At 44.9% G+C, this 144,179-nt stretch overlaps 1 protein-coding gene across 6 annotated transcripts; it reads left to right on the forward strand.

Annotated features, from left to right (window-relative positions):
* Window positions 1-15,093: 15,093 nt before the first annotated feature.
* PDP1 (pyruvate dehydrogenase phosphatase catalytic subunit 1) lies at window positions 15,094-114,928 on the forward strand. 6 transcript variants are annotated; one of them, XM_086965995.1, is made up of 2 exons: window positions 15,094-15,180; window positions 110,347-114,928. In XM_086965995.1, exon 2 carries the CDS (start codon window positions 110,394-110,396, stop codon window positions 111,999-112,001), a length of 1,608 nt encoding a protein of 535 aa, XP_086822121.1. In that variant the 5' UTR covers window positions 15,094-15,180; window positions 110,347-110,393; the 3' UTR covers window positions 112,002-114,928. The 6 variants fall into 6 exon arrangements, with proteins under 6 accessions (XP_086822121.1, XP_086822118.1, XP_086822119.1 ...); XM_086965992.1 differs by having other exon boundaries at window positions 15,105-16,082; XM_086965993.1 differs by having other exon boundaries at window positions 15,105-16,082; window positions 110,350-114,928.
* The last annotated feature ends 29,251 nt before the right edge of the window (window positions 114,929-144,179 follow it).

Consider the following 144,179-nt stretch of genomic DNA (forward strand, 5'->3'; position numbering starts at 1 on the left):
GTCCTTAACAATAAAAATATCACATTTGAATATATGTAACTAGTGACCGATATGCGCAGAATCAATAGGACACTCTCTATTCCTTATATAACTTTTTCCTGTCTCTGAGTGTTCCTGGAAGGAAACTTGCAACTCCAAAGCAAATCATGGGGCAAGATAACATTTGTAAATGAAACAACGCTGGCCTTCCTTGTGCAAATTGGTTGTTTTTTACCAACGCAATAATAAATTTACACCTCAAGGTACAAACAAAATTTGCAAAAAAATATTATATGTAATGTATCATGTATTGTCACAGGGTAGGGTTTTAAGGGTCCTTGCTTTGAAAATCCCTTCGGAACTGCTAAAAATCAGTATATGGAATTAATTCTAAATTCAGTCAATAAAAAACAATGACGGGCGTTAACAAACGCTAAGTATGGTTTCCCCCATAAACTAGTTTTTAACCATTATGTGTTGTTGCACAGTGGGTTTAGCAAGTTCCCTATCTTCCCTTTCACCAAGCCGCCTGGTCAAATACATGTTTTTGATAATCCGCAAATCACTGGGGCGTAATGGTCTTGGGTTAGTAAATAACAACCTAACCTCATCAGCTGCTCCATAACATATCCTATCCATGGGATACGCAAGGCCCCATCAAGAGCAAGTGCAATCCTTTAATACATGTTGATTCAGGGGGGAAGAGGACTTGACCAAATTCTCAGCCAGCATGTTATGAGTGCCACAGCAATATGGTCAGATATGTAGCCCAATCCAAGCTCTTCATGAATCATAAAAGAGGGGGTGCTATTTGGAACGGCGAGGTCGGTGCAGAAATGTATTCTCAACCACCTGCAGTTCTCTGGTATTTTTATTCCCTCACACATCACACCCATAGCTTGCCACAGGAATACATTTTTCTTCAAAAACCTTTAGCAGGGCGGGCACATGTTTAGCCCCTAATCTCTTAGCGAAATCCATGGTAACACCAATATATTCTTTTTAAGGGCTCTTTGAGCAACCCATGAGCCTCTATCATCAAACAACACCCCCAAATAGGGGAAGGTTGAGACTTTAGTGAATTCTGCCCCCTTATATAAAAGCTTGCATCCAACGGCCTTCCGACTACCAACAGCCATAGTATGAGATTTAGTAACATTGGTAGACAGATCTAAGAAATCCATAAAATCAATAAAAGCCTATAAAAGGTTTTGGAGACTCACCGCATCATCTGCATATAACAATGCGAGTATTAATTTGCACCAAATTTGCATCCATTCCCAGATCCAAGAGGATTGGCCAGAGCTTGCATCTATTAACACGGACAAACGTAAAAGTTAAGTACATAAAAGCCGTATGCAGGCAACCCCTCTTGGCTGTAGTGTATTTTCCGGCTATCAACTGTAAATTGACGCACTGATCCAATGTCCTTCTTCCCTACCTAAAACCATACTTGAGTTAAGAAATAACATTCAAATTTTCAAGCCAGGAATTTAAGTGTTCCAGGATAACCTTCCCCATAATTTTTGCAGCAGCATTTAGAAGGGAAATGGAGCGGTACATGCTGGGCCATCCCTCGCCCTTTTTCAAAAATTGGTAAAATAAGCGCTTTAGACCAGGAAGAGGTGAAACCGCACATGCAGGCCACGTTGAAGACGTGTCAAAATCTTATCCCAAGTCGAAGGGTCAGCTTTATAGAGATCCGGGGCCTGCGTTTTCCCCCTGCTGTGGCCAAGATGGTTTTAAGCACCTCTTTTATTTTTTATTTATTTTAATTTCTTCTATAGCGCAGGAATCAATCCCGTAAGGGTATCTCCGCGCTTTGCCGGCTGAAGAGTTGTTAGGTGGAGCGACCTGGGAGGTTATATGGATAGGAATGCTTCTTGGTAGAGAAGGGTTTTTAATGCCTTTCTGAAGGACATGTGGTTTATGGTTATTCTTAGGTCAATGGGAAGATTGTTCCAGAGGGCAGGGCCAACGGAGGAGAAAGCTCGGTCTCCTTGTCTGGTTTTCTTTGTGATGGGGGGTTTTAGCAGGGCTTGGTTGCATGAGCGGAGAGACCTGCTGGGCTGGTACAATTCCAGAGACTGAGATAGGTACTTAGGACTGGCTCCATACAGGCATTTATGCACCGTGCAGCAGATCTTAAAGTCGATGCGCTGCCGTATGGGAAGCCAATGCAGTTCTTTCAGCAGGGGCTTAGAGGGAGTCCTGGCAGGTGCACCCATGACCAGTCTTGCTGCCGTGTTCTGGACTACCTGCAAACGGCCTACTGCATCTGCATTAGCTAATGTCAGCAGGCCGTTACAGTAGTCCAGGCGACTGGTTACCAAGGCTTGTACAAGTGTCTTTCTACATGTGGCAGGGAGATAAGGAAAGACGCGCCTGAGTAGACCAATGGTGTGGAAACACAATCCCGCAATGTAGTTTGTGTGTTCTTTCAGGGTCAGTTTTTGATCCTCTTCAATGTTGAAAATCAGAGGTGAGGTTTCTTCCCTGATTTCCATGAGTTATCAGGCTTCCCCATGTCCTCCCAGCTGTAAATCTCTTCAAAATGTTGAACCCATCTCACTGAAGCTAGTACAGTCCACTCTAGAGTTTAATAAGCATGAAATGAAAGGGCTGTTTAATATTTCCTAAAATTTTAAACTTTTAGCTTACACGCTGGCCTTGCTTACAGGTTTTCCCAAGTCTACCAGCGAATTAACTTTTTCCTCTGCTTGGTTGCAGGTTTATAAGCTTTCCTGCATGCCCTGATCTTGTCCTTGTCCCTAGGTTGCTGCTTGAGTACAGCCATTAGGTACCTATAGGTCTTAGAACAGTTACCATCAAACCATCTTTACCTTTTTATTTTCATTCATCTTTCCCTGGTAAGTCATATTATCAGCAATCAGAATAATTAAGTTGTTAAAAAGCGTCTAATACTAGCCTGTCCTGTGTTCCACTATCGAGACATAATGCAATGTCACCTGCACTTGCTAAATATTAATTCTCCAAAATAGCTTCTGGTATCACCTTGTTCCACTTCAGCCTAAGGGCGTGGTCCCTTGTACTAATGTCACTATTCAGAAGACTGTTGCCCTCCTTCCTATTTATATCTAGATACCAGGCCAGTTCAATCGTTATAGGGTTATAGTCGCTAAAGTTGTTACAGAAGACTCTCACTGCATTAACTGCAAGAACCAGAGGGACAGATAACATAATAGTATCAATAGTGGAGGAACAGCCCATACCAAAAAAAGAACGAACAAAGTCAATCTCCCCCGACTGTTCCATGCAGTGCAGGTTGTTAACCGCTAATAGCCCCTCAAAGTGAAGACCTTGTTCAGTATGCCCGAAGTGGGTGAAACTGAAAATTACATCCAAAGGACCTTTCACAAGGGTGCAGTCTAGTTGACATAGATGTATGTTAAAGTCACCCAAAATTATAACCTGAAAACAAGAGATCCTTGTCTCCCCATAATGTTCCAAAGAACACTCCACAGTTCAATATCTGACTTCTACAAAAGAAATTATAAAAATGTACTACTAACAAAAGGGGGATTCTTTGTGAACACCAACTCTACTACCAGGAGGTTGGGTGAATCACTTTCCACTAAGCTGGCAGTGCATGGAATGTTAAGTGAGACCAGGACAAGGAGGGCTCCCTTAGCACGTCCAGCTCGACCTTAAAAAAAGAGAGGATAATCCATCCATGGAGAAGGATTTTTCAGTGTGCCATATTTCCTGCAGAGCGACTATGTGACTGCTCCAAGAGTTTCTAACCATTTTATGCCATCTCTTTAGGCCCTCAGGCCCGCAATATTCGCAATATCAACATCTGTCAATCGTTGTCATCTAGCCCTATCAAGGGTGTGAACCTATTGCCAAGTGAAATATCAGTCCTGGCAATCTCACCCTGAAACATCTTGAGGGGCCTGGGGGCTAATGACCACTACTGCCCAGGAAAAAAGAATGGGTGGGATCAAAATATTGTAGAGGAGCAGTCTTGACCGTTGTACATTGGTACTGGGAATGGGTTACTCTGAACCAGGGCTTTTGCATATCTAGGGTGCCTTAGATTGACCATGATGTAATGACCCTCACTGTTTTTCTTCACCTTAGAACCCACCCAAACGACTCTTTTTGCTATTAAAACGTATGGGGACAAAATATGCTCTTTCACTGTGGTACTATCACACCAGTGTTTGATCTTATGCATAAGGTCTGCTGTGGACTATTGCATACCTTGCTTAATAGGTCGAACTTCCATCAAAATAACAACCAAGGGTACTGACTCTTGGGGTAGATGTAGGGAGATAATGTCACACACTCATGCTGCGAGCGGCCTACTTGATGTGGGTGTAATAGCACTACCCCAAGTGGACTGAAATGGACCTCTGAGGAGATCCGCCTGACAGGGGACAGCTGCGGCCTGTGTAACACAGTTTGACCCTGTCCCTCAAACAATCCCTTTCAGTGATTGACATAACACTCTGGACCACAGGTGCTGGGCGACTATGCTCACTAGAACCCTCCCCAAAAGCAGAACAACCGTCAGAGGAGGGCCCAGTCTGACAACTGGATACCACGGCTGCTGTCATGGCCTTACTATTAGGAGCACTAAAATCAGGAGCAGGCAACAAACTGAGCTTGGCCTCTATTCCTTCAAGCCACAACAAAATGGGAGACAACATGCTTTTAAACAATTTTTCAAGCTTAAGGAGTTATTTTCCATTACATGATCTAAGTCAGAGTTGGCACATGTAACCGGAGAGACCACCCTAGACTGGGATGCGCTCTTCCCCCATGCCCTCTTTTTTTTAACCAGGGGTTCAACTAGCGTGGTATCATTATCTTATAAAGTCTCAGCATGTGTAACTGCCGGAGGTAACAAAACTTCTGGCAAGGTACCAACTGCCCCCTCAGTCAACAGGGGGAAATAATCCCTAAGTACTTCTCTCCATCTACAGAGAAAGTCTCCTTTAAGTCAGGTCTATTTCCTTGGAGATAAGACTCGTTGCTCTGACCAAATAGGAATCTATAGTAGTAATAGTGTCTCCCACAGATTTGCCTGCATTCATCTTCCTTTAGCTCATAATGGCTCACATTTAGCAATATGGATGGTAATGGGTGCACCTGACAAGGACACCTATAGTCAGACCCTCCAGGATATCGCGATTTCGCGATTTGCCGCAAAATCGGCACTTTTTTAAAAATGCCGCGATTTTTGCAAAAATGCCCGCAAAATCGGCATTTTTGTAGAAATTGCGGCATTTTTCGCTATATCCTGGGGGGTCTGCTTTATGTGGCTATGGCTCCCTTCTTCACTCCGATGCTGCACCAAAGCTCCTCAGATACTCAGCAGCATTGAAGCGTCACAGCGGGATGGCAAACCTCACACCTCCAGCCCTTGATGACCTGTTAAGAGGTGCTTCGAAGGTGACTGAGAGGGAGGGGCTGCAGGTTCAGGAGCTGCGACATCTATTCACATGCAAACAGCCCTGAATGTGTCATGTCTCTGCTATTTAGAGGGGGGCTCACACATTCCATTTCTACCCAGGGCCCCAAACATCCGAGACTCGGCCAGATTACACCCCTGATTACACCGAGGCAGCACGTGGTTCTCTTCACAGAGTTAATTACTGTCACTAAATTGTAAGCAAACCTCGGTTCTTCAAACATGCAGTCTATAATGTAAGAAAATAAAGAAATGGCACAATCGCACCCACACTGATTAACAGAGTATGGAGGACAATCAGTTCAATCACTTCTCTTAGAGTATCTCTTGTAAGTACTGTACATCACAGTGGGGGATGGCATTTTGGACAGAGAGCCTGTCTTCTCGTTGTCTTGTGCAGGAGGGGGCGAGGAGCCCAAGATGATACTAGAATACTGCACGCCCACCCCTGTGCCCACCCTGGTGGATCCTGTTCCCTCTCCTGTGATGGCTCCTGCCCTCCCCTCAGTGATGGCTCCTGTCCCCCCATGTGGTGGCTCCAGTCCACCCCCCGCCTGTGATGGCTCCAGTCCCCCCATGTTGTGGCTCCAGTCCACCTACACCTGTGATGGCTCTTGTCCCCCCCTGTGGTGGATCCTGTCTCCGCCCTGGGTGGCTTCTGTCCCAGTCCTGGAACGGCCCCTGCAGCGAGGGTGAAGTTCTTGATGGGCCTCTTCTCAAAAGGGCTCAGCTCAAAATTAATATGGAAAGGTCGGCGAGTAAGTAAGTGAAGGGATGGGTGAATGGCTGGATGAATTAGTGAAAGGGTGAATGGATGAATGAAAGATTGAATAAATGGATAATGAGAGAGGATGGATGGATTGATGAGAGGGGAAGGATGGAGAGAAAATGTAAATAGCTGGATGTATGGGTAGCTGGATGATGGATGAGGTGAAAGATGGATGAGGGGAAGGATGATGGATGAGGAGATGGATGGATGAGGGGAAGGATGGATGGATGGAGGGAAAGGATGGATGGATGAGGAGAAGTATGGATGGATGGATGGGTGAGGGGAAGGATGGATGATGGATGAAAGGAAGGATGGATGAGGGGAAGGATGGATGAGAGGATGGATGGATGGATGAGGGGATGGATAGAGGGGAAGGATGGATGGGTGAAAGGATGGATGGATGATGAGGGGATGGATGGATGGATGGTTGATGAGGGGGTGGGTGAAAGGATGGATGATGAAGAGAAGGGTGGATGGATGGATGATGAGGGAATGGATGGATGATGAGGGGGCGGGTGAAAGGATGGATGGATGATGAGGGGAAGGATGGATGGATGAGGGGAAGGATGGATGGATGAAGAGTGGGTGGGTAGATGGATGGATGGATGATGAGGGAAAAGGATGGATGGATGGATGATGAGGGAAAAGGATGGATGGGTGATGAGGGGAAGGTTGGATGATGAGGGGAAGGACAGATGGATAGATGGATGGATGGATGGATGGATGGATGATGGGTGGGTGAAAGGATGGATGGCTAAGTGAAAGGGTTGATGGAGAGAGAAAGGGAGGATGGATGACTAAAATAGTGGATGCGCAAGGGGCTTGTAAATCTGCCCCAAAGTGTCTACATTGTAAAGAAACCAAATATACATAGCTTCATGTTGTTAAATAACTAAAAAAACTAAGATATCTGTGTTTGTTGTAGGAAAAATGGCCACATAAAATGCCGCAAAATTGCCGCTAAATTTCCATATTTGTGCCGCTAAATTTGCTAATCCATGCCGCTATATCCTGGGGGGTCTGTAAAGTACAATAACTGCAGGCTGGCTTGACCTGGCGCCTATTGCTCTATGTTGGCCCTAGGCAGGACCGCTCAAGTGGGCACCATATCCCTTATAGGCTCAGGGGGGAATAGGCAGCAGAAAACAGGCAAAATAAAAATATCAATTCGTCAATATTGATGAGTCCAAGAGAGGTACCGAGAGGGGTGGCCCAGCCCAGCCTCGACCGGCCACGGACGGGCGCAGACGAGCCGCTCTTGGCTTGGGTGCGTCTTGCACAACGGGAGCCCCAGTGGTTTTTTGTAGAGTACCTCCAGGCGCCAGCGTCTTCCTGCCGCGATGTCACCTAGGGTTTGTAGGCTACCCCCTGGCCAATCCTCTTCCCCACTCAGCGGGAGCCCCAGTGTTTTTTTATTGATTGCATCCGGGTGCAAGCTGGCGGTGTCGGCAGGTTCCTGACATGATGTAACTTGGGACTTGTAGGCTGGCCCCGTTCAATCCTCTTTCCCGCACAGGGGGAAGCCCCAGCTGTTTTTTGTAAAGCACCTCCGGACGCAAGCTGGGGTGGCAGCGGCTTCCTGCCGAGATGTCACCTGGGGCTTGTAGGCTGCCCTCCGGCCAATCCTTTTCCTGACTAGTCCATTTCACATTTACCTTTGGGATCTTGTAATTTTTGTTCCTTACTTGACACTGTGGTTTCCAAAGAAACATGGAAGACGATTCCTTCCTGTTTCTTCCATGCCACTTCCCGAATAATCCATATAAAAGGAGATGGGTAAACCGAGTTCTTGTTGTGCTGCAATTATGTTCATTGCCTGCTTGTTGGACCAGTGTGGTTCTTCTCGTGTATCAGTCTTCCTATTTTTTGTCCTGATGAATCCTGGAGTCCAACCTGTTGCTTTCCTGTTGATTGGCCTGTACTAGTTGGAGGGTTTATTTCTTTCTTTCCTTCTGTATTATTACTTCTAGACTTGTGGTAGAGTTATTTGCCCAACCACCTCAACCCTGTCCAGATGGGTCAAACTGGCCATTTTCAAGGCTTTTGAATTAGCAGGGAGGGAGTTTCTGGGTTCAGCCCAGGGGAGATCGACAAAGGGGGGGGGGGGGGGGGGAGTAGGTCTCTACTTGTTGTGCGGATACACCTCACACTTTATGACACACTTCTGTCTTAAGTAAGGAGGTTGTTCTTCAACGAAGTTTGGATCTGATGTTTTATCTCCAGTGCTCAATACTTGAATGCTTATATTTTTATTAAAACCCAGGTGTAGCATCACTTCTGTGCCTCGCATAATTTTAGGGCCTCAACCCTAATTTCTGCTCTACTTTGGGACTGACCCAGTAAGTAAGGACTGGATAAGAGGGGTAACATCCAGATTACTTACCGGCATTCTTCATTAATGCAAGGACAGGTCTTCCTTATCACAGTCCTGAATTCCTGCCCGCCCAGATTCTTACCAACTATTATTGGGCCATCAAACACCATGATCACACATTTCAATTGAAATGATCATACATTTTATTTTTCTTGATTGATTTATACCATTTTTCAAAAATTATAAAAAAAGGCAGAGTGAATTATTCATCTATTTGAAACACCAATTTGTCACAAAACATTACAATACACAGAGAAACAAATTAACAATCATTACAACAATACAAAAAATCACAACCATAATCACATTTTACAAAAAATGTTGTTGCCTAGGTGCTGTAATATTGCAAACAATTTGGTTTTTTTTTTTAACGAAATAAGCCCTTTACTTTAGCGTTACAATTCGCTGCTTCAATTCTTTCTACAAGGGCTATACCAAAAGGTGTACCTATTGAGCTCATGAAAAACAATCACAGTTGTAATTTAAATGAGTTCACACCTTGAGCATCAATAGTAATGCATACATAGAACACTTGTTTGGTGGAAAACAGTCGACAAGTTGCGAACCCTATTGTATATCTTATGGGGTTCTCCTCAGAACACACAAAGAGCTGAAAAATAATAAAAACACACTTGTATTAGCAAACATACTCATTCTTATTCAGATCAAACCCTCACATACCATGTACACCATATGACCTCTTTTCATCAAATTCTCTTTTCAGGTTGAATCTTGCCTCAACTTCACGATGTTCTAAGAAACTAAAGAGAAAGAAGAAGCAACCCAATGACTAATTTACTACAAACGTTAAAATCAACTCCTACACGACTAAAGCACGGAAACTCACTCCCAGCGATCAATTTCTGTTGAATTTACAGCATTCGGGCAAAATGCATAAACCATGACTTGAGCCACTTCTTAATCCTAGTTATGAGACCCAAATTGGAAACATATCTAAGATGGCAATGTTTGAGTAATTCATCACAAACTCAGATTTCTTGGCTGAATCTTAATTCCAGAGAGTTTCAAACTCAATCAATCAATCAATCAATCAATGACACTTATAGAGCGCGCTACATACCCGTAGGGTCTCAAGGCGCTGGGGGGGGGGGGGGGGGTGCCGCTACTGCTCGAACAGCCAGGTCTTCAGCTTCTTCCTGAAGGAGAGGTGGTCTTGGGTCAGGCGCAGGTCGGTCGGGAGGGAGTTCCAGGTCTTGGCGGCCAGGTAGGAGAAGGACCTTCCTCCTGTAGGCGCTCTTCGGATGCGGGGGACGGCGGCGAGGGCGTGGTTGGCTGATCGGAGGTGGCGTTTGGGAGCGTAGAAGTTGATCCGGCTGTTGAGGTAGCTCGGGCCTTGGTCGTGTAGGGCTTTGTGTGCGTGGGTGAGGAGGCGGAAGGTGATTCTTTTGTTGACGGGGAGCCAGTGAAGGTCTCTCAGATGTCCGGAGATGTGGCTGGTTCGTGGGATGTCGAGGATGAGTCTGGCTGAGGCGTTCTGGATCCGCTGGAGTCTCTTCTGGAGCTTGGCGGTGGTACCGGCGTAGAGGGCGTTGCCGTAGTCCAGTCGGCTGGTGACGAGGGCCTGGGTGACGGTCTTCCTGGTCTCGGTGGGGATCCACCAGAAGATCTTCCGTAGCGTGCGTAGGATGTTGAAGCACGCCGAGGAGACGTTGTTGACTTGCCTGGTCATGGAGAGGGAGGAGTCCAGGATGAAGCCCAGGTTGCGTGCATGGTCTGTCGGTTTGGGTGCGGTACCCAGGGCGGGAGGCCACCAGGAGTCGTCCCAGGCGGAGGGTGAAGAGCCGAGGATGAGGACCTCCGTCTTGTCAGAGTTCAGTTTCAGGCGGCTGGTCGTCATCCACTCGGCTACCTCTTTCATCCCTTCGTGCAGGTTGGCTCTGGCGGAGGCGGGGTCGTTGGTCAGGGAGAGGATCAGCTGGGTGTCTTCGGCGTAGGAGATTATGCTGAGGTTGTGTTTGCGTGCGATGGCCGCGAGGGGGCTGATGTAGATGTTGAAGAGGGTGGGGCTCAGAGATGATCCTTGAGGGACGCCGCAGATGACTTCGGAGGCCTCTGACTTGTACGGTGGTAGGCGGACTCTCTGTGTTCTTCCGTCGAGGAAGGAGATGATCCATTCCAGCGCCTTGTCCTGGATTCCGATGTTGCTGAGGCGCTGTACTAGGGTGCGGTGGCAGACAGTGTCGAATGCCGCGGAGAGGTCTAGGAGGATGAGGGCCGCTGTTTCTCCATTGTCCATCAGGGCTCGGATGTCATCGGTGGCGGCGATGAGGGCGGTCTCGGTGCTGTGATTGGCTCGGAAGCCGGACTGTGAGGGGTCGAGGGATCCATTCGTCTCGAGGAAGGCGGCCATCTGCTTGTTGACGGTCTTCTCGATGACTTTGGCTGGAAACGGGAGGAGCGAGATGGGGCGGTAGTTCTTGAGTTCGGTGGGGTCCGCTGTTGGTTTCTTGAGTAGAGCGCTGAGTTCGGCGTGCTTCCAGCTCTCAGGGAAGGTGGCGGTGTTGAAGGATGTGTTGATGATGTCTCGCAGGTGGGGTGCGATGACAGCGTCGGCCTTGTTGAAGACGTGGTGAGGGCAGGGGTCGGTCGGTGATCCGGAGTGGATGGAGTTCATCGTGCGGAGGGTGTCTTCGGTGCTGATCGGGGTCCAGGCGTGGAGGGTGGTGGTGGGGGGTGGTTGTTCGGTCATGGTGTGCGTTGGTTGGTTGTTGAAGCTGTTGTGTATGTCCGCGATCTTGTTGTGGAAGTATGAAGCGAGGGAGTTGCAGAGGTCTTGCGATGGGGTGATGTCGTTGTTTCCTGCGCTGGGGTTGGAAAGCTCTTTCACAATGTTGAAGAGTTCCTTGCAGTTGTGTGCTTTGTTGTCCAACCTGTCCTTGAATGCTGTTTTCTTGGCGGCGCGGATCAGCTGGTGGTGCTTCCGGGTGGCAAGCTTGAAGGAGGTCCTGTTGTCCGGTGTAGGTTCCCTTCTCCAGACTTTCTCGAGGGCTCGGCAGTTCTTCTTGGAGCTCTTGAGTTAGTCGGTGAACCACGGGGCTTTCTTGCTGCCGGGTCTGCTGGGCGGGGTCCTCAGCGGGGCGAGCTCGTCCGCGCAGATGCTGATCCACTTCGTGAGGTTGTCGGCGGCCTGGCTGGGGTTCGCTGAGCTGGCAGGAGGGTGCTGGCTCAGGGAGGTGGCGAGCTGGTCTGCTGTGATCTTGTTCCAGCTTCTGCGGGCGGCCTGTTGCTGGTGGTGGTGGGTCGTCGTTCTCTTGAAGGTGAAGTGGACGCAGCTGTGGTCCGTCCATTGAAGCTCGGTGGCGTGGCTGAAGTCGATGTCTGTGCTGGAAGAGAAGACTGCGTCGAGTGTGTGTCCGGCGAGGTGGGTGGGGGTGGACACCAGTTGCTTGAGTCCAAGATTGGCGAGGTTGTCGAGCAGGGTGCTGGTGTTGCGGTCGTTGTTGTTCTCCAGATGGAAGTTGAGGTCCCCCAGGAGGATGTAGTCAGCGGAGGGGAGGGCGTGCGGGCTGACGAAGTCGGCGATGTCCTCGCTGAATTGTGTGCGTGGTCCCGGAGGTCGGTAGATCAGGGTGCCTCTGAGGGTGGTGTTCGGGTTGGTGTGGATCTGGAAATGCAGGTGTTCGGCGCTGGTCAGGGTGTTGTCGGTGCTGGTCGTGAGACGGATGGTGTTCCTGTGGATGATGGCGATGCCTCCTCCCATCTGGTTGGCGTTGCGGTCCCTCCGGACGATCTTGTAGCCCTCTGGGATGGCGATGGCGATGTCGGGAGCTGAAGAGGCGTTCATCCAGGTCTCCGTGAGGAAGGCAACGTCAGGGGCTGTGGCGTCTAGGAGGTTCCAGAGTTCGATGGCGTGTCTGTGGACGGAGCGGGTGTTGAGCAGGATGCACTTGAGGTGGGTGCTGCTGGTGTTCGACTTGGCGGGTGCTGGTGCGAGGCAGGTCCGGATGCAGGTGAATTTGCAGGCGTGGCAGCTGAAAGGTCCGTGGGTGCGTCGTGGTGTGGCTTGGTGGCATTCTGGGAGTCGGCCGGTGTTGAGTGCGATGAGGGTGGCGGCGGAGTACGTCAGGCGGGTCGGTCGGGGTCTTCGTGGGCCAGGGGTCCTGGCGCTGGGCGCGATCCGGTCGCGGACGGGCGCAGACGGGCTTACCTTTGGCGCGCCTTCGGCGCACAATCGGCGCGCCCGCTGCGCGTGACCGCTGCGCGTTCGCACGGTCGCCATTTAAGGCGAAGTGCGCGGGTGGGCGGAGCAGCTGGGAGGCGGGAGCGGGGAGGGTACAGAAGAGAAAAAGGGGCGGGGAAAGCGGTGGTGGCGGGAAGGGAGAGCGGAGGGCGGCGAGGTAGGCGGACAAACAGGAAGGAAACTTAAACACGGGTACAACAAACTGAATAAAAATACAGGCACAAATGGGGGCAAAAACAGGGCAAAACAGCAACTAGCAGCAGGCAGGCGATCACGGACCACGCCGGAGGGGGCGTGGTCAGCGGCAGCGAGCAGCGGCAGCGAGGAGAAGTGGCAGGGCAAAGGGGCACACGCAGCAGCTGGTGGCCGTGCGGCGCGGGGGTGTCCCACAAGTGGGTCACACTCACCTGCGTCGCACGGTCGCCATTTAAGGCCAAGTGCGCGGGTGGGCGGAGCAGCTGGGAGGCGGGAGCGGGGAGGGTACAGAAGAGAAAAAGGGGCGCGGAAAGCGGTGGTGGCGGGAAGGGAGAGCGGAGGGCGGCGAGGTAGTCGGACGAACTCCCAGGTTCCTTTCTAATTTATTCCTAACTGATTTCAGTTGTTATTGGTTAGGCATGAAAACTAACTCCAAAGCCTGAGGCTAAGAGAAGGGTTATTAGTAGCAGTGGCTGTAGTGGAAGCCTCAAGAACACAAGAGCACAAAGTGGATGATTTCCCTTTTTAGCAGCTATATCCAAGATTAGAGGAAGTACTGTGAACTCCTTCCTCGACAGAAGATATCTCACACAATACTTTAGGAGAATGCGCACAGGCAAAGAATTGGGATGTCTTATGGTTGTTTAAGTGCAAACAGGCAGTGGATGTTGGACTTCCTAAGTGGGCACACAGAGAATAGGGGATTGAAGTAAATGGTAGCCCCCGTTCCTGTTATCGATGCCTTAATAAACTTTATGTCAAGGTGGAACGCCACCATTACGAATCTCCTTGGAAGAACTGGGCTTGGTTGTTCCCTACAATACAAGTTGGTTCTCTCTGCCACACCACTTTAAAATTTTACCGGCGTAAAGGTCAGAGCTGAAGACATTGGAACTAGGGAACCTAGTTTGAGTCTTTGCGCTGGGTCAACATCTTGAGATTCTGGGCAAATAACGTTATCTCCCTGTGCCTACAAAAAAGAACGTGTCCTTGTATAATGTAAATGGTGCTCATGTAAAGCGCTCCAATTCCTGAAGGTCAAGTTTGCACTATAGAAAACTCCTAAAAAAAATGTATTAAAAAAATAAAAATACAACTGAAGAGCTCAGTAGTTTTCCTATACAACTTTTTATTAAGGTGTTACTCTTGAAGGCTACATAAGTCCCTGAAGGGCTCACTGTAGGCATTGAAATGTCCCACATATACATGCTTAAACAAGTAAACTATGTAAAAAGTTACAACTCGCTGTATGTATCAAATGACATAGGTAACCCGACAGCTTAGGAACGCTTTTCACAGATATAAAAACCATGTCGATATGGCAGCATTAAACTGGCTTTTGTCGGAAATAGCAAAAAAAGAGTCTACAAAAACACAACGTGTCCAACACAGCATCAAAATTACAAGGTACACATCTTGCACGGTTATCACATAACTCCGTAACGTCTGTGACGCACTGTTCAAATCCTGGGCTTTTGTTTACAAAGCCTTGTATTCGGACGTTGGTTCACTTCAATCGCCAAACTGGAGCAGAACTACCCCAAGGAAGCATTAGATAGATAAACAGTTTGGGCTAATAAGAGTCATGTGATAACCGTTCCTTCTTGGGAAATCAAAGATACTGTAATTGCCCCAAGCAATAAAGCAGATGGTTTTCTCTTTCGAGTTGAAGCATTATTGGACACGGCATGTCCAAACTAAAAAGAATCGTCTGAGTACAGGGTAACAGCCTTATTACAAGGGGAAGCGACGTAGGTAAGTGCGGATAGAGCAGGGTTGGTTCCCGTTTGCTGCTGCTTCTGACTGCCCTCTCCGAGAAAGTGCGAGACGCTATCCAGTGAATCAGTCCTCAGTATCAGAAAACGCTTCTTCTTCGAAACAAGTAGAAGTAGAACTATCTAACGCACCTAAACTAAAACATCAGGCAACAGTTCATCCACCACTTCCGGGGCAGCGTTGCAGTTTTTCCCGGGGCAAGGGGCGTTTTCTTCCGGCTGACTGAGCTGGATTTTCCGGGCAGGGCCCTTCATTTCAGCCAATCGCAGGGCGGATGGGGCGGGACAGCCGCCCACCCTCGCCAGCATCGCTGCTTTTTGTCTGCCAATCAGCGCTAACTAGATTCCCCATTGCCACTCCCTGCCTTCAGTATTTGAAGTCGTTTACAGTCGAAGGCCAGGCAGAGGCAATCGGATTTTTACAGATTCTCCGTCCGGAGGCGGGAGGTAAGCCCCGCGACCGGGAACCTCCCGCCTTGTTCGGGAGGAGTGTAGTGTGTGCTTGGGCCCTGCAGCGGGAGCAGCTCTGCCCGGGGGCATGCCATCTCACGCCCGCCACCCTCACACTTAGCCATTGCATTTCACCCATCGCTGTCTCTCCCAGGCAGACTCAGGGCCGGGGGGTGGGCACCATCCAGCACTACTAATGCAGCCGGGTTTGTTTCGTTGCCACACCGCTGATGCGAGAGAGAGGGTTGGGTCCTGCCCTAAACCCGCATCCGACTGAGTACGTATAGTGCATGAGTGTCTACTTTCTTATTTCACCTGTCTCTAAGTATCTCTAATGCACGAAGTGCCTGGCACGCTAAACCTTCCATTATCGGGCACCTGGAATGCAGGGGTCATTCATGTCTGTGCTTGCGTCTGTCTGGCACCTTTAATGCAGGTCACCGGCCCTGTCATGCCTACCTCCATCAGTGCAGGGGGCGGGCGCCTCTCATCTCCCTGCCACTCTCAGGCATCTTTAATGCACCCGGGTGTCATCTCATCCCTTTGCATATCAGGCCAGTGGTCGTTTTAAAAGTGGGGTGTGTGGGTCTGTCATCTCATGCCTACCACCATCACTAATGCACGGGGCGAGGCTCCCGCTCTCAATGGCCCATGTGCGGGGATGACCCCGCGGTCGGCTCACCACCGGTGTCTGCCCCGCACGTTCGGCAGCGCGGACACTTTCCGAGTTGTGGCCGCCACAGACAGGGAGACATCGCAGACCGGGAGAAGGGCGCGATCCGGAACCTGGGCCGCGACCCTGACCCCCAAGCTTCCCACAGTCATCCCTGGCGGAAGCAGAGCGGAGCCGGAGCTAAGAAACCCGTGCAACGGAAACGGCCGGTCGGTGCCGCACAAAGGTATACAAGGCAAGGGGGCTGTAGTCGTATTCTGGGATATCCGGCAGGGTGCGGGATGTCACTGGGACCGGTCTCCGAGTAGCATCCAAGAAAAGCGCGAAATGGGGAATTAAGCGTAGAGAATTCTAAAGCCTGAGAATGTTGTTTATTTTCCATTAATATAATAATAAAATGATTGAGATCGTGATCCTTGATGTATTCCTTCTTGGGTTTTTAGCACAGGGATACTTCCCACATGTACTACTACAATCCTGCGGTGCATGCATGGGCCTTGTGTGAAAAGAGATGGTAGGTTGTTCATTAAGTGGGCCAACTGGACTCCTGTCTGTATGTGCACATCTAATGTTTGCCCCATTTCAGTATCAGCACTTCTTCGTGTGGGAGAAGTGCTGCCACTCGCGCGAAAATGAAAAGTAGCTTCAAAGCAGTGGGTCTCAGCTCAATGTGTGTTCTCTTCCTTCTCCATCCCGTGTCTAATGCACTACAAATTTGCAAGTCCACCCGAACCTAATCCTCCAACCTATTGACTCAAGCATACATCTAAACACCCATTATTTTGATCTTTGGCTGCAGGACGGAAACAACAGAAGCAATTAGTCACATTAAGAACTTTCTGATGGCTTATTTACACTATTTCAGAAAACCATTTATTTGTTTTGTGACGGGCTATAATTAAGGTACACAATCCAATGAAAAGATGTTTTAAATGCCTGCACAGGGGTGCTAACCAATAGTCTTCCATCCATTGAACTTGACTGAGTTTGGCCTGGAGTGGTAAATTGAACCAAAGTAAAAACTAGTCATCTTTCTACCTACTATGTTTTTTATTGGTGATTTTCATAAGGGTTCTGACTCTTGTAGCTGTCAATATGTCCAATGTTATGAAATGTGGCCTAACGAATTGGTGGCTGACGCCGGGGGTTAAGTTTTTGATCTTGGCTTTGATGCTTGAACGAAGATTGTTTGATTCTATGTGATATGCTTGTTATCTCAGTGTCTATGATTGTAAATAAGTGAAATGCAATTAAGTTGTGAGGTTATTATATCATTCAAAAATGGCAATGACTATTTGGCGCTTATTGTATTGTCTCGCTCCATTTTGTACAGCAGTCTGTTGTTCTAAAGGTTGTGGGGAGAGGGGTCACGCCAGGTAAATCTCAACGCATACACACAGTAACTTTTACCCAGTCCAGTTTTTCTCATTTACCCACACAAACCAAAAACAGTCTTAGCAACCAGCAATACTGGGACATGCAGGTCTGTACATATGGTCCAGCATGCATGAAGCCGTTGGCTTAACAACCAGAGTAGGCTAAAAGGGATTAACATGACATGGGGGCAGTTGAAAGCCATGTACTTTTAATCTGCCCATGTTCAATAGAAGTCTGAATTTCAGGCCAGTCTTTGGCGAATGTATATGCATTTTACTACTTTATTGTTAAAAATCCAAGTATTAGACGGCATTTTTATTCTATTTTAGAGAATTCTAATTCGGGGGAACTGTGATAATGCTTATCAAACGTAACGGTCTTGCCTCCTAATTCGATAAATTATTGTTGCCCTCTCTACCACCTTGGGTCGAGAAAGCTTGGGGTCATGGGGTCAGAGAGACTGCTATACGGAAAACACGTTTCAACTCAAGTGATAACGTTGTCAACCTGCAAAGATGTGTATGAATACTATGATGGGTCAGAAGTTCACACTTCAAAAAACCGAGTTTACCTCCCTGGGATTGGAAAGTGTAACCCTGTGAAAACTTTAACCCGTGAAGTATCTTACTAGAACGTCGATATTTGTTTTAGGCCTTTATTGGAATGCATTGTGCCAAACGATTTTTGAAACGTCCATGTATTGTTTCGTATAGTGCTTCATATCCTGGACGAGGTCGTAAAGCACTCCCATTTGCATTGGTACCCGGGCTCCCTATTTGGAGAGAATGGTTGCAGGGGCGTTGGATATAGACTGTCTTTTATGGAGCATGTTGGGTGCTGTGCCACAGTGCCTTGATTTGTACCTCACGCAGGGAGTTAGCTTGGTAAGAGTTCTGTAGATACCCCGGGACTGATTAATGCATACTTTGGAAATGCCATTACATTGATTGCTCCTAGGTAGGCGCTTGAATTGACCAGCACCGTCTCTTGCCGCAGCTCACTCCCCACCGCACCCCGCTGATGGCACTGCAGGAAGGCCGCAGGAACCCGCTTCTCCGGCCGCCTTTCCTGCGCAGCCTGGGGTGCACCGACGCTGGAGGAGCTGAACGCCTTCCCTGTGACAGAACAGCACGTCTCTGCAGCACCGCAGCTGCCCGTCCTGTTGGAGCCGAGCCGTGGCCGGTTGCCAGCCTGGCCGGCGTTTGGCAGCCCGTCTCATTGGAGCAGCGCTGGCCGGCCGCCAGGGCCCGTGCAGGCGTTGAGCGGTGAGTCACATGCGCGGATACTGTTCCAAGGGTGCTGGCTGGCTGCGCTATTAATTGCCTCTGTCCGTAGAGCCCTGCGCTACGGAGGCACTGGAAAGATGACACAGCGGTGCTCCTGCTCGGGCCAGGTTTACTGTTTCCCCATATCTCCGAAGATCTTATTCGCTGTTAAAAATGGCATTTGCATCGTATTACCCGCTTTCCTGCACGCTAGACTTAACAACTCTGGTTTTGAATGCATTGCCTTTACATTGGAAGTTGGAATTTTTTGTAACCTCCACTACTTGGCACGGACGGCTGTCTCTACTGATAACTGAAATATAAAGTAGCACAGAGGGTTAGGTTAATATGCCTGCTGCAAAGAGCGGATCTGTATCCTATGTGGATAGCGGAGTAGATTAGTAAAGTCAGCCTTTACCAACTCTTGAAAATAATTTAAATGCATTTGAAAGAGTGTCAGTGGAGAGATGAGGGTCACTTTTGCTTGGTGGTAGTGAGGGAATCTGAGGAGAAGGTCATATGGTGTGGGCTAAAAAGAATTGTGGCATCGGGCGCCACACGTGCTAAAGTGTTTCCGAGACCTGAAAACTCAGCCCAGTGCCCAGGGACACTGATATAGCTGTGGCACATTTCCAATTAGCTGCTGAGTTTTGCGTTCTAAAGGAATAGAATAAGAGAGAGCAGAAGTATTTTATGCTATGGACGTATATCCGTTCCCCGCCAGGTTGTTGAAATCTACTCTTCTGCGATGCCCCAGTGGAAGAAAATAATGGACAGGTTGGGAAGACGAAACAGTGATTTTCCGTTGTCACCTCAATATCTTTCTGCTTGTCTACAACACTCTGAAACACTCCGTGCTGTGTTGGAAATGAATAGAGAGAAGTGCAGATACTCTTTATACTTGAGTATCTGCTTCACACTGAAAAGTGCTGGCACTCTTATATTGATAGTAATGTATCCCCACCAAGAAGTGCTGGAAGTCTTCTTATGGAAAGCTGCCCCGTGCCTTTGATTGGACTCCCCAGGTAAAAGTCTCTAAAGTGGAGTAGGGGATCCAATGTGTAGAGCAGAGTTCTCCCACCTAATGATTATTTAGTTCTTTCTTTCACACTAGTCACTAAAGGGAGTAAGTTGACACCCACTCACATGCTTGGACTTCTGAAATAATTCTGAACTTAAGACATAAGCAGCAAAGATAAATCTTGCTTTGCAGCCGTGCCTATGTTTGGAATTGGGTTTCTGAATACAGAAAAGTGACATCTTGACAATTGGATATGGACATAATCTTGGGCCCTACATACTGTTATTCTTTTGTGAATGAAATAGTATTTTGAGAACTGATCCATGTACAAATAGTTATCACACTAAGCAAATAATCCTTGGACATTTTATTTTTTGTTCCAAAATGTATTCCCATAGGGCGAAACAATAGAACGTCACCATACCTTGTTTCTAAAAACAACATAAACTCACCACATCTAGACAAAATTAAAGAGCACAAGGAAGCGAGCCACAAGGACCTAGGGGATGGTCTACAAAGAAAACAAGGCCTTCCTGATAATTCAAACTGAGGATCCACCCTATTCTTTTATCCCAACTTTTAACTGCTTTATGGAGCTTCCGGTTTGTTGATGTTTCGGTCCCCCTTCAATCATTTTTGGGGTCCATCCTCAGGAGTTAATGGTCCTATATTTTCACAGTATTATAGTTATCTGATATAGTATCTTCAAACCCTCTCAAATTTTCAATAACCCAAGCGATCTAGTTGAATCGTACAAAACCACACTCTGTACAAACAGTCTACATCAACGTATTGGTCTTCAGGCTCTTTGATTCATCGGTCGGGAATTGGCACGAGCTACTGGATCACCCATTCTGCTGCATTAAAAAACAACTACATAACAGATTAAATCCTCACCTGTTTAATGTTGAAAGCATTTAGAGGAAGAGAGGCTTAAGACCAATATGGGGGTTGATGACACTGCTGGCAAAGATGAAAGCTTCGATGCTGGCGAGGATGCTTTTAAAGGTAAGGTGACAAGGGTCCACAGATCCTAACGTGCCACAGGTTTTTGTAAGGTTCGTGTAGTTATTCGTGGATTGAACATTGAAGGAGAGTTGTCTTATTTGATATATCTGTTAAAAAGGTTAAGGAGATAAGGGGGTTTAGCTACTCGTCCTCTTTGGTATCCTTCCAGGTTTTAGGCTGTAGATCTGAAATGGTCTGCTGGGGGCTCGCACAGTTCAGGTATATGCTTTATTTTTGAGAATTGGCATTCCGGTTTTAGGAATTAAGCAACTATGCTGTGAAGTTCTCTTTTTGGACTTCATAGACCCAACAGCAGTAGCAATAACCGCTTTTTTGCCTTTCCTTATTGCACCTTCATAGATTCTGTAGTGATATTTCCTTATTAATTTGCACTGGGGGATGTTGGTGTCACCCCTGCCTCGTAGCTTTCCAAAGATCTATTGTTTGGTTTATGTATTGATGAGGTTTCTGAGGACTGCTGTGTTGGTCTTTGATGACATTTATGCTGAGATTGTTAGATACAGAAAAACACTAAGCTGAAAGTTGAAGGTGGCAGGGTCCAATTCTTTTCAACGCTTTGGAAACTGGGCCAACAGACCGATCTGGAAGGGAAGCTATGTGGAGGATGTATGACTTTACAACGCCTACCTACCTTTACAATGCATTTTTTACACCGCAACATCCATTACAACGCATGCCATTACAACAAATTCTTTGAAACTACCTTTACAACGCATTCCACTACAACGCATGCTACATTTACAATGCATACCAGGGCTCGACAAATGTACTCGCCCGCTCGCAAATGCGAGTGAATTTTGTGAAGGTCGAGTCAGTTTCAAGGCCTACTTGACCGGCCTGGCGAGTGCTATCTGGCAGTGGTGCAGTAGCATGTGAAGCCTCTAGGGGGCAGCATGATACGAGTGCAGGTGGTGCGGTGCGCGGTAAAAGGCTCTAGGGGGCAGCATGCATGCACCACCTAACTTAGTGGTGGTGGTGGTGGTGGTGTTGTGGTGCGCTGCCTATTTGGGTGCCAGAGCCGTCAATCTTGTAGCGCGCGAAAGCGCTACCAATGACGGCCCTGGCCTGCCCCCATGCTGTGCTGCTTAAAGTGCAGCAGTGACGTAGCACGTCACCACGCGCTCTCCTCGGTGGAGTCGGGACTCGGGACAGAGTGCAGGGCAATTTGGCCTGCAGAGGTGAGTCCGTTTCGACAATTGCTGAGCTGACTGATCCGTCATGTGTCACCCTTTCCCCGGCCTTGCGCCGGCTCCCTTCCTCCTGTAATTACCACTCCCCAAGGCCTACGAGAATGGTCTGCTCCTCGACGCTGTGAATAATTTGAGGTTGGTCGCTGTATGGGCATCCTGCCCAATAATAATGCCATGACTTCCCTCCGCAAACAGAGCCCCTACCAATTAGAGAGCCGCCCCCGCCGACGGATGCGCACCTCTCAACACCTCTCCAACAGACCTCACTCCCTCCGTGTCCGGCATGCCCCAAACTGGCCAGCAAACTTCCACCACCTGGCCCGCATCCCCGCCCACCCCCTTATTGTCCATGAGCCTCTACCCCAGCCAGCCCAGTGCAGAGCACGCCCCTTCTCCTGGACCCCCTGCCTCGAACCCTCCGCGCAGTTATCCATTTTCTTCCCCTTATTTTTTAGGGCAACTGTCTGCGTGGCACCCCCGCTCCCATCACCCTACTGTCGGCAGTTCCACATAGGCCACCACCAGCACCCCCACCGAACACCCCTCCCCACTGTCCTGCTGAGCCACCCTTGCGCTCCCGACCCCAACCAAGCATCCGCGAACTTCCCCTGAGCCCCCATCAATCTCCAAACAACCAGCCAACCCTTCCCGACACCCCTCCCTGTGCACAAGTCCTCCCGGGCTGAGGTTGCGGGCGGTGTGTGGTCTTCTCCGTGCGCTGTAACATGAGAAAGGTGAAAGGGACGAGACTGGCAGCAGGGACGGGGCAGTGTTTGAAGAGAGATAGTGGGTTGCAATGTGGAGCTCTATGAGTGCAGTGTCGGGGTAATTCTAGGGGTAACTAATAACACCAAGAATGCTGGGACTTGTAGTCTTTGGTATACACCATGGTCAATTGACAACAATCCCATTCCGATGCGCGTCACTGCCCGCAAGACACCGCCTCCTCCTTCCCTGTATACAATAACGTTCACAATGACTTGCCACTCTGCGATGTCAGTGCCTGCCCCTCTTGCCCCTAATCCGCCCAGAAACCAACCTCCAAACTAGCCCAGGCCCGACCCCCACGGTCCCGAGCCAGTGAAGCCAGCACCAAGAACCCCAGGTACTCCCCCTATCCTCTGACACCCCTTGCGCCGTCCATGATCGGCTGAAATGGGGGGGGGGTGACGAATACTTTCCTATACCTTCCTCTGCCATAGATCCTTGCTGTCCCACCCACTCCTACATCTACTTGCATTGCACCATCTACGAGCGTCCCTTCCCTCTACTCTTTCATCCGCACCGTCGCCAAACAGGACCCCTGCTTATTCAGGAGGGCGACCCCCCCCCCCTCTCCACGCTCCCCAGCCCCCACCACCTTCCCCCTGCTGCCCCGTGTCCCTCGCCCTTGGTCCATATCAGGTTACACGTAGATTAAAAAAAGAGGCATACATACACGAATGTACACAAACATATTTGGTTTTATAGATTCTCTTTCGAAGACGTGGACACCTTAGCTTGAGAGTGAGAACCGAATAGAAAATAATAAAAGCTGACATGTTGTTTGTGCAACCCTTTCAAAATGCTTTGTTCGCCGTTTTCCTCTGGGTATTCATTTAGCACCAAGTGAGGCTGCACTTGGCGCCGCCTTAAAAGGGGACCAGTGCGCGGTTTTTCTGTTTAGTTGGTTCGTTTCGTTGTCTTTATTAGATGTACCAACCTCTCTGGTTTTGGGTTATGCTTAAACCGAGGCATTGCCTCGTCCACATTTGATTTGGAAATCTTAGCTTAGTACGCTGCAACTGAATTTTATCCCCTTTGGTCTTAATAAGATTCGATATTGTGCATTGTTACAGTTGAAAATGAATAACTGAATTTTGTATGACAATGTAAAGCGTTGCGTGCAAATTAGCATGGGAATGAATTGTATGCATTATTGTGGAAGCAAAGAATTAGAATGACATTGGTGTGGTCAAATGACAGTTGCACTGTGAAGCAAGTCCTAAACTGTGCCCTTGAAAATGCAATCTCAGGCTGCGCTGCTGCATAAGAAAACAAAATGATCACCTCTGTAGAGCAAAAGCACTTTTTTGTGGATGCACACACATGTTCTACCTAATGGAAACATGTACTCATGGCTCCCAACATGTGGGCAGAGCCAAAGCCCCTCTCTAGTAATGCTCACTCCAATTGCCTGGTGACAGCTACGTTGTCAAGCCAGACCATGTGCAATTTGTTTACAGTCCGTGCTGTGCCCATATAAACTGTTTAAAAAAGGTTCGCTTTCCCGGATGAAGCGCATGAGGAGAGTTTGATTTGGCTGTTTGTGTTGCACCGTAGGGTTTCTATACTTGCACTTATAAACGTCCTAACTTCTGTCAGTTATCTGAAGGTACAAAGGAAATTAAATGTCTTCCCAGAGTTTATAATACTGCTATGCAAGTTGCATTAGAACATTGTGTGGTGAATGTACTATGCTGTAGTTTGTGAATATTTGTATGTTTCCTCACCTTCATTGGGTTGTTGGCGCTGCAAATGTTTTGAAAAAAGTCCATAATGCGATCAATTTGTGGGTCGAGTGCATTGCTGTTAGGTCGAGTAGAAAAGTCTACTCACTCGACCTGCAGGTCAAGTAAGATTTTTTAGATTTGTCGAGCCCTGCATACCATTACAACGCATAACATTACATTGCATGTAAGGTAAGTATTGGATAGTGTAGGGGTGAAAATTACTATTCTAACTCCAGGGGGTGCAACAGTAGGGTAAGTGTTTGATAGTGTAGGGGTAAAAATTACTATTCTAACTCCAGGGGGTGCAACAGTAGGGTAAGTGTTGGATAGTGTAAGGGTACTATGTGTTGTAATGGTATGTGTTGTAATGGTATGTGTTGTAATGGTATGTGTTGTAATGGTATGTGTTGTAATGGTATGTGTTGTAATGGTATGTGTTGTAATGGTATGTGTTGTAATGACTGTGTTTAACGACTGCGTTGTAATGACTGCGTTGTAATGACTGCGTTGTAATGACTGCGTTGTAATGACTGCGTTGTAATGACTGCGTTGTAATGACATGCGTTGTAATGGTTGCGTTGTAAATGCATGCGTTGTAATGGATGTTGCGTTGTAAAAGTTTTGTTGTAATGGTAGTGCGTTGTATAAGTTGCGTTGTAAAGGTTGTTTACCCTATGTGGAGGATAAACTGAATTATTGCATGAAAGTAGATCGCAAGATGACTATTGATAAAATTGAGGCGGTTCTGAGGGGTACAAAATGCTACCTAGGTATGGTTGCAGAAATAGTTGGACTTTAGCCCATTTGAATTAGATTCCGTTATTCCATGTTGAATAGCAAACATTTGTAAGAGGATGATTTTATTATGTGGCAGTAGACCGATTATCTGAGTCCAGCCGGGTGTCAGTTGAATTACAGGGTTAGAAGTGGAAGGAGGGGACGGAGGATGGAGCGAAGAAGTAAGAGTTGGTAGTGTAGGTGCTTGAGAGAAATTGAAATTATGGAAAGTTCGGAGTGAAAAGATGATTGGCCTTAGTACCCAGGAGGGATTTGGAAAATGTAGGAGGGTAGAGGGATCCGATAGGAATTGAAAGTAATGGAGGAGTGCAGAAGTAGGAGAGAAAACGATTGCCATCCAACCATCAGTTAATGAGAATTATACACCTTTGTTTAGCATATTTTTGTCTAGATGTTGACATGGTTGCAGAGGTAAGCTTTCAAATGGAGACGCTAAATTGAATGTGGTCGGTTTGGAGATGATCAGGTGAATGCTGCTTATTTATTTAATTTGGGATGCATTGATTAAATCAGGGACTAAGTCTTGGTTATCAATGTCATCAGTGGTGGTTCAAACTTTGAATTGTGATGTGGTTGTTTGATCTGGAGCAGCTAAAGTTCAGCTAATGTAATACAGCTTGTTTTTCCCCTCCACATATTTCTTGTTCACTTGAAAGCATACTATTACTTATGTTGGCCGTAACAGTAGATATTCCAGCCAGAGTTTCGGAGCAAAGCAGCTCCCCATCTAAAACTTCGAGGTTAACACTACTGTTAATTTTGATTATTTGAGGGAATTTGGGGGTTCTCTCACACTCACTCTCTCACTCATACACTCTTACTCTATTGCCACTATAGTAGTTGTTCCCATAGACCAGAAACTCTGCAGGCACTGACTGAGCTACTGTTTTTAGGTCTCATCTGTCAAGACAGCTCAAGCTGTCTGGCTGCCAAAAACCTTTTGTGAACTTCCCAAAATGTGCAGTGGAGTTATAATCCACTCATTACCCACTGTTGATTGGCTTTGTCACGCTAATTTCCTTGCTTCTTATTGAATGACTTGCCTTGTCCAGCGTGTTTGTCCCTTCCATTGAGCATACCTACTTTACCATCTTTTTGATTTGTATTCTTCCACTGCTCACTTTTAGAGAACTACTTTTTTCTTTTCCTTTAAACTCTCCATGAGAGTGAATGTCTTTGCTAGATCTCTTTTGTGTGTTGCCTTCCTCCCCAAAGCACCTTACCTCCACTGCACAATGTGTTTTTCTCTCCGGTGTGCTTCACCTCCCACCCCCTAACCGCCCTGTGCTCTGTGTTGTTCTCCCTAGTGTGCTGCTCCACTTGCACTCCATTTTGCTTTCTCCCCGTGGTCTGCTTTTGTTCTCCCCCACCCTTCATGGCTATTTCCATTTTTGGAGGAACAGACATTTGTCATTTACAGCCAAGTGCTCTACTACAAAACGCGCTTTCACACACTCCACATTTCTTTTTTTAATATTTACTGTGCCAAGAGGTGTCTGACATCTTGTACCTGTCAATTAAAATAAGGAAAAATAAATGCCACCTGTGCCATTCTGCATACGGTCGCATGCTTGGGGATTACGAGACTGATAACAGAGGACACTTCATCATGCCTTTGTTTTTCATTTTAGGTTTTGCTTCAGACATTACAATCTGGCTAAAAAAACATTGACAAGGCATCTTGCATGTTGGCTCTGCCAATGCTTGCTTCTGTTTGTTGAAGTACTCCCTGACAGTGCATGTGTTTAGAAGCTGTCTCCATCGTATTCTGCTTTCTCTCATCTGATGTCCCTGTTGTTGCTTCCCCCTCTCGCTGTCCCTGGTGTTGCTTGCCTCCTCCTGCTGTCCTTGTTGCTGCTTACCCCTGTGGAAGCAGAACCTTGTACCACAATATTTAGGACATCCTAATATTCAGATCACCCCAAAATTTACCTCAGGCAGTTCTACTTCAGTTTGACCTTGCGCAAAAGGCACCCTCCTAAACATCAGTTTAGCAGAGTAGCAAAACAAATCATTGGGACCCAGGGCCTAGGCTCCAGGGCGGTGCGATCGGTGCCACCGCACCGCTCGTCGACTTGGAAAGGGCGCCCTGTTTGCAAAAATATTATGGCTTGAAAACCACCTGCTGCCTCGTTAGAGTCGGAGTTTTGTCTAGTGGAAGTTTGACTCCTTGTAAGTTAGCTCAGAAGGTTATTATGCCTGCTGCTAAAAATGTGTGCCATGTAGATCACAAAGTGTATATAATGTTAATAGGTAAATGGGTTGCTGCTATTGTCAGAGAGATATTTTTGTTACTTGCAGTTTATAAGGTAGAATCCTAATATAGAAAAATGAGGTATTAACTGTCATCAAAGGTCTTCATGCAAAATGCAGGGTTTATATTAGACCTACATGTTTTTGTGCCCGGCTTTTCCTTAAACTGATCTTGCAAAAAGGATTAATTTGGGTAGAAATGAATTATAACTATTAAAGAGCACCCCTAACAATTAGTGTTATGTTTTAAATTCTGAAGTTGTGCTTTTCCAGACCTAGGACTATATTTGCCTATCAGAATGGATAACCTGTGGCTCCTGCATCTTGTAATCTTCAGTCTTATGTAACGTTTCCTATACACTGATTTACACGTGTGATTGTCTCTGTTAAGTGTGTGTATGATGTAAAGTGCTCTGACACCTCCCACTGGTATGAGTGGCGCTATAAAACTAAATGAATCTGAGAGACTGGTACTGGAGATTTGAGGAACACTGTTAACTAACTGGTGGTAGTGAGGTAGTCTGTGGGGGAGATGGTCACTGGGGCGCCAACAAACATTGTCGCACAGGGCGCCACCGGTGCTAAAGCCGGCCCTGTTGGGACCCCTCAGTAATTGAGTTCTAGATCAGAAGGTTTTATTAAAAAAATCTAAAAATGAAGCGGTACAGAATAAATGCCATGAAGGCTCAAATCAAGATGTTATACAGAGTAGTTAAAATCAGAAATAATTCCAAGTCCCAAGTGTGCATCAAAAATCCGAAAAGAAACAGACAGCTTTCCGAGTAGAAAAATAAGTCCTCTCGCTCTCAACAACATTCAGGGGTTCTTATACATAATTCTTGCATAACATATTAGTAAAACAGCAAACTTCTCATGGCATAGTTTAAAGTAACCACTCATTTGACAAATCATAATTCTCTGTATCACTACCGAAGTTCATTAGCACTATTCCTCCTTTTAAGTTAGAGTTCAGCATATTCCATGTTATTGATATCTGGAGATGTTCAAACTAGTATAAAACATTCAGACAATGAACTTTTACAGTGAAAGGGTCTTGATAAAACGTTACAGTTCGGAACACTAGAAAGTTAATTCTCAGTACAACAGGAAAATTACACCAACTTGTCTTCGTTCAGCAGAGCTGTAGGGAAAGATAATGCGAAGGGGGACCAGATTGGATGGGGGTGAATACCGGAGGGTAAACGGCATCCGTCTTACTCAAGATGGAGTTTCATGTAAAAATGTCGTTACAAAAGGGGGGTTTTACCCATGCAGTCGCGGGGACCTGGGCGCTATTTGGTATGTGTAAAGAGGGGCCCCCGCAAGGAGAGCGTGTTATGTACAACACACACTAACACTGAATAACACAACCATTAATCAAGGGATATAAATCAGATGAATAACAAGTATTGTCCTTTATTTAACAATACCGAGTTACAATCAGTATAGAAAATTTCATTTCTAATCAATAACCCCAGTAGGAAAGGGAGGGGAGGGAAGGGTGTGCTCAGGGCGGTGTCAAGTCAGAAAAAGAGTACACACAGTCATAAAGAATTATGAGTTATAACAGTCTGCAATTCAAAGTCAAAACAAATCTGATACAAAAAGCCTACATTTTTAAAGGCATCCTTTAGGAAACTGTTATATGGCAGACATTCAGCGGACACATACACAATTCCGAATGTTCAGGGGCATGTGCCGGAGGTCTGAGGAGAAAGAGGCGTCGACGTTTCGACCCCTAGCCGTAGGCTACATTAAATCCTTATACGGGGTCTTCATCAGGACGTGTGCAGGACGGGGAGGAGTGGGGAGGGGCAATTCTATAATGTACACACAGGTGAGTGGCGCTGTTCAACTTGGCACTGAGGGCGTCGTGAGTGGTGACAATGTTATAGGTCACTCAAAAATGATTAGAAGCCAATTTTTATGGCATCGCGCTAAGAAATTATTCTCAATTAGCCTATTCCGTCTGTGACGCAGGCCGAATATTGTCTTTAAACTGATTGGAAGACCAGTTTGTTAGGACATCATGCTAAATGAATTACACGTGAAATAGCCATTTCCGTGTTTAACAAACTTCAACGGTGGTTGAATCAGGAGCTCGAGTTGTCAGCTCCGTGAGGCAGCTACGTGAAGTTGGGGGCGAGGCCACAAACTTGTGAGATGGTTAAATCAGGGACTCGAGTTACACGCTGAAGCTGTTATTTGAAAAATTGCTCCTGTGACCGAATCATATTACTCGAAGGCTTGTCTCTGTCAACTCCGTGAGGTGCCTCACGGAGCTGACAGATACAAGCTTCCGAGTAATGTGATTCAGGCACAGGAGCAGGTTTCCAAATAACAGCTTTAGCGTGTAACTCGAGCTCCTGATTCAACCACCGTTGAAGTTTGTTAAACACGGAAATGGCTATTTCATGTGTAATTCATTTAGCATGATGTCCTAACAAACTGGTCTTCCAATCAGTTTAAAGACAATATTCGGCCTGCGTCACAGACGGAATAGGCTAATTGAGAATAATTTCTTAGCGCAATGCCATAAAAATTGGCTTCTAATCATTTTTGAGTGACCTATAACGTTGTCACCACTCACGACGCCCTCAGTGCCAAGTTGAACAGCGCCACTCACCTGTGTGTCCATTATAGAATTGCCCCTCCCCACTCCTCCCCGTCCTGCACACGTCCTGATGAAGACCCCGTATAAGGATTTAATGTAACCTACGGCTAGGGGTCGAAACGTCGACGCCTCTTTCTCCTCAGACCTCCGGCACATGCCCCTGAACGTTCGGAATTGTGTATGTGTCCGCTGAATGTCTGCCATATAACAGTTTCCTAAAGGATGCCTTTAAAAATTTAGGCTTTTTGTATCAGATTTGTTTTGACTTTGAATTGCAGACTGTTATAACTCATAATTCTTTATGACTGTGTGTACTCTTTTTCTGACTTGACACCGCCCTGAGCACACCCTTCCCTCCCCTCCCTTCCTTTTCCTACTGGGGTTATTGATTAGAGATGAAATTTTCTATACTGATTGTAACTCGGTATTGTTAAATAAAGGACAATACCTGTCATTCATCTGATTTATATCCCTTGATTAATGGTTGTGTTATTCAGTGTTAGTGTGTGTTGTACATAACCCGCTCTCCTTGCGGGGGCTCCTCTTTACACATATCATGTAAAAATGTGGCATAAATAAATCATGTTAACAAACACACTTATGTACGTCGTATTAAACTCTTTTCTTCTGCAATCATATCAATAAAGCATTTGCGTATTGAATCATAGCTATAAATCATTATTCGCCATTATTATTTTCCCACAAGTATATAAATCCAGAAAAATGCTACTACACCATTTCCTGCCGTCCATGTTGTTGATTGCCCCCACTCACCATCCCTTAGTTGTCTGTACTGCCTCCCACCTGCCATTAAAAAAGCACTTTGACGTGGCCAGTGCTGGCCACATCATATACATAAAAAAAAAAATAATAATTTTAAATATTTCTGCTATGCTGCACACAGCAGCACTGCTGTTCAACATGGCTAAACACACTAACCAAGCCATTAGTCGAGGCTTATTGGCTCTGCCAATGATTTTTTATCCAGCCATGCTGTAAAGCAGTGCTGTACAACATGGTAAACCTAGGAAAAGCCAATAGCTCTTGTCTCGTAATAGCTCTTGTCTTGAAGGCAAGACCTATTTGATTTACCAATGCTTGTTTTTTTTGCTGATGCTTCACAGCATTGGCAAGCAAACTAAGTGCATAGGTGAGACACATTTGCTTTGCCAATGCTTGTTTTTAATAGCACTTCAGCCGAGTTGCATTCTGGATTCAGACAGGTCAGCACTACACTGAGTATTTTCGGGTGGCCACTAAGCCCAAATCACCGGACAACTTCTCGCTTTCTGTATCTGAATAAGGCAAGCACATTTGCTTTGTTAGGTCTGCGGCGTGCAAATGAGTGCTTGAGGAAACGTGTGAGGGTGCTAATACCTTGGTAATAGGACCATCGAAAAGCTTCTGAGAGAGGGATGTAGAGGGGATTTGTAATTTGATGGAGATCTTGAAATTGCTGAGGTATAAGTATTGCCTTTGCTTTTAATATGCACCAATATAGGGATAGAACACCTCAGTGCGAGTATTGAAGGAATGTTGTCACTTTCAATAATTGTCATCTCGGACATAATAACTACTATGCTTTTACTGGAGCCATTACTGACCTTCCCCCTTCCCCAAATACTCAAGGGTTCGACTTCTAACCTTGCTGGACTCTAACAAAGGAGTGCCCCGATTTATGTCTTCTTCACTAATCATCGTATAGTCTTTTCTGGGTTCAAAGTTGATATTAAAATCACCAGCAACCAATATTACAAGCCTATTTCCGTCGCCTCTGCAGCCTGCCATATGAAGCGAATGTCTGACATAATATCGACAGACAGAATATCGAAATACAAAAATATCGGCACAAAAATATCGACATCAAAAATATCGGAGTCATATCTTCATAAAGGTAAGTACAAAAATATCGAAAAAATAATATCGTAGTACAAAAATATCGAAATTAAAAATATCTTTTTTTAAATGTATTAATAATAATGTAAAAATAATTTTAAAATACATATAATTTTACAAATATTAAATAAAAAAATTAAAACTAATACATATACATTTAAAATAAATAAAACACTTAATAATTTAATGTAATTGTTTTTTTTAAATTTCATTTAATTGATTTAATGTAAATATTTTTTATTTTTACCCTGTACGCCTGTACCCCGAAAACCCAAAACTGACCCTAAAAATATCCCTGTACCCCAAAAACTCAAAACTAACCCTGAACCCTAAAAATATCCCTGTACCCCAACAACTCAAAACTGACCCTGAACCCTAAAAATACCCCTTTACCCAAGAACTGAAAACTGACCCTGAACCCTAAAAATACCCCTTTACCCAAAAACTGAAAACTGACCCTGAACCCTAAAAATACCCCTTTACCCAAAAACTGAAAACTGACCCTGAACCCTAAAAATACCCCTTTACCCAAAAACTGAAAACTGACCATGAACCCTAAAAATACTCCTTTACCCAAAATTAATTAATATTATTTAATTACCAATTAATTCTTAATTAACAATAACAATAAAGTAAATATATTAGCACATTAGCTGTAATTAATTTAATTTAATAATTAATATTATTTTTCCAAATTAATTAATTAAGAATAACAAATTATATATAATAAAAATTACTCTTAATTATTGTAATTAACTAATTAATAATTAATTACCAACTAATTAATAATTAAAAATATGTACAAAATTATATTAATTAATTAACTAATTAATATATATTAATTACCAATTAATTATTAATTAAAATATGTACAAACATATATTAATTAATTATTATTAAATTACTTCCCACCCTATTCCCCTATAAACCCATAACCCGCTACAGAACATATTTATCAATTAATCAATTAATTAAAATTAATTAAAAATTAATTCTTAATTAATAATTCCTACTAATTAATAATTAATTTAACATAATTAAATTACTTCCCACCCTATTCCCCTCTAAACCCGCTACAGTAGTAAAAGATAATATTTAATTAAATTACATTAAAAATAAATAATAAAACATAATAAATACAATATAATATACACTACATTTATTTAAAAATTGATATTCGTAACATCAGTTATTTATTTCGATATTATTGACATCGATATTTAAAACCTCGATATTAATGATATCATTCTAATATCGATATTAAGACTGTCGATATTACTTACCTTCGATATTTTGTCCCATCGATATTTAAACTTCGATATAATTGTATATCGAAATTTAAAACTCGATATTTTGTCTGTGTACCATATGAAGCCTATCATCTGAGCAGGCTATGGTTGGAGATTCTGCTTTATGTATGTTAACGCTATTATAATCGTTCAAAATCATTCATTGCCTGTCTTAAATGTTATTAGTATCTGTTGTATCAAGATAATTTGTTGGACCAGAAATGAAGTCAGATGTGTACCCATATTGTAAGACCAGCAGCTGGTCTTCCTCTGATTTGCGCGACTGCTGGTACATTACTGGATATGTATTTTGACTTCTAAATGGGTTCCAACTCCCATGTTTTGCACTAACCTAGTGGCATCCCAGCCTACTATATCGATGAGTAATATTAATCAGGATCTCTTTCATTGACATTTGTACCTGCCATATTGCCAAGTATGAAACGCCCTAAATGGGTGAATTTTATATTTTTGCAATGGGAGCAGCATCAGGGGTTAGTGCAGTCTCATAGAGCACAAGGCATATCCTAATATTATTGCCAATTCTAAGAGTGGAGCAGTGGTTTGCTCAAAAGGGATATACTAGCCTCTCACTCGCTAAACAAATTTACTTTCTTGTTTTATCCCAAGTTGTTTGTTTGTAGCTGTTTAAATTAAACAGCCTCTTGCTCAGCACTTCGGCCTTATTATTATCCAATATGTGTGATGTGTGTGTATGGGGCAGCCTGAGCAAAAAAGGATTTTTCGGCTCCATGACCTTAGATGCTAGTGTTCCCATGTTTGCAAGATTTTCCTTTTGAGCCAACTCTGCTCTGCATTGTCCCATACCCTCCCAACATACCCTGGTGGTGTCCCTGCCTCCCCCAACCCAGAACTATACAGAAATTCAATATATGACATCTAATTTGAAGCAACATCATTGGACCCTTTACAATGACACAGTAAGCTCAGCAAATTCCCCCTATTTATGATGTCATCTGGACTCTCTAAAGCATAATTGTTGCTCTAGCAAAGTGACAGATTTGGATTGTGTCCTTACTCTCTTCTAAACGAATGAATAAATACAGAGGCCCAGAATCCTTCACATCATAAGCCCTTGCTGGAGGAGGGGCTGGCTGCATCAAGTGCTAATTAAGCACATGGGTTTCCTGTAACACAGTTGCTTGTTTGGGGGCTTGAGGATCCCAGATCCCAGAATCCTTCACATCTCAAGCACTTGCTGGAGGAGGGTCTTGACTACATCAAGCACTCCTTAAGCTGCTTGACATCCCAGCAGTACTGGAAGTGGCTTGTCTGCGCTCGTCCTTGCCTGTTCGAGGCTGGGCTCACACTCTTAGGTTGCTTTAAGCTGTGACATAGTATGGTCAAAGCGTTGTCTATTTCAAAAAGCTCACAGGAGATAGGTGCCTCCAGGAACTCTCAATTATGTCGTATTTTACTTCAGCTGTACGGGCTATTACAGATTAGATCCTTACAGTTGAGGAAGACATCGGCCTGGGAAGTTCCAGCCCTGTAGGGGTTACAGCGAATCCTGTTTCTGTCAATTCTGTTCAGGGCGCTTCAGGCCTTAATATACAGATTAAGGGGTGGACCATAACAACTGTTGTGAATGTGCATCCTTTCCCACTGGAACTCCCCTCCAAGCTCGAGCCGCCAGTGTGTAAACGCAAGAAGAAGAATCTCTTTAAGTTTTGTCCATGGGGCACAGTGTTTTTAAGGCTGTTAAAAGGTCTAATAGAGACGCTGGACTGATGTGGAGGATTTTGGGTTTGCTTGTCCAAACATTGACCCACCTTCTGTTGGTGCTGCACCCCTGCTTGATCGGTTGGTGGCACAGGCGTCTTGTAATTTGGAAGGCCGGGCCAACACTGTTTGATGCCACTTTATGCTCCGAGCTATTGATCATAAACCTTCCTGCCCGCACTCTCATTCTGTCACTCATGATGTCACTATCTGTCTAGCCACCTCCTGTTTCTTCTCCATTATCTTCTGTTTCTGCATCATTACATCTCCAAATCAGTGAGAAGACTATAATAATACGAATGGGTGGCAATGTGGTTCCTTCATCTAATGTTCCACCAGAGAACAATAACATATCTAGTTTGGATGAAGTACAAGCAGCAGAACAGCTTACCCTGCTTGTTGGGCACCTTCCTCCTGTTCCTTCACTGTGTGGGACTGCCGTCCCTGCCCCCACACATGTGCATAGGCTTGAAGAAATGGTGATGGGGAGGGTGGAAACTAGCTCACTTATCAAGAATGGCTTACGTGTGAATTCAGACCCCTATCCTTAGACTTCACTCCCAATGTTGCTCCTTATGTGTTGGTTCTAACCAGCCTCCCTCTGTATAGTGAGGGGATTCTGGAGACCACAGAACAACTCATTAACAAAGTGGTCCATTGGTGTAGTGGACGCATCAGTGGTAGGGTTTTCTTTTCCAAAAATATCTTCTTGGTCTGGAGGTTTGGTTGAGTTGGCTGCGGCTGCAAGGGGGAACCTGGGGATTCTTGGCGATTAATTGTGATTGTTGAGAGATAGTGGCAAGCTGATTCACATCGAGCTCCGGATTATGGTCATGACTCTAGGATTAGGGTCTATCCTTTGGCCTTCTTTTATATTCCTGCCTATGGGCCATCAGGCTCCAGACTGTCTCACTCTCGGATTGGGACACCAGGGTCCCATGGGGGCAATTTTGTTGGGCCAACTTCCAACAGGTTCCTAGCCTCAAGTACTAAAGACAGGGTAGATTGACGTGCTCTGTGTCCGAAGGACTCTAGTCCCCCTTACATTATGGCCAAGGATAGGGATAGTTCTCAAGGATCTGTAGGCACTTCCAGTCAAGCAGAGTTGTTAACTTGGAATATAGCTGACAAATTGAATGATTCTTTGTGGGTTAGGTTTATTCAAATATTTAGCATTGTGTGGTGTCAGGAAACTTAGGATGTAGCTAATACTCTTTTGTATTGAAGGCTACAGTTCCTCTCTTTTGTCCTTCTAGTTTGTCAAATTCTGGTAGAGCAAAGGGTGGTTTGGCTGTACTGGTTTCTCAACCTGAGCTGTGTGGCCACTCTTTGTGACACTGGCTTTGCTTATTTGTTTGGGGTTATCTTAGCATTTTCTAAAACGAATAAAGTTTTTTGTTGAATTTTATAACCCCAATGCAGCTTTGGAAACTTTAGCCCAGTTGGTAACCAATAGGGCTTTCTTACTTCGGCTAAGAAGGGATTCCTATTTCTTTATCCTGGTCATGCTCCTCTGAGATTTAACCTGCGTTTGTGCGGTCAAGGGGGTGGGTCTGAGTTAGTTGAGGATACGGGCCTCTTGCTACATTTTGAGCGCACTCCTGAGGGAGAGATGTTGAGTGAAATTCTTTGTAATTTCAACCTAGTTTTTGACTGGAGAAGATTAGGCGAAGGCCTTTACAAAGCTGTGGCACTAACTTGTAGAGGGGGTTGCCACCACTATTGAATATGTGTTTCTCTCTGCCCCTTTAAATCTACTTGTAACAAACTATTCCATTATAATAAATCGGACCTGAAGAGACAATAACTCAATTATTGTGTCTACCCGTCCGGACCTTGCTTCTGCCTTATCCTGTTCCTCGCTCTTGAAGAGTAGTAATGTAGTAGTTGCAGCTCAAGATTAAGGATTACATGAAAGAAGATCTACCCGGAGGCCTTTTTAAAAGAGCTTATTAAGTCTTGCCACAGAAATTTCGAAGTTTGCCTCTCTCTGGATTCTATCAATGGGACAGTGGAGACCTGTATTGCAAACATTTGTGAGTGGATGAACTTAATAACTTGACAATAGAAAAGGGTGTGATCAATGTCTCGCAGACAGCTCAGTTGGTTTGATCAGGAGTGTTCGAAGGCTCCGCGTGAACTGCTTCAGGCTCTTAATTGTAAGCGCAGATCGTCTCTTAGAGTGTCTGAATGCAGGTGGATTTACAAAGCTAACAAAAAGGATCTACCGAGGAAAGGGACCTAGACAGAACTCAAAGATGTCTGATCATTCCAGTCTAGTGTGGAATTTTGGGAAATAGTCAATTACCAATTTTTTTTTTTTTTGCATTGACCCTCCAGCCATACATGACTACATTGCTCTTGATAAGAGGGTGCCTCACTTTAGCGGCTTTGTTATATTTTGTGGAATATACCTTTTTGTTATAATGTTTATATTGTTTTGTCTTAAATATCGCACATTGCTTGCTTGCATGATGAACTCTGGAACTTAAAGCTCTGATTCAGCAAAGTTCTGTAGAAATATGCATTAAGCTGGCATTAGATTGATGGTGATGGTACTGTCTTGCTCAAATAAACTTAGTTCCTGCAACTTGGAGTATTCGCTTCATTACAAGTGGCTCCTGACAATAAGAAAAAACTACTTTCATTTGCAGGTTTATGTGAGTACTGTAGTAAATTTATTAAGAATGTTGCCACAAAATTGGAACCTCTAAGGCAGCTTACTCGTAATAATGTGGAATTTCCATTGACAGATACTCAGCAAACTTCATTTGAGTTAATAGAAAATGAAACAGCTGAGGCACCTACATTAAAATCATTTTGTATGAACAAAGAATGCAACATCACTGTGGATGCTAGTATGTATGGCATTGACTGTGTTTTATCCCAGAAATGTGGTGAAGATATCTGGAATTTAATGATTGCCTCTCGCACTCTCAACAATACTGAGAGGAGGTATGCTGTAACAGAAAATGTGTTTTTAGCATGTGTGTGGGCCAGTGAACACTTTCTTATTTGAATTTGGGCGCCTGTTTGTTTTTAATACTCAACATAAACCACTTGTATTGGTCTTTTTGCCTGGGAGATGCTGCAACGCCATTGCACGCATTGCCAGGTTTGTATTGAGGTTGCAGGAGTATTGCTCTAAAGCAGAGTGTGTGCCTGGTAAGATTAATGTAATGGCAGATTGTTTGTCCAGATTGCCATGTACTGACGACAGGTGTGAGGTGGATAATGTTGAGATGGGCATGGTGGCTAGCGTATCTCATCTTGTATCAGACAAGTTTGAGATCATTGATGAAGGAAAATGGGTTGAGTATGGCAAAAATGATCTTTTTAAAGTAGTAAAAAGTTTTGTGATAAAAGGATGGCCTGGCAAGAGTGATATTCCAGTGGAAGTGTTACCTTTTTGGAAAATGGCAGAGGAGTTGGAAGTGGAAGGTGGGTTACTTTTCAAAGAAGGCCAGTGTATTCCGCCTACAGGTATGCAAGATACCTCTCTGAGGTTGGCTCATGAGGGACATCCTGGTATGGCCTCTATAAAGAGGCTTACCTGTACGTATTTTTGGTGGCTGAATTTTGATAGAATGGATGACCGGAAAGTGAGAGAATGTGAAGTGTGTGCCAACAATGAAAAGATGTTTAGAACTATACCTGCTCCCATTCAACCTGTGGCTTGGCCAAAGTATCCATGGGATAAGGTTGGATTCGACATTTCAGGACCTTACTATTCCTTGCCCCATGATGCTCATTTCGCATTAGCTTTGGTGGATTGTCATTCGAAGTGACAGGAGGTTAAGTTTGTTCCTCAAGCTACCACCAGTGCCATTATTTGTGTTTTGTTTAGAGAAATGTTTGCAAGGGAAGGTTACTCGAAAGTTTTGATCACGGATAAGGGGGTTAAGCTTAAATCCTGTGAAATTGAGAGTTTTCTTAAATATAGTAAAATTTGCCATAACACCACTGATTTGTATGAACCACATGGTAATGGTCAGGTGGAGAGGTTTTACTGAGTCTTAAAAGCAAGTTTCACTTGGGTGCATGGTTTTGGTGGTGATAGGAAGGCTACATTTAGAGAGAAACTGTGGATATACCGTATTCCACCCCCCCCCCCCAAAAGCACTACAGAAGTCAGCCCATATAAGCTGTTGAAGGGAAGAGGTCTGGTGTCTAAGTAGTGTCCGTGGTGGTTCAAAAAAAGCTGGGGGAAGGAGTAGAGAATCTGGTTAAACTTGGTTGCCATTAGAGTATAAGTAAAACCGGAGAAAGTCAAACAAGTGTATGATGCCAAGTGGAAGGTCAAAGATCCTTTGTTTGAGGTTGAGGATTGGGTGAGAGTGAGGAAACCTGGGATTGTAGGCAAGTGCGCACCTACATTCGGTAAAGCAATGAGGGTAGTCAAGGTTTACAATAAAAGTGTGGTTACCTTGGATGGTAAAGTGTGGAATGTAGAGAGAATAAAAACGTGTAAAAGTAATGGGAGTGATTCTAGTGACCAGAATGGACGAAGTCCTTTTGTGAACATCGGCAAATGTCCTAAAGCTACATATGCCTGCCTGCATGATCGGTTCACAACTAGGGATAGTGAGGTTGAAACTATTTCAGTTGTTGCTCAGATTTTTGAGATGCAGGATTCTAATCTTGCACACTCTTATGAGGTTCAGGAAGTGAAGAAAAATGATTGTGACTGTTGCTTCCAGAGTTTAAAAAAAATTGTCGTAACAAGCATTTGCATGTGAGATATAAAGATTTTGTATAATGTAGTTGTACTTTAGAAGTTTTTTTTTTCCATTTTGGGGGTAAGATATGTTATATTTTGGGGAATATACCTTTCGTTACAATGTTTGTTTTGAATATCGCACAGTTCTTGCGTGCATGATGAACTCTGGAATGTAGAGCTCTGATTCAGCAAGGTTCTGTACAATTCTGTGTTAAGCTGGCATTAGACATTTGGTGATGGTACTGTGCTGTAGAAAAAAACGTAGTGCCTTTAACTTGGAGTATTCACATCATTACAGGCATTTGTAGTTTTTTAGACCCAGAGGCCCAGGGTGATGAGCAATCCTACATGTCTGACCCTTCTAATCTTTTCGTTCAGCTTTTGAGAGTCAAGGAAGCGATTGACTGGCTCAGTAATAATAAAGCTCCAGGATGTGATCTGGTCCCTTTTGATTTATTTAAATTGGATACTGATTTGACTGCACCCTTGCTTACCCAGTCTGAAATTGCCTCTTCCTGGTCATACTCCTTGATTATCCCTATCTTTAAAAAGGGTGTTCAGACTGACCCACACTATTATAGACCCATCTCCCTACTTGATACAACCGTTAAGGTTACTGGGAGGATGATTTTATCACGTCTTCAAGAGTGGGCGTAACAAAATAAGGTCTTATCTAACATCCAACATGGGTGTAGGCAGGGGAAAGGCACCTTTGATTCCCTTAATTTATATTTGTGAAGAAATTCACTGTAGCCAGGCGCAGAAGTAGCCCCTTGATGTTCATGGACCTCTCATCGGCCTTCGATTATGTGAGCTGGAATAAACAGTGGCTTATGATAACCTCCATGGGTATTGAAGTGGATATTGTGTATTTTCTCATTGATCCGCATCTTAATATGGCCGCCTCTGTGTGGCCTGCCTTGGCGAGAAGGTACTGTGTGGCTTTACAGGGATCTAGGGTGCAGGGCCATGATTGGGAGCTCGAGTACCCTGGCCATTCATTATATGTACCCATGCATTATTTAATTAAGATGTTGCGTTTTTGTAGCAGGTCGGCTACCTTGCTCAGAATCCTAAGCTGCGTATCACTCTTTTCTGCCTGGGCAATGGTGGACATAGAAACTGAGTTCAAAGTGTTCACAATAGTACGTATTGCTTCAAGCACTGGAAAGGCCAGGGGGCATCATCAAAAGTCTATATATCCGTATTCATGCATTCAAGTTTAACCACCCCTGCCTTATTGTCCTTGACCCATGTGTGTTGACTCTGCCAGTATGGGGCACCTCGGGGTTTTGAGCTCCCAAATCATTCAAATCTTAAAGGGCATTTAGTGTTTTGTCTGTAATTGTTATTTCAACGCAAATTTGAAGGGAGCTGTGGGAACAACTGTCAGGGAACCAACCGAGTTAATCACGGCCATTGATAGAGGCTCTTACCTGATACAGAAATTGAAAGATCTTTCAAAAGCCTTGCAAGTGCCGTAGAGTAATACCCACCTGAACAGGCAGAGATGAAGCTCCGCACCGCTTGGGATTTTAAATTTCCATTTCACGTGAGGTGGAGAGAGTAGGGTCAGGATTATTGCAAGCACGTTGACATTTCGACCCAGTGAGGTGCGGGATTTACTAACTGGCACGGCGGGTCTTCCTCAGAACAAAGCGATACAAGGAACAGCCTGTACAATTAGAAATAGGTGGATTTTAGAATGGTGTGTCCGGTATATGGGAAGGAGCAGTCTGATGTAATCAGTGTGGCCCTTCATGTACCTAGGGATGGATGTCCTTTGAATGATCAGTTTCAACAATTCATACAGCACTGTATATATCCTGTTCACATTTAGCACTTTTTTCACACTCTGTTCACCATAGCACTTGCGCCGTTGGAACAAATTGTCTGTTCATGAACTCTGACCGCCTTCTGATGTCAGTTCGACAGCATAAAATGTAAATGAACATATGGAGTTTTCCTTAAATACAGACTTTGATTCAAAATTTGGTGTGTCATGAATTCATGGTCTTTGTCCTTTTTTTCATTGATTATTACTGAAAGGTTTGAGTGCTGTTGTTTTGTATTGGTTATTATTTAGTATACCAAAAATCAATTCTATTGTTGTTAATTTTAGAAACCCTAGCTTGGCAAGAAATACCTTTTTTTTATATAGAGCAATTCCACCATTGCAATTTGACCAGAATATGTTACTACAACCCCTTGTTTTTTTTCTATAGACACCTAAGGCCAATACAATATAGAATAGACGACCTAGGCCATTTATGTATGACCCCAGATTTGATAACCCACGACCAATACGTACTATTAGTCTCAAACGGATATCAAGCCTTCCGTACTTTGCAAGACATTGATTGACAAAAGGGTGTCTATCCCCCCAACATTGAGATCCTTTTAACAGGAGAGGGGATAGCTGACTATGGAGTTATGGCATCAGTTGTAATCGCCATACCAGATAACGATCCATTTGCTGCACAATCGTGTAGAGCTTACACATAGAAACTATTTTAGATACAGAAAGTAAGCGTATGTGCCCTAGTGTTAATTCGGAGTATATTGGAAGATGGTTATACAATTGCTCCTTAGAATATTGCCGGTTTAATTAGTAAACGGGACTCATTAGGGTGTCAAGATTTTATTAATGAGCTTGACATAATCTGCTTGCAAGAAACATGAAGTACTGACTAATATATACCTCATTCTGGTTACAGGCAGTGCCATCCCTGGCTGGAAGAGCGAAAGGGGGTTTCTGATTCTAATGTCAAATTACCGGTTCTTGTGAAAAGACTTTTACAATTGGTGTACACTCCCAGATTATGTGGTTTCATTGTAAAAACAAGCATTGGAAATGCAATAGGTCTCGCATTAGAAAAGTTGGAGCTATTGGTCTTGTAAATGACAAATATTTTATTTATTTCTTGGTTTTTAAAATTGCTAAATTGATAGCTTTGTCATTTACAATGCCAATAGTTATAACTTTCGCGAATGTGACACCTATAGCATTTGGAATGCAACATGTTTTGTATTTATGTGACTTAGATGGCAGCTCTGGTCGTTAGGCCACATCTCTAGAGAGCAGGGTTGGATTTTTTTTAAAGTGTCCATTTGCTGCAAACAGTGGCGATGAAGTGATACCTTTGCTCGGAGTGCGCACCCCCTTTCAGCAGGTGTTGGCAGATGCAACTTCAGCAAGGACACGTTTTAAAGAGCAAAGGAGCCTGGCCATGCAGGTCTGCAGAGTGAGACGTGACGTCACAGGGGGCGGTGCAAACATGTGTGTGAGGGAGAGAGTCAGATGGGGAAAACCTGAGAGGTGCTGCATGGCATGCACAGATGACGACAGTCAAAGTCTGCACCAACCGGGATATATGCTGCCACACAGGAGGAGCTCAACTACATTACTATCGTGTAATCCAAAGTTCTTCACATAAAACATATTTATTCAACATTTCTCTTATTCAGTGGAGAGCCCTGAACAATGTACCAACATTGGAAAGATGAATGTTTAGGACGACATGCTAGGATTCTGCCTAGATCCCGGCAGGTCATACACAGATGAAACTGAGCGCTTGTTTATCTCTTGAAATGGTGAAGCTGAAAGACGTCACTCTGCGCACAGAGATAAAACAAATAATTATCCCCACTCTTTTCTGCACGAGCATGTTTCAAAAGAAGCTGAACAGTTTTATCTGCAGGTTTATTGTGCTAATGAGCCAAGCTGCAATCTGAGAGCTTCTTTTGAAACCTGCTCATGGAATTTGGAGCGGCACCTCATTTACTTCCTCTGGTGTGATTAAATCTTGTGTCGAACTGCAGATAGTGCCAGTAAGTAGCCCCATGTGATATGTTTCACATATCATGCACAATACTTTTATGAGAGGGCAGGCTGTGTTTGAATACGTCCACACACTAAACTACTCCTTGTTGAAAACTGATTGAGGTGGGCGGCCAGGGCGACTAGCAGATGCGTTCTGACTTTTTAGCGATCTTAAAAACGCTGCGGCGCTGGGCTTTGTGCACCTTTGTTAACACGATGAAGGTCGGACGCACGGGGCGAGACGGGATTTGTCTCTAAACTAGGAAAGTGGTCCTTTCGCACCAGGCTGTTAACAGAGGTCAAGTGACAGGGGTGCGCGGGTGGGGAGTTTATCAGACGACCTCCGAGCAGAGGCTAAGAGAGGAGAGGAGCTCGTGACCGGGCTCGTGTTATAAGGTCCCGACACCGAGGCTGTGGTAGCGGCTACATGCGATCCTCAGCTGGTGAAACTCTGCTTCTGTGCCACCACTGACCTCTGCCCCGTCCGAAACCCTCCGAGGACAAAATGGATTCATTAGCAGGGTAACGGAGTAGGGAAACTCTCCAAGCATGTACCCTTTCTCTGTTCTGGGCCCTCACACGCACGCACGTAGAGTAATGCAGGATTTGACAAACAGGCTTTGCGCACCATCCTTCCCATTACAAATAAGGCGGTGTAAAATGAAATCATCAATAGGTCTTGAAAGTCCGCAAGTCTAAAAAGCAGCACAAAAGAATAAACTCACAGCCCGAAAGAATGACATCCATACTCTGGTCGAAGTTTGGCTGGCGGGGCCATTACTTGTTCTGTTTGCAAAATCCCAAACAACTCTGAACTGGTTGGTGCATGTGTTTTCAAAAGTGCACTAGGTTGTCCTTCAGTAGCGCGATGCTGCACCAGTAACAGATTTACGTGAAATCTATAGTTTACCCATTAGGATTTTTTTAAAACACAGTGATCACCCGGCAGGATAGCCACAGCACTGAGGTAGCACAGCAGAGACTTGGCGCCCGGCTATTTCATATAAAACCAGGCCCTGCTTCTAGTTAATACATTGAAGTAAAAATAAAGTATTGCAACACGCTAATATATATTTTTTTAAACTGCACACTTTTTCTCTCAAATAACTCTTCTTTTGTGGTAGATGACGCTGATATTGTCTACATAGGCATGAAAATGCATATTCTAAATGGTTTTCAATTACAATGTCACCTCACATGTCAATGAATGGTTGTGTAAACTGTGTTTGTGCTCGGAGGGTGGGAGGAGGGCTCCTATCGCAAGGAGGGAGGGAGAAAGCCACAAATATAGAGGCAGCGATGGAAAGGAAAGATAAGGCGGCCGTAATATAAATGCCATCCAAAACATGAAGTATGGCGTCCGCTTCACAGACGCCGTGCTATTAGTCGAGCAAAGGGAAAGCAACAAAAATAAAAATAAATGGACATTGGGAAAAGGCAAGCTAAAGGGCGAGGGAGGCGAGGGAGGGAGGAGAAATGCGAGAAACGTGTGAAGCCTTTGAAGCTTCACTTCAAAGGCTTGTTGGCACAGCGCACGCTGGGGGATGACTGTGGGAGGGAGGTTGGTGTCTGTGCACGCGCTTTTTATGGCAATGCACATGCGCATTGAGCGAGCTTTCACGGGCACTTCATGGAATCGCCCGATCTCGGTAAGCTCTGTTTAAGCCACTTTATATCGAGCTCCCGCTCTCAATGCCCATGGGCATTGAGATAGGTCGCTCGACCTAAAAACGGTAGGGATGTGGTTGTGGTGAACTACTATAATAATGTGTTTGATTCAACCCAAAGTTATATTGTATTTGAGCTAGATAACAGATTATCAAGCCCTTTAAGTATAATTACAAATAACATTGCACTTATATAGGTTGGGGATATCAACACATAAATATACCCATTGTCTATGACCCAAGTTTGCGGGAATATGAATGAAGAGGGTGATGATTGCATACATTTTCCACTCAATGACTATGGAAGAGCCTTAAATTTTATGATGGCCAAATATGACCTTGCATTATTACAGTGCGCTTGTGATACTAGTTGTGGTTTAGTACCAACTTTTAAAGGCAGGAATGCTGCATCTATAATCGATCATGTGTTAATTTCATCTAGATTTAACCATATGTGTTCCACTCCATGGATTACCCAGCTAGCACTAAGTGACCATAATTGTATTAAAATGTCATCCTTGTCTGGGGACCAAAATTCGTTGTTTATTCAGACATCATAACTAACATCGCCCCTATTAGACCTTATGGGACACAAATTAAATGGGAGGGAGTGGAACCGCAAAAAGTTCTGCATAAAATTGTTACAAAATGCGTCACAGAGATTTCTTACTACTTAAATGAGGCTGTTAACCCCAATGATTTGATAGAAAATGTTATTAAAAGTAATACTGTTATTGAAGTGATATTGGCTCCCCCCAGGGAAAAAAGTAGGCAGTGCAGAGGGTGGTTCAATTACACTTGCACCCAGGCATTAGACCAGTAGAAACGGGCAATACATAATAAACCGAGAAATATTGAATGAATCAAAAACTTATGATTTAATTACAAATCTGCCCTTGATGTGAAGGGCTAGGAACGATAGAGCAATGCATTAATCTAGAACTACTAATAGGCAAATATAAGAAAAGAAGGGAGATTATATCAATTAATGGACAAGTGTCGGAATTTCATTTTTAAAAGGAAATTGTTAATCAACAAAATAAAAATTTTTAATATGGTATGTGGCCCTGAACTAAAGACATAATGTTTTTCATCGACTGCACCCCGGTAGAAACCTTCAACACACTTTTTGTTACCTGGGAGTAACCTATTCGGGCAATGTGAATTGGAATCATGAATTAAGCAATCTCCGGTGTAAGATGGTTAAGAGTGCACATGGGGGTCTTTAGATTTGCATAAAAACTAGGCGATCGCCGTATAAAGGATATGGTAGATATACATAAGGCCAGATGTGTTGCCACCGCCTTGTATGGTGCAGGGGTGTGGGGCCACAAATGTAGCCAGGCCCTACAACAAGAAGAAAACTCTTTTTTTTTTTTATGTTTAAAAACCTTTATTGTGTATTATTGGTGTTATACACAGCACGTGGCCTACAACCCGGGGGCCGGCCGCAATTAAGTCCATAAGTCGTGATCATACACCTTCACTACCTACACAGCCTTGTGGCCGACAACCCTGGGGTCCGGCGGCCTAATGTCACAAAGATTAACTACCTTAAGCATACTTGTTTCGTACATAGTGCGGTCGATCATCCCTACCCAAGGGTATCAGCTTGTCCCTCATCCCAGTCTCCGGCTCTGCGCTGCCATGCTCCGATAACTTCATCAAATAAGTAAGCACCTAACAAAAGTCCATACACCCGCCTGGCTACTAGCATTCCCATGTCAGTGAGCTGCCTGTCTGCCACTGGCAGCTCTTTGGAATAGCCTATCAGAGCTAAAGCCAGGTCCGGGGTCAGCTCCAGTTCCAGTATCTTGTTTAGCTCTGCAAATATGCAGCTCCAGTATTTCTGAACGACTGGGCACCACCAGGCTAGGTGCATAAAATCCGCCCTTTGTTCGTGACACCTCTCGCATTCTGCTGTTTGTCTGAGCCCATACCTGTACAATCGCTCAGGAGTGTAATATACTCTGTTGAGGAACTTGAAGTGCACCAATCTGTGCCTCCCATTCAGCGATATCTTTTTAGTGCTAGCGCAACAGTATCTCCACATGTCATTATCAATCACGACCTGCAGGTCTTTCTGCCATGCCACTCTGGCTTTCATGAGCTGTTGCTCTCTATGCCCCATTGCCGTCTTGTATAAGTTTGTGACCAAACTGCGCGGGGAGTCTACTTTGATAACCTATGTGAGTTCCGGTATTTCTGGCGGTTCTTCCAAGTCTGGGCCGAGAAGGTCCAGTAGGGCGTTGCGCGTCCTGTGATATTGAAATCGAATCAGGAGCGATAGTACACCACGTCCCTCAGCCACCTGGTCCCATGATTTAGCCTGACCATCCTTGAATAGAGCCCCCGCCTTATCATTTCCCAGTGTGCGCAGTGCCTGCACCCCCCCTCTTTCTGCAAGCGGTGGTATCCATATGGCCCACTCCAGCGGCATTATAGGGGTATATAGGAGTGTGCAATGTTGTGCTTGTAGTAGGGCGTTCCAGGCGTTGTTCGTGGCCGTTATAGAATCTAATATGCCAACTCTGCGATCCGTTGGTGGGAATACCGTAGTCGGCAGTGGGAGAGGGTCTGCAAAGACTCGCTCCATGCGTACATGGGGAATGTGCTCGTCTCCATGCACCCAGGTGTGTAGGTGTGCTGCTTGTGCATCTCTGTAATATAGCTCCAGGTCTGGAGCGCCCAGGCCTCCCATGTCGTACGGCAATGTCAGAAGTGACCACTTCGCTCTGGGTTGTTTGCCGCCCCATGCCAGTTTGATCATAATCTGTGTCATAGATCTAAAAAAAGCCTTTGAGAGGACCATCGGTATGGCGTTAAACAGAAAGAGAAATCTGGGCAACACCACCATTTTCATAATAGCTATTCGCCCCATTAGTGACAGTGGTAGCCTGCACCACTTCTCCACATCATCTTCCAACTTGCTGTATGCTACTCCATAATTTTCTCTGAACAATATCTCCGAGTCTGAATGAAGTTGTATCCCCAGATATCTAACCGACTCTTGAGTCCACAGCAATGGGAATTCCATCTCAAATCTACTGGTCGCTGGGGTTAGTGGAAAGGCCACAGATTTCGACCAATTGACTCTTAAGCCAGAAAGATCCCCAAATCTCACCACTTCTCGAAGCATTGACGATAGGTTGTTCTCTGGATCCCGTACATACAGGAGTGTGTCGTCGGCGTACGTCGACACCACAATTTTATATGTTGGAAAATGAATACCTTCATTGCTGTGATACTCACGTAGAACACAAGCAAGAGGCTCAGCCATGAGTACATAAAGCAGCGGTGATAGGGGGCAGCCTTGCCTCGTCCCTCGGCCGATCGAGAATGCGGCAGACACCAGGTTCCCTATGCGTAGCCTCGCTGTCGGGCCATGATACAAAGCGCCAAGCATTTGAAGAAACGGCTCGCCCAGGCCAAAGCGCCGCAGCACGCGGGTCATGAACGGCCACTCAACGGAGTCGAAGGCCTTCTCCATGTCGAGGAAGACTGCTATGGCCTTTGCATCCTGTCTAACATGCTGCATAGTACCCAGCACCGTACGGATATTATAGTTGAGGTTTCGAGCGGGGATGAATCCCGCCTGTTCAGGTGCAATTAACTGTGGAGCAAGCAACGCCAGTCTCGTCACCAGTACCTGCGCATATATCTTAGTGTCTACGTTGAGTAGGGACAAGGGCCTGTATGAACTGCACTCATTGCGGGGTTTGCCAGGCTTGAGTATCGTAACTATCCGCGCTTCCCTCATGGAGTGCGGCATGCTGCCTTCCACACAAATATAATCGTATAGAGTGGACAAATAATAATAATAATAATAATAATAATACAGAGACTTATAAAGCGCGAGCGGCTACCTCCGGACGAAGTGTCCCGGCGCTAGGTGAGCAGTAGGAGCCAGAGTAATAGGAGTTATGATTATTGCGTAAAAAGCCAGGGTTTCAGCAGTCTCCTAAAACTGGTTTCAGAGGATGCCTGTTGTATTCCAGGTGGCAAAGTGTTCCAAAGAAGTGCCGTACTTGCCGAAAAAGTCCTCCCGCCCATGAGAGCCCTTCTGACTCGAGGGACGAGAAGTTGAACCAGGCGGTTGGAACGGAGGAGTCTAGCCTGAGAATATCTAGGCAAACGTGTTTTTAAATAGTTCAGGCAGGTTCCGTGTAAGGCTCTGTAGGCCAGAGTGAGAGCCTTAAATGTTATCCGGCTGGCCACTGGCAGCCAGTGTAGCATGCGTAGATGTGGAGAGATGTGGTGCTTAAAAGGAACGTGCCTTAACAATCTTACAGCCGAGTTTTGAACGGTTTGCAACCGTTGTAGCAGAAATTTCGGGAGGCCTAAATAGAGGCTGTTGGCATCCCTCCTGAGAGCAGTCGAAGAAATCTCCGTAAGTTCCTAAGTTTACTTAGGCAGCTTCCAACGACTTGCTGTATGTGGGGGGCAAAAGATAGACCATCGTCAGAGGGAGCAGCTTCTCCTGGAATGCCTTATAAGAAGCCTACCGTAAGGCCATCAGCGCCGGGTGCACTACCGGAGCGCATACTCGCTAGCGCCTTTGCTATTTCATCTTTGTCTATTGGCAGCATAAGGAACTCGCGATGCACATCCGTGAGCATAGGCAAGTAAATGTGCTCCAGATAATCCGCAATATCGTCTGAGAGATCACCGCATCTAGAGGAGTACATATCCGAATATTAGCTTCTAAACCCTTCCGCAATCTCAGCCTCATCTGTGGTTACGCTGCCTTCTGCCGTTTTTCAACTCTGAGATCTGCGTTTTGCCTCTTGTGCCTTTCAGCACTCTGGCAAGCAGTGAGCTAGGCCGCTCCCCCTCGCCATATGTCCGTTCAGTCGCATATGTCACCATATGTTGCACTTCCCTATCCGCCTCCTCATTGTACTCAGTTACCAATGATTTTATCTCGTCCGCCAATGCCAGGTCATCGCTACTCTGCTGTCGATGCTCAAGTGCCGCCAGCTGCTGTTCTAGGAGCAATAGTCGTTGCCGAATAGATTTTAGCACACTAGAATGTTTGGACATAGCAACGCCTCTTATGTAAACCTTGAAGGCCTCCCACACAGTTTGAAAACTGTCTACTGAGCCTATATTGGACTCAAAGAAAACCTCGATCTCTTCTGCTAGCTCCCCTCTGAATTGTTCATCTAGCAATGAGTACGGAGGAAATCTCCATGTGAACGGGGGAATCCTTCTCGTAGGGGAAGCCAATACCAGGAGGATGGGCGAGTGGTCCGAGAGGGTACGGGCCAGGACTGTGCACACCTTGATACGACCCAATACGGTGGGCGACGCCAGCCAGTAATCAATTCTGGTATCAATATCGTGGTAGGCGGAATAGTGCATGTAACCTCCCTGCTCTGCGTGTCTGTGCCTCCATACATCCTCTAGATCTAGGGCAACCATCTCTGTTTGTAGTGTTTGCGCAGCATCCGTGGGCCTACGTGGCGGTCCAGCTGATCTGTCAAGTGTCGGGTCTAACACCAGGTTAAGGCCCCCCCCCTGCATAGCATCTGCGAAGTAGGGTATGTATGGGTAGTTTGTGCCAGTTTACTACAAAATTCCGGAGAGTCATAATTCGGGCCATAGACATTAACTACTATCAAATCAAACCCCAGCCCAGTCTATCGTGCTATGACAAAACTGCCCCCTGGGTCTGCCTGCAGTTGTGTCAAGTTCAACTTTGATCTAGGGTTCACCCACGTCAGCACCCCCCTGGAATGTGTTGTGAATCCAGCCACTGCAGTATTGTTCGCCAACCCTTTGCTGAGTAGCATCCTACTTGTGAGTGGTAGGTGCATCTCCTGTAGGAGGGCCAAGTCCACCTTCTGTAAGTAGCTAAGTACCTTCCTGAGAATGCGGTAGTCATTAAGTCCCCTTATATTCCATGTGAGGGCCCGAAGCGCAATTGACTTGTCTTTGCGAATCACTTCAGTTGAACTTGCCATCGCTCTAAAATGTGTACAGTTAGTGTGGCCGTGCCACGAGTAATTCCGGTGTAGGTAGTGTGCGCAGACTGAAACCCAAACGAGTCCCCTCCCTCTTGTTGCAGAACTGTGAATCATGAAGCCACCCCGCCCCCAACCCACAGCAGACCTCCCCCAACCTGGCCTAGCCGAACCTGTGCCCTCCCATCCCTCCCCGTCTCCCCAACCCTCAACTCTTCCCTACTCAACTCAAAAGTGCATTGCACGCGGGGGCCAAGGTCACCTAGCAGTCTGTGCAGTCTTATGATGGTCATTTCTTTTGTCAAGCCACACCCCCGCTACCGCCACGCCCTACAGTATGCATCACTAGAACATTGGCATGTTGATAAACCTTACTCCCATCTATTCCCCTCTCCGACCCCCCCCCCCCCCCCCAATCCCGGGCGTTACCCCCCATTGGCAAAATTGGCGCCTTGCAAGCATTGGTCAGAGTGACCTAAAAGGTCCATATATGTCCGCCAGCCACAAGCTCCTCTCCCATAAGTTAGTGAGCTCGACCTTCATACCTCAAACCTTTGGTACTACATCAAGTACCCCAACTGACATTGGTCATAATCAGTCCCTCTAGAGAAGCAGTATATATAGCTTGGTCACTCCTGTTCATCTAGGTGGCTGCTTCCTTCGCCTTCTTCCAGTGACCTATTGGCGCCACTTTTCTGTTCCTTGGACTAGTTTTTCAGCCCCCGTTGTAGCGCCTGCGGGTCGGTGAAGAAGTGCGAGTGTCCCTGCCGGTTCACCCGCAGCCTAGTCCAGGCCGAGCTCCCTGAGTTGCTTCTTGTTGGGGATAAAGTGCTTACGTGCCTCCTGGACCCTAGCTGTGAAATCAGGGAACAGCGATATCGTCGATCCTTCGTATTGCAGTGGTTCTTTAGCACTAGCCAGCCTGAGGGCCGTATCTCTGTCGCAATAATTAAGTGGTTTTGCGATTACGGGGCGAGGAGGGGCCCCGGGGCGCGGCCGTGGGCCCAGTGATCGATGTGCCTGTTCAACAACAAACATTGTAGAGAACACCCCTTCGCCCAGAAGTGTGGTGAGGAGTTTTTCCACAAATGTTTCCATCTTGCCCGTCTGTGTCGTTTCTGGCAGGCCCGTGATGCGTAGGTTGCATCTCCGCGAGCGGGCCCCCATAATCCTCTGCCTTGTCCTGTAGTGCTTGCATGATCTTCTCCAGCTTCTTATGCCCTGTATTAAGCTCTGTCTGGGCCTCCTCAACCTCTGTTATTCTCCTCTCTGACATGTCGAGTCTCTCAGCATGTTTATCCAAGCGTTCTGCCATTCGATCCATCCGGTATGTCAACGCGTCTATCTTCGAGTCCTTCGACGATATACTAGTTTGCAGTCCCTTTTCCATAGACACAAGCATGTTCTTAATATCCATACCTGCAGCCTGGTCCTCCGCAGAATGTACTTGTGAGCCGACAGCAGCCGGAGCCCCCTGTAGCGGCGAGGGCAATTTGCTCTGCGTTTTATCTCCTTTCCCCATGGTGGCTGTCTGGGCTCAGCACAGACAGAGGGTCGCGCAACCGGTAACCACCCCACAGGCCCACCTAGCTGCACGTTTCAGTGGCGTCTCGATCCGCTGTACCGTTGCGTTGGGCGGGCGAGGGAACTCCGCTTTTTTGAACTCCGGGCACCAGAAATGTTGCTCCCAGCCGCTGCGCGTCCCGCACACCACCACCGGAGTCACCGCGTGTCATATGCAGCCATCCGTCCAGCTTCTGGACTCCCAGCTCGTGCGTGCACCCTACTATGCCTCCTCCATTCACCACGCGGTCACTAGCACTTCCAATACAGTCGGGGGGAGGGGCACCAGCCACTCAGCGCCACTCTCTGCGTGTGTCCCGCCGGCCCCGCGCAATGACCCACTGTACGCCAGCCGCCCCCAAAGGTCCACGTAGTAGTCAGGTATCCCACTCCTCCAATACAAGGGGGGGCACCGCCGCCCTCAGTGGACCTTTTCTAGGGTCACAACCTCTTCACGTGTCCTGTGAGGCACGAAATTCCTCCCATAAATAGGCCAAATGCGCCCGAGTCTTAAGGGCAAAACCGCCCTCCCCCTCTGCCGCCACGCTAACTGTGCCCCTGCCGTTCAAGTGATCCGTGTCCAGGGTCTGACTCTGTGCTCAGGGTCGGTGTGTCTTCTGGCCTACCTCTGGCCGCATCTGGCTCTTCCCGGGGCTTCTTTGATTTGTGTGCTCTCCCAAACGCCGGGGCCAAGAGGGGGGGGCAGCAGATTTGGTATGTCCCCCGCGCGGAAGTTCTCCGTCGCTCCCAACACCTCCGCCTCGATGATCCCACCGGGAGGCTTTGCCGCTTCACCCTCGCTCTCCCGGCAGTGTCGCGCTCTCCCTACGCACGTCAAGCGATGCACTCCAGCCTCCTGCTGTAAGTGAGGTCGCGGTCTCTGGGCCGACCCAGCCGCCGGTTGTCGCCGCGTAGTACCGGCTCAGGCGCCTAATAGACCCGCGATAAAGGACTCCGCTGCCTGCTCCTCTAATTCACGGATACAGTGGGGGGTTCTGTGGTCCGGTTCAAGTGTGTTCCAGTGAAGGATTTTGCAGGATTAGACGATCGGCGTGGCGGAGCTTCTGATTCAGGCAGCCATCGTGGTTGCTGGCAAGCTCCGCCCCCCCAGAAAACTCTTTTTTTTTTTTTTTTTTTTTTTTTAAGTTTACTCTCTTCAGCATCCACTGAAATAATACACCAAGAAGTAGTAACAAATTATTTAGCCAATTTGTTTGCTATGCGGCCATTGCTGTAATGGAGATCTATGTGGGCCAAGGATGAAACTAAATTTACCCAAACCATTATTAAGGATTGCTTACTCCTGGATAACATCTCACGTATCCCTCGTTTTAAATACATCAGTGATACATATAGTAAATTATTTAAGTTACAGATTTATGTAAACCTGGGACATGTGATAGCTCATCCTAAGCAGGAGATAAGGGATACTTTCTTGTCTCATAAAAAAGAGACGCGCATGAGAGTGGTAGTGAAGCAACCCACTTTTGTACTTTATCAAACAATCGAACATAAGAAAGGAATACAAAATTATTTGTCTTTTGTGACTAAGCCCTCACATTACTTTGTTCTGGTTCAATTGAGACTAGGAATAATACATCACTTAGTCGCTTTCCCCACAATGAAAAGGTGTTCCACGATTCCTTGCTCTTGTGATGAGCTATCAAAACAAAGCACAATGCTCTTCTGTAATTTTTAATCTGTATTTTAGAAGTTATTACTTGAATCCACTTTTTATAATATACAATGTGAGAACAACTCATGCTGCTATGAAATTACTTATTACTCTTAATGACCCTGGGATATGCTACTATGTTGTGTCATATATTCAAAAAGAAAGTAATGTAAGGAAAGGTATTATGCTTGATTTATAAATATTTATTTGGATTGTTTTATATATTTCCGGAAATGTTTTTAGAATTGTATTTTAAATTTGTAACTGCTTTTATGGTTACAAGACATACTGAATAAAGCTTAATGAACTGAACAACAGACAAATTTCTGCTCTTTCAACCTCTCTCAATTCTAGAAACCAATGAACTAATTGAAAATATCAGCGTCACTGGCTCATCTGTTGAATTGCACCCCCAAATAAATTCAAAAACATTCTCTAAACCTTATTTGTGGCAATACTGGCCATAGCAATCAATTAATCACTTTTGACTGGAGAAATTCAGATGGAATTAAGAATATCATACATTAAGCTTATTCTGAAGAAGAAAAGGCTATATATACTCTGAGGACACAGCACATTCCAGACTTGCATTGAATTTGCGATTTCTGGAAAAAAACATTTTTATAAAAGCAGTATTCATATAAATCTCAGAATTCTTTGAGAGAAGCAAGCTTCTCTCTGGCAAACAGACAGCTTTTGTGAGCTAAAAGAGGCACAGAATCCATAAAGGTTGCAATTTGGAATGCAAGAGCACAGACTCCACTGAAGTCTTTGTATTCCTCCTACTAGTCCCTTCAGCAACTTTTGATGGGTGTGGACCACCAACTACTAGTCCAGAGATTAAATGATACAGGAGTGTTGTAGCACACTATTGTTTCTGAAATATCAAACTCCAGATATATCGTGATCATAATATTGACTCTCAAAATATCCTCATGGAAGAGGAGCTCTCGCCTAACGGCACGAGCTGCTAATTTTGGAACTGGCGATGTTGGAGTTCCAGCGTCGCCTCAACATCCTCTGATTGTGGGCAAATCACTCACTCTCCCGATACTTTAAAAACTCCATCACTGCGTAATGTAATCTGGTGCTTGTGTAAAGCTCTCTATTGCCCTTATGCCAACTTTGTTGAAGGAAAAAAAAGCTACACGTAACCTGAATGATGTTCTGGTAGTTAGGGCCACGGTGTATGTGTAGGTCAATCTTTGAACCGTGACATTGCGACTTATAACTGACATAGAAATAGATTGTTCTAACTCGCAGACAGAATAAAAATCATGACTCTGCCTCCAATCCTTTCGGTGCCATCCTTGAAAAACATAGGTGTCCCCCAGAGGCTCAACCAATGAACCTCTTTTTATCCATTGTATAATTGCCCCTACATCATGAGTTTGTCTATGCTTTTAAGCTTACCTGTAGGACTTCTGCTGGCGGTACATAGCTTATTATGAAACTAGAAAAGCTGCCGGACCTGGGCTCTTGAAATGCCTAAGCCGATGACACCCGAGTGCTATGAAATCACCTGAAAGAAAATTCAGCGAAACCTGTGTTTCTTATTTGTATATAGGAAACCTGTGACCCATACCATGGCGTGTGGTAAGGAGACTGGATTCCTCCGAATACCTCAACATAGGTAAAAAATGTGGATGTGATTATGGACTTAAACTTTCACTCCAGAGTCAGGCCAATTATGTCTCAGCCAATGCTTTCAACACTATGAAAACATAGAAATACCTTTCCTTACTGGAATACTTCCACGGGGTGTAGACCTTAGATCAAGAATGACGCTGCTTCTAATCATTCCCACTGACGGAAGCAACCACACACGTTGACGGTCTTTCTCCTTATTAACTAGCAAACCGTGGAACACTCTACCAAGAAAATAAGTATAATCGACAACCACCTAGAATTTAGAACCGCAATAAAAACATTCCCAACAATAAAGTTCCCTAGAATAATATTCAATTTACCCCAAATATGTAAGTTCTCAGGTGGGCCCATCATGTAAAATCAAACTTCAGGTAGTACTTCTAGGAGGTTTACTTTCTGATGGGTCTTGACACTCTCCTCTTACTAGTCACATGAAACTGTTCCCTCATAGCCTCCCAGTTTTCCCTCCGGGTGAATCTGAGATAGTATCTTCTACGCCTACTCCTCAACAACCACTTCTGTGCATACGACTGTGTATGGAAAAAGGTAAGTAAGCTGCATATCTGGCTGTGCCACTTCTTACATAGCCTACAACACCACATGTGCTCTCCTTCGCCTCCACGTCTCACTCACTGCACCCCAACTGTTCTATCCGGGTCAACGTACGACCAACAGTCTTTCAACCATGCTCCCCAAGAACCTGATGCAAGTTCTGCCTGACCTTCTCTGGGCTGTGGAGCGTTATACAAATGATACGCATATAAGAGCACGGGAAGCTCAATCTGAAATGTTGACTGGCCTTCACCTGCCCAGTTACTGCTTTCTCTGCCCGCCTCATGCCTCAGCAGTTTCCGGTTCCTTACACCACTAGAGGCTTCAATCCTGGAGTGCATAAAACTCTGCAGAAGTCCAGATATATAAAGGCAGTCCAGCTGGTGGGGGCGAGAGGTATTGCAGCGATGGGGTCTCCTGTGATTGCATGACATTTCAGGATATCACTTGGCAGCAGGGGTGCCTGGATTTCACAGTTGTGCGCTAATTAACTATTACATTATCAATTTATCAGTGATATCACTGAATATTGGAGAGATTTAGTCGACTCTTGAATGGAACAGTTATATCCATATGTCTAACGAAGTAGATTTTGATGCTTATTAACGGGGAAAGTCCACACCCCCAATATTTACTTACCAGAGCAGAATGAATACTTTAGTAAACTATGAAGGGAGCACGAACACCCTTTGCCCACGTCGTGGGCGTGTTTTACCTTAGACATTTGAGAACGAAGCAACCCTTTAAATGGGGAATTTAATGTGGTGCGGATTTCATTTGGCATTTTAAAACAATCTGAAGCTAAATTTCGTTGCCAGTGGAGAAAGATAAATTGGAACTCTTTGTTCCCAGACAAGTTAGATTTAAGGCGTCTGTCTAGAATGGCAAACTATGTAAGTTTGCCAAAATTGGCAGGATGAGTAGTGTTTTTCAGGACAGTAACAAACTTACAGTAGAGAAGAGAATGGTGCCCATTCGTGATCGTGACCATTCACACATGGCATGTTTGAGGCATGCGCATCTGCCTTCTATAATTATTGTTAGCAGATGCAAAAGGCCTTAGATGTGATGCCCTTTGAAAGTTGAATGACGCACCTTCTAAGAGTTCATGTCCGTTGGAATGACGTCTCGTGGTTATTGCTGCTTTTCTTTGCGTCAACGGTAAGAAAACATTGTGGGCCAAATGCGATTTGCTGTCCATGACGTCAGTGCCCTACCATTCTGGCAGGGTTTGGGGACGGTGTGTGACAACCGCTCAGCGGTGGAAGCGGCTTGGATAAGGGAGACTCCCTGGGACTCTACTCTTCTGCCTCCACCACCCCATCTCCCCCTTTCTGTGTGCACGCCTTTGCGGAGGAGTTAAAGGTCCAAATGCTATGAGGCTGCTGCTGAGGAATGGAGACCAGGGCATCGGGTAGAGGCGCAACTAGAGCCAAATTTTGGGGACTAAGAAAAATTTCAGGGGGTGGGGCAAATTCTTCCAGCAATAGGCAGAGTGGAGATGCAGGGGCTCTAAGAAGGGGTGAAAACACAACAAAGCCTTGTTAACAAGTAAATGGTCTTTTAAAAACCTGTGAACTACACGGGTGCGGCTGCAATAAGACGGTCGCCAGACTGGGAAGGTGTCTCAGCCTGGGCTGACACACATGAAGGGGGGGGCTGGCTTCGGGTAATGGTACCACTTTCTGGAGGGTTGTCTACATGGAGAATCCCCACTGATCCCTCTACGCACCAACCCCTCTCCGCCCCCCCCCCCCCACCAACCCTCAGGGTTATCTGAGATCCGAGCCAACATTGCACGCCAGCACCAATCGACTGGTCAGTGGAGCATCTTCGTGGCTCAGTTTTTTCTGAATAGCTGGGCACGAGGTAGTTGATGCATTTGTCAGGTTGGTGGAGACCAACCCACTGGTTCCTGTTCAGACCGAGTCACAAGCAAAACCTCCTGTTTAGACTGAGTCAGGCGGTCTGCTTAGCATCTACTTAGCATCTGCATCAACAAACGAGGGTACTCATGAAGGCATTTCGCCACTAGCTATCTCTCCATAGATAGTGTAGGTCTTTTCGCGTATTTCCATAGGAGCAGAGTCATGCCTCGCAGCGCTTTCTGAATGTGCGTAGAAGCAGCAGAGCTGGGTGAGGAGCATGACTGGGCAGTGCTGGGCAAAAAAACTCAATTTGACCTGGTGAAAAATGTCATTAACCTGTGGCACATAAATATTACTGTTTTGTAATTTGATGATGTTGAGAGATGTCTGTCTGTTTGTCACTAAGAGAGCCTCTATCTTACTTGACTGTCTTAGAATGAAATAATAATTACTTAATTCTACAGGGAAGTGACTTATTTTATCCTTTGGTAGGAATTACCTTAGTGTTTGTCATTGTTTCATGAGGTGCATGTGTTAGGAAACAGATGTGACACGCCGATGTTTTTTTGTTTTTCACATGTCCTATCTGTGTGTTAATAAGGTTTATTTACAATATGCACAAGCAGTTAATGGTTGCGTAACATTTGGAGTCTACAGGAAGTGAAGTAAGACTTGGGATCAGATTGTGTAAAGCGTGCACCGACAAGTTCTGAAATAAAGTGTGTTCTACCTCCTCAAGAGCACGATTTTTAACTGACTGACGTTTATTTGATCGTCACCTGTTTGAGAGGAACTAGCACTTGTTTTATACCTTGCAGTCTCTAAATACTCTTTGGCCGTCATTTCTTCACCCAGCACGCACCTGTCTCGTGCCATAGGTTCAACTCTTCAGTACCCTTAGTGAGACTATGAATGCAGTAAAATAAATATCTGAACTGTTCTCTTAAAAATACTTTTTGGCTCCCCCCCCCCCCCCCCCCCCCCCCGCATTTTAAACTTTGGCAGCGATGCAGTTTTGCAGTCAGTGGTTTACAATGCTTTTTTTGTTGTGCATACCAAGGTGAAAAGTGCCTGCGGGAACCATCAAACTCAAGCATGCAGCAAGGCCTGTGCCTAACTGGCCGGTGTGGCTTCCAACATTCCAGCAGTCAGACCTTTCTCGATGACGCAGTTTCTATGGAAACCACATACCAGGCAAGCCTGATGTTCCAGCAATAGCTGGATTTGGTTGCACTTGCAAATGGCGTATGTGGCTGTTTGGAATTTATTACGTGTTATTTTAATCGGTGCCTGCCGTCGTTCATCGAATTTCTCTCACTAAGTGGTTGAGAGAGAAAATACTTTACCAAGGTCTGCTCCAAATGCATATTTTAAATAGTTGATAATCGTGTTGGGGGCTGAAAATGAGCAAAATGTTCCTTTTCTTATCTGAAACAAGGTCACTTACATGCTCTGAATTGTTGTCGTGATGTCTTACACGATCTGTATGGAGTCCCAGAGAGTTTGTTACCACATCAAGACATTTCATTGGTACAGTTTATAGTATATAAATGCGAGGGACAGTCCAATATTTAACAACAAAATTAGTTAATCGTGGTAAAATCGCGTGTCAGAACCTAGCTAAATTCAGAATCCATGATTGGCACTATGTTCTGAACGCTGTGCTTGACAGCCCTGTTCATGTTTCATATCACAGCTATTGTATTGTATAGGTTCTAAGGCACTTTAAAAGTACCTAGTTGCGCTTTGTTACAACACTAGCTGAATACTTACATTTGCCGCCATCGGATTTTAGGTCTCATCTGCCAGACAACATTTAGCTGTTTGTAGGCTCCTATAACCCCCATTGTCTGTCCATATTGCATTTTCCACCTCAAGCCCTCTGGTTGTTCGTGTTGCAAATTCACCCTCCCACCGGTATCCTTGTTGCATATTCCCCTCCAAAGCTCGTTGTTTGTTTTGTCCCACCATAAGAAACAAACAAGTATTGCAATGCAATAGGTCTCGCATTGCTGAACGTTTTAGTTGTCTGCTTTGCAAATGATCCTGTTTGTTACATTATTTTTTATGTCAAAAAATATCTTAGCAGTAGCATCAGTAATAAAATAAAATCCATGAAGCAAGAAAAAATTGCAGTACCACAGCTGTTACTAGGTGTCCCTGTGGAGTTGTAAAGAGACCTCCATTAGCCACATGAGGTACTTCATCCTTAGTACAATTATAAAGAGAAAGATTGCAACTGAGCATATGTTTCCATTTGTTTTTATTGGAAGTGAGGTTTATCCACTGGTCACAACAAAAGCATTGCAGACCGATTTTTAAACGTGGATGATTTTTAAACGTGGACAAATCTGTGCGTAACTCAAATCCCTGCACTCCGCAGTTATCAGCACACCCTGAGGGATTAACAACTTCTTCACTCACCCTAAATCCACCATTTTTTGGGGAACAGAGACGGTGCACTAAAGATAGGTCCAGAGAGCTATATATTCAAAAAAGTCCTTTTTATTTGTTCAAAATTCTTAAAAGGCCTCAGCCAACACGTTTCGTTCCTTGCGGAACTTCTTCAGGGCTCAAAAAAGGGTAAAAATCTGAACAGTCAAAGATTGATACGATCTATAAAGTATACAGGTCCACCCCTTGTTTCACGCAGGACGAAGTGTGGTCTGCGTGAAGCTATCTTGGGAAAGCGTGTAAGGTTGGGGAATACCCCATGTGATGTATCAACTATCCACTTCCAAAATACCTTAAGTCGGAGGAAAACACTCCAAAACCACCTATATTATTTACGGTGTAATGAAAATGGGAGCGAAGTCTGGGTCACCGTCTGGAAAGGGTCATCCAGTTTAAACACCCGGTCGGGCATATATAACCCCCGGTATGAGTGTAATGACGTGTCCTTCCCTTGAGTGTCAGGAGCAACGCCGTGAAATCACACAAGTTACCGGGTGCTTCTTAAGCTGGATGATCCTTTCCAGACTGTGACCCAGACTTCGCTCCCATTTTCACTACACCGTAAATAATATAGGTGTTTTTAATTTAATTTAATTTAATAACGATTTCTAAAGCGCCTGGTGACCCAAGAGCATCCCGCGCTATAAAATTTGTGATCCTGTTGAGGGAGAGGGAGGGAGGAGAGACACTTATAGAGGGACTCTATTTAGGGAATAGGTGTGTCTTTAGTTTCTTGCGAAATTTTGGAGTGTTTTCCTCCGACTTAAGGTATTTTGGAAGTGGATCGTTGATACATCACAGGGGTATTCCCCAACCTTACATGCTTTCCCAAGATAGCTTCACGCAGACCATACGTCGTGCTGCGTGAAACAAGGGGTGGACCTCGGGGCCGGTCCTAGGCATGGGCGGTATGGGCAGCTGCCCAGGGCCTCGCGCTCAGGGGGCCCCGCCGCCGGCCCAAGAAATCAATCCATATTTTCCAAACGCAGGGGGCCCTACCTACCCGACAATGGGCAAATCAAACATTGCGTTCTGAGCCAATGTTTGTACAGCGAGCAGGTACTGTGCGCGAAGGTGCCAGGGGCGTAACACAGGCCCACGCAGACCCAGCGGTGCGGAGGGACCCACACTCCTCCAGGGGCCCCCTTCGCAGTGGTGCAGCCAGCAACCACTTAGCACTCCGCACGCAGTTATGCATTTTTTTTTACATTTCACTTTAGCTCCGAACACCTGTTCTACTACATTACTTTCCCTTTATGGCAGAAAACGTCTAAAAGAGCGCACTAACAAATAAAATATGTCATCATTATTCATGCTTGGACATAATCAGCCACAGAACACACAATCGGAAATAGTTAACCCGCGCCTCTCCCCAAGTGGCTGCGGAACCAGAAAGAGTTCAGTGCTGTTGCAGATGAGATGAGATGTAAGAAGGGAAAACAAGTGCACATGGCATTCGGGTTATCCCAGCGGCTGCAGGTTTGTAGAGGCAGTCTTGCTGTAGACTCGCTTTTGTTGATGGTTCCTGTTATGTAGACTTGGTTTTATTCTGGCATTTTGTATAAGGTAATAATTTCTTCCGTACTTGGGATAGAAGCTATTGTAGGAAACCTGAAGGGCAGGGATGTTTAAAAAAAATTCAAAGCTAGAAATAAAACATTACAGAAGCAGAAGGCACTCCGTATTTGCAGTGTTCTCGTGACTGAAAAGGGCGGCCATTTAGAAGTAGCATTATTTTATTTGGTACTATATCTGAAAACGTTATATTTTCTTTTAGGAAGGGTCGTGTATGTTCTAGACTACTAACCATCTGACTTTAGTCAAACATTGCCAATATAGCTCTGACTTGTTCTAGATCATGATGGTGAGCTTAGGCCAGATTTAACTGTTTAAACCTACCACACAAAGCATTACTGGGATTTGTACAACCATACTTCTAATGCGCATGGGCAAGTCCCAACAAGGTTATTATGAACGCTAAAAACTATATTCTTAAAGGTGCCGTGTCCCTGGGGATTTATATTGATTGTGAGTTTGATCAAGTAGTTAGGATTAATTATGAGGCTTACATAGCTGACAACGTTTCAGATTGCTTATGTGTGACATTTTCATAATTTCAGTGTAATTATGAGTGACATTCAATAACTCTTGCGCGTAAAATCAAGTACTGAAGAAGAGTGAAACATAAATATCAGAAATTACTCCCATTGAAGCAACGAAAAACTCTAAGATGGTCTTAAAACTTCTGCAAAGCACCAAAAATGGAAGGGCACTAACTTCGGAGGAGGGCCCGTAGTGATGAATGTAAAACTGGCAGTAAGATTTAACAGTTTTAATATTAAAGTAAAAGAGCTCGTGCAGCAGTGCACCACGGCTACAGACTCCGGACCACTGCACACTGACCTTGCAGGGATAGCCTTGCAGCTGAGCATTCTCATGTGCATGCCACTTTGCGCAATTTAAAATGCGTGTGAGGTGCGAGGCAACTGAGGGGGACCGTGCCGCCAGGACGGACTGGTGCTGCCTTAATTTAATTATTACCGGTGCTAACCTTGCTGGTCGTGGGTAATTGCTCAACCCATAATTTCATTGGTTTAAAAGGTTTTCCCATGGGGCAGGCGGTCATGCGTGCAGGTGCTGACAATTTAGTTCTGGTGCTGAGCACCGGAAACCACAGGCTCAAAGTAAGCATTGGATGAGATATTTTGTTTTTCACATGAGAATGGACATTTAAGGGCTCATTATCAGTTGCTTATATTTATTCAGTAGGGATAATTTAGAAACACATAGCATACCCTTTGAGTACACCTATGATAATGGGTGACAGCTCTGGCTGATGAAAAATCACTAAGCCAGTGATTCAATTAATTAGATTATCTGGGTAGGATTAATGTTCACATTTGACCATTTGCTACACAGCATGGGAGGGGCATTTAGACAGACAAGGCGCAAATTTATTTTCTGCCTGAGTATCGTAAAGCACAGTGTAGTGGAGTAGAGTGGGTTGTTATGGAGTGGTGTAGAGTAGAGTTGAGTGGAGTGTCATGGAGTTGCATAGAGTGGACTGGCACAGTGTTGTGGATTGTCATGGTGGTAGTAGAGTGTTGTAGATTGGAAGAGTGTATTAGAGTGATATATAGTTGAGTATTGTAGGTATAAAATGATAATATCCGCACATGTATGAACTTAATCAGACAGTCACAAGCGTAATTATAGCTAGATAAATTGAACGGTTGAGTCACAAAACATAAATAGTTCATATACTTGCGTCTGAGGTGTGTTAAAAAGTGCTCGGTGTGCTCTAAGATGGTGAATCAGACATGAAAAGTAAAAAAAAAGTTTCATTCACAAAAGTGTGAATATAAATTTATACTGCTGTTTTCTTGACCCTCTGGTTCCTTTGGAATTTGGGAGCATGTCCAACTAATCATTCAAGGAGCCGGCAAGTGTTACACTCATGGATATTTGCTCACTTGTTTTCCATTCCCTCTACTTTTTGTCCATGTTACTGATATCCACATTAGTTTGTTTCAGTGATGCCAAATAACTAAGATCAAAAGTCCTGCGAAGTCACTTTCTGTGATGTCACTTCTTGCGACGCAATATGCAATTAGAGGGGCCTCCACATCTTCCCTTTCGCCCGGGGCCTCAGAAGGCCTAGGACCGGCACTGGTGGACCTGTATACTTTATAGATCGTTTCAATCTTTGACTGTTCAGATATTTACCCTTTTTTGAGCCCTGAAGAAGTTCCGCAAGGAAAGAAACGTGTTGGCTGAGGCCTTTTAAGAATTTTTAACAAATAAAAAGGACATTTTTGAATATATAGCTCTCTGGACTTATCTTTAGTGCACCGTCTCTGTTCCAAAAAAAAAACCTTGTATCTGTTTCTACAGTGGAGCTTTGGTGTAGCAAGCTCGAGACGTGGTTGTGCACAAACAAAAAAATATGGGACTTACTTTGAAACGGAGGTGCTGGACCCTGGTCAACCATCTATTTCTTTTTTCTAAATCCACCATTTGCCACTCCCACAATTGGAATAAGCGCATGTGCAGAGGGCTCCCTTCCTAGAATGCTATATAAATATATGATGGGCGAGCGGAGGAGCGTGCTCGCCCTCTGCCCGTGGAATCCGTGGATGCTATCTTGGAGTTGCACAATTCCTGCGCAAGCAAAAAAGGAATTGAACCCAGTGTTAATTTCTTCATAATATTAGGTGATTTTATCTAGTATAATTGTCAAGCATAGGAACCTGCAACGTGATTACCAGGATTCAATAATCAGGAAATTCACAGCAGTCTAACTTGATAAATACATTTACTTGCATACTAGTTTAAGGTGATCTGAAGACGCACCATTCCAACATGTCTGCCACTTTTACAGATTTTTGTCTAACAGTTAACTATATAGTCTAACTTAAGTGTAGTCATAATTGCTGAGGTGAGGCTGAAGTCCTTTCACGGGGAAAGGAAGAACACCACCAATCTAAAATGAGTGTCCTTTACCAGAAGTGGAATTCCCCAGGGACCGCTGATCCAAACCTATGAAAAAGAAGCTGCCATGCTAGAATGTAATTCTTGACATTTCGGTAAAGGTATGTGCTTAGACCAGGGGTCTCCAACCTTTTGTGTAGTCAGAGCTACTTCTGGTCAGTGAAAATCGCCGTGAGCTACTGAACCCGAATCAATTTTTCCGAGAGACCCCCACCACGCCCAGTTTCATTGGCTTTAAGCCTAATTTCATCAGATCCCAAACTGTGGTTTGAACAAAATACCCAAGACAGGCCTGACTTAAGAGTTCCCTAGAACACCAAAAGGAATGACTTTGGATTTGTGACGCTGCAAGACATTTCCATTAATAGGTCCAAAATTAAGGTCCAAAATTAAGACCTTCCAGTAATAGTTGTCACTGAAATAATCCTTGCAATGCAGCTCAATTAACAAACATACATGGAAAGCGATCTTACCTTCAATGTGGAACTGATTTGTTCTAATGCTGCAAATAATCATTTGGAAACGTGCTCAAGATTCTTCTCTCCAGCTACATTTTATTGTGTTTGTAATACAGGCCTGCAGTACACATTGCATTGTTCTTGTACAAATAATAAAAAAGCTTTGCAGGGGGCTGAGGATTCTGCTCTGCAGCGACTTTAATCTTGGTTTTAATAATGAAACCGATTTGTGATTTCACCAGGAACTGTGACTGAACAAGTATTGATTACAACTGCATACAAATAATTTCAGTGAGAGACTTGACACTGCACTCTGCACTCTGAATCTGCACTCTGAATCTGCACTCTGCACTCTGAATCTGCACTCTGAATCTGCACTCTGCACTCTGAATCTGCATTCTTAATCTGCACTCTGAATCTGCACTCTGCACTCTGAATCTGCACTCTGCACTCTGAATCTGCACTCTGAATCTGCACCCTGAATCTGCACCCTGAATCTGCACCCTGAATCTGCACCCTGAATCTGCACCCTGAATCTGCACTCTGCATCTGCACTCTGCACTCTGCATCTGCACTCTGCATCTGCACTCTGCATCTGCACTCTGCATCTGCACTCTGCATCTGCACTCTGCACTCTGCATCTGCACTCTGCACTCTGCATCTGCACTCTGCACTCTGAATCTGCACTGACTCTGCACTCTGACTCTGCACTGACTCTGCACTCTGACTCTGACTCTGCACTGACTATGCACTCTGACTCTGACTCTGCACTGAATCTGCACTCTGCACTGAATCTGCACTGAATCTGCACTCTGCACTCTTCACTCTGAATCTGCACTCTGACTATGGTGGCGTTTCAACTGAGTTACACTTGTAAAAGTTGACTGTTTGGAATAAGTACAGCTGTTAAACAAGAGGCAAAAATAGCTCCCATTCTGATTGGTGTCGATGTGTAACATATGAAAGAGCACCATTCAGGGCCCAGAGGGCCTGCTGTGTCATCAGTTATGGACGCAGTGACTGGAGCGCCAGGTAACTAGCCTAGCACTGCCTATGGTAGTTGTTTTGGGGGGTCATTTACAGTGCTGAAACAGTAAACCGGGAGTAAACGTGAATTAGGAGCAGCTGCAAGGTGCATACAAAGTTCTTGGAAATGAAAGAACATAGTGCACTTCACGGTACTGATGCTAGGGTTCCAGGGTGTGACCTCCGAGTCAGAAGACTGTGTTTGGGAAATGTGGGGTTCTCACGGTGCCACGAGGTGTCAGACAGACTGCTGTTTTCTGCCCTCTGCATCTTCACCAAGCAGGACTTTATTTGGGCTTGGTGCAGAAAAATAAAAGGTGACTTTCATCCGCGTGTTCTTCAGAGATCAGCCGCTTCTCCGCTGGGCGGAGGGGGGGGGGGGCCCTCGGGTGGGGTTGAGGAGAGGGTAGGGAGAGTCACCTCTTTCTGCAGGACCGGGAAAGCGCAAGTGAGTCAGAGCAGTTTTCGGTGTCCTGGTGGCATCTGCGGGGGCGGCTGCCGGCTGGGGTCATGGCATGCTGCTGCTGGGAGCAAAGAGAGGGTGGATGGGAGCGACGGAATGATCAGGGGAATAACACTGCTTACCTGCAGAGGAAGGCTCGTCTCCTGGCCGTCTCCTGGCTGCTTGAGGCGGAGAAGTCACGTCTCCTACTGCTCTGCGCTGGCACCCGTCGCACAATGGCAGACAGTGCGATGCCAGCGCGTTTTGAGTAGACGATGGAGAGGAGCGTCATCGCGTCGCATCATCCCCTTCGCCCGCCCCATCCACGGATTTGCTCCAATCAGAGCGAAGGGCTAGGCGAGCTACTCCCGGGGTCTCCGCGAGCTACCGGTAGCTCGCGATCGACCGGTTGGAGACCCCGGGCTTAGACAGTGTGTGCTTAAAACGAAAATACACATTGATTTACTCTAATGATGTTATTTGGAAAATCCACTATTTTTATTCAAAACCGATTTGTATGTGAGCTGATCTAGCCGTTCATAAGGAGAAGTACTTTAAATGTTTACCTTTTTTGTTGCAGATTTATATCGTGCAAAATTGGCCCGAAGATTTATTGCCAGATTACATTGCACTAGGTTGGATTATCATGTACTAATGTGTGTGGTTTTAGACACGAGAGATTAAGTGATCAATCCAGAATCCCAGAATGTTGAGCCAACGCCAGGACTCAAACCTGTTTTGTCAGTACCACAATTACCAACTTTGTCCATTAGGCCACCTCATAAAGAACATTAAGTACAGTTCGAGGCATGCTTTTACTGTCACTGTCCACTCGGCCTTGACGCCTTAGAGTGTGGCATGCTATTTGCTGAATAGCCCACCTTTGATTTTTCTGAGTTACATATTAATTCAGGCACAGAGCTGTTAGTCTGTAGCATGCTATCCCCAGGGAGAGTATGTGGCTCAGCGGTCGGTGCTGCACACTCAGGAACTGGAGGCCAGTGTTCGAGACTCGCCATTGGCTCAACATTCTGTGATTCTTGGCAAATCACTTAATGTCCTTCCCTGACTCTACTAATGTAAATTTTATGGCAAGACCGGAGGCTCCTATTATGCTTTTCCTTATCTTGCTTTATTATACAGCAGCCAAGATAAGTGAAATACTACAGTTCCCAGGGGCCCAAGCAACAGGCTGGCCAATGGGAACGGAGAAAAAACGGCATAACTGACCAATGATAGCCAAGCATAGTAATAAAGTTCACCACTGACTGCGCAGCTTCCTCTTTTCTTGCTGCTCGCAGTCAGATAAGTGCCTTTATCTTTATGCTCGATATTTGCTTATTGTTATGTGCTTAATTTCGCTACCCTTTTATAATGTTGGAAGTTTATTGTGCCTTTCTGCTGCCCCGCGCCTCCAGCGCTCTTTTCTTTCGGCTTTCTGCCCGCTTTAGGCGCTCGGCACCACTCTTATTCTACCGGCCCCTCCCGGTTCCTGTTCTAGTGGCTTCTGCCGCCTGCGCGCGTTGCGCGTGTTCTCCGCTCAGCGCTCACCTGCTTCAGTTCTGTGGGGCGAGCGTTTCCTGCACATTTTTAGGCTTCCCTTCGAGTATTGTCACCCGGGCTCCCATATTTCAATTCCTCTATTGCTCGGAGCCTTCGCCTTCTCCTCCGAAGCTTCCTCCTTCTGGGCACTCGCCTGGCTGTCCCTTCGGGACGACTGGCCACTCCCCCTGCCTTCTCAATTACCCCACGCCTGCACCAATTCAAGCCTTCTTACAATGGAAAGCTCTCCAGAGCCCATGCAACATAATGATGAAGGCGAAGCCTTCAGGAAAGATCTCAATAAAGTCATAAATAATTCTTTTGAGACTGCAGTTGAAGTCTCTATGAGGAAAATGTCCAAATCCATGAAAAATACGATGGTAAACCTTGTGTCCAAGGCTCTGGCCCAATCTGCGGGTGAAAGCAGAAAAAGAAAGGTGGCCTCTTCTGTTTCTCGTGCTTTAAAAACTGTGTCTGGATTGACTAGCGAGGTTTCCTTGCACTTGATTGAGGACAGGGCTCCTCCCAGACCTCCTTCTATGGAGGGGTTTGTTGGTACGGATATTAAGCGCAAACAAAAAGTTGAGCACGCAGAGTCCCCAAAACAGAAGCTGGTAATTTCCACCATCTTGGACACTGATGATGATATTCCTGACGCAGATGATTTATTTGCTGTTTTTGATTAAGCTGACCCCCCCCCCCCCCTTCCCCCCTCTAAAAAGCAAAAACTGATTCCTTTTGAGCCTGTTTTTGATGCCGAAGGACTTCCAATGTTTAACCCTTCCTCCATTCGCCATCCAAATTCTACTGAATGGCTTCCCACTTCCCATCTGGGGGAATACATTGCTGCCAGGCTCCGGCTTTCCCTAGAGTCCACAGTTAGGTCCCGTCTGAAATCCGAATGTCCTAAACCTTCTCTTCCTGACAAAATTACCCTTGTTCCTGCCATAGACCAGCCGTTGCTTACTTTCTTTTCAAAATTTGGCAAGGACCCCCGCAGAGGGGTGGATAAAGCCTGGTCCACTTGCAAGGATAAATTGTTGGACGTGGTGGGTCCACTGGCTCGTGTTCTTGATGTGGCTGAGTCGGTCCGCCTTGACGGTTCTGAGCTGTCGGCGGAGGATGTATCCATGTGGGTGCAACATGCCTTTTGCTTGTTGGGTAATGCTAATGCGGCCATCACTCACGAACGGCGCAAAGGCCTACTTATAAAACTAGACCCCAAATTGGCCAATCTTGCTCCTTTGTACCCAGGTTCCAAGGCGAATGGTCTCCTCTTTGGTGAGAACCTTATCCGCGATCTTAGTAGGTTCGTTTCTACGTTTGCATCTTTGGACAAGGCTCAACAGTCTATCAAAAAAGTCTTCGCCCCTCAGGTTTTTGGACGGGCCGGCAGAGGCAGGGGTCGCTCTTCCGGCTGTCCTTACAACAACCAAGGCTCCAGAGGCTCGTACAACGCTTCCCAGGACTACAAACCCCAGTTCTACCCTCAGCGGGGTAGAGGTTTCCGTGGCAGAGGACTGAAGAAATTCCGCAATAACAACTCCAACCAACAAGGTGAGCTTTCTTCCCCCTCCTCCTGCAGGGGGTCGGTTGAGACTATTTCTACCCAAATAGCAAACGATTTCCACAGACCCATGGGTTCTCAACACAGTCCAAGGTTATCTTATAGAGCTCTACTCTCCGCCTTTCCAGCCTTCTCTTCCTCCTCCTCTTGTCTTCTCCTCAGACATGGCCTTCCTAATCTCCAACGAGATTCACTCTCTCCTTCAAAAACAAGCCATCCAAATTTCTCCCCTCGACTCCTCAGGCTTTCTCAACTCCATTTTTCTGGTCCAAAAGAAAAACCAGAAACTGCGCCCAGTGATAAACTTAAGATGGTTCAACCAATTCGTGGTATATCGCCACTTCAAAATGGAAACTATTCACCATCTTCGGGACCCTCTCCGTCCCAACGATTGGATGGTCCGTCTGGACCTTCAGGATGCCTACCTTACTGTTCCCATTCACCCCTCCCACTCAACATTTCTGCAATTTCAGCGGTCGGGAGTGACGTACACGTTTACTTCTCTTCCTTTCGGTCTTTCTTCAGCACCCTGGTGCTTTACAAAACTCCTCAAACCTGTTGTGGCCTTCCTTCGATCACTCTGCATCAGACTCATCATATATTTGGACGAAATTCTCCTCATGAATTCACACAAGCAACTTCTCTTATCCGACCTACAAGTAACCCAGAGTCTTCTGCTGGACCTCGGTTTTCTCATCAACACCGAAAAATCGTCTTGTATCCAGTCACAGAACATGGAATTCTTGGGGTTCATGGTAGACTCCCCTGCAGCTTCTCTCAGTCTCCCTCAGGCCAAAGTCTCAACGATCAAGGCGGAGATCACCAAAGTCCTCGAAACCTCTCTTATCTCTCTCCGCACCTTGGCAAAGATCGTCGGTCTGCTTTCCTCTTCCATCCAGGCCATCTTTCCAGGCCCCCTTCACTATCGTGCTCTTCAGCGATTAAAAATCAAGCACCTGCGCCAAGGTCTGGCCTACGCCGATCTTATCGCTCTGGATCCAGAGTCCCGAGGCGAACTTCAATGGTGGACAGACCATTTAGATGCGTGGAACGGTCGCACTACCTTCGCTTCGGCCCCAGATCTTGTGTTAGAGTCCGATGCCAGCCTGTCGGGTTGGGGCGCCCGGTGTGGTCTAATATCGACTAGAGGTACATGGTCTCTAGAGGAGTCCAAATTGCACATTAATTGTTTGGAGATGCTTGCTGGTTCCCTTGCGATCCAAAGCCTCTCCTAAAACAGGATCCGCTGTTCCATTCTTCTTCGAATGGACAATGTTTCTGCGGTCCGTTACATAAACCACCTAGGCTCTACCAAGTCCAAACCTCTGGCAGAGCTGACAAAGTCTTTGGGAATTTTGTCTGTCAAACCAACTTTTCTTGACAGTGGAGTATCTTCCAGGAGATCTCAATTCAGTAGCGGATTGGCATTCGCGCTTTCTCCCGAGACTCCAGCGATTGGAAGTTGCTTCTGTCCGTCTTCCTTTCTCTATCTCAAAAATGGGGTCCTTTTTCCATAGATCTCTTCGCATCCTGCCTCAACTCTGTTACCCCGCTTCTTCAGTTGCCGTCCGGATCCGTTAGCCTTAGCAACGGATGCTTTCCTCCAGGACTGGTCTCGCCATCTCAATTACGCCTTCCCTCCTTTTCTCTTGATCAGCAGAGTTATTGCTCATGTACGCCGACAGTCGACCTCTTTGGTCCTTGTGGCCCCCTTCTGGCAATCTCAGATTTGAGTCCCTTCACTACTAGAAATGACAGTGGATTTGCCAGTACTTCTCCCGTCTTGCGACAATCTTCTCTTGAGTCCCCAGGGTGCCCGTCACAATCTAATTCTGGACAACACTCAGATTCTGTTGGCCTGGAAAATTTCCGGCCTGTCAATTCATACGTCCTCATTTCACAGGAAGCTGCGCTCTTCATTAGCCAAACCTGGGCTCCCGGGACTTCCAAAGCCTACAGATCCACCTGGTCTCTTTGGGCAGGCTGGTGTCTGGAAAGGAACACCGATTACCCTTTCAGCCCCTCTAAATTTTGTTGTCAATTTTCTGGCTTCAGAAGCCAGTGCAGGTAAGTCTTATTGCACCATCAATCTTTACCGTTCAGCGATTTCTCTCAACCATGCGCCTATTGATGGCAAACCAGTTGGCTCCAATCCTCTAATTTGCCGTTTACTCAAAGGAGTTTGCTGTGCCAAACCTCCGTTGGCTAAGTATTCTTCTTTATGGGATGTTTCTGTTGTTCTCAAACTGTTTTCAGATTGGCCAGTTGCTTTGCTTAGTTTCTATCAAACGTGTCTCTGATGTTACAGCGTTAGATATTTCTTCTCGCCAATTTTCTCCCACAGGTGTTGTGTTCCAGATTCACAGAAGGACAAACACTCATTTGGATTCTGTTTTCTATCCATACTTCCCTTCTCATCCTAAACTGTGTTGGGCAATGTTTAAAAGTCTATGAACAACGGACTTCTGATCTCAGAACGCCTTCTCATTCCCAACTCTTTATTTCTTTCCGAAAACCCCACCTACCTGTCTCCTCTCCTACCCTCGCCCGTTGGGTTAGTTGGATTATGTCCCTCGCGGGCATTGATGTCTCCGTTTTTGGAGCGCATTCCACCAGAGGAGCCATGGCCTCTAAGGCCTTTTGGGCAGGCTCCCGTCTGGAGGACATTCTGAGATCAGCAGACTGGTTAAATGACCATGTTTTTCTATGTTTTATTGCAAACCAATCAATACTTTAGCTTCTGTTGTAATTGACATGCTTTAAACAAGCATAATAGGAGCCTCCGGTCTTGCCATAAAATGTAGATTTTCCTAGTTATTATGACGGAAAATCTTAATTTTATTAAAGACACGGAGGTGAGTATTATCCCACCGCAACACTACTAATTTCTTGTGTTCTCCCTCCCTCTAGCGAATCCAGCCCTGCGTCCGGCATCATCGTAAGAAGACCTCTCTTTATCAGCTTCGAGCTTCTCCTCAGATGACCTTCTTCCCTTTCAACCCGGATCCTTCATCTAGAATTCCAGTTGAACGTTCCACATGGTTTCTTCTGATTCAAGGAGTTTGTTCCTGGACTTTGGTGTTTTCTCTTGTTGCTGCAATATATCCTTTGTTTTCTGACATTCTCTGATCTGCTCGCCAGCGAAAAGAGGAAGCTGCGCAGTCAGTGGTGACCTTTATTACTATGCTTTGCTATCATTGGTCATTTATGCCGAATTTTTCTCCGTTCCCATTAGCCAGCCTGTTGCTTGGGCCCCTGGGAACTGTAGTATTTCACTCATCTTGGCTGCTGTGTAATAAAGCAAGATAAGGAAAAGCATAATACTCGCCTCTGTGTCTTTAATAAAATTAAGACTTTCCGTCATAATAACTAGGAAAATCTACATTAAACAACAAACAAAAAAAGTGCGATCTCAGAGGTGCGATCAAGCAGTGTTGTGGGAGGGGTGATGGGGTGGGGGGAGACGGCACAGGGAGATTTAGTGTGAAGCAGTATTTTAAATTGAAACAAAAAACAAGCTGCCCTTGGAGACGTGGTTGGGGCGGGCGAGCGATGAGGGTGCGGAGCTGTAACCAAGGAGGGTGAGCAAGGGTTAGAAAATATAAAGAGCAGCTGTTCATGAGAAAAATGAGGCAACGTAGAGTCTCCAGTAATATGATTATTTTTCTTTCCTAGTTTAGTTAATGCAAAATGGAAAAGGTCCTCCTTCACGTGGATGCCAGGGTCTTCATCAGGACGAGGTCCATTGAATTCTACCGAAATGAGAAGAGGGGGAAGAGATCAATTTCCAAAGTGTTTATAATCGGAGGAAGAAACAAGCACTGGCGTTGCCAATAGGTCTCACAGTAGGAAAGTTTAAGCTATTGGTTTTCTAAATGACATTTTATTTTTTTGTTTTGTGATTTACAATGCCCATACTTTTAACTTTTCGCATTAGAAAAGTTTGAGCGATTGGTATTGTAAATGACACTTTTTTAATTTATATGTTGGTTTTGAAAATAGCAAAATTAATAGCTTTGTCAGTTACAATGTCAATAGTTTTAACTTTCGCAAATGTGACACCTATAGCATTTGTAATGCAATGTGTGTTGTATTTACGTGACTTAGATGTATTGATATTACAAATAACAATGGCTTTTAATTTTGTAAATAATTAATACTTAAATAAAAGTTATTGTAATTTATAATGGCAATAGCTTAAACGTTTGTAAATACATTTTGTGAAGATTATGTTTAGTCTATTTTATTGTGACGAAAATCCAAGAACATTGCATTTGCACCTACACACACGTGTTTTAGCACTGAGTGGTGTGAGGGTGAGGGGGTGTGAGGGTGAGGGTGAGTGGGTGTGTGAGGGTGAGGGTGTGTGAGGGTGAGAGTGTGAGGCTGAGTGAGGGTGAGAGGGACTGTGAGGGGGTGTGAGGATGAGGGGGTGTGAGGGTGGGTGAGGGTGTGACGGTGGGTGAGGGTGAGGGTTTGTGAGAGGATGTGAGGGTGTGTGATGAATAAAAAAATTAAATACATTTGTATGCGCTTGCACAATGGCAATACAAAAATGCTCAATGCATAATGGCACGTTTGCATAAAGCATAAAGTAAAGTCAGACATCAGCGAAGTAGCCATCTTTAAAGACAAAAGTATAACGTTCTGATAAATGTAGTAACAACCAAAACACTTCTGTTCGCAAATATTAAAAACGCTGTGCAGATAAAAAAGGAATAGAATCAAACATTATGAAATGTAAAATAAATATACACACTTAAAAATATGAAGACACTCGCTATTGAAGTTTTTCAATATAAGTTTAAGCCTGGGTCGTACTTACTCGAGCTCACATGTCAGCACAACCACAGTGCACACGGCCCTTCAACCAGATTGTTGCCCTGCTGCTGAAGGAGCGGTGGTGGTGGAATAGGCAGAATCCTGGTGAGGAATCCCAGGGGCAGACGGAGGATGGAGAAGGACAGCGGGTGGGGATAGATCCGGGGCAAGGGGTGAAGGGGTGGCATATATGTATGAAGGGAGGCGGGAAGAGAGCGAGATACCTTGTCCTTTTTTTAAGATATCCGTTGATTTTTAAATAGAATGCGTTATTTATATAATTTGGTTAGTATTAAAATTATTTGTGAGTGGTGCGGGGAGCATTGGAAACCCCCCGTAAACCACTCTGATTGCAGCGCAGCCCAGCACAAGGGTAGCGTTGCTGAAATGAGCGTGCAATGAATGCTCGACTAAGTTATGGCAGCAAAGCTTCCGGGGGTGCGCTCCTGCAGATTTGAGGCCCCTCTCTCTGCTGTATGTGTTTGCAGCCCTCCCGTCTCCCCTACCGATTAAGGCGCCCCTTAGTATTCAACATACAAATAGCTTAAGTTGATGGACGATAAGTGATAAGTTAACATACATTTTGTGTGAGCGAGTCCATTGAAGAGAAGTGCGTTCGATATCCCGGCCCCCAGGTTTAAAGGTCGTCTTTTTCAACGCCGAAAATGAATTCAGTCCATTGGACGGGGTTTTTCGAAATTATATTTCTTTCAAAACATATAACACAAGTTAACAGCAGGCAGGGGAGGGGGCGGAGCGGCGATGAGGGTGTGAAGCAGGAGGGGTCTGCTAGATTCCTTGTCGGTCTTTTTATTAGATAATGCTGATAAGCATCTTCAGGCAGTCACAAGAAGGTGCAAGTAAGGGAACCGTGTCACGCGACAATAGGTTCTCGAATGCAAAGTTTCTCAGAACAGGAAATCCTGAGGTGTTGCACTCCTTCCCGCCTTAAGATGTAACTTCCCCTCACTTCATACAAAGAGTCTAGGTGTGTGAGGCAACTTCACTTTGCTGCCTAGGACGCCACCAGCAGATGGTGCAGGACAGGAGCACATGGGCCCATTTGTTAGAGCGCAGGGCGGTGCCAGCATAATGCGACGTCACCATTTCAGCGCCAACTCTCTTTGGTGCCAGTTTGTATCAATGCCTGGACTACACACATGATATGAAAAGTGCATGATCTAATAGTCTACTGCTTGCAGCCTACAGCCTGTCTGTGCGTCTGCCTGAGCAGAGAACATAATTCAAGCAGGGCAGTGTTTAATGTAAATCTGTGAGTCGGTCTCCATTATGCATATGGCATAAATAATGCAGTTTTAGGAGGAGGGCTGTAGGTCTACCCAACCTGAGCACAGTATGGACACACATAGCAGAGAATTTAGAATCTGTCAGCGGACCACATGCCAATGATATGAGAGTGCTTTTATATAATCTCCTTCTGCGAATAGTGCGGTGTTAACATCCTGCCTGTGTATCAGTCTATGTAAATCACATGCTACAAACATGTTGTCCTTGGGGTGACCTACGTGTTTGCTTTCCATAACCACAGGCCAGGTGCACATGAGGAACCATACACAGGCTGTGAGGTTGCCCGCAGAGTGTGTTTGGTTGCTTGACATAAGTATGTCTATGTGCCTTGCTGCACTAAGCACGTGAGACACACAGTGATGTGTTTACACTAGCGTCATGATACTAATAGATAAGCTGCGTTTATTCTAACATGATGCAATAACAATGCTGCGTGTGTTCGTCTACGTCAATCCCTGCAGTGTTTGCAGCCTGCCCGCCCACGCTCATCAGGATACAAATAGTGCAGTGTTAGCTCTGTATCTTGCTTACCCTAATCACATGATCCTTACAAGGGAACGATTTTCATTTTTGTGAGGCTGACTTCCCTATGTATTTATATCTGCATTGCTGCACTAAGCACATTACACAAATAGTACAGTGTGCAACTGTGTGTGATGAGGCTGCACGAAGCACTTATGCAAAACAGAGTGTTGCAAGTCGGCCTGGGTGCCTGCTGTGCAAGCACCTGACACACAACGTGCAAACGGTTGAAGTGTTAAAACAATCACACCCAAAAGGTTTAATAGTAATACATGCTCGCTATTGATTCAATCTACACGCACTGTTGCCAAATACAAAAATGAAACGGTACCTGATGGTAATATTACACTTAGGCCTTTGATCCTTGGACGCCTTATGCTTTATTAAGAACTCCTGGCAAAACAATTTGAAGTCCCATACGAGCTGCCAGTAAATTGATGAGAGATGGCGACAGCAACCGCACGCTGGAGGAGACACTGTGAGCACAGACAATTCTCTTTTTCTCGGCAATTATAATCATGAACGATTACATTCAATGACTTGTTTTGCTTGCTGGCATGGTTTCACTCTCCCACTGGTATATAAGGGGCAGGTTACACCAGGTCCTTAATAACAGGCTGTTCTGGGAGAGGGTTGTGGCAATCAGGGTATTAAACCATCCTTTTGTGTCCTGTGCTCTAATGGGCAAGATTAATCTCTTTTCCCTTCGCGTTATTTAAAAGATCCATTCCCCTCTGCCACTTCTGTTTTTGCAGCCTTGGCAATTGTGTTATATTACTTTTAATTCAGTGGGCCAGCCCAGGATATAAAGCCATGGCGACGTGGCAAGCTATATTTCAATAGGAACTTCCGTCATTATTAAAGATGCCATTCCCAGGCTGGCTCCAGCTTTCCCCCTGGGAGGCAAAGGCATGAAGGGACTTGTGTGCGAGCCAACTGTACACAGACAGGGGGGGAAATAATGGTATTCATCACAGCTGACGGTGACAAATCTGCATATGCAAGAGCGAGAGATGGAGGGGAGGGGGAGGAGGGAGTAAAGGGGGCAGGAAACTAGGGGCATATGAACAGGTAGTAGAGGAGACAATGAGATGGGAACTGGGTAAGGCAGGAATGGGGACGCAGAAAAAGAACACCAGGGAGAAAGCGGGAGAAGGAATATGTTGAGTATTGTTTACGTAAAGACATAAAAGGTGAGGGACTGCAAATGGACGGAATGAGGTAAACAAAGAACAAGAGCGGCCGGGAAACTGAAAGTACGGCCGGCCACCGGCCAGCCATGAATAATTAGGGGAGGAGAAGCCGCAGAGCACACGCTGGGAGAAGCCCTTTGATGTGGTGGCGGCCGTGAAAAAATGCAATTTGGAGGGAGGCTGATGCGCGTGCTTGTTTGGTCACGTGATTCACGTGAACTCGAAGAAAACCGCACAGAAAAAAAGCCTTAGTTTGACGAGTATTTTGAGCACTTGAATTCTCTCCATTTTCCATTTCTGCGGAATGAAAAAAGCGAGACCTAGAAAACGCTGTAGAGTCTGGTTTATGACATATTATACACACTTTGGAAATCGAACTCTTTAACACTGATGGTCCTGGGTCCAAAACCCTCTGCCCTTTAAATAGGCCAAGCCCATGTTTCTCTTACATTAAATTGCCAGTGTCATCACGTCTGGCAGCAACGCATCCACTGACTCCACTACTAGTGATGTCACAGAGTCCAGAGATCATGCATTATAGCTCAAATATGCATGGTGTGATTTACATATTTGAAAGCAGCCCTCCAATTTCTAAGTGGCTGCTAGGACAAAAAGCTTGAACTTTTCGGAGTCGGTCAAAATCTAAGATTTGATTGATGTTTTGCCTCTTGGTTCAATGAATATGTCGCTATATATCTTATACCTTTTTTATATATGGACATTTTTTCAAACAGCTCAACAGACTTTCCTGTTGCCAAACATCCCAGCTGTAGAATACAGAAAGTGGTGCTGATGTTTATGTTGATAGAACCTACTGGTTCTGTACCAGATGGCTTCATATCATGGTGGCTTTGCCAGCTTGAAGGCAGTAACATGGCTCAGAGAGCCAGAGGCTTATCATTGACATCTGCTGTGAACTGCAGGTTCTAAGCTCAACTTCGCTCTCGCCCAGCCTTCCAATCTTCCAAGGTTGATTAATGTAGTGACAATACTTGTTTGATTGCTAAATCTCTTCTTTACAATTTTTAGAAATTTACAGTGGCAAGCTATATGAAAGCAGGGTGTTTTATTTAATGCGAAGGTTGGAATACAGTTCTTTTTTGGATTCTCTGGCGTATGTTTGTTGGGGCAGGTTCTTACTACCAAAAAAGCGAGGCTTGACAATCAGGAGCAGTTTAAGTTTAATTAAACAATAATGGCCACTAATAGCAGCCACATCTCTTCCAGTTGTGCGCTGGAATTCAACTTTCATTAGGTAGTTGGCATTCTATATACTATAGAGCAGGTGCAGTAAAGAGAACCCCCCTTTGGGCAGCAAGGGTGTGTGTAGCCTCTCAGCTGAGCATTTGTGTTCGGGTGTGTGCATCAGACTCGTTTATTAACATATTACATCCTGGGGCCATATGTGATTTACTGCTGCAGTCTTCCAGGTGTGTTTAATGCTTGTTCCATATGTGGTGTTTCCATCACGGGAAGCGCTAGGAGTGGACAGAGGGCAGCTGTGTTATGTTGAGCTGATAAAGGGTCACCCTGAAACTTAAACAAGTGTTTTATTGTGAATTTGCGTAGCTCAGTTGTTCTGGACTCCTAAAAGCGGGACCTTTTTTTTTTATAAATCTATCTGATGCTAACATGTTTCATATCAATAACTTTGGAAGACAGGCTGTGACAGCCGTTTATTACTTAAGCTTACTAGGTCAAAACTGGCTATAGAGGCAAATTATTATTTACTCACGGGGACAGATAACATATATGTAGTAATAATGTATGCACATTGTTAAATTTGATATTCTAAGTTGGAAAACATCCCATGCTGCAAATTGTTTCAATGTCATCTGGTACTGCCTCTTTCAGTTTGCTTTTTTAGGCTTTTGTTTAACTTTCCCCATTTGAAGTTGCGATATAAAGCTGTCTCACAGCAATGATCATGTGTGCCTGTGTCCGTCCCATGGCACATGTAGACATTCCATTATGAACATATTCGCACTGACTTTTCATTTCTCACTACATCTTTAAGAAACAGCACCCACTCGCTGCAGTGAATGCAACGACGTCCGGTGGTACCAGCTAATGCTGTAACATCTGAGGATGTGATCCTTCTGAGCCGCCGTACTGCGCCTCCTCCGTCAGAAACCCAAGCCGAGCTATTTATATCGCGTGGGATTGTATGAATGCACCGCTTTGCAGTCTGCTCACGGCGCGCCTGCCTGTGTGCAAGGCCAGATTGATTCTGGTAAATCTTGGGACTATATCTCTCCCTCCGAAGGTCGAGAGAAATAAAGTTTTGCCGACACTTGCTAATCCCAGTGCAGGAGCCGCACATACATACCGACGAGATGCACATTGTGCAGTGCACCAGCCTCCCGTCTCTGCAGTATGCTTCATGAATACACAATGGACAAGCTCCGTGCAGGCTTCGGAAAGCCAGTTTGTGTCACACCAAGTGCTTTCTACAGCACGTCCCCCCCCCCCCCCCCCCCCCCACCCACCACCATACACAGGAGAGCATTTCAGAGTGAAATACATGTGGAAATGAGTGCCATGATTAGCAATTAATGTGAATTCACATGGGGCCGATTCACAAACATTTCAAAGAAAGTCTGACCATTAGAAATGAAAGGTTTCCTTTTACCAGTTCCCAGCGCTAGTCATGTGTTTGTTGTTGTTGTAAATCATGCATTTTCATGAGTAATCCACTTTCTGGTCACCTACTCCTAAAGTATGTTCTTATGGCTGAAATTCTAGGGGGCAGCCCCATGCCGCCGGATGATGCCCTCCTGTTCACGAATATGTCTTAGACGTGGGCCCACATATAGTAGAAATATTTTAAGGATTTCCTGTTTCCTTGGAATTGAGCTCTAGGGATCTGACAGGTATAGCAAGAAATCCATACAGAGAAATGATATCTCAAACTTGAATATTTGACTGAGCCTCAGTTCTCTGTTTTTAATGCTGCTACCTATGTTAATTCATCGCAATTGTTTTTTGGCACGCTCTGTGCCACTAGAGCAGCGATTGTTAAACCTAAGAATGCTGAGGACCCGCATTCAACCACTATTGAAAACCAGCGACCCACAGCCGAATCCATTTCAATGATTTTAACCTAAAAAAATACAAAACACTACAGAAATTATGAATTTGTTTTTAGTTCATAAACAAAAATATATACAAATAACGTTTTTACATTTTTATTGGACAGTTGGAGCGTTTAAAAATGTGATTTTATTTCTAAAAGACAAAGTACTATGCTGGACTCTAACATAACATTGTGTTTTTTGCTCCTAATGCACCCTCTTTTTGTCCGCGCATACTAGTGACTCCGGTGAGGTCACCAGCCGCACATGCTACTTTTTGATGTATGCGCGCCGTTACCATGAATCCTTCTTAAAGATACAAACGTTCAAATCTCTAATTGGCTAAAGAGCAAGTTGACCTTTTCAATTTTACTTTTTTTAATGTGTGCATTCTTAACCTGCTAACGGATCACAGGTTAAGAACCGCTTCCCTAGAGCATTGCACTCTCATTTAACACTTACTTTTAGCACCCTTGTCTAATTGCAAATGTAGGCAATGATTATATTTGTCATTCACTAAATCCACTACTATCCAATGACCTGAATATCTTAAACCTTTGTAGGTATTTTTGGCGTCTTTTTATGAAATGATTTGTACAGCAGCCTTGATTCGTTTCTCGTCGCCTTCTATGGTTTACTTTAGACAGTCATTTGCTAACCAATATGCGATAGTCTTATTGGAAACTTAAGTCAATAGGAACCCTGCTGACACCGCGCCAGGAGGCGCACATAGGCAGAGCGAAGCCCGGTGGAGTGGGGGAGAGACCACAAAAGCGACAACTTACCCGGGTGGACGCCGCCATCGCCAGGAGTCATCAGCACGCTGTCAAACCGCCCTGCTGACACTGCACCAGCGCCTGGAGGCGCACATAAGCAGAGCGAAGCCCAGCTTCGCGGGACGCGAGCGGGACGCCGGGCGAAGCCCGTTCAAGACCGGTTAAGGACAGGACGGGCCAAGGACGGGGCCACCCCTCTGAGACCTGTTGCTGCATCTAAATGGTTAGTGTTGACATACATTAAAGGGGTGTGACATTTATTGTCACTATCTGTTGATTGCACTGAGTAACATCCAGGACTAACTTAGGATGGCTACTCCACCAGATGTTGGCCCAAGCAATAGGAAATCTACGGGCGGATTATTAATGGGATCCTTAGATAACTTTCTCATTAGGGTATCTACCGCACTTGCTAAGGATATTGAATTAACTGAGAAAAGACTATCCTTGGACACATCTTTTCACAAAAGGTCCTTGCTGGGACCTCTGGCAGATCTCCGATACATTCACATACTGACTCCCAGGGCACGCTTCCTCCGTCGGGGGTGGTAACTAACCTCTCGCCTAAGGCAGTAACCATCCAGAATATAAGTGAAAATTCAATAGGAGACGGAACACCTGTAAATGACACAGAGAGGGCACCTTCATCTAATATTAAAACTAGATCAGCTGGGCAAGTAAAACCAACTATGATCCAGCCGAAGGGGAGAGCGCAGGCAAAAAGGAAGCGTCCTGGGCCGCAAACTAATGCTGGAGGGAAAAAAGCAAGGTCATGCAAAAATATTGTTCCTGTCGATGACGCAGCAGTAACTACACCAAATAGCCCGGCACAACATGGCATGGCCGATGAAAATGGGCAGGAAAGCCATTTGGATACCAGGGGGGAGAAGACAGATTTGGACTTGGGACCTTTATTTTGGAAAAGACTAGAGTACTTTTAAGAAAATGTGTCACCCATTGCATGAGCGGCTGGACTCCATTGAAAATAGACTAGTGTGCATTGAGCTGAACTTGGTAACAACTCAGAAACAGGCAGGTCCAAGGCACAGTGGTCACATTGCCTGAGCGAAAATGCCTGTAGCCCATGGTTCAACTGGTTCTAATAGTGGTGCCAGTTCAGGACAGGGGGTTGGGCCGCCCCATGCTACTGATAAGGCGCACACTACTAATTCTCATCCCACTGCCTCGTATGGGGTGGGAAATGCACGCAAAGATAATGTGGCGCCCCAAACTTCATTGGTCCGGAAAGATGTCCCCCAGGTGCCCAACCATACAGGGGTGGGAGTGACACCATCGAGTTAAGAGAGTAATCAGGATGTCGCTACCAGGCTGGATGCTAGACAGCAAAATTTGCCGGTCTTACCCAGGACTTATAATGAACCTTCTTTACCCTACATTGACCTCCCTCCCCAATCAGCCCCCTTTGTGGTAGTCTTGGCAGGGGTTCCACCAGTAATTCAGGGAAAACGTGAATCATACCTAGATCTAAAGCATAAATGCATTTTCTGGCTTAACAAGAACCGTCCTCTGCCAGTTAAAACGCAAGTAGAAATACTAGGGGTTAGGAGAGTTAATTGGATAGGCGGGGGCTGCAAGACGGTGGCAGGAGACTGCATTGTTATCAATTTTAGAGATCAGAAATGTGTAAACTACATTTGTAATTGGCCCCATAATGATCAGCCAAATGGGATACACGTTCTACCTTTAGCTTATTTTTATGGCCCCCGATTCCGGTTTCCTTTGAGAGGGATATGTTCCCATATGGACCTGTACCAAACCCTTGTCCTATAGGGAACGTAAGGTTGTTTAACAGATTTCAGGCCTTGTCGGGGTTAGGGGGACTGTGATTGACAATATGAACTGCAAAGGTTTACCCTGGGTAGCAGAGTAGGGGATACAAGGGAGGGGATAGAGACCAGTATAGGGCAAGAGTCTACTTCAAAAACTAGGGAAATAGGGGAGGCTAAAACTGGCCAAAGTAATACATGTGATATCACTATTGTGGTGCCAAATGTAGATCTGCTCTTGGGCAAGTACAATAATGCACATCTTGGCACAGGGGGCTTTCACTTAAGGGGCGAATTGTACGCAACAACTGATGGACCTCTATGTCATACAGCGTTGGTCTCATGGAATGTTGCGGGACTGGGGTCAAAACTAAATTCCCAGGCTTGGGCAGAATTCATTGATTGCTTTGATATTTGTTTGTTTCAAGAGGTGTGGACGGTTGAACCAATGTTTAGAGTAGGATACTTGAACTTCTTTGTGCCTGCTATTAAGAAAAGCCATGGTCGTCCTATGGGGGGTCTAGTGATGTGGGTTAGGCAGTCCCTAAAATGTCAAACCCAATTGCTCTCAGTTGCAAGTAATGATATTCTTGGTGTCCAGTTTAGTTTCCCTGCTAACTTAGTAATCAATATTTACAATATCTATGCAAGGGGGCTCCAGGGAGGAAAGAAATCTGAAGTTGTAGTGGAACTGGACAAATTACTTCAGGCGACCCCCCCCCACCCCCCCTAATATATTGTCACTAATTGCCGGTGACTTTAATACTACCTTCGAACCCCTAGGTTTGGACAACATACATTTAACTGAGGATGAGGATGCCAGGTGGGGAGTTCCTCAGCTCGACACTAAACCCATAAGAAAATGGACGGAGGCCGCAATACAGTTAAAGGGCCTATGTATTGAAAATGAGCTCCGAGCAGCCAATGGGCGCACATTGTCGGATAAAATGGGAAAATAAACTTTCGACAATGGAATCAGGGCAAGTAACATTGACTATTTACCCGTCCCCTTGAAGATGTGGTCTACTCTCGTTGATATGGAGGTAGTGACTCGTATTGAGAGCGACCACAATCCTCTGACCGCAATATTTAACCTGGGTACACACAAAGTGGTTAATTCTCATGAGGGTAATACCCCTCCAGATTCAGTTCTGGCAAATGATGAGCGCCATCTCAAATGGGGCCAAGTTGCAGATCTACAGGATATTATTGATAATCTTGAGGAAGATCTGGCTGGGGCCCTAGAGGCTATTGAGGCAGCCACCCTGAATGGATCTCCCCTTAATCTTCTGCTGGAGGTACATAATGGGTTTTTCACTAAACTAAAAACATATTTCTGTAAACCTAGCTTAGTAAAAAGAGGTGCACAAACTAAAAAACCTGAGAGATGGTATGACTGTTCTTGCCGCCAAAGCCAGGGTTGAGCTGGGTCAAGCCTTAAAATCCAAAGATATGTGTACTATAAAACAGGCCCGAGCAAACTATTGGTCTAAGCAAAATAAAGCTAAAAGGGAATGGGAAGAGGGTATGTGGCAAGATCTAAAAGTGGCGTGTAATGCAAAGAGCGCCAAACTTTTTTGGGACATTTTTAACACAGGGGACAGGGGAGGGCACCGTGAGAACCCCCAAAATAATGTCGACCGAAATTCATGGGTTGACTATTTTAAGCCCCAATACGCCAATAGCACTTCCGAAAATAGTGGAGGTTCTTTTGTTCATACCTTTTTATGAGGAGCCTGTTTTTAATTTAGGGGAAGTGGATAGGGCTTTGGACCAAGTTATAGAGGGTCGTGCTACTGGCATGTATTGTGTTCCCGCAGATTTATCTCTAAGTAACAGAGGGCAATAGCGGTCTACATCTTGTATGTGGCTAATGCCGTAGCCCAAGGTATGGATGTACCTAAATCTTGGAAAGGGGCCGAAATAGTGCCGGTGTTTAAGAAGGGGGACAAGTCGCTCGCAGCCAATTATAGACCAATAAGTCTAATTAACTGCATACAAAAAATCATGGGTCAGCTGGTTTTGGGCAGAATCCAGACAATATTTTGAGTCACCTCCAGGCTGGCTTCCGTTCAAAAACAAGTACCATAGACCAGGTCTTCCGGTTTATAATGTTATACTGGCTTACCGTGGTCCTGGAAAAGGGTACTTTGTTTGCCGTCTTCGTTGATTTAAAGGCGGCTTTCGACCTGGTCCCACGAAATACATTATGGAAAGTTCTTGCGGGGCAGGGGATGCCACTTGAACTGTTGAGTCTGATCGTCCGCTTACATGAGGGTACGTTCGCTCTGGTCCGGTGGGGTCGCCAGGGGGAGTTACGGAATCCTTCCCTGTAGAGCGGGGAGTGAGGCAGAGGTGCGTCATGGCACCGACCCTGTTCTCGCTCTTCGTGAACGGGGTTGCAGATTTCCTCTCCCTGGTCCCGACCGATGCCCCTGTATTGTGTGGTGAGCGGGTCCCGATCCTCATGTTTGCGGACGATACCCTCATCATCTCAAAAACACCCAGTGGGCTCCAACAAGCGCTGCGGCGCTATGAAGACTTTTGTCTCGATAGGGGCCTGGAAATAAACACGGCAAAAACCAAGTTTATGGTCCTTACGGGCCGTAAAGCACATGGGACTGCCAGGCCCTTTAGAGGGACGATACATATGAATGGCTCCCCACTGGAGCGGGTATATGCCTTCACTTATCTGAGGGTTACTCTCCAGAGAGATCTGAGGTAGTCTAGACAAATAGACATTGTAGTTTTAAAACACCCACAGCAGGCAGGCATTCTTTTGAAAAAATTCACCTCTTCATTGACAAAGCCCATTAGCCCACTCTTAAAAGTATATGGGATGAAGGTCCTAAGTTCGGCCCTTTACAGTGCCGAACTTTGGGGTTTTGAAGATCTAGGGAAATTGACGCTAGCAGAAAATGAATTTCTACAAAAAGCCACTAGCGTTCCCGTAAGTACCCCGCTAACACCTTTAATGTGGGACCTTGGAAAAAAAGCGGTGCAGGACCTCGCCCTCTTGCGGCCCCTACTTTACTGGCGCCGCCTATGGACCACAGAAGAACTAAGCCACTATGTTCAGGGCTTGAGGGAGATAATGAACAAGGACTCCTCCCGAAAAAAAAATACAATGGTTAAAGGCCATTCAGTCTCTACTTTTTAAATTGGGAATGAGGGAATTGTGGGAAGACCCGGAAAACGCTCTTTTCCCCTCAAACTCTTCTTAAAAAAAAGTACTGGGAGATGGTGATTACAGAAGAGAGGGCCTCTCCCGGCACCTGACAGGTAGTTTTATGGATATTAAGGCCCACCCGATCCTGGAGCCCTATTGGGATATAATTGGGAAACAGCTGGATCGTAAGCTCTATTTTCAGCTCAGATTGGGCACCCTCCCAGTAAGGTCTTTTACAGCAAATTGGGCAGGAAAAAATGGTAACAACAGATGTCTAAAGTGTGGGGAGGAACAAGAGTCTATAAGCCATTTCCTCTTCTTCTGTCCCATGTACACTACCCCCAGAACAATGTGGATTAAGCCTATATGTAAATTGCTTGGGATACATAGGCACGAAGAGGCTCTTAAAATTTTATGTACTGACCCAACCTCTACAATTGCTGTTGTTGTGGCTAAGTTCCTAAAATGGGCTTGGGTAATTCGTGCAAAACAAATAGCGACAGATGATGATCTAGTTTTAGCTGTGAGCTCCTGTGTAATTTAGCCCTGAAAGAATTGTATATTGATCAGATTGATTTTAAATATGTAAGTTGATATTCGACAATAGTCTACTGTAGTTTAATTCTTTTGTAATATTTATTGTATGAATTTTAATGGATTTTAAAATACTGATTTTTCTATGTGTACTTTTTATGACTTAAATTGTCGAATAAAGTTTTTGAAATGGAAATGGCAATAGGAACCCCCTTTTTTTGATCTCAGGGAAAAATAACAAATCATTTCGTTAGAGAAGCAGAACCAATACTGATGTCATTTGACAACAAAAGCTGAAAACCAGTTTTTCCACTGATGAGCTACGCTGGGTCGGAATGGTATAGTTGTGTGTGTTTCAGTGCTTGAGGCTGCTGCTGCCTGTATTGTAAATTATCTGAGGTACTTCCACAGCAGTTGTATATGCTGTGCTTGCTGTTTACAAGAGAAGCCTGCTATCCAATAGCAAGACTGTTATGGTACGGCAGCCTTCACTCTGGACAGGTAATACCCCGAGAGAAGCTAGAAAGCTCCAGCTGTCATGGCATAATTAATGCCAAGATGGAAGATGGTCTTGACTTGGGTAAATGGCCTAGGTATCCTAGAACTTGATGGATCCTCGTGAAGAAGACCTTGACTCAGTGGCAGTTCAGGCAAAAGGTATTGAATTCAGATAACATGACACAGCAGAAGGAGGCTTAACTTCGAGGAAAGAGCAGATAAAAAAAAATCTTCAAATCAAGAAAAAGAGCCCAGCACACAACAGAAACAAAGAGCAAGAGAGGAGTGACCGGTGCAAATTAGAGAAGGTGGAAACCAGACCTAATACTGAACTGAAGTCGAGAACTCTGGAAAGGACTGACAATGCTGTGCAGGATCCATTAAACAAGAAGATGCTGACTAATCTGGAGATACAGGTGTGATGAGTCTCTCCTTACGAATAACTCTCTTTTAAAGGTCCTTCAACTTTGGGCATGTGTGGAATGTAGAGGAAATAGACTTTACACACTTAGAGGCGCTAGGTGGCGCACATCCAAGATGGTCGGACACCTGTGAGGCTCTGGAAGCCCTTCGAAAACATCCTTAAATTATCTTTCATCTACCTATTTCTACCACCTGATTCTGCTTCCCGCCTGTTGCTACATATTCCTGCTGTGCTGGGCCGAAAAACCGGAGCTCCAGTTGCTACATTGGGCAAGAGCGGCGCTTCTCAACGGACTTGCGGTCATACGTGCCTTTGCCTCCTCCGCATCTTAGCTGTAGGCCCTTGCTGCCTTTAGATACTTGGGCTCCTGGAGATCTTGCTGCTGGGGTTCCTGTCACCGATAGGTTGAGGCCTGTCGCGCTGTGGCGCCTCTTGAGACATTTTTCACACTGTACTTATGCGCCTTAACTATGGATGTGCTATAGAGCATATCACTGGCTGCATCAACCGCTGCCTCTGACCATGGCTGGTCGTATATCTCTAATAAAAATGGTCATTCTACCGAAGTTCCTTTATTTATTCCTGAATATTCCTTATGACCCAGGGCGTCATTCTTTTAGTACTCTCCGGTCAGAATTGGTTAGGCTTGTCTGGGGCGGTATCAAACCCCGTATCCAATGGGACACACTGACGCAACCATACGAACAGGGGGGTTTGGACATTCCGAACTTTGAGTTATATTACGTAAGTGCGCAGGCGCACTTCGCTCACTACTGGTTCCACCCCCCGCTATACCCCACAGGTCGTCACCGAACATTGGCTCTCGGACCAGATTCCATTGGATGGTTTTATACTTTCCAGAGCAGAACCCCAGGGGAAGATCTGACCTCTGTGAACTGCACAAAAAATGCTTGGGCACGCATTTTAGCACACACAGCAACACCTTGCTTATATTCCCCTCTTCTTCCACTGACCTACCACCCTGATATGGCGCTGCTGCAGGAGGGTATATTTAGAAACATGGCAGGCACTCGTAATATTTGCACCTGGGGATCTCTGCGTTAAGGGAAAGTTCTATACACTTCAGCAGTTATGTCCTGATCCCCCGCCGTCTACCATGGACACCTTTCTGTATGCACAACTTAGGCATGGTGTGCGTGCTTGTTACTCCACGTTCCCCTCTGAACTGGCCACCTTGTCACCTTTGCACCACCTCCTATAGGCAAATTTGCTTCTCACTTAGTGTCCAAGCTTTACCACTCACTGTACCCTTCGCTGTACGTAGATGGCGACTACCCGCCTTGTGTCGTCCGAGACAAATGGGGGGCATATTTGGGCCAGGAGTTAATTGATGAACAATGATCCTTCTGCTGCCAGCAGACCGTACAGGTTTCATCGAATATTCGGCTGCGTATCATTTATTACTGGTTTCTCCAGTGCAGCTACTATACCCCAGCAAAGCTACATAGATATGGCCTGCGTGAGTCAGATAGGTGTGCCAGATGCCGGGCGGAGCAAGCAGATTTCCTACAACTCACGTGGACGTGTCCTGGGGTGTATGATTACTGGCAACAAGTTCTCGGGCCCTGGACTCCATGACCTCTACATCTATACCCAAATTACCACTTACTGCGCTCCTAGGCTATACTGCTCACATTCCTGCCACCCACAGAAAGTTTGTGCCCTTTTGTCTAGTTTTGGCAAAGCACTGTGTGGTCTGCCGGTGGGGTCTGGCTGTGCACCTAAATTTAAGGAGTGGTTGGGCGAAATGATCCTTTGGCAAGAACGTATTTGTACATATGCTGAATTGCTTCCCCGCTCTTCACAACCCCGTGCTATATGGGGCCCGCTGCAGACATATTTGTTGTGACACCCAGGCGCTGCTGTTTCATAGACCCACACGCTCTGTGCGCTCTCCAGATGTGTCTCTTTTCCGTAGCTGCTATACCTGTTTTGTAAAATATCTCCCATTGTGCTGCCTGTGTCGACATGAACAGAATACTTTGCCATCGCTGATCCTAACACTGCTGAATGTTTATAATGTATCTTTTTGCTATTTGCCTCACTTAATGATTGCAATTCTCAGCCTGCCTATGCTGATAATGTACTTTACTGTGCTGATTGAAAGATTCCTTGTACCTTGCTGACGGTTGTTTGAATAAACTAATAAATAAAAAAAATTAAAAAAAGACTCAACACTTGGAATATGCTCTGTTCCATAACCTCAAAGTGCACACAATCGTAGAGGAAAATACTTTACTAATTCTACTTTCTCAAGTTATGTACTGACCTAACATGTGGATACAGTTCATTACAAGGGAGATATATTTGTTGCCTGTCTGATTGCTCTACTGTGTAGATTGCAAAAACAAGCACTTACAATGCAATGGTCTCGGCATTATTAAAGGTAGAGCAATTGGCATTGCTCATGACATTTTTTAAAAAAAATCTTAAATAAATGGCATTGTCATTTACATTGCCAATAGCTTAATCGCTAAATAAATGGCATTGTCATTTACAATGCCAATGGGTTAATTGCTCACAACTGCATGACCTATTGCATTTACACCCACACAGAGCCACACACAAAGCCACCCAAACACACACACAGAGCCCCCCACACACAGAGCCCCCCACACACAGAGCCCCCCACACACAGAGCCCCCCACACACAGAGCACCCCACACACAGAACACCCCCCCCACACACACACACCCAGAGCCACACACACACACATACCCAGAGCCACACACACACACCCAGAGCCACATACACACCCAGAGCCACGTACACACATACACAGGAGAGCAAGCACAGCCAGGGGGCAGGGGAGCAAGCACAGCCAGGGGGCAGGGAAGCAAGCACAGGCAGGGGAGCAAGCACAGCCAGGGGGCAGGGGAGCAAGCACAGCCAGGGGGCAGGGGAGCAAGCACAGCCAGGGGGCAGGGGAGCAAGCACAGCCAGGGGGCAGGGGAGCAAGCACAGCCAGGGGGCAGGGAAGCAAGCACAGCCAGGGGGCAGGGGAGCAAGCACAGCCAGGGGGCAGGGGAGCAAGCACAGCCCGGGGGCAGGGGAGCAAGCACAGCCCGGGGGCAGGGGAGCAAGCACAGCCCGGGGGCAGGGGAGCAAGCACAGCCACGGGGCAGGGGAGCAAGCACAGCTAGAACCGATCTAAACATTATGGATATTCCATATATTTGGTATCTCAAAGGTCAAAAACCATATATCTATAAAAAAACAGTCCCACCTGCCAGAAGAACACATTAACCAGAACAACGGAGCTGGAAATACAGTTGACTGATACCCCTAAATCATGGGATAATTTCAACTTATGTCAAAAATATTAAAGTGATTACTAATACCATAACCTAATTGTATGAGTTGGAAAATATATTTGCACTTTAAGATGACTGGAGATGATTTGCAATCAAACAAAATAAAGTATTCTGGGAGTTGTAGTCTTGGTTCAGTTCGATTCCACTAATTGGACCAGTACACAAAAAACACACACAATTTGTAAACAGAAAGCTCATGACTGGCAAAATTGTGTGAGAGGCAGTCATCTGCTACCCCTAAGTAAACCTCGTGGCAGGAGGTCCGGCCTGCTGAACTCTGACAGAGCCAAAAAAAACGCAGTTTGGGTCAGAGAAGTGATCCCCACCCGCCCAGTTCTCGTCAGAGTCCTACAAGCAGTGTTTTCGTTTCCACAACCTTTGTCTGCGGCCAGTGTCAGTGGGGGGGGGTCTGAATCACGCCCCGGTTTGGCAGTGCACTTGTATGACGTGGAAAACAAAGCCATGTACTTCGGAAGGAAGGAAAAAGGAGGGGGCTCAGAGTTATTTCAGTCTAACCTGGTGAGACGCCAAGAGAAAGTGTGTGTTTCTTACACGCTCTCTGCTGACCCTGCACAGCATCCGTTGAGCACTGCGGTTCTTAACCCCCACATGGAGCTAAGAACATGCTGGATTAACTATCAGACGCTGGGATTGTCTGGGCGCCCTTCCCTGATGTAGGCTCGGAGGATAAACCACAGTGCGTCCGGACGGAACCACAACCAGCTCTAGGGTGGGATGCAAAGAATGCCTGCTATGCTCAGGAAAGCTACACTTGGGTGAAAAAAATGCACTAGTCTTGCACTGCATATAATACCACCTTCTCTTAAAGAAGGCGCAGGCATACCTCACGAGTGGGGCCCATGGGCGTGGCTACCATTGGCGGAGCGCGTGCAGTGGCAGTGGGGCCTAGAGACCCAAAAGGCTCATTGAACCATGACAAGGTTGGGGCAGAAGGCAAGAAAAAACGGCACAATCAGGGGTTGAAGAAAATGTACCTTGAGTGGCAACGAGGCTGTTCCTGCCAACAACAACAACAAAAATGGCGGCCGCAAACGTCCGAAATTTTCGGAATCGGGGGTATGTTTTTGCTGAGTGACGGATGATGTCACAGATAGAAAGAACGCAAAAAACACTCCCCCGAATCCGAAAAAGACGGTGCTTCAACCGAGTGACGCCCCTCTCCTCCAATGGCTGGCCTCCGTTTAGGAAGCCAGCCAATGTAGAAGAGGGGCCGGTTCAAGCCCCCTTACTAAAAAGCATAAAATCTTCGGACTCGGTCCACTGCTACGCAGTGCGACGGTCCTCGACCTAAAAAGCACCACTGACTTCAGGGGACAGGTCTCCATGTCAGTCCTTTGATTATACATCAGATCACACAAAGTGCAATGTACAATCAAGCAACGGTTTAGTATTCTAATCAAAAAGGTAGGAAAGTGATAGGAATTTTACACGTACAAGACACAGGCTGGTCCTCGACCTAAAAAGCACCACTGACTTCAGGGGACAGGTCTCCATGTCAGTCCTTTGATTGTACATTGCACTTTGTGTGATCTGATGTATAATCAAGCAACAGTTTAGTATTCTAATCAAAAAGGTAGGAAAGTGATAGGAATTTTACACGTACAAGACACAGGCTGTTTAGTTGCAGCTACCAGGAGTTCAGCATTTTGGGTGCAGTACTTTTTAACCTGGTGCGAGCACTAGTTACGGAATACAAGTTGACTCTGCATCTCTAAAGCACTTAGTGGCACGAGACTGGAGTCTTTGAATATCCAAAACTCTAGATTTTCAAAAATATGATGAGTTTGTTACACAAGTCGAGCGATGACCTGCAAAGAATCCCCATCTGCTGCGAGTTATTAACTCCCTAAGAATTAAACTAATTCCTGCTTGGCATTTTCTACTCCATGGTATGCTTTGCTTAATTAGCACCTTGAGCAGCTACAGTTGATTTTTGTCTATATATTCCATAGTGCCTTTTCAGACTATTGTGTCAGATTCTGTTTTTTATTTGAACCATTTCCTCTTAAGATGACTACCCACTTGCTTTAATTGAGCAAGCTGATAGGGAAAACTGTTTATGTTCTTTTCTGATTCATATATTAGTTATCTATAAGGAAGCCACTCTAGGTAAAGTGTTTAAAGATATTGTATTAAATTGATCTGGTATTACTGTGGGTGTGGATGTTACACAAATTGCATAGCTGAAGAGCGAGTAGCATCCAAGACATTATCTCTAAAGAACTGAACTAACTTCCACCTAACTTCATCTTTTAAAATTTTATGCGTGCCTTCCTTCTAATTTAGAGGGGTTATCTAGTTATTGTGTGGCAGTATCATATTAAACTTTATCATGCAAGATCGATCTAGGACAATGGCATTATGGACTGGTTCACTGTATTCAAGTTAAAATCCTACACAAAATCAAAAAGCTGCTCAGATGCATGAGTGGGGCCATTTAGTACAAAGCCTTAACCAGGAGTTATCAATCAATATAAAAATGCCATAGTTGGAAATCTACTTTCATCTAATCAGACATCAATATCACGGAAATTCAGATCTGTTTACGTACTGATGGTAATTTGGAAAACCCATTAGAAAATATGCACAGTAAAGTGACCCATATATCACTTCACCTGTATTAGACAAATCAGTTCCAGTACTGCAATTGTCAGTTGTTTAAATGATAAGAGCGGGGATATTTACTTAAAATAAATATGAAATGTTTAGGTAACTATATATATTTGACAGTATACCCCTAGCTGTATATTCTAATAAAAATTGTTAATTATCGAGTTCTGTGACCGTAAGGAAGCCACATGACAAGTCACATTGTAAGGTCTTGGAACTCTGAGGTGCCTTGCCAGATCCTTTATAATGTACTCTTAGTTGTAGGATATATTATACCCTATTAAATGGATGTTTCTACCATGGCGAGACAGATCACCACTTGTGCCACGCCATGCTTCGGTAAGTATGCAATCCACTCTTTAGGTCTCGCGACCTATCAATGCGCGCAAGCGCATTGAGAATTCAAGTGCTCAAAATGCTCGTCAAACCAAGGGTTTCGTTCCTGCGATTTTCTTTAAGTTCACGTGAATCACGCGACCAAACAAGCACGCGCATCAGCCTCCCTCCCTCCAAATTGCATTTTTTCACGGCCGCACAGCACAGTAAAGGGCTTCTCCCAGCGTGTGCTGTGCGGCTTCTCCTCCCTAATTATTCATGGCTGGCCGGCCGTACTTTCAGTTTCCCTGCCTCTCTTGTTTATTTTCATTCCCGTTCAAAGTACCAAGAATACAGTGTAATCAGCCGCAATTTCGTCCTTTCTCGCTTTCCCTGTTAGACCCTTCTGCTGATCTCTCTTCCTCGCCCAAAGCTCTTGCCTTGTTCTCTCTCTACGTCTACTCCTCACTTCTTTAACTAATATCATGTTCACACAGTCTCCTTGTCTCTGGCAGCACAGTGTGCTCATTCTTTCCCGTCTCCCTCCTTCCATCTTTGTCTTCCTATCTTTGCAATCTGATGTGTCTGTTCCTTTCTCGTTGTCTCCCATTTTCTGCCCTCTTTCACGCTCGCCAGCCCCCTTTCTCGCTCGTTTCGGTGCTTCTCCCTCCTTACTCGCCAGTATATCTCCCCGTGGGGCCTGCCGGCTGCCGCCCCTCTGCCCTCCTTCCTCTTATTCTGTTACCCTGTCTCCGTCACAACCTCCATTGTTACTGCCCCTCTTACTTATGATGCCCGGAACGTTAGGATTTCGATCTGCGCCTGGATTATTTCAATAGCCGAGTTCGCATCTCTAAAGGCCCATCTTCTACGGCACCCTCTTTCTGCACCCCAAGCTACCCACGTAGTGGTCTCTAGCAGTCCCTCCTCTGACCGCTCGTCCGTGGGCTACCAGCATTCCACCGCCCTCCCTCGGGAGGGGGGGTCCCTGTGCCCGACTCTCTCTCCTGCTACTAGTTTCTCTGGTATTTTGTGACCCCGGGGCGTGTGCCCCGCTCCCCAGTGAACTGTCTCGGTGCTTGGCTGTCCCTCGAACCCCTCTTTCCTCTGCCTCTTCGTGGTCACGGGATTGTTTCCCTCTCTACCGTCCTGTCTCCGTCTCTGACTGTCTCTAAAAGCCCCCCCCCCCCTTTCATTCTACCCACAGACATTATTCATGGACAGGACGCTTGGCTGAAAAATCCGCCTACGTGACATCGGCGATGTTCTTCAACCCGCCCCCTCCCTAAACACACACAGTCCCTTTCACTCTCCTCCCACACCAAACCCCTCCCGCGGTATTTAAATAGATAAAGAAGCCCCACCTCTGAAGCCTCCTGTAACAAGCACTGGCTTTGCCAATAGGTCTCGCAGTAGGAAAGTTGGAGCTATTACAATTGCAAATAACAATGCCTTTTATTTTTGTTTTCATTTTAAAAACATAAAGGGCTTTGTCATTTACAATCCAATAGCTCCAACTTTCCTACTGCGAGACCTATTGGCAACGCCAGTGCTTGTTTTCTTTGGTTTCTGGGAGTTGTAGTTTTGTTTTTCACTAATGAAAGGCCCTCCATACAAAGACAAAACAATGTTTGGATTGCCTAATCAGAGGCAGTTCAGAGTACTGCAACTTTAAATATCTTACCATCCTGACTTGCCTGGGAGCAATAGGCCTTCTCCTCATTTCCTATGAACTTACATGCCTTCTGGATTTATTTGTGACAGTCTGGCTGGCATGCAGAAGGAGGAAGTTTGTGGCATTAAAACAACACAGGTTTGCCATGCCATATGCGAGAGTCCTGGTCTGCACAACCTAGTCGCCTACATGTTTCTATATGTGGGCATTTATGGGACGCGATGCCAGGCAAACTGAGGTAGGAGGGGTAAAAACGTGGGCATTCAGGTAGGAGGATGTGTGTGCGCTTAAACACCCATTTGTTGCCTTCTAATTTGGAAGTGAGTCCCAGGCGGCGCTTCCTGTGTAACCTCCATTTCTTTGTGTGGCGCATGGACCAAATACAGATTGATTTATCATAATTAATGTCTGTCCGTGCTCAAGTTGTGATGAGGTACTATCTCTTTATTATTTTTCTTTTATTTTTTTGCATTGTATATTGCCCAACTCTGACCTATAATGGTCAAATCTGAATGTTTCAAACCAAAACATTGAAACGCCAAATAGTAGAGCTATTTGGCAGTGGCAATGCTTTATTTGCCATGTTGTACAGTGGCATGGCTGCTGTGCAGCATGGTTGAAAGTAAAAAGAAAAAAAAGCATTATAAAGCTGCATGTGATAGCTTTCAAATTTTTTTTTCTTCGCTTTTAGCCATGTTGCATAGCAGCTGCGCTGCTGTACAGTATGGCTGAAAGAACCCTTGACCAAGCCAATAGATCTCGCATAGGCAAGACCTGGTGGCTTTATCATTGCTTGTTTAATGATGACAGCCAGCAAAACTCTATACATCTCTGGATGAGGCTGAGGACAAAAGTCTTCATATGCAGCAGCTTTGGAAGGTAGTGGACGCAGGGGCGGCTCTTCCGTTATGGTGGGACAGCGTCCTCCCACTGAAAATTAAAATGATAATAAAACCATTTGATTTGTCTTTTGATTTTTCATTACTGCCAGCTGAGGTTAGGGCAGGGACGGGACCATCCTGTCGAGTGTCACCGGTTTAGGGAGGAGTGTTGAGCACTTGTAAGTGGGCATGTTTGTTTGGCCGACCTTCTTAAGCCGGCCAAACTGACATGTGCTCGCCTATTTCTCCAACCCAGCAGTGTTGCAACAGCCGGGTTGGAGAAAAACCCCAGGCTCCTTCGCCTGAGCGAGAGTCAAGTCAGCCCGCTGAAGCCAATCGCCGCCGGGATTGCCCCCTGGGAGCCTGTGCCGCGGGAGAGGAGATACAAGGCGGCGGCTCAGGTGCAGGTAAGTGTGTTTTTATGTATTGTTTTCCCCTCACTCCTGCCCGCCCATGTTTTGGCCCACCACCCCAAAAGTGGAGCAGCTGCTACTGAGTGGACGGCAAGAGGTAGGACACAGTGGTCAGCTTTCACACCACTTGCTCCCATCTTGAATGACTTCTTCCAATGGGAGACTCATGGGGGATGAGTGGAGTCCCAAAAGATAACGGTTTGGAGAGTTAGTAGCGCCGTGATGCGCTGGGTGGTCAATATTAGCTTAACTATGCTATTACATGCCAGGAGTACCTTAATTTATTTTTAAAGGCAATGTCTAATGTTATAACGTTACTACAATAAAATAATCTACACCGTGTGATAGGGAGATGCGTGTCTCCCAACTAACTATCCAATGGTAATGCTCCATGCAACCTGAGAATTATTTGCATTGCATTTTGAACATAGTATCAGCGGATTTAAATGCAGTAATTGTGTATGCATGCACTGGTTTCCTTGATCTGTAGTACATGTTTGTGGCAGGCGACCTTTTCAGTTTCTACTTCTTCCAGGGTTGGTTAGAAAAAAAAGGGGTGAGCCACTACATTTTCGACCCTGGCTCTTTCTTTTAAGCCAAAACAGACTAAGCTTTCATGTGTGTTTTGCCACCCACCTATGCCACAATGTCTAGTCCCCCGCTCTCCTCCCCTTCGTTGCAGCAGAGGAGAGTGCTGCCAGCCCTGTGCGAGTTAGCTTTGCAGATGGGTTGATAGTGAAAACCCATCAAAAAGCTGTGAAAGTATTTTTTTCTTAGCCCTTCCATAGCACTCTGCAGGGTATATGAATAGTCAACCCATCAGCATGCCGGCCTTCTCCGGGCCAACGAGGGAAGGAGGGGGCGAGGGGGTGAATTTAAAAAGCCTGTACGGTGTGGGTTGTATGGGAAAGTTTGCCAGCACCCCAGTTCTACACTACGCTTTGTCATTTGCATTCTGTGAGCGGTACTAGTGCTTTGTTTGTAATGCATGCAGTTGTGTTCCCTATAAGTTTTGTGCCTCTTTATAAATCTCTTGAAATCGTTATCTTTGTTAAGTCAGTGGAGCCAATTTGTATCAACATTACAATTGAGTACCACACCTTTCCTTAACTTTATACTTTTTTCTAGAAAGACGTATTGTTTTTCAGCTTGATTTGACTTGTAATGTGTATATTCGTTTAACACCGTGTACTTCTGTTGCTCCTCAAAAAAAACTCAAATGAGAGTGAGTGAGGAAGATACTTATTTAGTGCCTGAGTTGCACAATGTGAAATCAGGAAACCTGTGATCAAAGCCGACTTCCCCTCTTGATTCAGTGTAGTGAGCCTAGTCAACTACCTGTGCCTCCTTTCCCTTTGTCATGACCTTGTTTAGGATGTGTGCTGTACGAAAATCTCTCTTGCATATATTTTAATATAATGTAATGCGGTTCGGTTTGTGATGTCCAAGGCCACATGTTGGGTGTTTCACTAATGGTATAGCTGCCGGGACAGTGAGGAGACGGGCATGAATGTTTCCAATTTCATATTTAGTAATTATCACTAATAATTTCCAGCCAGTCAGTGATACAGTCTAATGTACTAAAGTGAAACGCTTCCATATTTGAATTGTGAAGAATATTGTATTTTCACATGACGTTTGTTGGACAAGTTACTTGCCCAGTATGATCATGGCTTGTGTTATGGCTCTAAGAACCATGCTATACATTTCGCTTGCCTCTCCCGACTCTTCCTTGGCCACGTCTAGTTACAGTGAATACTGTTTATTTGGCCAGTGCTTTAATTGGGACGAAAAGGGTAGGGCGGTGTATCACTGAACGGGGTTTGGACTAAATAAGCATAATTAATAATCCTTTACGTGAAGTTTGGCCTAAAACTTGTGATCTAGAAACATGTGCTCGCTGCAGCATGCCTCTTGACCAGTGCATATGTGCATAAATCTGTTTTCTGTTAGTGCTTCCAATTGCATAACACAATGAGCATATACACCTAAAATAAATCAGACCTGTTGCCTTTACCAGTGCTTGTTCACACTGATTTCAGTTGAGTAGCAGATAAAGTGATGTAATTTTTCCCTTTACATCACTGTTCTCTGCACTAGCCACTAACACCCTTTTTATCCACACATCTTTTTCTCATCTACAGGTCTCGCACTTAATTTCCTTTCTCTCCATTACTTTCATTTCATCTCTCTGCTTTTGCTTGTACTCCTTTTTGTCTCCTTCCTCACACGTCACCGACTACACATGTGAACACATGCACTCTTCTTTTCTCTTTCCTTTGCTGCCGACTATTTCCTCAGTCGCATATACCCTTTAGACTTTACCATAGATTCATAAATACAAATGGCATATATGTCACCATTACTCTTAGAGCGCTCTCCAGAAAGTCCAAGATTCGGAAGAGCATGTAGTCTAAAGACCTGTATGACCCATTGATATGAATGCGTGAAGGACTCCCTGCCTTAAGCCTCACCTCTATAGCAAACTCACATCCACACCCACAACTCGCCCGACATCCAGAGGAGACAAATTTTGCATTATTGTTATTCATAAATAAACTTAAATCCTTAAGTTTACTACTCTTTCCTGTGATCCTTGGATACAACAATTATGCACTATACAAGACTTGCAATGTGAAGTAAAACATGTGAAATGTATTTGATTCCTCTTGCTGACTTGGGATTCCTTTAAAAGTTCTTATATTAATTGACATAAAGCAGTCAGTGGTTTTTGCTTGTTAAGTTAAGTCCATGTATGTTAGCTCGGTAGGGAACCATTTCGATGCCTGTGTATTTTTGGTCTCGGCTAGACCGCGCATGTGCTGTCTTAAAGAGACCTGTTGTGTTCAATCAGTGGGGTTAAGCCCATCCATAGACTTACCGTTTGCTAGCTCCATCATCGCTCTCATATCCTTTGTAGGCCTGGTCGTAGTTCGCAGAGTTTTGCTATGCGGAACTCTGCAAAGTTACCAAAAAACTCTGCGAAGTTCCGCAAATGGAGGAGTGCTGTGCGAACTGCAGTTTGTGCTGGTATTCCTGCAGCTCGGTTAGAAATTCTACCTGAGCGGCAGCTCGCGCTTGCGAACTTACTGTTCGTGATTGCGAACTGACCAATCGCAATCGCGAGCGGGGAAAAACGTCCGCTGCACATCGCGAGAGAGCTGCACGAACTGAGCGAAGTTCACCGCCCAGGCCTAATCCTTTGTTTTCATGTGTCCATGGCACGCATGCTTCATTCCTCTTCTTGCGGAATTAGCGCTCCCCAAGATCATAAACCAAGTACTGGGTCAGCGATGGGTCAGCACCTGCCTGTCATCTCACCTCGAGCAGAATCACGTTCTGGACGATTTCCAATTTGGATTTCGTCCAGTCCATGGCACCGAAACAGCTGTACTTACGGCCATGGAAGAACTTCGAGTGCGTGCAGACAGGGGCCAGGCGGTGGCCTTGATCCTGTTGGACCTGTCTGCCGCATTCGACACCGTCAACCACGTGATCCTGCTAGAGAGGCTGAGAGCGGCTGGGGTTGATGGCTCAGCCCTGATTTGGTTCCACTCTTTTCTCAGCGACAGGAAACAGGCTGTATCCCTCCCCCCTTATCAATCTGCCTTCTCCCCAGTCCCTCACGGTGTACCCCAGGGTTCTTCTATCAGCCCGATTCTCTTTAATGTTTATTTACTACCACTGGTCTCTCTCATTAAATCACACAACATTACCACAGTAAACTACGCAGACGACACCCAGCTTATTTTTTCCTGGGAGGGTGAAGACTCTATTACTTTAGAAGCATTCCACGACTGCCTGAGAGATACTGCTGGCTGGTTACACCATAATTCCCTCCAATTTAACTCCTCTAAAACCGAGGTTCTGTTTTGCCCAGCCAGCCGCATACCTCGCCCTTTGCCTGCTGGTTTCTGGCTTCCAGAAAACTCGGACAATCCGTCACCTGTGGCCAGTGTTCGGAATTTGGGCGTCATGCTTAATAACAAGCTGAGCATGGAAACACAGGTTTCGAGAACAGTTGCCACCTGCTCTGCCCTTATGCGATCACTACGCAAAATCCTGCCACTACTTCCACTATCCGCTAGAGCGCAGATAGTCAGGTGTACCATTCTTAGTCGCATTGACTATTGTAATGCTCTCCTGCTTGACTCTCCCTTGGTACTACTGGACCGACTCCATCGTGTCCAATCAGCAGCAGCCAAACTGGCCCTTGGATGGACCAGAAGATCCTCAACCAAGGCTGCTCTAGCCGAGCTGCACTGGCTTCCCTTGAAGCAACGTATTGCCTTCAAGTCTCTTTGCTTGGTCTTTAAGGCATTACATGGGCTAGGACCTATCCCTTTACAACGGATGTTCACCTGGTATACACCAACCAGAGCTCTTCGATCCGCCACCGCTTGACTTGTAACAGTACCCAGATTTAAGAGAGCTAGGATCGGGGGAAGATCATTCCGAGTGGCGGCTGCAAAGCTCTGGAACAGTCTGCCCGCCGACATCCGCCATACTTCACAGCTCCTGCCTTTTCGAAAACTAATAAAGACTTGGCTTTTTCCCTAGAGTCCCTCCGTCACTGCTAAACAATCTTCCACTATTTCTATTTTAGGAGTAGCCACCCTAGCGCCAGGATGCCTGCCAGGCGACAGCTGCGCTCTATAAATGTTTTAAATAAATACTGGTGTCCATCCACTGCTCCCGTTTTTAGGTACTACTCTTTTCTTTGTGTTTGAGCACTCTAGATGAGTGCTCGTTTTTACAAGCTCACTGTTATCCTTCCATACAGGCTTCATTTGGAACGAAGTATAGATTGTTAAACTGTCTTTTAACTGGTAAATTGGAAATTCAAAGCTGGTGTTATGGTTTATTTTTGTGTTTTTTTTTTTTTTTTTTTTGCAGTTTTATATAGTGCAAACTCAACCCAAAATGTATTGAAGCTCTTCACATGAGCACCAATTGCATTATAGACAGACACAAACATTTTTAGGCATGGAGAAATTAAGTGATTTTTTTTTTTTTCCAGAATCACAAGATTTTGAGCTTCCCGTCGAGACTTGAACCCGGTTCGCAAGCTTCAAAGTTGGATGCTATAGTTTTATTTATTGACTTTACTCTGCTCCGATGGTCATCTGGTCTGTCAGGAGCTCGGTGTTTAATTGTATCCCCAGCCAGTTACCACTGATAAGCTTGGAACTGAGCCGGTGGCTATTCCATTTTTAGCCCTATGCAGTTTCACTTGCACGATACAACCTTCCCACTGTGCTCAAATGCCAAAGGAGGCGGGCGGACAGTGAGCCTGCAATACAAGGTCCTCAGATTTTCATATGCTTTGCTCTTTAGTCGCCATTATACTGCACATTACCCATGAAACTGTGTTGGGACCCTTATACAAATGCAAAGTTTCATGCTTTCCAAGTGACGCTTTTCCATTAATTATCTTGTCTAACCAGGCTACCACATTAAAGGAGCACTTTTCCTTGACATGCGAAAGTTAACTAAAAACATAAATGCAACAGGTACAGACTTCTATATGTGTTAATTAAATTGATTTATGAAATGGCTGTTAACTAATCCTACATTGTAACACACAAAAGATCGCTCCCTGTGTGAAATTGGGCATGTTCTGACCTACGCATAATTTGCCAGGACAAATTATGACACATGAGTTACCTTAAATCCAGGACGCCTGGTCCCCCTTTAACAGGAGCTACTTTGTAATTATTCTTTTGCACACAAACTTTTGTTGCATATGGTGTGGGATAATTTTATACAATTGACCACTTTCTTGTAATCCCCGTGTATGGGTGTATCCGCTCTTCTTGATGTTGAGTAGTGAAATCTTACTTTAGTCCAATGTTTTACCTCTTCCTGCTATGATATTGGGAGGCAAGAAGAGACACCTGGTTTAAAACGGAACCACCTGGCATCACGGGGAGGCTGCTGTAAATTGCAAGTATCATGGCACAATCGGGGCACTTAATTTATTAGTTATCTTGCAACCTTGTATGCAGTTTTGACTTGCTTGCAAGAATACCAGTGCACCATTTTTACACGCACATGCTTTAGACATTGGGCTCTCTATGGAGCCAGGTGAAAGTATAACGTTCCACATAAAAGAGATGGCAAACTGGCTAAGGAGAAACTCGCCTAAGTTTTTAATAAAAACAAAACTGAGCTCCTGGGTTGTGCCCCCTCTAAGGGGCCATCCGTGCTCCCGCGTAACCTCTGGCCCTGGAATAGCTTCGAAAATCGCGGGACTGCTCAGGAGGTACAGAATCTGGGAGTAATGACTATGCATGGAAAGCCATATTACACCTGGAAGGAGCTTCACAAGCTGACAGTAAGAGAAAGAATTGACTTTAAGGCATTATGCATAGTCTATAAAGCAGTCAACGGCTCCGGTCCTTTGCTACTACAAAGAAAATAAGTCTTATCAGCCTACTAGGTGTTTATGGCCTTCGTCAGCCAACCTGGTGCGTGTGTCAAATGTAAAATGTAAATGTCCAGTATTTGTAAAGCGCGAACAATTACCCGAGGGTGTCAAGGCGCTGGGGGCCGTTGGGAAGATTAAGCGAACTATTGCCCAGAGTCACATGGTGCTGGGCTGATCTGCCACCGGCGCCCAAACCATGAGCCCCCGGGTTCCGAAGTCAGTTGCCCTGGCCGCTGCGCCACACCTCTTCCCCAAGGTTTAAGAAAGTAAGGTCAGGCGGAAGATCCTTGCAGGTTAAGGCAGTTCAGTTATGCAACAAATTTCCAGCGCCGCAGAAAGCCAAAAGTAACCTGCTCTGCTTTAGGAAGAGTCTAAACAGCTGTCTCTGTTCAAAATGCGACACAACGTTGCGACACTGAGGATAACTGCTACAAGGTAGGAGGTTCTATGATGTTTCAGGCCATATGATATCGCCAGGATACCTGCAAGGGGAACGACGTGCTTTATAAATGTCTGTTATTGATAATAACGTATACCATCTATTGTTTACGCGCTACCAGTTGCTGGGAAACGTGCCTTATGATAAACAAAGAACTGATCTATGGTAAATGTGTGACTTGCTGATTTGTTGACTCCTCTTGTTATAAAATCTCACGTCTCGGTGTGTAATCACAATACATTATTAGGATAGCGAAAGGGCTACCACAAGAATGTACATGAGGCACATGGCAGAAAATAAATAATAATAAATAAAAGCGATATGGTGCATCTAGTGCTGGATGCATCAGCACTTTTTTCCACGCTTCTTCTGTTGTCGGTGTTGTCCCCCCATACGCACTCTATCCCACCCCCAAAATCAATACAAAAAAAGCGCACCATGATGCTTCCAGCGCTGGCCGCGTCAATTCTCTCTTTATTTCTGTTTTCTTTAACTTCACTCATAGTGCACAGCTGCCGTGCTGCTGTACAACATGGCAAAAAATATTAACTAAGCCAATAGCTCTCTCGTAGGCAAGACTTATTGGTGGTGCTTTGCTTGTTTTAAGTACAGCAGGGCTATCCACTGATATCCCTAGGATTTATAGCATTAACACTTGTTATCAGGTGCAGTGACTCCTGTGCAAGTTTAATTTCTCATGACCACTTAGTGTCGCCTGAGGGTGGCCAATTTTACACAAAATTAGAGTACCAATCCTGTTTGTGCCTCAATGCAGAAACTCACATTGCAGTATGTGCATAACAATTGTTTGGTAGTCATTCCATAACTGCATCCATTGTACACTTTATTTCTCAGTGCCTCTGTACCGTTGGACCCATTTTTGCTTTTGATTAAGTAGTTTCCAAACTGGCATAGAAGGACAATGTTGAAATGCTTGGTATTGTTGCCAAGGAATATGAGCTATTGTTTGGTAAGTTATTTAGTTGGAAGCGTAGGATGTTTAAATAAGTGTACACTTGGCAGACACCTGGACCAAAGTGACTGTAATGGTCACAGGAACTTTCAGGGCATGGATATGTAGCAGCAATGTAAACAACAGAACATAATAAAGTAACATACTACTAGAAGCCAGACTGGATGAGATCTCCCAAACCCTACATCTTCTTAAGGGAAATTTGCAATGCCTTATACATATCGCTACTAAATGGACTACAAACAACGGGCCAATCCAAAATCTCAGTTTGACAACGCCAGACCATTAACAAACTATCGTCTGTCCTACCTTGCCGACAACTCACCCCACAACCAGTCCGATCTCATCCCTCCTGAAGTGCCTGCAGTTGAGATGGAGAACCCGCTCCTGTACCAACTCCCCCTGTAGACCCACTAAATTTGATAAAGACTCCTTATCGGAGTCCTACTATAGATATGCACTCCCTCCTACTATCATGCAATTCACTGCACATTAAGAACATCAACAATCTGAGTCACATTCAATCCATCTTTGCAAAACCACACACATTCTAAACTCAACCATAGAGCTATAAATAAAGACAACCTCAAGAGAGTTAACCTTACCCAGACTTAAACGGGTAACCCTAAATCCTTTCTGAAATGTATTCTTCTCAATTGTAGATCAGCTGCAAGACATGCTGTCTGCATTGCTGACCAGAAACTTAGCTAAACAATTCCTCAGCTCCTATCCTTGACATACGAGTCCCTCCTTGTTATGACCTCATCAGACTTGACAGAGCCACCAGACCAGGGGGAGCGGGGGGCATTGCATGTATTCACCCGAACAGCCTAATGTGAATATCTATGTGTGGACATTGCATGTTACAACAAACATATTTGTAAACTACACATGTTCTGTCATCCACCTGGCGATAACCTTTCCTTCGTAGAGCAAATTAGGGATATCATCATAACAAACACCGGTCAACATGGCATTCAAATCTTCCTTGGTGATTTCAACCTCTACTGGAAGGATCTGAACAACCCTATAGTTAACAGCCCCAAAACATTTCTCACTGACCTCAACTTGATTTAAACCTTTGACAGCCCACACATAACAAGGCTGTCAAGGCAAGATCTTATCGCAAATGATAACTCTGTCCAACTTGAATCTATCCTCCCCTGTAATTGGCATGACCATCACTGCATCACATTCCTCATCATTATACCCATGAGAACTAATACCACACAAGCACTCAAACCAAAACTTTGGAAAGGAAATTTGAGAAATAGCACCCCTACTAAACTGACATCCCTCAGCGATAACATCTAGTACCCCCAGAGGATATGCTAGATTTACACTACCTCAATAACCATTATACTAGCTCCACGACGAATATTCTTGTCGCAACTGCACTCATACAACTAAAAAGACTATCGACCATAGAGTCGCAACCTTGGTATAATGATACCCTCAAAACTGAAAGACGTAACCTGAGACTAGCCGATTGAATATGGATATTCTCTCTATCGCTTGAACACCACAATCATCTAAGATCTCATAGGAAAACTTAGCACAAAAGTATTAGAAATGCCAAAGCAAATTTCTTCAGAATCCAACTGGAACAAACCAACAAACGTCCAAAACAATTATTTGAGTTGGTTAAGCATTAATGTAGTGGTCTACCCAACCGCTCCCCGGATGGATCCAACGTACTACCCAACTGTGAAGATTTTGCGGCTTTCTCCCTTGAAAAGACAACGTGAAAACTGACTTGCAGATAATACAGGAGCATTGTCCTCACTCACTATACACTAGAGTACACCCACATTGATGGGTGGACCCGAATACTTTCCGGAGCACATCCTTAAAAACAACGCTTCCTGGAGCTCTTTCGAAGCAGTTGATTAAATGCAATCCTCAAAATTTCAACATGTAAAACCTTCAAACCACTTCATCGATCCACTTCCCCCATCCTCTTTAATAAGATCATAATGTCCATACTCTCACTGTGGACTTAGTTGGTAAATGCATCACTTCTACAGGGCAAAATCCCAGGCAGGTCAACCCTATCCTACAAAAACCAATGGCTAATCCAACCAACCTTAACAAGTTTCACCCCATTTCCAACATTCCGACTTGCAAAGATTCTTGAAAGATGTGTTCACGTCCTACTCTGTAACCACATTGAGCAATTCCATCTTTTCAATTGATTTCAATCTGACTTCCAGTCTGGGATTAGCACAAAATCGGCCCTGACACATATAGTGGACGATGCTTTAAAATTGTTTGATAAAAATAATCATGACTATTAATCCTCTTGGACCTCTCCTCAGCATTTGATACGGTTGAGCATGACTCTCTACTTGACTCATTATAGCACAGGATGGGTATCTCGGGGTCCATCCTAAACTGGTTCACCTCTTTTCTTCAAAATAGAATGCAACAAGTCAAGGTAAATCAGCCCTCTCGAAGATTGTCCGGTCATACTTGGGGCCCCACAAGGCTCCTCCCTCTCACCCACCATCTTTAATCTAATCATGGAGCCACTAACAGAAATCCTAGGTTCATCCAAAATCCACTATCGTTTGTATGCGCTGATGATATCCAACTTTATCTGAAAGTCTCCTCCCCTGAAGACATCCAATCCCTTTATTCTTTTCTTCAAAATATCAGAAATTGGCTATCGGACACCCACCTCAAACTTAACAATCAAAAAAATGAATTCCTCTTATTTGCACCTCCTAATAAGTTGTACACTTTCAATGAATAGATACAGCAATTACCAGCATTCAATTGCACACCACAAATTATCGATTCAGCAAGAGCACTAGGAATTACTCAACAATAACGTTAATATGCAGGAGCACATTAGTGCTGATACTAAAGGAGTAAAACTCCAAATTAACATATTAAGAAAACTAAAACCCTTCCTCCCACAAAAAGAACTCAAATCTGCCATGCAAGCCCTCGTGGTTCCCGGATTGGACTATGGAAGCAAAACCCTCTCTTGCCTGCTCAGATCCTCAACAGCTCCATTAAGGGCCTCCCTTAACTGTCCTGCAATACTCATTACTGGATCAAAAAGGAACAATCACAACTCTTCTAACCTGAAGTCCCTTGACTGGCACCGAAATGCAGCAAGAATTCTATTAAAAATTACATGCATGACTCACAAAGCTCTCCACTTCAATACTCCAAGCTATCTCGCTAAGAAGCTTGAACTTTCCAGTGGCTCAAGATCCTCTAGAAATAAGCTCCAGCACCTTACTGTTAAAACCATTGAGATTCTTCTGGAAGAAAAGCTGTAATAGAGCTTTCTCTGGCATTGCCCCTCGTATTTGGAACTCTCTCCCCACTAAAATAAGAATGATCTCTTCATCTACCTCTTTCAAGAAAAAAGTCAAACTTCTATTTATGAATACATTTCTAGAATAGATATTCAAAATGTCCATTTTATGAATAAACTTTTTTTCTTGTCATATATGTATATAGACCACATTTTACTGATCAGTATGTTTGTGCCTTCATTCACTTTTAAAGTGATCTGATTCCCCAGAGGGTCACGTTTGCGCTATATAAAACTTTTCAAATAAATAGAGAAGAGTGGAAGATTTTTTCCCCATTGACTAGTATTGAGGCCAGAATCGGGTCTATTGTCATGTATGGGACTTGCAAGTGTGCTGCTCGGGTATCAAAGATGCAAATATATTTTATTTATCTTAACTGTCAGGAGCACGGAGAAAGCCCTATGGCAGGCAGAGAGAGCAGGACTAAAATGTGGTGCACTGGCCTGCATACTTCGAGTCGTACAAGACCAGGCCCTGTCGGCAGAAACCTGCCGATAAATTGGGTTTTCGCATGCAGGAATCAGGAGGCGAACAAGACGAGCCCCTTCAAATCAGTAGTTTTCTGCCTAAATCAGGAAGGTTGACTCGTATGACAAAACAGGATAACAGCACACTTAAAACATAAGAGGGCTCATCACAAAAACGGTTCAAACCCTGCAAACGACGGCAGTACTGCACAACAAAATCACATTGCAATAATGCTGCACAAAAACAGAATAGCAGAAAAACAAAACAGAACATGTCACCACCTCAAGATGCCAAGCAACAAATATGTACAAAGGTTCATTCCACACACAACCACCTCCCATTTCTGTTTTCATAATATGGTGCTAAAAGGCGTTTAGTATTAAGCTGAGACTGTGCCTTGCTCCAAACACATGAAATCGCATCAGTCAAATTTGTTTGTGCTCCGTCCCAAAAGCTGTTCAGACTTGCATTGCTTGCCATCTGAACAACCCAGTACTGCTCTCGCTCGGAGCGGTCTTAGGCAATTAGCATTTAAAAATGTACTTTTTATAATCCTGTTATGTAAGGCTTATTAAAGTAGCTTTCAAATTGGAATATTTCCCGGTGAGAAACTATGGTTTTCTTACTGCCAAACCTAAAGTCTTGCTGCACGACTAACATTGCATCAGGTGTAATTTACTTTTGGTGTATGTTTAATAAATTTGTATTGACATTTTGAACATATGAAAACAATAAAACTTTATAATATAACATAGAACAATACATGTGTAATGTTGAGGACAATATAGGAAATGGCACACTAAATGAAATATTACAGTAATCGTAGAACAAATCACACTCACAAATTGAAGGAAATAAGCGGACATAAACCTGAATTTATATCTAATATCAAGATAATGCTGGGCTTACTCTGTTTACCTTATTTTTTAATCCTGTTTCATAGCTGCTCTGAGAGGGTGTGGAGGAAGTTTGGGCTCTCCCTTGTTTCTTCACCGTACCATTGTGTTGTTTTTAATTATTGTCACCTGACCTGACCTAACCTTTCCTCTTTCTTTTTTTAGCAGAGATTCCAGTGCGAAGTGCCACTCCGACCATACTCACTGATGCCATGTCAGCACCAGCTCAGCTGCTGTTCCCCTTAATGCGCAATTGCGAACTTGGCAGGATCTGTAGCGCGGCCTGTTACTGTCACCGCAGACATCTTTGTTGCTTATCCACTCATTCGACTCCGAATCCTTTGAGGTATGTACCTCAGAAAAAGAACCTCACGACAGTCTGCCGGCCGAAGGAGAACTTGAGGCAGCTAGTCCAGATCAGAAGATATGTCACTACGCCGCAGAGATGTTATCTTACTCCCCCGCAAGTCAACAGCATCCTGAAAGCCAATGAGTACAGTTTTAAGGTTCCAGAGTTTGATGGCAAAAATGTGAGTTCAATTCTTGGCTTTGACAGCAACCAGCTACCAGCCAATGCCCCAATAGAAGACCGTAGGAGTGCAGCAACATGTTTGCAGACTAGAGGAATGCTTCTGGGGGTTTTTGATGGCCATGCTGGCTGTGCTTGCGCTCAGGCTGTCAGCGAGAGACTTTTTTACTACATTGCAGTTTCTTTGTTACCTCCTGACACTTTAATTGAGATAGAAAATGCTGTGGAAAGTGGACGAGCTCTCTTGCCCATCTTGCAGTGGCATAAGCACCCCAATGATTATTTTAGTAAGGAAGCTTCTAAATTGTATTTCAACAGTCTAAGAACTTACTGGCAGGAGCTTATTGACCTGAACAGTGGCGAAACCACAGACGTAAAAGAGGCCTTGATTAATGCTTTCAAAAGGCTTGACAGCGATCTCTCATTGGAAGCTCAAGTAGGTGATCCCAACTCTTTCCTAAACTATTGGGTCTTGCGAGTGGCATTTTCTGGAGCCACTGCCTGTGTTGCTCACGTGGATGGTGTTGATTTGCATGTTGCCAACACTGGTGACAGTAGGGCGTTGCTTGGTGTGCAGGAAGAGGATGGTTCTTGGTCGGCGGTGACACTGTCTAATGACCATAACGCACAGAATGAGTCGGAAGTTAAGCGACTGAAATCCGAGCACCCAAAGTCTGAGGAAAAAAGCGTGGTAAAGCAAGATCGGTTGCTTGGATTGCTGATGCCTTTCAGAGCTTTCGGAGATGTGAAGTTCAAATGGAGCATTGAGCTTCAGAAGAGAGTGGTAGAGTCTGGTCCAGATCAGTTGAACGACAATGAGTACACTAAATTTGTTCCCCCAAACTATCACAGCCCTCCTTACCTCACCGCTGAACCAGAGGTCATCTATCACAAACTACGACCCAAGGACAAGTTCCTAGTTTTGGCTACAGATGGACTCTGGGAGACCATGCACAGGCAAGATGTAGTTAAAATTGTAGGCGAGTACTTAACTGGTGTCCACCATCAGCAGCCTATCGCTGTTGGTGGTTACAAGGTCACTTTGGCACAGATGCATGGTCTTTTAATGGAAAGACGAGCCAGGATCTCCTCTGTGTTTGAAGACCAGAATGCAGCTACTCATCTCATCCGACATGCCGTGGGTAACAATGAGTTTGGAGTAGTTGACCATGAACGTCTGTCCAAAATGCTTAGTCTTCCAGAAGAACTTGCTAGAATGTACAGAGATGACATTTCTATAATTGTGGTTCAGTTTAATTCTCATGTAATTGGCGCTCACAACCAGGATTAGCGTATTCAGCAGGCATAAACTAGTTACCAAAGTTACATGCAACACATTGGCAAGGATAGGGCAAAAAAGGCAACTCAAGACATTAATAAATGGAAAGACCCCTAAATTCCTATGTTTAGGGGCTGTGAGGTTTTCAGCATGAAAATGCACTGCACCAACAGACAGTATGTTCCTAATTTCCAAACCACGAACGCAGAACAAAGGCCTTCCACAGAATTGTTATTTCTGTAGGGTTGTTGAGCATTAAACTTTACCTCTCCAATAAATACTGTATTCTGAATTTCAGAATCCAGCCCTTAGAACAAAGGGATTGGAATACCTACAAAATATTTATATTCCACCCATTATAAATTAATCAAATCAAGAAAGCCCCTTTTACTGTCTAATAGAAAAGTACAGTAATGGTGGCATGTCTGTCTAAGGTGATTAAACTGAGAAAACAACAATCCCGTTTTGAGCTGCTAGTCTTGAGTAGGTTGTGGTTAATATTTGGGCAGATGGTAGGGAAAGCTATGGTTTAAGCATGATGCCTCCCAGTGGCTTATGATCTGTGACGAGTGACAGCAAAGGAGGTGATGTTAACGCGATCACTTTCTTGAGCAGAGACTTGTCAAGCCTAAGAATTTCTCTGATACACCTAATGGTCCTCTGAACCTTTTAAGCCATAAGTAGACCAAACAGTGATGCATGTGCTGAAATGATGAGTTTTCTCTTAACATGTAGGCAGCTTGATGTTTTTGAAGTAAATCTATCAGGTTTAAAGATTTTTTTATGTAGTTCACTATAAGTTTACAATCCTCTATTTACTACAGTTCACTTAAAACTGAATACAAATTGGACCGTGCGAATCCTGTTTTATTTCTGTTGAGAAATCTATCAAGCTCCTGCCATGAAAGGTTACATTTGTCACTCTTTTATGTGGAAATGTCGACTATCGTTGAAGCTCTCCTAATCATAAGATCTCTCTTGCTTTACAATGTAAATGCATTCTTTTGAAGATTAGGTTGCCTGGCGAACTGGATTGCACCAAAAGATCAGTTGTTTTGTATCTGTTGTAAAGTCAGAGCAGTGTGAAGGACATCTGGGGAATTACAGCTTCCTGGACATGTTCAGAAAACCAATCTGTTGGTTAGCACAGCTGCAGTAAATAAGCATGAGTCTGCTGTGCATGTCTTGCCTACAAATTCTGGCCCTCCAGTGTCAAACTGGTGCTGCCTAAGACTGCAGCTCCCAGTGATTGAAGATTCACGAACATCTCCTCTAGTCTAGTCATGTAAAGCTTTTGGCCACTTGATAATGCGTCAACTGCAGTATTAATCCAGTCCCCTCTGTAATAAAACCGGTTCAATTAGCGAATGCAGATTACAAGGTGTAAGTCTTGTTCTCTCCACTTTTTATGCAGTTTCCTTGTACCAAAACCATATGTCAAGAACACCATTCTGGGAGTCTGAATTTTAAGGTAGCTATCGTAAACTGCAGGTAGCAGACGGGCGGCAGATGCCTGTGGTAGAATATCCCCTGCTTGATAACTTACAATCTGTATGTTGTCAAGATTTTATATCCCTCTTCAGAAAATTTATCATTTGGCATTGAATCATGAACATTAAGTCTACGAACAGTGACTAACTCCATGTATGTTTTAATGTTGCCGATATTTCTCTTGTTCATGATATGTTTTGGTCTGAAAGTGGTGTTCGTCTCTCTGTTGTTCTACTGAAGACTTCCAACGCCTCTGCGAGATGATCACAGACCAGTGCAAATGGATCACAAGTATAAGGCATACAGCACATTATGCGGTTGTGATAAACTGGAGTAGAAAGTGCAATAAAATGTCATTTTGTTATAATGTCTCTTAAATAAACACACACCAGCATTCACTGTTGATTGCTGGTTTCCTTTGTGAGTCAGCAAATTTTCTTGTTGAATTGCAGCCCTTGATGGGTTGCAGCTCAGGAAAGACTTCTTTTCTTCCTCCTTATGCTGCATGTCGCGAAGAAAGGCGTGTATCACAAATGCTTTCACCGGATTGCTGCTTTATCGACCTAGTAATGGACACAGTCTTCCATGGGAATGATCTTCTCTATCAAGTATGTTCAGATATCCCAGAACTTTAAGCGGTTTCTTTGTGTCACACACAATCAGCTGCGTACAAATACTCAACACGTTCCCAATTTACTACTTACATACATGTTGCCATAAACTGTTGATATAGAGCTACATCATAAGTGTACCTAATTGCAGTTCTGTCAAATATAGCCTTATGTTTTTTGGAAGCATCATCTGCAGTTTGGACATAACAAACCACACGTTCTTGCTTTTCTTCCTTTTTTGCCTGGAATATGTTTAATGTGTAGCTTTACAGCAAGTGAACAAGCGCATGTTTCCGTAACGGGTGCGGGAAACGTTTGGCCGGATTTTCCTCATTGCCTTGGTGTGTTCATCGCAGCGCTCAGTGCTTGACGCCTTTATCATAGCATATTATATAGGTCAAGAGAATTCCGTTAATCTTATTTTTGTTACATTTTCACTATCAAAGTATACAAGAGGTGTTTGCTGTTACAGTGTCTGGAATCATGTGTTCCTACTGTTGAAGGTTAACCATTCATTGAGGTATTTATACTTAGATGTAGGGGTATGATTTGTAGACAAACATTTGTGGGTGGGGCTAACATTAGGTAAGCTGCACACTAGTACTGTAAACTAGATATCGCTTGGGGAAGGGATGGTTTCTTATAAATGCTGCACAAATTCAAATAAGTATTTATATTGTTTTGAAAATGTTGCTACTCCGTCTAAGGTTTGTCCTGAAAACTACAGCAGCATTATCTGTATGTACATGCTAAAATATATACATATGTTAAAAAGATCTCCGAAATGACATAAACAGAATGTTTTTATCATACTTTAAATAAAATATTTTAAGTGCATTGCTCTTTGTCTTTACTTTTAAGACTTTGCTTTACATGCTTAGTTCATACATTTCATTAGCACATTGTGCAATGGTGTCCTCCACTGATGTCTGGAATTCCTTCTAGTATGACATATTACCTAGCACGATGATCCTGATTTTCAATGCATTATGAAATTGTGATTAACTAGCATAATCAAACTTGATGCTAGTTGTGAGAGATTGGGTTATTGGCTGAGGGGGTGAAACCCTTCTCAAACAATAACCACAATCCTTGTCTGAGTTAGCAACTTAATTACCCTGTGCTTAACCTGGTAGCATGGCACAAAAGCAGTCAGGCTTAACTTGGAAGCAATGTGTAACGTTTTTATGCAGCGCACCAACAGTAATAAAGTGAAACCATACCACATGCAACATCCTAAACCAATTTAGCAAAACAGATAAGGATTGAGTAAACAATTTGAAACCAAATTAACAAAAATCCAATCAGTAGAACTTGAGATATTGAATTGTAAAGGTTTACAAAAAAAGAGTGCCTAAAGTGCCAACTAAGGGTATCTGGTCATGCTGGACTGGGACAAAGTCACAAATTCAAGCCGACAATGAGAGAGCACAGGACCAATATTAGCCAACTGAGGATTGTACCTTATGTCCTTGGTTCGCGATCTGCGATCTGTGATTTGCAGGGCTTTTCATCTCTCGGTGCCGGGTTCAATGTCGCTTGCAGCTGTGTGGTGAGGCTTTACGCCGAATTTGATGGAGCCTTCAGTTACACAGGGGGAGTTCTCTTTGATGCCAGCTAAGGATCCAGGCCTGGGGAAGCACAACGTGGGGATCAGGAGCTCTCTCCAGCAGAGGCCCTCCGGGCTCAAGCAGTTACAGTGCAGGAGGTCAGCTGGGCGGTTGCAGGGATGCCTCTGTAGCTCAGAATGAGAGGCGAGTTAGCTGGCCCTTAGAGTCACTCAGTTACCCCTGGATGGAGAGAGCACGTCTAGTCTTCCTTCTCAAAGAGCCAGGCAGTCCTTCTTCTGTAATGTCCAGAGGTCCAGAAGTGTGCTGAAGAGTTATTTATTCCTGGGGCCAGCTCTGAGAGACATTTTTGGACTCCCTCCTCCGCCCCCCATCTGTTTCTGGAATTTCCTTCCATCCCCTACCCAAGCTCCAAAGGGTCTGGGGTAATATTAGGACAGAGGCAAGCTATTTGTGAATTTGCTCGAGGCAGCACATTTGAAATGTAATTGGGTCAGGGAACAGCTCAACCTCTCCCATCCTGTCAACACCTACTCCCTCTTTGTCTCACTATCTGGGAGAAATACAGAAAGGCCAACTGCACTTAGACATGTGACCTAGGACACCGGCTGCAAGCACCAAATGGTTAGAGCAAGAAAACGCCAACTTTCTAAAAGTGCAGAAGAAAACTAGAACAAAAGTCTTCGACAGAAAGTGCACTACTACCTGCACTAAACAGAGTGTCTCACATTTGTTATACTTCAACTAAACTAGTTTATAACCATACACATCATTTGCCACTGTAAGCAGCAATTACATTTCTCCAAAAAAAAGTTCTTTTCATATATCGATCATATATGCCAGGCGTGGATCACATGAATTCCAAAGCATTTCGGGTGATGAGACCACCCTTCCTTAGGGGAATCTACAAACAAATCATGATGTCAGTAAATATATATATGATACAATCACATTGATGCATTTAATTAATCAAAGGTCCTTGGTTCTGTGAGGTAATTGTGTAAGAAAATGTCAAATAGGTAGGAAGAACCGGAGTTAAGCATGAAACTGTAGGAGAAAGATCATCGAAACACAACTCAACGGAAAAGAAGAAAAAGTATCGAAAGGAAGAAAGAAAAAAAAACAAGAACAGCATTGTGCTCTGCTTATCCAAACAAGTGACGCCCTCTTAGTGAGTAACTCACCCCAACGCAAGACAATATGCCATGCATTAATACAAAGATTTCTTAACCCAAAGAGTGCGTCCCACAAAAGGTGACTGTGCACTTGTGAAGTACTATGGTACAGCATACACCCATAGTTTAAATACCCTAAAAATGTGCATAAGTACCTCCACGCCAGATATCCTCTCGAGAAACGACTGAGGTTTATCTCCTAATGGTACACAATGATGCTGATCGCTGTCTTTATACCACAAGAAGAAGTATGTCGCACATAAAATTGCCAGTGGTTCTTTCTGCTCATCAAGACACCTTCCTATGTTGCACTGTAAGTGTAACCATAAGTCTTAAACTCCAATGTTAACCTTGAAATTGAACTGGCACATGATGCCAAGATAAGTCTCACTCACCAGTTGTCTGATATCAAGTATGCCGTGTCAACCACCTATGTCCGGACGGCCTTGCACACCAAATTAATGTAAGAGAAGAGTACGCAAATCCAGGTTCGCCCCTGCAACCGAACCACCATAAACTGCAAGTTAAACAATATGACATAAGTGACTGTCTGCTTCTAAATGCCTGGACCACCCACTATCAACAAACCCACTTACTTTTCAAATGGCTCATGAGTGTGGCTCAAACAGCCACCTAATAATCGCTATGCTTCACCCGTAATGCTGACGGCAGAATAGTAACCTAATGTTATCCTACAGGAAAAGTAGGCCTTCAGCAGTGAAAAACAAACATAATAATGTTTCACTACCAGGTTGTGTAAAACTTAAAAGTACATGTCTAACTTTTTAAATACATTGCACCTTGCCCTACTGGGCTAATTAGGGCCTACGATAGGAGTAGCTTATATATATATTATAAAGGAAGGTTTATGTCTGGCAACGTTTATTTTCCCATGACGAAATGGAAGTTTGAAACTGCACCCAAGCTGCACTGGCAGATCCGATGAATGCTTTAAAAAGCTACTTTAGTGGTTAAAACAATGAATGATGCAGGCCCAATAGTAGCATTTACATTACAGGCCCTGGCTGCATGTAGTGTAAACATGACATTCCTACAATCAATCAAGTGGATTTATACCGTGCAGCTAATCACCTGAAAGGGAATCCAGATGCTTGAGGGTCATGATGGTTCAGGTGACTCAATCGAACAGCCAAGTCTTGAGTGCTCGCCAGAATTCCAGTAGAGAGGTGGAGGTCCGTAGCTGCAGCAGGTGGTCCTACCTGCTCTCAATCAAAAGTTTTCAATTATTAAATGTGATAAGGTCACCCTATGTTATCCTAAGTGAGAGGTAAGCCTCACCGTAGTAAAAAACAAATTTGGAGGTTTTTCCCTAACAGCACATGTAAAACTTGAAAGGACATGTTCAACTTTTTAAATACACTGCACCCTGCCCTGTGAGCTGTGCCTCTTCTTTTTTTTTTTTTTTTTTTTACTAATTATGTCTACCTGACAATTGGTTTTATCATTATGCACAGCCATCATAAGCCTGTAATTGCTCAGTCAACTCAGTGACTGCGTCTGGCTACCTTTCAAAGGCCAGGAACATTAACATGGCCCACATATAAGGGACAATCTGGTTGTATCGTGATCTATACACCAGAGACATGACTGTATGTTTCTATGTACTGTCTGTCTTGTACCCTCCTCCCCTTTTCCTCTTGTCCTTTTAGATTGGACCATCACCAGGGTCGTACTGGTGGCACTACAACAATTTAAGGAGGCAGTTGCCAATACACTACTACTTTATCTAACTTTTCACTTTTTACTTTGGTCCTGAAAAAGCGTTAGGGATCTCTTGAGACCATCAAAGGCGTGAAACATGTCGACCTAACCTATACACAATTTCTTTCACACATTTATATATTATAGCTACTTAGGGTCATCATACCCTTCAGCAGCCACAACCTGTCTGTTTTTTTATTTATGACAGAGTAATTCTTCTGCTTTAAAAAAAAAAAAAAAAATTATTTATTAAACTTCATGACAGACATACAGAAGTTATTGGCAGATGATATTAGCTGGTTACTCTCATCATGGTACATTATACAGAGACTGATAAAGCAAACACATTAAGAAGTTACATCTGTCCACATCCCTGCACATTTGTAACTCCCCCATTGGCTATACACATATTTCCCCCCTATAAACGTTCCATTTGGTCCATTTTCTGTCCCATTTCTTCAGGCACCCGAGGGTTATAAAAACTTCTTTCTCCGCAATCATGCATCTATCTAGCTCTTTCAACCATACCGATGTGGAAGGCGGTGCCACTCCGCCCCATCCCCTCGCTAGTTCTCTTTTCACCAGCGTCACTAGCTGTTGTTCAATTTCAGTTAGGTCAGTGTCTGCCTAGAAATTTAGCAAGCCCCAATCGTGCTGTCAAGTCTACCATCTTTCCCAGTGCAGACTGTATATGATTTGTGGCGCTCTCCCAGAAACAGTGTACCCGCGGGCACTCCCATAGTGTGTGATAAAAGGTAGCCGACTGCTTGCAGCCCTTCAAACAGAGGTTGTCTTGTCTTGCACCTATTTTTGCAAGGGTTATCCCCGTCATATACGATCAGTGTAAAACCCTGAGTTGTATCAGTCTAAATCTAAGCGTAATGGCCGCCTCCCTGGGTGACATAAGGGCCGATCGCCCATCCTCCTCGTCAATGGGTCCCAGGTCTCTCTCCCACTGCTCCTTGAGCTTGCCAGAATTGTCAGGTAGATTATTGCTAAGTTTTTTGAATGTTAAGGATTTGGCTTCAGACTGCAGTGGCCCATCTAGCAGGCGGTCCTCCAGAGGCGACGAGTCCGGTATGTCTTCACAGCTTGGGAAAGCCGCTTTTAGGGCAGGTCTTATTTGCAGGTATCTAAACATCTCCCCTGGAGCCATCTTATAAATCTTCTGGAGGTCCTCAAATTTGAGTATCGCACCCTTTTTGACTAAGTCCTTCACCACTGAGATTCCTATCGTATCCCATCTGTCAAACCCTGGTTGATAGCACAGCATGCCCAGTTTCTGAGTGTACCACAATGGTGTTACCTTGGTGAGAGTTTGCCAGACGCCAAATTTGTATCGTGTACAGTGTTGGACCAATATATCTCTGTCTCCTGATTCGGGAGTAAAGGGCACCCAGATAGCCCGAGCGGTCTGTCTGGTACCTACCTAGGACGTAGGCTGGGTCTTTTGGCGGAAAGTATATCCAATGATTCACAGCCACCAGCTGGGAGGCTCAGTAGTACAGCCTGAGGCCGGCAACGCTATTCCCCCCCATCCTATCACCCTTTTGTTACTTTCTGAAATGCCACTCTAGGAGCCCTACCATCCCACAACAGTGTTCGTACCTCCCCCTCCACTGCTACAAAGTACGTGTCTGGGATTCGGTGCGGGCAATTCTGAAGAATATATAAGAATCGTGGAAGCACCAGCATTTTAAAAAGAGCTGCACGGCCCACTAAAGATCGAGGCAGTGACCTCCAGTGTTTTACGTCTGCTCGCAGTCTGGCCAGCGGGGTTGCCAAAGAGCAGGGTCCGGTGTAACAAAGACTCCTAGATATCTAAATCCTTCCACAGCAACTTCTAGTGTGCAGTCTTTAGGGAGGCGGGGAGTTTGTCCCTGTAGCACAAACAGCACAGACTTGCCCCAGTTAATTGCATACCCTGAGTATTTCCCAAAGTTTGTAAAGATATTCAAAACGGAGTGTATGGATTTGTAAGGGGAGACAATTCAATTTCAATTCAATTTCAAAGACTTTATTCGGTTCTATTACATAAGTAACCATAAAAGTACATATTATCACAGCATATAAAACATTCATATTAGTTACACAATTAATACAAATAAGAACAAAGAGCAAACAGTTAGGCATCATAGGCTCAGTTCAGATAAAAATTTAAATAACTATAGTTTTCCGTAAATAAAGAACATTGTTAAGAAACGCTGAGACAGACGCTACCGTAAATATATCATCAAGCTTCTGAATTAATAGAAAGGCAGGTCGACACTATCTTAGATTCAAACACCTTAATATGGGGATAATCCATCTTTTCCGTGGTAATGAATAACATTTGCAAAAGAATAAAATATGTATGTCAGATTGAGTGGACATGTCATCACAGGGACATTTCCTAATACATTGTGACCAGTCATTAATAACAGGAAAGCTTAGTAACCTAAATAAGATCCCAAATCTAAATCGAATCAATAGGAACCTTACGTTGTCTTTCATCTGCAGGGTTAGATAAGGTTGGATAACCTGAGATGTTAGTATCCGCTGATGAGAGGTCACCGATTTTTTGGTGGAGGCAAGATACAATAATATGTCATCGGCATATAGGGATATTCTGTCCTCATATTCTGCCGTCCATCGCAGCCCACGTACCGTCACATCTCGACGGACCCAGGCCGCCAGGGGCTCCAGCATTAGGGAGAACAGCAGTGGGGACAGCGGACACCCCGGTCTGGTGCCCCTTCTCAGCGTGAACGCCCGGGACGTATAATTATTAACTCTCACCTATCCCTGTATATCAGTGTACAACAGTTTCACCCATCCTATAAATTTAGGGCCCAGTTCAACCCTAGTGAGGACCTCAAATAAATACGGGCACTCTATGGAATCGAATGCCACTGAGGCATCGAAGGACAATATAACTGCGTCTTCCGCCATTAATTCCCTGCGCACCGTCACGTTATGGAGTCAGCGTATGTTAAGAGCCGTATTTCTTCCTGGCATAAAGCCAGACTGATCTGGGTGTACCATGGAGGAAATCTCTGTCCCAAGTCGTGTGGCAAGAACTTTTCCCAAGATCTTTGCCTCCACATTAATAAACGAGATAGGCCTGTATGAGCCACAGTGGTCCACTGGTTTCCCAGTCATTTGGATCACAACAATACTAGCTATACGTTGGTCTGCTGGCAGGTGCCCCCTCTCATAACTTTCCTCGTACATAGCCCGTAAGTGTGGGACGACCTGAGAGGGCATGACTTTGAGGAACTCAATGGGGGTACCATTCAATCCCATCGCTTTCCCAGACTTAATTTGCCCAATGGCTTTCTGGATCTCTCCATTTGTCAAGTCCTTGTCTAGCGCTTCTCTAGCTCCGAGAGGTTTGGCACGTCACTATCTATTAGAAGCTGACATGAGTCTCCTGCTGTGTACGTAGTTGAAGGAGAATATATTCTTTCGAGGTGATCTGCAAATGCCTCCGCGATATATCTGGGATGATTGAGGACCTCCCGCTAGGCAACGTCAGTCGAGGCACCAACCTTGTGCCCTGTTCCTGCCTTTCCAACCATGCCAGGGTTTTACAGGCTCTGTCCCCCAGTTCGTTCAGCCTATGTTGGGTGGCACAATACTTAGCCATCATATGTTCATGCGTCTTCATTCTGTATTCATCTTATTTCAGGGTCAATCAATGCTGTGTACTGCTTGAGGGACTGTTAGCATGTTCTGCCTCTAGCTCCCGGAGCTCCTCCTCCAGCTGAACCAATATTTGTCGTTGTTTCGCAATATACCTCCATTTCAGTGACAGGGCATGCCCCTTTAAAACCACCTTATATGCCTTCTGTATAGTTTGTGCCGAGTCCACCGATCCCAGGTTTTCTGTAAAATAATTCCCTGTCTGTAAACATAGTTCTTCTTTTATGCCCGGTATTTTCAACAGCCATGGGTTAATAACTGTAGTGGTACGCGCCTGTCGTGCCCTGTGAGTAAATTCAATCCCAATGTTATATTATGTTATTGGGCTCTTTTATAGCGCATGACTCACCCAGGGGCATCTCAGCGCTTACCAATAGAAGTCCGGCAAACAAGAACAGAACATGTTATACCATGGCCTGGTTAAAATAAGAATGTTTTTAATTGTTTCCTGAAGATCATGTAGGTGTTAGATTGCCGTAAAGCAATTGGTAAAGAATTCCAATATTTGGGGGCAATGTAGGAAAAGGCTCTATCGCCAGTACGGGTTAGCCTAATCCGTGGAGTCTTCAAGAGGGCTAAGTCATTAGATCTTAGGTTTCGATCATGTACTTGTTTAAAAAGTTTGTTATGTAGGTATGCAGGTCCCCCATCTCTGAATGCTTTAAAGGCAAGGCAGCATACCTTGAAAACAGATCTCTTTTTGACAGGATGCCAGTGTAACCGCATGAGCAGGGGAAGGGAGGGGGATCCAGACAGCGCATTCAAAACCATTCTGGCCGCGGTATTCTGTAGGACTTGCAGTTTGGCTAGAGTGGTGGTGCCTATTTCTGCCAGCAAGGCATTGCCGTAGTCTAACCTACTCACTATCATGGCCTGTACCACAGTACGGCGATGTTCTGTGGTATGGGTGGTGTGGAGTGCAAAAAAACGATGGATTTAGGCCCAGATCCTTGTACTGGGGTGAATGTATGACATTGTTCTACATTCTGTCCATCAACTGTGTTTTTTGCAATTTTCACCCCGAGTGTGCTGGGTATACTCAGACGTGAGTCCCAGGCTCTCCACACCACTGGAGTCAAGCTATCCAGGCTGATGAAGGCTGATAGGCAGAAACCGGTCCTTGGATGCTTGATTCCGGTCTGGGAAAGACATGGCTTGGTAGTTCGGACTGGACTGTTCCCATGAGGCACAGGGTCAGAGCTGATTTGCATATAGCCAGTGTCTAACCCAGGGTGGTGTGGAGTGCAAAAAAAACGATGGATTTAGGCCCAGATCCTTGTACTGGGGTGAATGTATGACATTGTTCTACATTCTGTCCATCAACTGTGTTTTTTGCAATTTTCACCCCGAGTGTGCTGGGTATACTCAGACGTGAGTCCCAGGCTCTCCACACCACTGGAGTCAAGCTATCCAGGCTGATGAAGGCTGATAGGCAGAAACCGGTCCTTGGATGCTTGATTCCGGTCTGGGAAAGACATGGCTTGGTAGTTTGGATTGGACTGTTCCCATGAGGCACAGGGTCAGAGCTGATTTGCATATAGCCAGTGTCTAACCCAGGGTGGTGTGGAGAGCAAAAAACGATGGATTTAGGCCCAGATCCTTGTACTGGGGTGAATGTATGACATTGTTCTACATTCTGTCCATCAACTGGGATTTTTGCAATTTTCACCCCGAGTGTGCTGGGTATACTCAGACGTGAGTCCCAGGCTCTCCACACCACTGGAGTCAAGCTATCCAGGCTGATGAAGGCTGATAGCCAGAAACCGGTCCTTGGATGCTTGATTCCGGTCTGGGAAAGACATGGCTTGGTAGTTCGGACTGGACTGTTCCCATGAGGCACAGGGTCAGAGCTGATTTGCATATAGCCAGTGTCTAACCCAGGGTGGTGTGGAGTGCAAAATACCGATGGATTTAGGCCCAGATCCTTGTACTGGGGTGAATGTATGACATTGTTCTACATTCTCTCCATCAACTGTGTTTTTTGCAATTTTCACCCAGAGTGTGCTGGGTATACTCAGACGTGAGTCCCAGGCTCTCCACACCACTGGAGTCAAGCTATCCAGGCTGATGAAGGCTGATAGCCAGAAACCGGTCCTTGGATGCTTGATTCCGGTCTGGGAAAGACATGGCTTGGTAGTTCGGACTGGACTGTTCCCATGAGGCACAGGGTCAGAGCTGATTTGCATATAGTCAGTGTCTAACCCAGGGTGGTGTGGAGTGCAAATAAACGATGGATTTAGGCCCAGATCCTTGTACAGGGGTGAATGTATGACATTGTTCTACATTCTGTCCATCAACTGTGTTTTTTGCTATTTCTGCCAGCAAAGCATTGCCGTAGTCTAACCTACTCACTATCATGGCCTGTACCACAGTACGGCGATGTTCTAGAGGAAGATAGGGGTGGATTCTACGTAACAGGCGCAGGTTATGGTAGCACGTCCCTGCTATGTGTTTAACATTATTTTTCATGTTTAGTGAGGCATCCAGATGGATTCCCAAACTTTTTACTGAGGTGGAGAGTGTGGGTGCTTCTCCCAACTCGGGAGGCCACCATTCCGACGTCCAGAATTGGGCATCCTTCCCTAAGAGCATGAGCTCTGTCTTCCCAGGATTCAATTGAAGACACCGTTCTTTCATCCAATTAGCAACCGTTAGCATACCAGCCGAGAAACGAAGTTTCTCGTCCATAATGTTTTTCCCTATGGGAAATAGTAGCCGCGTGTCATCGGCATACGAGACTATCTCGAAGCCGAAGGATTGGACAATTTTTGCCAAGGGGGCTACATACATGTTAAAAAGAGTAGGGCTCAGGCAAGAGCCCTGTGGTACCCCCTTGTCCAATAAGAATTTGTTTTTAGAAACAAATGCTCCAAGTGAGGTAGTCTGCCATTTGTCTACTAGGAAATTAGTCAGCCACTGAAAAGCTTTACCCCTGATACCACACTCAGTCTCTCCGCTAAGCGGAGAGATATAAAAGAATCAGGACCGCTGAACCCCCAGCATCAAGGATGCACCTCAGTGAGTCAGTAACAGCCAGGATTGCTGTTTCTGTACTGAAACCAGTACGAAATCCTGATTGGGAGGGATCCAATGGGGGAATGTTCCGAGATACCTCTGGGTAACGTCTGAGGGCGTCTAAAACTACGAATTGAGGCCATGTACGTTAGGAAGTAGTCAATACAGGAAAGACTGCCTAGAGACTGCCTAGAGAAATACATATATTGGGAATCTGCCATTTGTAGTTCCCGCCCTATATCTGAGAGACCCATTGCTGTGGTGAATTATGCAATAAGTTCATTCCGTCTAGCCCCTTGCCTTTGTGGGTGTCTATCGCATCGTCCATAGTCATATTGTAGCCACCTTACCCAATGCCGTTGGCAGGCAGAGAGAAATAACATTGAGAGCTCTCACCTCCCACTGGGTTTCGGCCACAGCAAATCGTCCCCCTGGGTCTGCCCACGTCCTATGTACAATAAGGGGCATGCCTTTTTTAACCAGGATACACATACCTCTGGAACCAGTGGTGTAATCTGCATGAACTAGAAGCTTGTATCCCACCTATTGAGGGCCTTGCTTTTATTGCCCACCAGGTGGGTTTCATGCAGCAGCACAAGGTCCGGGGAGTGCCTCTTCAGATATTGTTGGACAATTCCTCTTTTTATTTTGTCACCCATCCCGTTAACGTTCCAAGACAGAACAGAGAGCACTAGTTCCCTGTCAACTCCCATCCCATAAATGGTAAGATCTACGATATGGTAGGTCAATAACCAGGCATACATGTCATGGTGCACCAAAAGTGAGAGCAATTATTTTATGCGTGTGTCCTTAACTTCCAGAGCCAATATGAACATCGTCACATAACAAAACACAACATCTACAGTTTAAGTTATCGCAAACCCCCCTCCCCCCCCCCTCCCGATCACCCTGCCCCTCTGCCTGTGGATTTAGAACTACCCACTCCCAAACATGTCAGAGTGCCTCTCCCCCTCCCTGAAATGCCGAAAATGCACGGGGTTAGTCAGTCCCTCTCCCCAATATACATATCACGATTTATAAGTTCTGCCATCCACTGTATGCGATTACTCAAGTCTCGGGTGGATCTTACCAATTCGGCCCTTATGTCTTTGCCAAATCACCAGTGCCCACCGTGAGCATCATGCACAAGGTATTATCCCGAACCCTGTCCCTTCCCCACCATACTTGCTCTTCCAGCAGGGTTCCAACTCTGTCCGAGTTCCTCAAGGGTTGTCCTGTTACGGCTCCTTCGTCTGACCTTCTCTTTACGCTGAGCCATTTCCAAGTGCTTCCGTACAGCCCCCTCTCTGCTGGCCCGATCTGCCAGCATGATCTCTCCTCTGGCTTCCTGCTCTGTTCCATCCTTCTATCCAGTCCCACGCTTACTCCTGTGGCTCAAAGAACCACGTTTTACCGTCCGACTCCACTCTCCGCTTCGCCGGAAATAGCATTGCATATTTTATTTCACGGTCTCGAAGTTCCCTTTTCACTGCCTGAAAACTGCGACATTGGGCCTGAAACTTGGCCGTGAAGTCTGGAAAGAAGGCGACTTCATAGTTGTCAACTTTCGAAGTGGGACTGGACCTCGCTGCCTGCAAGTCCCGGTAGTTAAATACCCGGGCTATGAGGAGCCTTGCGGGGGGCCCTGGTTTGGGCCTTCCTCCTGGCACCCTGTGAGCCCTTTCAATTGAGAAATAACTGGACAGTGTCTTAGGTGTTTGGTGATTAGGTCTTCTACAAAGAGGTCTGCGACAGGCCCCTTGGCCCGCTCCGGAACACCCAAAATGCGTATATTGTTACGGCGTGTGTTGTCTTCATAATCGTCAAGCTGTTGTGACATTCGCTCTGGTTTCTTTTGCAGTTCGACAATCTGCGTTTGGAGCTCCGACGTATCTGTTTGTAAAGCAGTAGTAACTATTTTGAGCTCCTTCACTCTCTCATCCATCTTCCTAAAGTCAGCCCTGATGAGGGAAACTTCCACCGTAACCGAATCTAGTGAGGTACGTACGCCATTAATCGACACCATAACATCATGCAGCGTCGGCTGCGTCCCCTCTTTAGAGACATTTTGCACTCCATTTTTCTCCATTTGTAGCGGCTCACCTTTATCACCGGCCTTGGACCAAGCAAATTTGGCCAGTTGTTTCTGGGTGTTGGCCTAAGGACCCTTTTTATCCCCGTCGCCATTTATGCAAAACAACGACCCGGGTGCCAGGAGAAGGTCTAGGGCGATACTGGATTTATCAGGTATAGCGGGACCTCTGCCCACCTGGACAAGTCCTCCAAGACCACTACCTCTTCACCACCCAGTTGTGTCCAAGCGCCCCAAGCGAGAATCCTAAACCAGCTTCATTTCACCTCCGCCGTGGGATGTGAGGCCAACTTGGTTATTGCTGGCTCCTGACCTAGTCCAGACCTGTGTGACGACCCAATCCTGTCCCTGTAACTGCCACTCCAGCGCTGACCGTCCCAGATTTGCTCCCGAGGACACCTACCTCCTCCGTGTAGGCACCTGTGTCCTAGAGAGGGCTGCAAACCATGTCGAGTCCCCACGATCATCCAGCCGCAATTCCAAACTAACAAAGCCAACCAGTCTCTGAGGGCTGTCTACGTAGGCCTCCTGGGCGCATAGTCATAGGTCTTGCCAACCGTAAATTGAGGCAGAGGCGCCAACCCCAAGGTGCGTAAGTCACCTTCAGTCACCTGGAACACGCCTGAGTCCTCCCTGGAGGGTCAAATAGTCAGCAGCCCCGGACTTCTTCGCGCCCCACCACCCCCAGCTTCTGCAGGTGCCACTTCAATGAAGCGTGGAGTCCCGAGTAGCTTATCTGGCCTTGCTGTTGCTGGCTCACACATTAATCAAGAGTGGCAGGCCTCTTCCGCCCTCCCGAGAAGTCCTGAACCACCAGGTCGCTGTCCGATCACATGGGGCCCAGCGGGCCGCGCAGCCGGGGCCTCGAGTAATGAGTCCCGCCGCCTCACTCACGCCGGGCCTCTGTATGGTAGCTGCTGCTGTACGCCGCTGCCCTCACCACACTGAAGCACCACGCTTCACTTCACGGCTCCTTCCTCCACAGTATTTCGTCATCTCTGGGGGCTCCCGGCCAGTCTCCGCTCTCCTCCCAGCTCCGCCTCTCGCGGTTATGTCTCCGGGCTGCATCCACCGGGCCTTCAAGTGGGCCCTCAATTGGGAGTGCAGGTCACTGGGCTCTTACCTCTCGGTCCCCAGTGCCACGCGTGGTCCGGGCCGACTTCCCTCACGCCAGCCGCCGAGTCTCTGTTGTCGCCCGCACCACCTCCGGATCTCCGCTGGGCACCTCAGGACCGCAACACTATCTCAGGGCCTCGATCCTCTGCTTCGGAGTGCCGCCATTACCGCTGGGTCTGAGTCTCAAGAAAAGGTCATGTAAGCCCACTTTCCGACCTTTAAGCCAGCCAGTTTTCGCACTACAGGTAAGGAGTGCGACACCGCACAGCTACATCTGATTTTCAAGCGTGGATGGCACAGGATAGGGCAGGATGTCACATGGGGAAACGGGAGCTCACTTAGGCAGTGGCCATTCTCGGTGGCTGCTAGCCACGCCTCCCTCGACAAAGTAATTGTTTAATTAAATTTGACTAGCATAGATATCCTTTTGCCATTTTAAAACTCGCTCACCACATCACAAGCACTACCTCGCTCTCATCATACGGCATACAAACAAAAGATCTCTGCTAAAGTGACCCTTCGGGGGGCCTGCAGGGCATTGCACCGCTGGCTCGACTAAGTGCACCGCCTTGACAAAGAGCACCGCTCTATGATGAAGCATGACATCCCCTGGAATGTTTGAGGGCACCAAGTAAAAGTCACTTTGACTTTAGTTCTCTCTTTTCTAAAACAACACCTCCTGTCTTCTCTTAGGAACAGTGACCCTTTGTTTTGGTTTATTCATTACTCGAGAGCATGGTCACTGGACCTTTGATTAGCTTCTTGACCCCCCACCTCCTTTATTGAAACTGTGAGTTTCACAGTAAATTTAGCCTGTAGCTTTTTACCAGCAAACCAACGTGACATGGATGCAGCTGAACTCTGTAGATTATTGTTGGCAAATCCTTTTCTAAAAGTTTGAAGGGCTTTTAATTTGATTAATCAGCATAATATAGCATTGTTTTTTAATAGCAGCGGTACTACTTGGACAAAAGATCTTTTGCTATCCGTAATCTTTTTTTTTTTTTTGCCTCTGGTTATTCTCTTTAGTTCAGTCCTCTCCTGTACTTTGCAGCCATTAAGCTTTTCTTAGACTACTTACAAGCACAAACATATTTTAAAGTATAAAATACTATGTTACATGCAAAGCAATTCATGGTTTCTTTTTCAGTCCTATATTTTAAGCATCTTTTTAATTACTATCGCCAGTGGAATTGGCGGCATCTCCCTTAAACCTGGCACCATTTGAGTATGCCAAATAGTGGTTTCAGAAACTTAAAAGTATTGCTTATTGAGTTATAATACAATTGTCCAAAGGAAACAAAATCAAACCCACAGAGAAAGTACTCCACAGTCTTTCAGGGTAGTCATGGTCGAATAGAAGGACCTATGCACTTTCAACAAAACGTATTGGGTACAGTAATGATGCACATCTGATACAGAAATGTGTGGTTGTAATAATGACAGCACAGTTCCTGGTTACTAAATAAATGTTTATTTCGGATCTAGCCGATAAAACTTGTCATTCATCGAAAGTTCATAGAATCATTCTTAAAACGATGACAATAAAATAATTTCAGGGAGTAAATAGATTACTTAAACATTTCCTAAATGCTGTTACCAAATGCTACAGTCGCTTAAATAATACAAGTACAAACGATCTAAGAATTTTATCAATGGAATAAAGTGCACAATCAATTCATTTGATGATACTACATGCTTGTAGGCTCCATTCCCGCGTGAGGTCAACAGTTCTGAACTAACAAATAAAAAGATTATTTAAAGGTCACAGAAATAGTTTTATAAGTTGTAACAAGCAACTCAGCCTCTTCCTAATGAGCCAGACTTGGTATAAATATTGGCTAAGACCATAAACCATAAGAGGACTAGTATCAGTCCAGAGGATTCGACAAGCCGCTTCAAAATGTCTCACACCAAGTGCTATACAAATAGTCTGGATCCATGTCCGCCTAGGCCTAGCATACACCGGACACAAAAGTAGAAAATGTTCGACATCCTCTGTCGCATTATTGCAGAATGTGCAAAAAATAAATATTTACTTGAATTAGAGCTTCAATTGCAGGTGAACTTTCTAACCTGCAATGTGCCCAACCAAAATTTTATAAACCGTGTGCGAGCCTGGCATGGTAAAATTGTATCCAAATATGTATCCATAGCGGGTATACGTTTATTGGATAAGAACACATCTGTCAGCCTCCCTGATATACCATTCCTGTGGAAAGAATACATCATACGGTTCCAGAATGCTTCTTTTACCAAGGCTTTAGTATTTTTGTTAATTGATAAGGAATTATTCCAGTAAATATTAAATCCCAGATCATTACATTGTGTTTTAATACGTGAAAACTATAATATGAATGCACATTCCTCGTATTCAAAATCTTTTATGTACTGGGATAACTCTGGATTGACCACAGTCTTACCCAAAAAAGGAGAGGTATTACGATGGCTAAATCACCTATCCTTTTAAGCTCTGTGTCTAAAAATAAGGGGGTCATGGTGTTTCTTTCTGGCAACCTGACTAAAGATCTCAAAAGGCAATTTTCTTTAGTAATCAACACAGCGGTATTTCCCCTCCCCCACATTTCTGCCCCTTGGGGGCCACAGTCTGCGTGTGTCTTTGCCCGATCTACCTCCATAACCGAGTAACGGATTTGGGGTACGGGCTTTGTATCTTTTAGTTACAGCGGACGCACTATGTAATGGAGACCATTCACTTTTCTGGATTTGTGACTTCTTTTCTGGATTTGTGACTTCCAGTTGCATGATTTATCAATCATATCTCCCAGATAGTCAAAAATATCAACTACTTGTAAAGTCATCATCCTCATTCGCAACCCACTTCTGTATGATCTATTTGGTTTGAACACCGAGATCTTAGATTTTTGGGTGTTCACTTCCAGACCACGACGGCCACAGAAGTCAACAAAGTTGTTGAGCAGGTTCTGTAGCCCTGGTTGTGTGCTAGAGATTAAGAAAGTGTCATCTGCAAATAGCAGTGCTGAAACGGAGGAACCTCCAAGTCTAGGAGAGTCGTGGACACACTCGCTTAGATGGTTGGTGTCATCATTTATGTAAAGTGAGAACAATTTTGGAGTAAGCACGCAGCCTTGACACACCCTACAGTCAATAAGTATTTCATCTGATAGCTCACCCCCCCTTACTCCACCTCACTCGGGCAGCATTTTCCTTGTGAAGCCTGATCTGATAAGGAGGTCTATAGTTCAGAGTTCATTCCCCATTGCTGCAAGAATGGACGATAATTGCTCTCTAGGAACTAGGTCAAAAGCTTATCTCAGGTCCACAAAGGCCATATACACATGGTCCCTCGGAAAGCCTTAAATATTTCAATGCAATGAGGTTGAGGCAAACAATCTGGTCATTCTGCTCACCTTAGTGAGGAATCTTGCCTGACTTCTTCGATACAGTCAAGCAGTTTGTCAAGGACTTCACAGTTATCAATTAAACTAATGGGCCATAGGTACTGGGAATAGTCCTGTTGCTACAGCGGGACTCCAAAAAAAATTCTAAATCAACATCACCATCTCCCTGAATCCTCAGAACACTCACTTCATTCAACACTGGGGCCCATTACACTGCACACTTTCTTTGTTCATTTTAACTCGACTTCAGGGATTTGGTGAAAGAACCAGGAGACCTACCATAACATTGGCGGGGTGTCTAGATCTAATTAACTATTTATTATTTACACCTATAATTTATAAACGATTTACCATGGTTTCATTAAACACCATTTTAATCAGACACACCACCATAGTGGCAATGGATCTGCTAGAAAGAAAATCAGGCGTAGGAAAATACGAGACCAGCTCTAATTCTCCATCTATCTAATTTTTATTCAAAGCAAACTTTTTGTATAGCTGACATTTAGGCATTTATTAATTCTTTATTCAATAAAATCTTTAACTTTAGTTCAAAATGATAATTTTATTTAAAGCTCAGAAAAAACAGACATATATTTAAAAGTTCAGTTGGGAAGTTTTAGCAAAAGGACAGATAGTTCCAAATTCACTCTCTCCTGACATCCCTAACTAACACCCTCATCTTATCCTAACAATCCTGCAAAGGAAACAAACAATCAGAAAAAAATCTTACATCCAGAAATTGATCTTCAGTCCGGCAGCATCTCCAAAGGAAATCGAAAGGAGCGATGCCTCTAAGCAAAATCAGGGGTTTTTATACACTAATTTCCTGGCTTAATCTATCTAAAAAGTATCTAACATCACCAATTCGGGTTCTGATTGGACAATTTGGGGTGGGTGAGCATCTCCTCACCATTACAACATCATATTCACAGTGAATCAGTGTTTTATTAATGCTCCATTGTTCTAAGACAGTCTTGGCCTAGTCACATCCGTGACTTGAAACGTTGGGACCTTTTCCCACGTTTAGAATGCTTGAATGTCCATGTCCTGGCACCCATCCTTGTTTTCGGGACTTGGTAACCTTCAACTCCCCATCTGAGCACAGGCAGCTCACTCGCGCTTGGAGGCTTTGGATGCACATGCACAGTCTAACATTCGCTCGCAGTTCATCAGTCGCCATTTTCTTAGTAGGCCTCAGAGGCCACTTTTTGGAACTATCGTAGAAACAAACACAAATTTATGTTAAATGTAGAACTAAAGCCCTTCTGTTTACCTCCCACCATACTAATGTTTCCCCATTAAATATTATCTAGCAGGTAAGCCACATAAATGCATTTTATACTTACATTTCCAACGACTTTCTGGCACAAAACATATACAATAAGCACATTTGAACTGCGTTTGTTTATATTTAAGCTACGCATTAGTTCACATCACAATTACAACATATTAGTTCATTATATTGCTTCATGCAGGCAAAATTAGTATTCCCACGTGTGTTCATGTATGCAGCTTTATACTATAGTTGATTATTTCACCACATCACACCATTAGTAAATTGTTAATGTTATGGAACATTGATTTTACGAGGGGTACACAAAATTTTGTTTTTGCCACCTCGCTCAATCAATTCCCACATCTAGTGATCCTATCACCAAACATCTTTCAACATTTTTTGTAAAATTTAGCAGAACATGTTTCGAATTCTTCATATTAGTATAATCTATACTCTTGTATCTTTCTCCTTTGATTCTTTAAAAATCTTTTCTCTAATTTCTTCCTTTTCTATTTCATTCCTTTCTCTTTCCCTTGCGTTTCTTTCTTGAATTGTCTTCTTTATTGCTTTTCTAAAATCTCTCCTTCCTTTGCATATGCAACATAATCTCATCAGAAAAATCACTTACTAAGATTGTTATTGGAATTAGTATTTTACCTATAATTGAACTACCTTTTTCCTGGAACCAATGCTTAACTACTGTAAAACCTCTGCCTAATTTTTCAAGATAACCTTCAACCTGTAGTGGTTCAATCTCTTTATGTAAATCTGTAATGTTTGTAATATACTTCTCAATATTTTGACTTTTATCTGGAATATAAGTACAACAATGTTGCACTTTCAATGTCCCACAGACTCCTCCCTCTTTTGCTAAAATTATATCAAGGGCAAGTCGATTTTGCATTACCATAGCTCTCATAGCAACCATTGCAGTATCAACCATCAGGAAACCTCCTGCTGTGTCTGTTGACAATCGATCAACTATTGTGGACAATTTTCTAATTCTATTTGCGTTAAATGAAATTCCCACTGCTGGTATCAGTGCTCCAAATACATCACCTATTATTTCTAACACACTCTCTCTTCTTTTTCGACTTAAAACTTTACCTATCTCATGCTTTCCATTAGTACCTCTATCTACATGGAAAATTTTAGGAAAGACCAAGCCCACATAACAGGTCTAATACCAATGGCCGGGTAACCTATAGTAAGCTTTATTCCCACAGATAAAATAAACACCCAGAAAAACAGGATCATTTCCTCCTTTAAATCCCCAACCCCCTATAATTCTATAGGTGTCTTTACATTGACTTGCACCCACAAAATAATTGTCATACATAGTATTGTCTCTTCTAATACAAAATTTCCCTAACATTGGAGTATCTATGTTTATAGCCACATTCACATTCTGATCATCAAGATTTTCATCATTAAATGTCCAGTATTTAGATTTTGAATGTTCTATTTTATCACTTCATTTATAAGCAATCCTTCTTTCCTCAACCATATTCAAGAAGGTCTTTTCTTCAATTCTCAATTTACATGTCAGATTATTATTAAAAGCATATTCATGTGTCAACTCATCTATTTCTAAGAAATATTCTCCCATTACTTTTACAGGTTTTTCGGTCGAGTAATTTATTACTCGAAACTTTTGTGTTGAAACCAACTCTTAAAACCAAGGGTTTTGGGAGACGGATTACGCACAGTGCAGGTGCCCGTGTACGCGCTTTTCTCCCGAGCCTCGGCATCACACTTCAAAGGAATTCCTTCCGCTCCTTATCTCCTCAGGCACTTAGTGTCTACGTGTGTCTCCCAGGCTCCTCACAGTATATGTCCTCAGGGCATCACACTTCTAACGTGAACGACCATCTGCTCCTTGGAATGCTGGCATGGTTGCCCAGTGCTGCCTGATCTTCTTCAAAGGCAGCTTGTAACCCGAGCTGCCCTCTGCCTTTGCATTCTGAACTCTTTTTTGGATTTCACACACAGTCCATAGCGCTTCCTTCTACCTTTCACCAAGCACACACACACCACCAGCCATCAGTGCACGCTTTCACCAGGCACACACACACACACACCACCCATCAGTGCACGCATTCACCAGGCATACACACCACCGGCCGTCAGTGCACGCTTTCACCAGGCACACACACACACACACACACCACCAGGCATCAGTGCACACTCTCACCAGGCATACACACCACCGGCCCTCAGTGCACACTCTCACCAGGCACAGACACCATCAGCCATCAGTGCCCGCATTCACCAGGCATACACACCACCGCCGTCAGTGCACGGTTTCACCAGGCACACACACACCCCACCAGCCATCAGTGCACACTTTCACCAGGCATACACACCACCGGCCGTCAGTGCACACTCTCACCAGGCACAGACGCCATCAGTCATCAGTGCACGCTTTCACCGGGCACAAACACCACCAGCCGTCCTTGCACGCTTCCATCAGGCACACACCAGCAAACGGCAGTGCACGCTTTCGCCAGGCACACACACCACCAGCTGTCAGTGCACGCTTTCACCAGAGACGCACACTACCAGCCATCAGTGCACGCTTCCACCAGGCATACACACCACAAGCCGGACAGGCACACACACACCACCAGCCATCATTGCATGCTTTCAACCGGCACACACACACCACCAGCCATCAGTGCATGTTTTCACCAGGCATACACACCACCGGCCGTCAGTGCACAATTTCACCGGGCACAGACACCATCAGTCGTCAGTGCACACTTCCACCAGGCACACACCACCAGCCGTCAGTGCACGCTTTCACCAGGCACACACACACACCGCCAGCCATCAGTGCACGCTTTCATCAGGCATACACACCACCGGCCGTCAGTGCACACTTTCACCAGGCACACACACACACCACCAGCCATCAGTTCACGCTTTCACCAGGCATACACACCACCGGCCGTCAGTGCACACTCTCACCAGGCACAGACACCATCAGTCATCAGTGCACGTTTTCACCGGGCACAAACACCACCAGCCGTCAGTGCACGCTTCCACCAGGCACACACCACCAAACGGCAGTGCACGCTTTCACCAGGCATACACACCACCAGCCGTCAGTGCACGCTTTCACCAGGCACACACCACCAGCTGTCAGTACACGCTTTCACCAGAGACACATACTACCAGCCATCATTGCACGCTTCCACCAGGCACACAAACCACCAGCCGGCCAGGCACACACACACCACCAGCCATCATTGCATGCTTTCAACAGGCACACACACACCACCAGTGCATGCTTTCACCAGGCATACACACCACCGGCCATCAATGCACACTTTCCCCGGGCACAGACACCATCAGTCGTCAGTGCACGCTTCCACCAGGCACACACACACACCGCCAGCCATCAGTACACGCTTTCACCAGGCATACATACCACCGGCCGTCAGTGCACACTTTCACCAGGCACACACACACACACACCACCAGCCATCAGTGCACGCTTTCACCAGGTATACACACCACCGGCCGTCAGTGCATGCTTTCACCAGGCACACACACACACCACCAGCCATCAGTGCACGCTTTCACCAGGCATACACACCACCGGCCGTCAGTTCACGCTTTCACCAGGCACACGCACACACCACCAGCCATCAGTGCACGCTTTCACCAGGCATACACACCACCGGCCGTCAGTGCACACTCTCACCAGGCACAGATACCATCAGTCATCAGTGCACGCTTTTTACCAGGCACACACCACCAGCCGTCAGTGCACGCTTTCACCAGGCACACACACACACCGCCAGCCATCAGTGCACGCTTTCACCAGGCATACACACCACCGGCCGTCAGTGCACGCTTTCACCAGGCACACACACACACCACCAGTCATCAGTGCACGCTTTCACCGGGCACAAACACCACCAGCCGTCAGTGCATGCTTTCAAAGGGCACAAACACCACCAGCCGTCAGTGCACGATTCCTCCAGGCACACACCACCAGATGTCAGTGCACGCTTTAAGCAGGCACACACACCACCAGCCGTCAGTGCGCGCTTTCACCAGGCACACACCACCAGCCATCAGTGCATGCTTCCACCAGGCACACACAGCACCAGCCGGCCAGGCACACACACAGCACCAGCCATCAGTGCACGTTTTCACCAGGGATACACACCACCGGCCATCAGTGCACACTTTCACCGGCCACAGACACCATCAGTCGTCAGGGCACGCTTACACCAGGCACACACACACACACCGCCAGCCATCAGTGCACGCTTTCACCAGGCACACACCACCATCTGTCAGTGAAGGCTTTCACCAGGCACACACACCACCAGCCATCAGTGCACGCTTCCACCAGGCACACACACCACCAGCCGGCCAGGCCCACACACACCACCAGCCGTCAGTGCACGCTTTCACCAGGCACACACACCACCAGCCATCAGTGCACCATTTCTACAGGCACACACACCACCAGTCATCAGTGCACACATTAATTGTTAACGCATCCAAATTAACTATTGTAGCAATCGCAGTATGGCACATTTTACTTTTAAACATATTCATCTGATGCGCAGCATGCCACCATTCCCTCAAACTCAGCACCCTCACACACTCTGCAATGGAACATACACTCCAAATACCACTCAGTGCCACATAGTTACACTGCACTCAATGCAACATACACTTCAAATACCACTCAGTGCCATATAATTTCACTCTACATAATTACACTGCACTCAATGCAACATACTTTCCAAATACCACTCAGTACCACCTAATTACACGCCACATATTTACACAGCACTCAATGCAACATACACTTCAAATACCTCTCAGTGCCACATAGTTATATGCAACATAATTACACTGCACTCAATGCAACATACACTCCAAATACCACTCAGTACCACATAATTACACGCCACATAATTACACTCTACTGAATGCAACACACACTCCACACAATACCACTCAGTGCCACATAATTATATGCTACATAATTACACTGCACTCAATGCAACATACACTCCAAATACCACTCAGTGCCCCATAATTACACACCACATAATTACACTCTACTGAATGCAACAGACACTCCACACAATACCACTCAGTGCTACATAATTATATGCTTCAGAATCATTTTTGTCCACCATAAGCGTGGAAGGGTATACTCAGATGTGAGTCCCTTGCTCATTGCACCATCAGGATTCAAGCAAGCCGGGCCGAAGACGGCTGAAATGCCAGAAACCGGTCCCCGGAAGCTTGTTTCCTTCCCAGTATAAGAATTGGCTTGGTAGTTTGGTCTGCCCTGTTCCCATGATGCACTGGGCCAGGGTCAGACTAATTTGCATATAGCCAAGTTCTGAGCTGGGATGGTGCAGTGAGCTAAAAAACGGTGATGGATCAAGCCCTGATCTTTGGACTGGGTAAGAGTGGTCTGCTTAATTCAGACACTCTGTTCATCACCACCCCCTTTTCTGAATCACATAATTATATGCTGCATAATTACACTGCACTCATGCAACATACACTCCAAACAATACCACTCAGTGCCACATAATTACACGCCACACAATTACACTCTACTGAATACAACATACACTCCCCACACAATACCACTCAGTGCCACATAATTATATGCTTCATAAATACACTGCGCTCACCGCAACATACACTCCAAATACCACTCAGTGCCACATAATTACACGCCACATAATTACACTGCTCTCAATGCAACATACACTCCAAATACCACTCAGTACCACATAATTATATGCTTCATAATTACACTGCGCTCACCGCAACATACACTCCAAATACCACTCAGTGCCACTTAGTTCCACGCCACATAATTACACTGCACTCAATGCAACATACACTCCAAATACCACTCAGTATCACATAATTACACTCTTCTGAATGCAACACACACTCCACCCAATACCACTCAGTGCCACATAATTATATGCTACATAATTACACTGCACTCAATGCAACATACACTCCAAATTCCACTCAGTACCACATAATTACACTCCACATAATTACACTCTTCTGAATGCAACACACACTCCACACAATACCACTCAGTGCCACATAATTATATGCTACATAATTACACAGCACTCAATGCAACATACACTCCAAATACCTCTGTGTCACATAGTTATATGCAACATAATTACACTGCACACAATGCAACATACACTCCAAATACCACTCAGTGCCACATAATTACACACTACATGATTACACTCTACTGAATACAACATACACTCCACACAATACCACTCAGTGCCACATAGTTATATGCTACATAATTACACTGCGCTCAACGCAACATACACTCCAAATACCACTCAGTGCCACATAATTAAACGCCACATAATTACACTGCGCTCAACGCAACATACACTCCAAATACCCAGTGCCACATAATTACACGCCACATAATTACACTGCACTCAATGCAACAAACACTTCAAATACCACTCAGTGCCACATAATTACACACCACATAATTACACTCTACTGAATACAGCATACACTCCACACAATACCACTCAGTGCCACATACTTATATGCTACATAATTACACTGCACTCAACGCAACATACACTCCAAATACCACTCAGTGCCACATAATTACACGCCACATAATTACACTGCACTCAATGCAACATACACTCCAAATACCACTCAGTGCCACATAATTACACTGCACTCAATGCAACAGACACTCCACACAATACCACTCAGTGCCACATAATTATATGCTTCATAATTACACTGCGCTCAACGCAACGTACACTCCAAATACCACTCAGTGCCACATAATTACACGCCACATAATTACACTGCACTCAATGCAATATACACTCCAAAAAACACTCAGTGCCACATAGTTACACGCCACATAATTACACTGCACTCAATGCAACATACACTCCAAATACCACTCAGTGCCACATAATTAAACGCCACATAATTACACTGCGCTCAACGCAACATACACTCCAAATACCACTCAGTGCCACATAATTACACTGCACTCAATGCAACAGACACTCCACACAATACCACTCAGTGCCCCATAATTATATGCTTCATAATTACACTGCGCTCAACGCAACATACACTCCAAATACCACTCAGTGCCACATAATTACACGCCACATAATTACACTGCACTCAATGCAATATACACTCCAAATACCACTCAGTACCACATAATTACACGCCACATAATTGCACTCTACTGAATGCAACACACACTCCACACAATACCACTCAGTGCCACATAATTATATGCTTCATAATTACACTGCACTCAATGCAACATACACTCCAAATACCACTCAGTGCCACATAATTACACAGCACTCAATGCAACATACACTCCAAAAACCACTCAGTGCCACATAATTACACGCCACATAATTACAATGCACTCAATGCAATATACACTCCAAATACCTCTCAGTGCCACATAGTTATATGCAACATAATTACACTGCACACAATGCAACATACACTCCAAATATAACTCAGTGCCACATAATTACACACCACATAATTACACTCTACTGAATACAACATACACTCCACACAATACCACTCAGTGCCACATAATTATATGCTACATAATTACACTGCGCTCAACGCAACATACACTCCAAATACCACTCAGTGCCACATAATTACACGCCACATAATTACACTGCACTGAATGCAACATACACTCCAAATACCACTCAGTGCCACATAATTAAACTCCACATAATTACTCTGCACTCAATGCAACGTACATTCCAAATACCACTCAGTGCCACATAATTACACACCACATATTTACACTGCACTCAATGCAACATACATTCCAAATACCACTCAGTGCCACATAATTACACGCCACATAATTACACTGCACTCAATGCAACAGACACTCCACACAATACCACTCAGTGCCACATAATTATATGCTTCATAATTACACTGCACTCAATGCAACATACACTCCAAATACCACTCAGTGCCACATAATTACACAGCACTCAATGCAACATACACTCCAAAAACCACTCAGTGCCACATAATTACACGCCACATAATTACAATGCACTCAATGCAACATACACTCCAAATACCACTCAGTGCCACATAGTTATATGCAGAAAGGTATAGGTACCTTCAAGGGGATTTGTTTAACAAAATATAATTAAACGTGATTTAACTAACTCTTTAGGACAAGTCAATGGTCCTTTCAAGAATAAGGACCATTGACCTGTCCTAAAGAGTTAGTTGAATCACGTTTAATTATATTTTGTTAAACAAATCCCCTTGAAGGCACCTATACCTTTCTACTTTCTCACCCAAGCCCTCAAGGGTATTTTGGGTTGCTCACTGTTCCTTAATCACATAGTTATATGCAACATACACTCCAAATACCACTCAGTGCCTCAGTGCCACATAATTACACGGCACACAATTACACTGAATACAACATATACTCCCCATATTACCACTCAGTGCCATATAATTACATGCCTCATACTTACACTCTACTCAATGCAACATAAATACACTTTATATATCTGTCTATCTATCTATCACCCTTCTATCTGTCTATCTATCTATCACCCTTCTATCTGTCTATCTATCTATCTATCTATCTATCTATCTATCTATCTATCTATCTATCTATCGCCCTCACTCTATCTATCTTTCGCCCTCACTCTACCTATCGCCCTCCCTCTATCTATCTATCGCCCTCACTCTATCTATCGCATCACCACAGCATCACTCAGCACCACCAGAGCATCACTCAGGGGTACCACAACATCACTATGCGCTACCACAGCATCACTGAACGCCACAGCATCACTTGTCGCCACCACAACATCACTCTGCGCCACCACAGCATCAATCTTTGCAACCATTCAACAACTGGTTCAAATATGTTCTCTCAATTTTGCAAGCTTCATTACAAATGTCACAAAAATATGTTTATAGTTCACTTCTGTTCTTGGATTTTCATCACAATTGCCATTATAAATTACAATAACTTTTAAGGATTAATTCCTAAAAAAAAAGCCATTTTTATTTGTAATATCAATACATCTAAGTCACGTAAATACAACACATATTGCATTACAAATGCTATAGGTGTCACATTTGCGAAAGTTAAAACTATTGGCATTGTAAATGACAAAGCTATTCAATTCACTATTTTCCAAACCAACACATAAATAAAAAATGTGTCATTTACAATACCAATGGCTCAAACTTTCCTAATGCGAGACCTTTTGCATTGCAAATGCTTGTTTTTTTATTCAATGCACCATCAACTTTTAGTTTAGCAAAAATGTCATCCACATTAGAATAATGATATTCCAGTTTCCCAGTCTGATAAAACAAACTTGCAATTACACTACAGGTCAAATGCGTTTTTTAGGTGCTAAGGAGTTTTACGGCGCTCTAGAAGGAATACACTATAAGTACAATCCAACAACAATTTCACGCATGCGGGTGCCTGCAGAAATGGGGAAGATAGCACCTCACTTCCCACCACCCAATCAGCCGATTGGGTACAATTTATAAACAATACAACACTGCAGCACTCCACATATCACAATATTTTGAGTCTCTTAATTCCAGAATCAATGATCCAATAATATCAAAGCAGTCCCAAGGCTCTTCCAAAACTTCTTCTTTTATTTTCCCGTCCCATGCCAACGCGTTTCGCCGAGGTTATACAGAACCTATCGGCTTCATCAGGGCTGGAAATAATACAAAGAACGCTTTTTTACAATCCCTATTTCCATTGATATGAAAACTTATATACAGAGCCTTACAAGACCCCAAAATAACAACCATGTGCTCGATAGAAACCTCTCCATCGTGGTATATAACATGCTCATTGTACACATTTTAACACTTGCACCGTGTTTCTCCTACGTGTTACAGTTGTAAAGAATCAAACAGACCTTTTTGTTTGTTTTTCAAACAATTGTGCCAAATTTCAAACGGTGTCGAAATCATTTCATGCGTATGAAAGTGAGGAAAATGGTTGATTCCAGCTGAGACCACTTATGATTAACCCACTATACACATATGCATGCTGACCAGGTATAAGTCATATTTACCTCAGCTTGGCTTCACTCTATTGCCTATTTGGGATAGAGAAAGTTTGCAACCTCAATCTCTACCCTTTTGGAGTTAGGGCTACACTTTGGATCATTGCGCTATGATTTACATGAAGGTTTGTTAGGAAACCTACCTCCTGCTTCTCTTTGTTTTTTGAAAACCTTTATTGAAAAATGCAAGGTATTACATGCGCAGGCCCACAACCACAGGGGCCGGCCGCAAATGAAGCAAGAAATCAGAAGTCGACCAACAATCAAGTAAAGGAGAAGCAGTGCCACTACCACATGTGGTCATGGGCACCCCAGGGCAAGAGGATACATTAGGTTTTCATTTTTTCAATTATGATGAAGAAGTAGCGGCGGCTATCTCGAAGGCGTCACACCTTCCAGCTTAAGAAACAGGAGATGAGGGGGGACGAACCCCGCAAAGCAATCGATATCAGGTGAACACTCACACAGTAATGCAAACAATATGGTCACCGAGGCAGCAACAGAGCTACAGGCAATACAGCAGCAATTGGTTTAACAGAGCATCATCCCATACACCCACCCTCTAATGATAGAAAGGCATAGGCAAGTGGAAACGCCTGATAGAAAAAGGAGAAGAAGGAAAAGAGACCGCCAACCCTACTGGAGAGATAGAGTACCCTCCCAAGAACAGACAGAAAAAGAAGAAAAAGAGACCATAGAACAAAATAAACTAAAACAACAAACCCCCCCCACACCCACCACCCTGCACACCTGTAATGGCTACGGCCAACCCCACTAACAGCGTGCCTGTTGCCCAGGAACTGCCCCACAGAAGGGAAAGAATATAAAGTGGAGGAGGAGAGTGACAAACACACTCCCTGACTCCCTTGCCCCCACCATTGGCGACCTCCCCAAAATATC

The sequence above is a fragment of the Lissotriton vulgaris genome, chromosome 4_1 (genome assembly GCF_964263255.1).
Source record: "Lissotriton vulgaris chromosome 4_1, aLisVul1.2, whole genome shotgun sequence".
Lineage (NCBI taxonomy): Eukaryota > Metazoa > Chordata > Amphibia > Caudata > Salamandridae > Lissotriton > Lissotriton vulgaris.

Bases quoted from the DNA above. Each gene is read 5' to 3' on its own strand.
- PDP1 (XM_086965992.1), top strand. From the start codon at position 15,782: ATGCCTACCACCATCACTAATGCACGGGGCGAGGCTCCCGCTCTCAAT. The intron at 16,083-110,346 runs GTATACAAGGCA...TTCTTTTTTTAG, and splicing joins CCGGTCGGTGCCGCACAAAG to CAGAGATTCCAGTGCGAAGT.